The sequence below is a fragment of the Indicator indicator genome, chromosome 1 (assembly GCF_027791375.1).
Source record: "Indicator indicator isolate 239-I01 chromosome 1, UM_Iind_1.1, whole genome shotgun sequence".
Lineage (NCBI taxonomy): Eukaryota > Metazoa > Chordata > Aves > Piciformes > Indicatoridae > Indicator > Indicator indicator.
In genome coordinates, this window is record NC_072010.1 from 34,332,992 (window position 1) to 34,476,430 (window position 143,439).

Genomic DNA, 143,439 nt, shown 5'->3' on the forward strand with positions numbered 1-143,439 from the left:
TGCTTGATGGTAGAGGGAGTAGAAATCATTCCATGCTGGCTAGTGGGATGTTTTGCAGAGCACAAGTGTCTTTAAAGCTAATGGACCCACAGCAAAGGCAGGACAAAATGGGTTCTAAGGCTGTATAAACATATGTACTGAAATGCTAAACTGGCAGCATTAGACTAAAGCAATAACATAAATATATATATATAGTACTTTGAAAGCAACATTGAGAATACTGAGGTTTTATGATAGATTACTTGAGGAGAATATTGAGCTCAATGAGAGAGCTTTCTCAATTAAATGAGTGAAGAATCACATCTGTGAAACCATATCAGCCATGATGTCCTCTTATTCTCTTAGCCTTTAGCTCCTGATTTGTTTTCAGGACTCCCTAAATCACAGTCAAGAAAGATGTTTCCTGGGAGGCTTTTTGAAAACGTCATAGTGGCAGTAATCCCCTCAAACTGAGCCTCTATGAATATGTGAAATAGTATCTTCTAGCATATGTCTGACTGCTGTACCTTGTTTTTATGGGCAAACAACAATAGTTGAGGTGACAGTCTGGATTTTTGACATAATCCACAGGATTGTAATCTTACAGGATTTGCTGGTAGGACAGTTCACCTGGCCAAAGTAGAGATGCAAGACAGTTCTTTGTGCAACCTGAAATGTAGCTGAGGGATTGGTGGCCAGTTCACCTCCTTGCAGTGCTGAGCTTCCTGACACGCCTGCTTTTTGTGTCCTGCAGTCTTTATTTTTACCTCTCTTCTCCATGGTTTATGAATTCACCGATTGGTTATTGTAACATGTATTTGGATAGGTAAAGCTGCTACTAAACGTATTGATTGTTTCCTGAACAAGCAAGTAATTGAGTCGTCTTTCTAGCTAACTGTTCTTTAACAGCCAGTTCTCTACCTGAATGAGTCATTGACATTAGTTTACTTTTTTTCCAGAACTTAGTTGTTTTTTTTCTACTACCTCTTCAAGTTAGCACTTTTATTGTTTTCCATTAATTAGGGCAGATGGAAGAGCAGTAATAAACACACTTTCCTTTTCATTCACATCCTAAGCAGTGTAAAAATACACTGTTACATTCTCAGAAGCATCTAAAATACCTGTGGAACTCTAGCTCAACATTTTTCTAAAAGATATGTTTATCTGGATTTCCTTTAATTCCTTAAATTTGGCCTGCATTCATAGAGAGACTTGGCACAAGTGTGCATGGTAGCCAGTATGACCTGCCTAGAGTGGCAGGACTGAAAGGATAACAAAAATCGGAAGAGAAGCAAACATTTTCACATTTGTTTGGAGCAGTGGATAAAACTTGTAGCAACCACCCCAACATGTACGTGTGCTAGACATTATTTGTTACTGTCTAAAACACAAATGTGAATAAATAATTCCTGGTACTTCTTCAAGATATCAACAATAATTTCCTGTAGCATGGCTGACTTCTTGAGATTGTGCAGTCTCCACAACCTAGCTCTATTCTTAAAAAAAAAAAAAAAAAGAAAAAGAAAAAAAAAAATGCAAGCAGCTGCAAAAGTACAGCTTTGGGTCCAGATCTCTCTAGCAAAGGGCGGTGTCTGGCTGTTCTCCCTCAGGAGAGGGTTTGATGGAGAACATTATGATCCCTCCCCCTATCCTCTCACTCTGTATAAAGGCCAAACAAGAACAGTAATAGTTACGCTGCTGTGCTGTAACTTACGTGCATATCTGTGTGCTTGTCTCTGGCTGTAATAAATACTTCGTCTGTGGTTAATGGCATTCCTTGCACAGAAACTTCTGCAGATCTCAGCTTCATTCTTTATTTGATTTTTATACTGATAAATATAGATGTAAAAAATCCAGTGTAAACACTGGGTTGGTTTTTTGGTGGGGTTGGTTTGTTTGTTTGTTTGTTTGAGTTTGTTTTCCTTCTTCCCAGTATGTATTTATTATTCATGAATGTGTTGCAACATCCAAAAATGTAGTGAGTGACTCAGAGAATAAGAGGAAAAATACAGTTATAGCTTTTTAGTGAGGATTCCTCAGCCAACCAGAGTGTCCCAGTTAAAAATCCACTGTTTGACTATGTAAAACCGACCCAATGCCTACTTCTATGTCTCTTCTGTTTGTATTTGCAACATAGTTTTACTTGGTATATATATGTCTGTTCATTTATTTGCCTGAGTGTTTTATTTCTGTTTTATACTGGGGATTACAGCATTATGACTTCAAAACCAAACCAAAACCCACAGAACAACGTGTTTACAAATAGTTCTGGATTTATTTGTGTGTGTGTAAAAAAAGGAAAAGAGCAAAGGCTAAGCTTATGGCTATTGATGTAGTAACATTTTTAATAGTTTGAGATGGAGCTTGTATTCTTAAAAATATTATCCTTGCAAGGAATCCAAAGCAAGTATAACCATCCTGTGAAAGCAACACAGCTCTGAAGGAGTGTAATAGTGGGGGGCATCTGAAGCTTACCTTGTGGGATGATGTTCAGTGCTGGTCTGCTTCAAGTATCAACACTGAATTTCTTTCTGGAAAGATAATTTTTAATTCTTGGAAAATCTTGGAAAATTTTCTTTCATGCATACACTTGAATTTTAGCATTATTTATCAATTTCCCTTCCTGCCGAGTATCCCCTCACCTTTGTGTCTTTCTTGCACAATAGCAGGAAAACTCCTACTTGCTTAAAAGCTTCGTTTTACAAATCCATAGAAATGGATAAGTGACCAAATACTTGTCTTTCACTCCAGGTGTGTGCTCAGGCAATCATTCCCGTGTGAAAGCGAAGGTTTCAATGTAGTCTTACTGCAGTCAGGACTGCATAGCCTTGTACGATCTTAAAGTGTATCTTTAGAGACTTTTCAGGGCTGATGCCCATACTCTGTGAGAATTTTGGATAAAAACATCCTATCATTATACCTTTGCTATTTCTCTTGGGCTATCCAGTATTATTACCATACATAAAAAAGAGGTCTTTTTGGCTTTGTTGTAAATACACGGTAATAAGATGTTCTGTACATACAATAACATTACCTTTACATTTACTACACTGTCTTCTGCCTTGTTTAAAAAAAACTTGTTCCTGTCTTTTCAAGCAGTAAGCTGCTCTAGAGGAAAAAATACCCATCCAGATAGTTAGCCATTTATTGGCATAAAATCATACATTTCTCTGCCTGTTTACTTCCCAGTAATTGCCTTATTTGTTAGGGGGCCTGTACTGGAATGGGATCTAGAGATGGTATGTAAAGATGTTAGGGATGTTGGTCTCTTTTGATCAGTTTAGTGACTGAACAAAGAACTTGGAAGTGGCAAATTATAAATGATCTGGGTTTCAGGATGCAGGAGACTTAACTGCCTGTCTCAATGTGGTTAGTGATAACATTAGGTGAGGGACAATGATTTCTTCTGTCTGTTACCTGAGAAAAAACAGGTTACCACACATGTATTTTCAATATTTGCAGATCATGGTTTTAGTTTTTTCTGTTTTGTGATTTTTTGAGGGGTCTAAAGTGCAACAAGAGAAGAAGTATGGGGTATAAATTTGTCCTGTCTTTATCTGCATTTCTCTCTGTGACTGCCTCAGAACTGTAAAGCGTAACTTTTGTCACACATACTCGCAGGTGTATTTATAGGCATTTAAATGACTTTCAATGCACTTTCCAGAATAAATGGGCAAGAAGCATGCAGAGGGAGGGTGTAACCAAAGTAGCTGAGGTTTGAAAGCTGGGGGTTAAGCAGCACCTCCGTTCTTTTTACCTGTAGCATCCCCCAAGTAACATGCCTTGAGGTTTGTTGTAGCTGTTTATTTGTTTGTTTTCCTAGCTGTTTTGCAATCATGCGAGTCTTACAGTGGAAAATTTACCTTAGTGCTGGCCCAGTCTGGTAGTTTGTTATCATCCACAGAGGAAGGTCCTATGTCCTTTACTGGCACTGCTCACTGCAGCCTTCCTGAGCTGTTTCAAGAGCAGCCAGTGCTGCCCACATGCCTCAGTCAGCTTTCTGCCACAATGATGTGTTTAATGGGATCAATGAAAGGTCTGGCAGGTACTGGTGTGAAGAGAGGATGGGGAGAGAAAAGTGGAGTGAGGTTGTTAGAAAAACACCAGAGAAAAGCTGGAGTCTGCAGCTTCTGGCAGAGTGTATCAGAGATTATCCTGTGTTAGAGTTGTATTTACTACCTGGATTTTTGCAATTCTTTCCCTCAGAAGCTTGTTTCTCAGTAAAAAGGAGGATGTAACCACATTTTAAACCGTTCTCAGAAATACTGAGAGGTATTACTTCTCCGCAGAAGCAAACCCATAACAAAAGGAGGAAGGAAGGAACTTAGTGAGGAAAAGTGGCTCTATAAGTAGATATTCCTAGAGGCTTGTCACGTCTGGGATGTGACCTAGGAATACCTTAGTGGTGATCCAAGTAGAGTTTGTGCAAGGCTGTACAAGGTCAGGGGTTTGTAGCTGTGTGGGATGTTGCTGTGCTGCTGGCAAAGGCTGCCACCTTGCCACATCTGCCTTCACTAGGAAACACTGGAGGCAAACCTTGAAGCATAAAATGACTAAGGTTAAAGCTGCCTGGTGCTTGGCTGTGAATCCATTTCATTTCAAACACCTCTCTTGTTGCTTTGTCTACCAAGGCATAATTTCTGAAGGCTTGGGAGTTTCCTGACCACAGACTTGCGAAAGACTGTCTTGTGTATTTTGAAAGAAGATGACATTTACTATCTGAAGGATTCTAATTAAACACAGGAGGGCTAGCATGGCTTCCCTCCCAGGTTTTGAAATGAGTAGTAGCCTGTTCATATGCCCTTTTTTACTGCCACCTTTCCTTTCCTGCAATTCATCTAAAGTTCAGAAGACCAGCACAGTGAAAACGTATACTGTTTTGTCCCAAATTCATTGTACTCTACCTTCAGCCTATACTCACCATGCACCAAAAAAGCCATCACTGAACCAAACCTTTAAATGGAAAATTAAGAACTGTTAGCTGCACAGGTTATACTCCAAGAATCTTAAACCCTGGGTTCCCTATTTGTCCTTTGAGATGTTTTTTTAATTACTTCTCTGAAAATACAAGATGTTTGTAGACAGCAAAACAGTCCTCTTAAAAATATAACAAGCATATGGTCTGAATTAGTGATTAAATTACTAAATAACACAATGATGACAACTTTTTTATACCTATGTCCTGTAGCATACATTACCTTTGGAGATAAGAGTAAATTACCTTCTAATCTCCTGATGCAGTTTCTCCATATGTAAATATTTAGGTCGTTATGCATCTGGCAGTATTAGAAACCCACAATAATTTCAGTCTGTGTTTCATGTGGCACCTACCACAGTGTGAGGTGCTAATCCACAAATCCAAAGTACTGGGACAGCAACAGCATGGTAGATACATGTTATATTAAAATGTTGTGGCAGTGCTACTACTGTTTCTTGGTGTTGTGTACAAGGAGAAAAGAAGGTGCAGGACTTTGGATGCTTACTTAAGACTTGGGTGAAGGCTGGCTTGACTGTTGTCCTTCCATAGACACACTATGTGATTTTGGGTCTGTCCTTTGCTCAGGTGTTCTTTCCTGCCATGCTTCTTAATGGTATTTATTTCCTTCCTACAGCGATGCCTGAGATTAAATATGTTGCAAATCTTGAGATACTTGATCTTACAAAAACAGATACAAAATGGAAGTTCCTTAGGTTAGATTTTTATCTAGTTTTGAGCTGGAGTCTGATGAAGGCCCTGAATCTATGTGAATTGACTGTATGAGCCTGAGCTGAGAGCAGGCTAGTGGGATCTCCTTTTGCAACAGTGGAGAGGAGTTAGAGCTTCCGAAGATGCTCTATGAATTGCACCACAGGTTCCCACATAAATGGGAGCTTGCTAGGCTTCTCGTGTGTGTGTGTATATATATATGTATGTATATCTTATATAACATAACAGAAAAATAAAAGACAAAGAGCTTTTAAATCTTAAGTTTTTGCTCCTCCCCAACCCCTTTTGGCCCATTTCTATGAGACTAAAAATGTATCTGTCTTTCAGCAGCAGCATACCTCCAGAATCTATGTCTCTGGTCTGTCCTTGCACAGCTTCAGAGCCTCATGCTGTTCCTTGGACTAGCAGGCTGCAGTGGTCCCCTATTGTGCCTCCTGAGTAAGCAACCCAGCCCACTCCATTCTCTGAATTTGTAGATCTGTGTCTTTCAAAGCCAATCGAGAAGGAGGAACAGTGAAATGAAAAGTGGCTTCTTCAACATCATGTGTGAGGCCAGGAGAAGCAGCAGCTGCATTCAGGTCTCTGCCACCCCTGCCACTGTGCAGCCTCTCTGCTGCACTTCTTCCCTCAGGGTGTAATTTGGCATGCATTTCTTGAGGAGCCAAGGCCAATGGCAGCATGAAAATTGTATCATGCATTATTTATTTATTTGTTCAGCCTTGACTTTTCTGCTGAGGGGTTCCACCCTCTGTGTTGAGCTGTGTGGCTGCACAAATATTTGCACTGGGACACAGTGGGGGGAATAGCTTGGTGCAAGGAGCAGGTAGTCAGGATGGAGCAGTGGGCTAAAGCTGTTTAAATTGGCTTAAGCGATGCTGTTGGTCAGTGTCTAGCTATGTCTTGGGCAACTGATGATCTAAGTTTCAGAGAAGCTCATCCCAGCAATGGGCAAGGTCACTTCTTTAGCTGAAATTATAATTAGCAAGAAATCTGATACAGTTCAAGGAACGAACATCCACCTGCATTCTGTTTTGCTAAATATGTTTACATTTGACATATGCTTTTTAAAAAAATACTGCTTCCAGATTTAACTTAGAAACGGCAGAATGTTTGTATAGCTTGTGCTCACACATCACTACGAAATGATTTTTCAGTGTAGCTGATTGTCCAGATAGGACTGTGTTGGTTTTGTTTTTTTCCCTGTAAAACATAACTGTTAGACTTTCTTTAATAATTAAAATGTTATTCTCCCTGTGCCTGTGTTACAGTTTCCTTGTAACCTCTGTGCACCTGGGTCAGATTTCTCCCTTGAAAGCCCCATGATTTCCAAAGGGTTTTGCAGCACAGGAAACAAATACTTTAGATGTAAGATAGGATTAGAATTGAGTTGTTGGAGAGAAGGGAAATGTATCTGTTGTGAGAAGTGGAAAATATATAGTGATTAGAATAACATTGGTGTGTTTCCTCCAGTTGGTCTTTTTTTTTCATCCAAGAAATTCAAATGAGGATGTATTTTGAAAAGAGGTGTAGCAAAGCTATTTTATTAGCGACTTAATTGATATATTTACTCTGTAAGTCATGAAAAACATGCTGCTGCTTTTCTTAGATCTTCCACTAAAGCAGGCTACAAAATAAAATGATAAAATACATCTAATAATATTGTACTTGAATACCTGCTCTTTAAACAATTAACTGGGAACCAGTTTTGCCTTTGAGTGCCATGCAGGTATTCTAGGGATTGAATTACTTGGAAATAAAACCAAAATTTTATTCTCTGTTATTAAACATAACTAGTAGTTAGAGATATTCATGTCTATAAAACAATGAGTTTTGCTCAGCAAATCACTTGTGAGACTACTGTTTAATTATTACTAGGAGGGTTAACAACAGCTGCACTTAAATTGTATTTGGAATTATTTAAATTTGTTTGTTAGAAGTGGCATCAGGTTTTTAACTCGCATCTTCCCTGCTTGTTGCATGGTCACTTACTTGCTTTCTTTTCTCTTTTGCATCCCAGCTCCTTGCTCTGCAGTTGCAACCTCTTGTCTGCACGGGCTTGGGTCTTTCTACTGTATCTTCCCTTATGGCCATTCTGCTACTTTGGACTCCATTCTTCTGGAAATTAGTGAAAAACTAATGCGTGTGCCAGCCTGTGAACAGAGCATGTATGTATCCTTCCCACTAAAACACGGTAGAAGTAATTCTGACCTTGCCTTCTGTGCCATGTTTGTATGATTACATTTTGTCAGGCCTTTTCAGTTTGCCCAGTGAGTTTGTAGAGCTCGTATGAAGGGCTTAGGTTGCCTTATCTGTATGCCAGTTGGCTTTCAGCGTGTTACTTATTAGGCACAACAGTTCCTGAGTGTAAGGAGCACATGGGAAATTTACTGGGGATCTTAGAGAGCCCTGGCTCTGGAGTGAAATGTGTTGACTGCATGGTAAGCAAATTCCCTGAGTGATTTTGGACCTTCTAAGTTTTACTTTTTTTCTGGTGCTAATCAGTTTAGCAGAAACAAAATGGTGTTGGTAGAAAATACCAGATGTTCTAAAGAAATGTGTTTATTTATTACTTAGGAAGTAGAATGGGGCTCCGAGATGTGGGTGCTCTGACGTGGGCTGCCTCAGTCTCCAGGGCGGTGGAGAGGGTATGCAGGTGGAGCTGCCGCTATGAGCTGGGTAAGCTGGGAGAGCAAACCACGCTTGCCCACGCTGGGCACACGAGGGAAGGCGAAGTGGGGCGCGAAGCCGGCCAGCCCCACTCCGTCCGCCGAGCTGCCCCATCCCCAGGCACCCTGTCAGTATAGCCCGGGGAGGAAACGGGGCCGCCGCCACCTGCGGGCCGGGCTCGGCGGGGCGCTGGCCGCCGCCCGGGGCGTGTCGTGTCGAGCGGAGCCGCGTCGAGCCGAGCCGCCCGGCCCCGCGGTGACTCACCGGCCGGGGCCCGGGCACCACTTCCCCCTCTCGACAGGAGCCATTTTAGCTGCACGAAGCTGCGGGGCGGCCGGGGTGGCGCCGCGGGCCCCGCGGTGAGGCGGTACGTGCTCCCCGGGGAGGGAAGGGCGGGCGGCCGGGTCAGGGGACACGCGGTTTGCCTGGGGCTGCTGGCCTCTGCCGCTTCGACGTGCTGACCGCGCCTGGAGACGCTCTTGGTTATCAGGGGAAGATTGGGGGGAGAAAAGGGAACTTCTGGGAAAGTGCAACACCGGGGCGCGCTTGGAAGAAAAAAAAAAAAAAAAAAAAGAACTGAGTGGACAGTAAAGCGACGTTTCGGGGCAGCAGCGCCGTGAGCTGCCAGTAGCTGTGAGCGTGTTGCTCTGGGCAAAGGGCACTGCGGCCGCCGCTGTGCTTCTCCCAACAGTACAGTTCATAGAGTTTGTAGGTTTGCTGGGTTTTTTCTGTTTTTGCTGCGTTTGATAATTTCGTTGACTTTGAAGCATGTGGAGATGTCAGGCAGGCTTCTGACCTGACCCCTTCAGCCGCCTCTTAGCTGACTGTATGATAAACGAATTTTATTTATTCCGAATTTATTTAGTTAGTTAGTTGGACCTCGCTGGCGTATAGCAAGCAAGGTCCAAAACGGTTTGGGCAGCCACGATCAGCACTGTGACTTTGAGCACCTTCGCTCTGCCGCTGCCGTTCACCCGGTGTGGTCCCGAGCGACTTTAAAATGGCAGGTTTGTCGTTTCAAAGATGGATTGCTCTCTGCGCCCGTGACTTTAAACTGCGGTTTTGTTTCTGCTGAAACAAACTCATTCAGCGGTAGCTGCCACAGTGTCATTTTAAAATAGAGGGAGTTAAATTGTTTTGTGCAGAATAAATGGACAAGTACTCACCTTTCCTGCAAATGATTAAGAAACGACAGTAATGGGAATGGTGTACACGGCAGAGGGACAGACCAATTATAAAATGGGCTTAGTGGTAGCTGTAATGGGAGAAGAAAATCCTGGAGGTAATTGTGGTGCGTCAAATTGCTTTTTAAACTTTCAGTGACTGAAAACCACCTCAATTCTTCTAATTACGTACTTCTGAAGTCTAGCACAATGTTTTTAGAACAGTGAGTGTTTCTACAATCTTAATAGCTGAACAGAAACACAAAGTAAAATCTTTAGGAGTTTGAGTATGTAACCTTGGAACTTAACATTTCAGTCTTTCAGTTGAGAAAAAAAGTTGAACACCTTACTGAAAATAAAATGACAGGGAGCTCAAACTGTTGTGCACAGGGGAATACTTTCCACTTTCGTTTACAGTATGGAGCCTGTGTCTGAGAAGTATAATGGAGTCTTGCTTAATACTGAAATTGGTTGCAGGGGAGGGAGAGAGGGAGGCAACCATTAATTAAATGGTCATATTCTGGATGAGGCTGTCTGGTCTCTTCAGCCTTTCCAGTGTTGCATCTTCCCTCTGCATCTTATCGTATGGTGCATTTTTACGACCTTTTCATTTTGTGTTTTGCTTTTTTTTCTTTCTCAAATCAACAGTTTTTTCAAGTGTTTGGGAGATGTATTTGGTGCATTGTTTCACATAGAAAAATATGCAGAAGGAATGATAAAAGTACAGAGCAACTACTTGGAAAAAAGTGTTTCCAGTTAGCGATAGGAGTTTTTCATTACTGAAAAATGCTTTAAGGTAGTTGCATCTCCCTTTTCTAACGTAGGGCTGAGGGAACAACTACCTGCCATACTTGCAGCTGGCAGAGCACAAGCCTCCCTTTCCTTACCACTTTCTTCACCCTCTCTCTGCTGTACCTGACCCTGTTGAGACATCAAGCCTTAAAAATTTGAGTTAGGTCCCAGGTTGACTCTCAGGCTGCAGCTGCTTAGCTTGGGCAGAATACTTTTTGTGTGCTAAAGGGTAAGTAGCTGCTGCTGCTTTCTCTTGAGCAGCACTTACGGATGAGCAGTTCCTCTTCAAAGTCCAAGCTGCCACGTTTAGGCTCTCTTGCTGCTGTGTAAGGACTATGCCAGGGCTACAGAAGCATCCGGGGTACAGTGGTAGAGCTAGAAAAAAGTTATTTGAAAGTCTTCCAAGCCTTATGGATGATAGCTTGGACAGATCTTCTAGAAGGCAGAGAAGTAGATTATTTTTGGTTGTTTTTTATAGTTGAAGCCTGCATTTGTCTCCAGCAACAGCAACAAATCTTTTCTTTTTTCCCCTCACCCTAAGGCAGGGATCTTTCAGTTTGGATTGAGTTTGTGGTTGTTGAGAAATGAGCCATGGGAGTGTGGTACCATTAGATACCATTTAGCTTGAACGTTATTTCCAGACTCATGCTTTTACAAAAGCGCTTGTTTTCTGATCTGCTCTTTTTTTTTTTTTTTTTTTTTCAATCCATTGAATATTAGAATTGCCAAATCTGTGATCTTGGCACTCAAATGAGAAAAACAAGAAGTAGTAAATGTCCACATTTGAAGAATGTTGTTGGCCTCGTATAGTCTGATGTTTCAGTATTGCTGCAAACTTGTACTTCAGTGGTATGTGTTACTCTTTGGACGTGTACTAAAAAATAAAATACCTGAGGTGTGTAAGTGTACATTCTCTCTGTTTTCAGCACAGCTATATTCAGGGGAGGGGATGGCACTAGGACTGTGTGTGGAGCTGATAGACTGTGTAAGAAAAACAAAGGATTTGGAGATGCTTTCATCTTCAAACCAGTTTTCACTTCTTGCAGGTATTAGCAAAAGCTCCTCAGATTTTGCTTGCAGGCTTTGTAGTTTTCACTGACAGTTTTGTTAACTTGATGGAGTTTTGTTGGGTGTGCGAGGAGCAGCAAGGACTTTCCCCTACTGAAGTGATTCAGCACAGGAGTGGCAGGAGGTGAAGTTCATGTTTCCAGCCTTGGTTTCAATCTGCTCTTTAAAGCAATGAAACTTTGCTACCATACACGAGTAATTTACTGTGCTTATCCTTTTAATGCCACTGATGTGCTTTAGAGATTATTTGCTTCCTTAAATCCTACTTAAATGGTGCTTTCTTAAATCTTACTTACATGTTCCTTCACAGATAAAGTAGCTAACAGAGACTATACATACTAAAATTTGAAGTCTTTTGCTTATCAAAAGTCCACAGCAGCCATGTGAAAGCCTCTAGACATTCTCACTCTCCTGACCTGACAGCGCTAATCTGTATAGAGGTAAAAGCGATTTATTCTCTAATATAGGCCTGTTTTGTGGCAAAACTTCCCACTGTGTCAGCCTTTGTGCTGAAAGGATCCCATTAGATAGGGACTAAAGTTTATGCATTCCTACCTTGATGTGATGTGCTTTAGGCCTGAATTACCCACTAGCTCTTTAGTGATGAATCAAATGGCTAGATCCCAGGTCATTTATTTGTCCTTAATGAGATCAGTCATCTTGGGTCACGTGTGTACTAGGTTCAGGTTTGAATGTGAAAATGGTAGGCGTTTTGTTAGCCTGGAAAGAGCCTACAATTCTTAAGTTTGCATGTAAAAAATTTGCCTGTATTGAGGGAAAAATATTATCGTTAAGATAATTTTCTAGGATTAGGAATACTAAATACATAGGTTGGAGACTGTGGGAAAGGGTTGTTTTTAGATGGATTGAATGTCAGTGTCTGGTTCTATAATTAGACTTTTTAGTCTATTTCTAGAGCACCCTGTATTTAACTCATCGTCAGCATTTCTGTGTGAATACACCAAGTATTTATTTTGAGGCAAATGTTTCGTGTTTCTCGAGTGACTACCGTTAGTGTACCAACGGTCTCGTCGCTTTGTTTGCAAGTTCCTTCCGCATTTGCCTCACTTACCTTCTTGCGTGGTAGTGGTTTGACTTCTTAAGTGGGTTCAGTATAAATGTCATCCCACACAAGACTTGAGTTTCAGAATTGGAAGTGGGGGGATGCACTTGGTTGATTCACATTGTTGTCTGCTGTTGAGAGAAAGAAACATTAATATCTGCTGTGGCTGCGTATACTGTTTTGTCATACCCTGTCCCGTTTCATGGGATCTTTGAAACAATTAATAATGCTGACAGGTCAGGCAAAAGCTACCTTGCTTTTATGGGCTTTGTGTCAAGTCACTTCTGCAGTTCTCCAGTTCCTGGCTATCTTGGTGTTAATTCAGTTTTATATTGCAGCTGGGAGAGAAGCAGCAAAATGTGATTGTGAAACTACAGTTACAACTTGTGATACCCAAGGCTGACCACTGTCAGAAGATTAATGTTTAACTTGCTCTTCCAACCAGACTCAATTTCAAGTTAAAAGCAAGTTGAGAAGGAGCTGGTTAGTTTTTTCCTCTTTGTGCATGCTATGTGTGCTGCAATAGATAATTTTGGAGCTAACAAGAATAGTTTCCCAAGGATGTGATGACATGGTTTGTTTTTAGTGGATACTGTCTTTCTGACCAGAAGATGAACCTCATAGGAAAAGCTTTCATGAGAACTGTATCTCGAAGGCACCAGGGCTTGTATGTTGCCTGCTGGAAGCAAAATGTTGCCTGACAGTAGCCTTAGGGGTGGTGGTGATGTTATCCACGCATGTTGTCTCGGTATGTATGTTGCTTTGTATTGTTATTTCTGTCCCCTTCTCTAGAGCCCCTGTTTAACGGTCTCTCCTATGTAGCTTTTCAAGCTTTGTCACAGTGCCTGTAAATTAAGCATGTGAACAAGAGTATTTGGTAGCAAGAAAGTAATTGCAAAGCTTACATGCTGTGGAGCACGAAGGGTGTCAAACCCACACAAATTGCAAGATTTTACTTCTTTATCTTCCAGGGCCTCCAAACCATCTTGTTGAGAGATCTGTGAGTACAACGAGGGCATCCAGGTGCCCTTGGTGGTGTTCTACTGAGAGGCTGCCTGTTTTTATTGAAAAAAACCCAACCAATTTTTGTTTATTTCAAAAAGAGAAAAGAAGGAACTGTAGAGAGGAAGTGTCTGTTTGGGGGCTTTCTTTCTTTACAGAGGTGGTTTAGACATATGAATGAAAATGAAACTTTCTATGTTGAGAAATAGTCTCAAGTTTGCTAGGGATGGCTTGTGGGATTTTTAAATATACCGATCCTTTTCTGTTAAAGTGTATTTCTTTTAGTGTCAGCCAAAACAACTATGAAATAAATTGCTTTTGATGCAATAAGTGAAATACAAGGGCTGCAATACAGAAACCCATTAATTTAGACCATTTAATAACAGGCTATGGATGGATTTATTGACAAGAAGACCAAGAAGAAAGTTACTACTGGTAGAACTTTTTTCTAAATATGCACTTCTGAAAGATGTGTGTCTAATTATGAATGCTTGACGTAATACAACGTTCTACCATTTGTCTTTATAAAAAGCCAATTGTCTTTTAATATGTCCTTCACCTGAGGTGTAGCCAGTGGTACTGGACTAGAAGTAATTCCCAGCAGTAAGTAATTTTGGAAAACTTTTGCCAGACTACAAGATAAGAGCTTAGTCTTGCAATTGTTTTGTTTAAAAATAATAGGGATATTTGCAGATAAGGTTTAACACTTTGGAAACCACATAGTTAGAAAGGGTACATTCCGTGTCTACATTCTGATGTTGGTAACGCTTAATGCTTCTCTTGAGGGTGCCCTGTGTTCAGGTGGACTTAGGAAGCATTTTATTAATTTGTACTGTCAGGTTCTGTTAACAAAATAGCTGTGAGGACATTTTATTGATAAAATGTGATTTTAAAATGTGCACATTCAAGGGGAGAAGTGGTAGCAGGTATTAGCTGTGAATAGCTAGCTGGATAAAATAGCTCTTGCCCTGAGAAGAGACCCAGAACCACTAATCCATACATGCTACGCAAATGCAGCATATCTGGGAGAAAAAAATAAGAACATCAGTGGGAAGTTTTGTGGGAAGTTGTTGCCTTACATGAGGATTGCTGTATAGGGTGAAATCGGCAGGAAAAGATAACTGTGGAGAAAGCATCCTTTTGACAAGAGTCTGCCTTAGAAGAACCTGTTAGGCCGTCTGCTGTGAACAAGCATAGCATTTAATAGCTAGATGGAAGAATGATGGTAGTGCTTCAATGCTGTCTTAAATATCTCCACACACCCATGTGCTTACCCAGCTTACGCGCACGCTGAAGATGCTTCAGCCTCACCCAGCTGCTCATTTTCGCTCTTAACTGAGGGCAGCATGCATAAGCACCCCAGTTGCTTGGCGGCATATCCCATTAAACCCACATGGCAGTGGTTTACATGGATATACCCTGAAGCACAGAAAGAGAGGTTTGGATCGAGCAAGTTTTCCACAGATAATGAACTTTCCTGGAGGTGACGGGTTGTAAATCCTTGAATGGCTTATTTAGCATCTGCCCAGGCCCTTAGCTTGCCTGTAGTTTCTTGGCTCAACAGTAAGCTGCACTAGTTGAGCTAAACTTGTAATTTAAACTCTAGACATACGCTTTTTGTGAGTGTACAAGCTTGCATCAGCTGAATCAAGTAAAAATGTACCCTCAGTGAGATTTAGAGGTGGGCATGGTTGTTCCTAGATGTTTAAGTGGCAGGCACACTCATCCAGCTACCTCAGTGCTGTTCAAGGAGTGGCACCCTCATTTTAACTCATTGACAACACGGGGCTTTTCCTAGTGCTTAATTGCCCTCCCCTCCCATCTGCAGTCCAAACTGTTTGTGTGAGCAGCTCCTTGTCTGGTTCAGCAAATGAGCTAAGTTGACAACTCAGGTGTCCTCACCATGGGAAGCTGCAGAGCATGACTGAACCAGGTTAGGAATTGATTTCGGAGTGGCTGAGCTGTGGAGTTCTTAAGAGCTGGGGTTGAGAAATAAGGGGGTGGATGAAGTAGCACATTTGTCTTTGCCATGCCCAAAGTGTCAGTGAACTAATAATTAGGACAACTAACTTTTTTCTGCATATCACATCTAAATTCTATCAGCTTGTTTTCCAAGCGAGTTGTCTAATAAATTAGAATTTGCCCAGAATTATGTAGAGGCATAAGTCTCGATAATATGGAAGGAAAACATGTTTGTTTTTACATTTGGGAACTTGCAAGTAACAGCTTTTGGTGGAGGGAGAAGCTTTGGGCTTTTTGTTCTTTTTCCTTCTGGGAGAAGAAGGGGAGGGAAATGCAGGGATGAGAATCACACCACTGCATCTTTTTGAAAGAATGTTAACTTCTTGCTTTGTATAAAAATATTCTAGTTATTCCTGTCTACTAGATCGGGTTATTCAAATGAATCAGTGACCTTTGTTCTGAGCCTGAAACAATACAAGAGGAAAGCAGGTGTTTGGGAAGATTAAACCTCTTACTTTATGATATGTTCAGATAGCACTGAAGCTCTAAGGATGCCATATTCTTGCTGAGACAAAAGTAAGAACAAGCAAGAATTTTAAAAGTTGATTATGGTCAGTTGCCAAGAGCAGTGCTGTGATAAATTATTAACTCATTGCACTGTACTGCCTTGTAGTGCAAATAGAACAGCTGGTTATTGTGCTCTGCTTTGGTAAGTCAACACTGTAAAAAAATTCCTTGGTTATCTGGAAAATATCTTCTTTGGGGTGTTTCTTAAAGGGGTGCTGTAGGATTAGAATTAATTTTCCTCTCTGTTGAAGCTGGTTGAAAAAAAGAGGGAATCTGTGAAGGCAGATTGTTTCTTGCTGTCCTGAGAGCGTGGTCGGTGATTGTCAGTCAGCTCAGTTTCCTTTTTGCTCCTCTCTCTGTCGGATGCTTCCATGAGGTGTGATCCCTCCTACCTCCCCAGAAAGCGCATCAGTAGCAAGGCAGTTAGGTTACTAGTTGCAGAGGCATGAAACAAGTTGACTCATAGCTGTTCTGCAGGAAAAGCAGTTCTGTGGAGACCACTCCTCCCGTTACCTGTAGTTGAGCTGGAGGAAGAAATGCAGGGGACAGGCTGTTCAAAGCGTGTGCCTTGCTGGTGGAATAAATGATCAGTTTTATAGGAACTGAGACATCCTGATTTTTGTTTTGCTTTTATAAATATAAATACCACATTTATTTAATTTTTTTTGCTTAAAATACACAAAGCCTGAAAACTTAGATGATCTTAAGGTGCCTCAAGATAATTTATAAAGTACCCCCATGCCTTATTCTAGTCCTATCCTTGTGTTACATTAAATTTTTTTGCTAATTTAATAGTGCATAATCAATGTAAGAGAGACGGCTGTGCTTTTAAATGCAACTTTTTGATGTTACGCATAGAAGTAGTAAAATAGGAATGCACTGAAAATACATAGATATGAGAATTTTGAAATGTTTGCTGTAATAAAATCCTTAGCTTATTAGCAGAACACAGATGAACATTCAGGGTTAAAAAGAATATCCAGTTTGAGAGTAAACCACTTCTGGATCAGTGTCAGCATCTGCCACCCTGGTTTTCTTAGGAAAACATTGAATCCTGCCAGTACATGTTGCAAGATATGACCAACGTGACTTACAAACTAAGAAGCAGATCTACAAAATGCTGTTGGCTACATAGTATTGTTGGAATCTGAGATGGAAAATACTATTTTTTTTTTGGTTTTTTCCCCCCTCAGTTCTCTTCTTTTTGCTAGTCCACTAAAATTTAGTAATGTTCAGATCATGCTACAAGGCTTTTTGTTCAGAAAGGCCTTTGAGCAACCATTGCTTTGTATCTTTTTTTTTTTTAATTTGTTGTCTGCTTGGGATTACTTGAGTATTTGTCAAAGATGGGACTTGGTTTTTAAGTGAACATCAGAAATGGTGCAGAAATGAGCTTCTGCCACAAGTTCTTCCATAGGCTTTCTGTTAGTGTCTGATGGGTCCTGGTCTAGGGCTTTCATTACAACTTTCAAGGCATGAAAGGATCAGACGCCCAGGGATATAGAGGGATGTAGTCTTATCTTTTGAAGCACTAGACAGCTGCAGTTTTCTGGGATTACCCAGGTGGTCAAAAAGCTCAGATGGGAGCACATGAAAGTTGGGGACAAAGCATACTCTGTTGGAGGAACCTAGTTACATTACAGGTTTCTGGTTATAAGTGAGGAGAGTTTGGAGCCTGGTCATTTTCCAGAAATACAGACCACAGACTTTGAGATGGCTGTTCTACTAACAGTGCCAGTCACCATGTGAAGGCATTTTTATTCCAAACTATTCTGGGGTGGAGAGTACCTTAGGAGGGAGAGCACTTAACGATGGAGAGCCTCAGTTTCATAAAGGATAAAACTTGCCAGAATGTCCATGAAATCCAATGAAGACTTTTTTTACTATTTTTAATTTTATGCAGAAAAGTTCCTAGATTATAGCAGTACGTGACAGTGTTAATCTACTAGCTATCTACCACTTGATGCATTTCCCAACTTAATTGCATGCTTGAAATGTCGTCTGTTTCTTTAATTGGAAGCCCTGCAGATACAACTCAAAATTGGTTTTCCTCAGTATTATACCACCATTTAGCCACTGGTGGAGGAAGGATGTGAGGCCATATTAATTTCTCATCCTACCTGGAAGTATAGTTTGTAGGCTGGCTAAGGAGAACAAGTTTTCTGGCAGATGATATTATGGGGCAATCTAAGACTGAGCAGAAAACTATTTCGAGAGGGGCTTAGTATAGCATGTTGCTTCACGTATAAATAACATAGAAGTTACAGCTGTGCTGAAGCTTCTGCTTTTCATTGGATTTTTGCTTTGTCCAGCAGTTGGTTCCTTGCTTACTTAAGATATATTAATTCTTGTGCTTATCCTGCTGGTATTAATGCTTCCTCAGCATTTTAATTTTGTTGTAGACTAGCATGTTACTCCAGGTATTAGTGTTTAAAAGTCCCTGTAGGTCATCTAACCTGTCCCCTTTTCTATGACAGGGTGGTCCTGTTAAGTAGACATGCTGGCGCTGTATTTGGCAGTGTGGTTTCTACCATTGGCTGTGGTTAATTTCTGAAGGTTTCTACTTGTTTGCTTGTTCATCTCTTAAGTGTAGCAACTTGGCTTCTTGGTGATGTACAAGTCCATTTGAGGAAGGCCAGAGTCTAAAACGTCCAGAGCTAGCTTGCATGTTGTCCTGGGCACTGTTAGATAAGAATGTGCCACCAGTGTTATACCCTGCTTTGGTGGTCTTCTGGGGCACGTTTCAATACACTTGGCTTGATTACTCTTTATCCATCCAGTTGGATGGCTTTTCGCGCGTGGGCTTACGTTTGTTTGTTTTTTTTTTTTCTTTATTTTAGACGATGTCACAGAGTTTCTCCCGACCATGGGAGGCCGTGGCCCATGCAGAAAGACAGGCATGCTTGGTGACAAGCTTGTTGGGGGAGACATGGCTGTGCAGGCAGGAAACAGTCGTCACTGGCTCCTGGTATCTTTGGCTGTGCTTCCTGTCAGTTAAACCACAAGCAGGGGAGCAGATTCACCCAGAGATGTCGACTCTGCTGTTTGCCCCAGACTGCTACTGTCTTCTCAAGAGTGTACTCATACCTGTATGCCTTTGACTCTATCTGTACAAGACCCTTCTCTGAGACTATTCCTGAGAGTGAAGACCAGAATTTAATTCAAAGAAAGCAGTACTTGAACTCCTGAAGCATGAACTGTAAGAGAGTAACCATAGGTGTTATACTAATGCAGGCAGATCTGAGGTCCAGTGTTTCTTTTTCGACTGCTACCAGTCTAGGAGGTTTTTAAAAGCATACGAGAAATGGACAGATTCGGTATCAGGTCGTGCAGTGTCATGAATATTGTTCTGAGCAGCTAATTGCCACATTACTTGGCCCAGCGAGTTATTATTGTAGTTATTAATTTTTTTCCATATTAACCCACTTGTGGATCTATGTGTTTCTGAGGCAGCTCTGGCTTTCAGTTAAAGTTGTTACAAGTGCGCAGGAAAAGCACATAAAACCTTCTGTTGTAAAAGATGTCATGTTTTTTAAGTAGGTCTTGTGATTTCTGAAGATATTCATGCTATTTATTAATAGTTAATTTATTGAAGCTTGAACTCTAATAATATCTACCCCATCATCAGATTTTAGAGAACTGAGTACTCTGCACATCAAAATTACATTAGAACTGAAACTCTGTGGATTCATTTCAGCCTTTTTGCCAGATACAATGCTCTTTTCTTCCTCATGTGACAGCATAACTCCCAGAATTTTTTTTTTTTCCCTTGGACTGTTTGTTCACTGACTAGCCAGCATCAAGTAGGGGTGTCTGCTGCATGAGAAAACGTTTCATAACTACATGTTCTTTAAAATAGAGGCTCTCAGCCTGAGGAACAGTGAGATTGGATGGGTGAGGGCTTTGGGGTTGTTATGGTTTCTTTTGTTTGCTTGTGTTTTTAATTCTTTCTGTCTGCATTTGGGTTATGAAGCACCATGCATGGCACCCTATGTTGAGAGATGGGGAGGAGACGGTTCTGCATTTTGCAGAAGAGCTGCTTTTGGAGAGGCAGGAGCAGCTTGTAGCTGTTGGTAGTGCCTTGACCCCCAGGAAGCATCTTCTGGTCCACATGGGTTTCTGCAGGACCAGGAACCTTTACCACAAAGGCAAAACTGCATTTTGCTTCTGTGAAAGGCATTAGCTCTTATGTTTCTGACACAGCTGCATTTCCAGTTTTGAGCAATGTTTTTTTCAGTATGCTCTTGTTTGAGATAGGAAAGGTAGAAATGGGGCACAAACCTCTGGGGGAAACACATAGTAAAAACCTTCAAGAAATTCTGCCTGAATTCTATGGAGTCTTGAAAAAAAGCATAGTAATGTTTTTTGTGTTTTGTTTTGTTTTGTTTTTTACCCACCCACATTTCTAATATTGCTTTATTGTATCTGTGATACAATCTGCTTTATTGTATCAGAGCAGACCACATTTGGATGGAAAGTGACTTTGGGGAAGTAGATCAAATGTTAGGTAACAGAAAAGAAGAAAAAGGAGGCTGGGGGTTAAGTGAACGGATGGATTAGATACTGTGTAAAGCAACCTTTCCTTGCATTACCTTGTTCATGATATAGATATGTTCCATTTTAACCTCTGCTTTCTCTTGTTTTATCTTGTTGGTTTTTTCCTCCTAACTCTGTACAAGTTGAATGTCATGCTAGGAGACCGAAGTGTTAGATGACAGGTATTTTATCTCTATCTTCTATGATAATTTGCAAATTTTTTTAACAGAGCTGATGTCTCTTGAGGAGATTCTTGCAGGATGAGGCTGGAAAGGTTGGAGTGCTTGCTTCAGCCACACCATATACCTGTTTTCTCAGAAAAGTAAATGAAAATGGTCAAAGGGGTGGAACACCTCTCCTGTGAAAAAAGGCTGAGAGATTTTGGGACAGCCTGGAGAAGAGAAGGCTCTGGGGAGACCTTATTGTGTCTTTTCAGTATATAGAGGCGGCTTTTAAGAAAGACTGAGAGAGATTTCCCCAAGATCTGTAGTGACAGGACAAGGAGCAGAAGTTTTAAACTGAACGTGAGTAGGTTTAGGTTGGACCTAAGGAGGATATTTTTTATATTGAGGGTTGGGAGACACTGGCACAGGTTGCCTGGAGAAGTTCTGGGTGCCCCATCATTGGAAGCATTTAAAGTCATGTTGAGCAGGGCTTTCAGCAACTCGATCTACTTGAAGACATCTCTGCCCTTGGCATGGGGTGTTGTACTAGATGGTCTTTAAAAGGTCTCTGCCAACACAAAGCATTCTTACAGTGCTGTGAATTACTGGATTAATTTGTGATAATTTAGGTGAGTCAGACAAGTCACTCAAGGAGGGACCTTAATTAGCCTGTGTTGCTTGCCTATAATCAGTGGAGAAAAATCAGAAGATGTAGCCTACCTTTCCTCTCATTGACTATGGGGGAGACTTTGAACAGCCAAAATCCTTAAAGAGATGTTTCAGGCTCTTAGAATTAATCTGAATTTAGAGGACTTGAATTTTGATTTTTTTCAGGAAAAATCTTAATTCTGTGGGTTAAGTGGAAAAAGCTATCATAGGAGAGAATCTTTCCTGGTGGTAGAGCTGTGTGGATGCATGTCTGCCGAAGCCTTCTCACCTGTATAACACTTTCAGGGTTTCTCTTTTGGGAGGCACAGGTGGACTTGTGCAACAGCCCTGTTCAGACAGCAGCTGAGAGAGAAGGCAAGTGTATATGTGTACATATGTTTTCATGTAGATGTTTGCCTCTGTGAATAAGAACGTGGGATATGGGGGTGCCTTTGCCTGTGTATCAAGCTTCAAAGGTCATCAAAGAGTGGTCATCTCCTGAGCTAACAAGCTGTGTATCAAAGTCTTTATGAGCATAATAGCTGTATTCTTCATTCTGTGGAGCTGAGCAGAAGTAAAAAGAGGTCTCTAGGTTTGTGAGCCAGTTGCTGTGATGAGATTGTGCTGCTTTCTCTTGCAGGATGAGAGTGAGTTTGGCACACAGCTTGGTCCAAGATGACCAAGCAGTTTTGTGTTCTCCCCTTTTTCCCTGCTTCCCTCAGCAGCTGAGGCATCATGCTGGCTCATGGAGCCCTGCAGTAGGGACTGTGGCTGGATGGCACATGTATGGGTGCAGCAGCCACTTCTGATGCCTGATTTAGTTCTGCACAAAACATGGGAACCTGAAGGATGAAATGAGGAGGAGGTGAAGCTTTAATTTCTCTATATCTGCTTTGTAGGGGTGCTGAGGCTTTCCAGAATAGGTCCTGTAGGTCTCTTCATGTGACACTTGTAAATTCTGTGTTTAGTTCATTAGCTGTGTCTCCCAGGAGCAGGTGTGTGCTCCTCTGAGAGTGACTTAGCCTTCAGTGTGGACATTTCCTCATATGTTACAAAATGAGAAATACTGGCCTGTCCAGACACTGTCTTCCCTGGAGGGATCTTTGTGGACCCTACTTGTCCTTCTAGAAGAGAAATGGTTTTTCTTTTTTATATTAATCTTGTTGGTGTTTAACTCTTGTTTCAGCATCTTTTGAGATTCTACGGTGGGAATTGTTAGTCTAGCAACAAATCAGGAGATAATTTATATTCTCTCAACAGCCAAGTTCACTAGTCAAAAATTCCCCAGACAAATAGTCTGCCTTCTTAATCCCACTCCATGCAAATACTTCAGAACATAACATTTAACCAACACTGATATGTAAGAAGAAAAATTTACAAATGGCATGGGAATATTAGTTTCTGTCTTATCCTACACAGCTGCAAGTTAATTATATTTATTATTGGAATTATGCTAAACATCATGAGGCACACACATTTTCAGAATAGATTGTGTTATAGACTGCATTAAATTGGCATCTTAAAAAGAATTATTTAACTCTTAATTATGGCTTGAGTGAATGTTCTTCTTTGCTGTAACTGTGTAAGCCATCTCTCAGCTTGCAGAGGTTTTAAGGAATTTTTTTTAGATGTAGTATTCTCTGTTTCTTTACCTAAGATTTTTTTTTTTTCTGCAGACTTTTAAGTGAGTCAGTTATATGACATCCTGGGTAGATGTCCAGTATAACAGAATTGCCTGTGCTCTTCATACTGTTAATGCTCCTTCTCCAGTTTAGGCAGTCTCCAACAGATGGAGACGGATTTAACCCATCAGCAGCTTTTGGGGAAAGGTAACACTGAACAAGTAGGTGAAGGCTGTTGTTTATAAAAAGGCAGCTTATTGGCTCAGGAGGTGACCACTCTTCCTATGCAGTTTTTAAAGGCATAGGCATCACCATATACCATTCCTTGGACTTGGGGGTATTGGTGGATGAAAAACTGGACATGAACTGGCAGTATGCTCTCACATCCCAGAAAGCCAGCCATATCCTGGGCTACATCAAAAGAAGCATGGCCAGCAGGTCAAAGGAAGTGATTCTTCTCTGCTCTACTCTGGCAAGGCCTCATGTGGAGTACAGCTCTGGGGCCTCCAGCATAAGGAGGACATGGACATGTTGGAGCCAGTCCAGAGGAGGGCAGGAAGGTGATCAGAATGCTGGAGCACCTCTCCTTTGAAGAAATGCTGAGAGTTGGGATTGTTCAGCCTGAAGAAGACAAGGCTCTGAGGATACCTTATTGCAGCCTTGCAGTACTTAAAGGGGACAAATTTTTGAGCAGGACCTGTTGCAATAAGTGAAATGATTTTAAACTTAGATGGGAGATTTAGACTATCTGTAAGGAAGAAGTATTCTATGATGAGGATAGTGAAACACTGGAGCAGGTTGCCCAGACAGGTGGTAAATGCCTCAGTTCTGGAAACATTCAAGGTCAGGCTGGATGAGACTCTGAATGACCTAATCTAGTTGAAGATGTCCCTGCTTATTGCAAGAAGGCTGGAACTAGATGACCTTAAAAGATGCCTTCCAACACAAAGTATTCTGTGATTTTATGGTAATCAAGGGTTACGGTTAGGCCAGCCTAATGGCTGATGATCTCCCTTCCCAAAGGAGAAGAGAAAGGAAATAAGGGAGAGAGACTTGCGGATTGGAAAAGAAAACTGTAATTTTAATTAAAACAATAACAATGAAATGAAACATATACAAGACCAATACTGAACTGAAACCTCACTCTTGGAGCTAAGTCCCCATCACCACTGATGCTGTGGGCAAGCACTGGGGAAGTCCCAGACTGGATTACGTGGCAGACAGGGAACAAATTCAGAGCTGGATTCTGGAACTGGATTCAGGAACACATGGGTCAGAATTGAAAGCAGAATGGACAGTCTTCCTTGAACACTGGCCATTGAAGAAGAGAATTTGATCTTTGTGATCCCTCAGCTTCATGCTGAATATGACATACATGAAATGGAATAGCTTATTGGTCAGTTTAGGGTCACCTGCAGGTGCAGCTTTTTACTTTCTGCACCCCCAATGTAGTACACAAGATTTAGCAATGACCTTGTTGTCCACACCAATCCTTGGTACTTACAAGAAATGTTGGACATTGTCCCTTACATACTGTTAACTTGTCAGAAAGTGCAGTTGCTTAGAAGAGACTGAGATGAAAAGTAAAGATACAGAGTTCTGTTCTAACTCAATCCAGGACATGTATTTGTCTTAGCAAACTCACAAAGGCATTTTAGCAAGGCCTGTAATGACAGGATAAGGGGCAATGGTTTTAAACTGAAAGATGGTAGATTTAGATTGGACATAAGGAAGAAGTTCTTTATGACAAGGGTGGTGAGATGATGGCACATGTTGCCCAGAGAAGTTGTGGATGCCCACCCCTGGAAGCGTCCACAGTATGGCTGGACGGTTTTGTGAGCAACCTGATCTAGTGCAAGAGATCTCTGCCCATGGTAGGAAGCTTGGAGTAATGGAACTTTTTGAGTAGATGATCTGTAAAAGTCCCTTTCAACTCCATTCTCTGAAAACAGCACAACCATTCATTTAATGTCTGACCTGGCAAACACCTGCAGCCTCGATGTAGATGATTACCTTTTGAAAAGCTATCTGAAATGAGACAAAGGTATCCAAGAAGAAAATAACAGAAATGTAGAAGCGTTTGCCTCTCAAAACAATCTTCTTAAATGAGGTAATGCTGAAGATGCTAATAGAGGAAAGAAGGAAAGACAATGACAAAGATTTATGGTGAAAAAAACCAAACCTGCAGTCTCTGCATGAATAAAGAAGTTGTAATAAGATTTAGAGACAAGAGAATTCTGTTCCTTTTCTGGGTACAGTGAGGGTATATTCAGTGTGTCTGCATTAGACAAGATTATTGGGATAACCTGCACATTGAGCTCTTTGTGCTGTGTTCCACACCCGTAAGTAGTTGGCTGTCTAGTAACAGGGTGGTTTTATGTACCGAGCAAGTTGCAGCGAGAGCCTAGGGTTCAGTGGTTTGTGTTTCCTTTTGCTTTGTTTTGGGTTTTTTTTGTTTGTTTGTTTTTTAAGTCCCTCTGGCTATGTAATGCTCACCTTTCCTAACCAAGGCCATCCCCCTCCCTCCTTGTCTCTGCATTGGTTCTTTCTTAAAGTTGTTTGCAACCTCAAGTTCAGTTATAACTAATGTTTTGAAAGTATTCCTTGATTTCAGAGCAAAGTGGCTGATGAGTGACTTCGCTCCCTTTCTTGCATGCTGCAGGAGAGCTTACTACTTGTGTTACTTGAGCATATATGCAGCATTTTGTTGCTTCTTGCCTTTCTTCATGGTGATCTGTGACCAGGATTGCTGGTACAAATCACCCATGCAGAAAGCACATACCAACTCAAAGCTATGACTTCTTGTACTGAAGGAAAACATACAGTTACAGCCTTCTGCTTCAGATGATCCATAGCCCTTCTGCCTGTGTGTTTATAAGTTTAGGTCCCTTATTCTATGATTTTTTCTTTTTCCTGGGTGTTTGTTGGGGCTTTGGGGTTTTTTTTTTTGTGTGTCTTTGTTTTGTTAGACCTTGGCTTGTAGATGACACATTGAGTTGCAGTTCCACTGGTCTGTAAAATACACGCACTAGAAATCAGGTGGAGAAGTTTACCTGAGAAAGGACTAACATACCTTGTGCCTTGTTTAGGAAACTATCGTAGAATCATGGCATTGTTTCAGCTGGGAAAGACCTTTAAGGTCATCAAATCCAACTGTTCTTGAACTCTACTGAGCCTTGAAGATGTGGTGTTTTGGTGTCCCATTTAAGAGAACAAGTCTGTCACAGCTCACATGAATTCTTCTTGCATAAATGCTGTGCAAGCTGCAGTAAAGAGTCTGATTATGCCCCTGCAAAAGTTGAATGCAATCACGCTAAAAGCCCCAGACAGTTACATTAGAAAAGACAACAGTAAAAAAACAAAATAGGCTTGTCAGTCCTGGAGATTAGTGGGAGGGTGTTCATGAAGTCTGACTGACACCTCTGACTTCCCTGTGTCTGCAACTGTGCCTTATAAATCTGCCTGACTGTAGGTATGGTTTGGTACTTAGCACCCATTCTTATATTACTGTTCATTCCTGTTTCTACAGGCTTTTTTGAATCAAGTATTTCTACATGTGAAATGTTAGAGCTGTTGTCAGTCACTCTTAGGTTAGACTTTTTGTTGCTTTTGAGTTTTTTTTTTCTTAATCTATATAAAATCTTAGCGCAAACATCAGCTTTGTGATTTTGACAAAGTATGAGATTTGTGTTAATTTTTCTGAAAGATTTGCTGATGGGGATGTGTTTCTTCTGGCCTAACCTCATAAATAACTCACTGGCTTTTTTAGTGATATTATGGAAAACAAACAAAAAAAATCACAGTACTACTTGTCTAGCTCACTCACTTCAAAAAGAAATCATAAGAAGGAGTAGTCTTGATGATTGTGGCTGAATGGGTGACAAAATGGACCCTTGGGGAAGTGTAAGGAAGATTAGTGTTGGGACACTGTACGGGCACTGTGCTGTGTCTGATTGCAGAGTGGAGAAAACAGGTCACTTCTTGCCTGGTGTGGTTACAGCCACTGGAAATGTGTGACTGATACTCCTTTTCTTATATTTGTGGATGCAGTTAAATGAGAATCTTTGTGACAAATAGATTAAATGCTTCAGACGCAGTTTGCAGAAATGTGTTTTAACTGATAAGCTTTAAATAAGACTGAAAATCTGATGTCTTTATTGATATTTTACCACATGTCATTGTTAACCACAGTACAAACTTAAATATAATTTCTTTTCTAAATCTGGAGCTAGAATCTCAAAGACTGAAATACTTGTTTAATGTTTTAAGAAGGCAGCTTATAGATGTTAGTTGAAGTTCTTTGTGATATGGGCTGTACTGCTTCTCAGCACAAACCTTCTTAGCCATTTATTTTTTGCTTTGCTTTGTTTTGACCTGCTATTCCTGTGTGATGGGTTAAAAAGTTGCTTAAAGATTTAGGTTAAAGAAGCAAGCAAATAAACTCTTCTTGTGTGTTTAATCCATGCTCTTAGAGTTAGCTTGCTTGTGTAAGTGTAATGGTGTGAGAATTCCCTTATTTTCTCAGCTTCAGCAAAATGGACCACTTGTACCGAGAACCAGGCTGCCTGAAAATCCTGCATGAGTTGTATACATAGTTATTTGTTAAAACTGTTTAATTCCACGATGTGTGATGTATTTGTATAGGATAGCCAAGGTACCTATCAAACAAGAATATGTAAAATGCCTTGTGTAGTCCTCTGAGGCATCACTATCACAGCTGACATTCATAGGGACGGGCACATATCTTGCACGGAGAAATCGCTGCTGCACTTGCTGCTGTTTAGACTGCAGATCCTGGACTGTAGAAACAGAATTAGAAGCACACCCTTCAGAAAGGGAAGGTGGGCTGAAAGCCATCAGGGAGAAAGTAGAAGAGCCAAGCCCAAGGGCAGCACTGTGTCCTGGCTGAGCAGAGGAAAGTCAGCAGCGCTAGGAGAGTTGCAGGCTGGAAATGCCATCTGCTTGCACTACTCTGGTCATGTGCTGAAAAAGCGCATGCCTGCTTCCCTCTCTAGCAGCAGGGTCTGAGGGGAGGTGAGTTAAACGCAGAATGAGCTGTTTGGGGTTTCTGAGTCCTGGTAAAATAAGCAGCAAACACATCCAGGCCATGGTTCTCAGTGGAGGTAGGAGGAAGCCCTCTGCAGCTGGGTCTCTGAGTTTTTGTGCACATCTTGGAACTGCTGCCTGTGTCCTCCAGTTCCTAAAATGAAATTCCACACTGTCCTTTAGCTGTCAGGTAAGAAAGAAAAGTAACTTCTCTGATGCAAATATTTTTTAGGAGATGCATTCTAGAATAAAAGTTTTTCCTGTTGGTAGCAAGGGTTAAACATTGAGGGCAACAGGTATAGGCAGACTTAGGTATGTGATACGTTCGTCTGTTTTGCAAGGTGCTATGAATGTTGGCTTAGTGTAATCTGATACCAGGGCAGGACAGGCTAACTTAATGAAGGAAAATAGACAGCAATGTAAAAGAACTGGAAATTCAAGTCTAGCTGAATAATACCAGCCTGCTCCAGAGGCTTTTGAATGTTCATATTGCTGACAGCTGACAGCAAATGAGAGGCAAACAGAAACATTACCTAATCTGCTCTATATTCACACAGATTCTTTAAAGACACTGCAAAGGTAAGACTTTTTACGTTTCTCAAGCTGGTCGAGCTGCTGAATGCAGCCTTTGACATAACACATCGACAACAGGAATGAAGTATCAGACTGAGAATTGAAGTCTGTGTCTTCTTGTGTTTGGGAAAGGGAAGGCTTCAGCAAGTTCTGTGTGGATTAGTTTGTGCCCCTTTCCAGTTGGTGCATATCAGCTAAATTTGGATTTTTGAAACTGTTCAAATACTCAAACAGAGAAATGCAAATCACAGAGTTTTTCTGTGGCTACAACAGACAGCAATTTTGAACTTTAAAATTTTGTTTTATGTGCTGGACAATCCAGTTCAAACAGTTTAAAAATACACCAAGTGCAGAAGGAAAGCCACAGAATGCTAAAAAATTGTGTTGTGGGAGTTGTAACAGGGATTTTTACTGAGCTTGGTCCTTTAGCATCTTCTGCAGGATGCTGAGGAAGTCCTGTGGGAGTTTAACTCCCTGAGCTAGAATTACTGACACTTGGGTAGAAAAATTTCCCTGGAATAAGAAAATTTTGACTTGAACCTAATCTTTGTTGGCTTTTCCTCCCCCCCTCCCCTCTCCCCCCCCCAGTTTAACCTTTTAATGTATATATTGTGTGTGCATTTATATTCCAGTTAAAAAAAAAAAAAAGTCTGCATCTTTGGCCAGCAGACTTTGCTTTGGTATACTTAAATTTTGTGTGCAGCTGAATTAAAAGTAGTGACTGTGTTAGTAAGTTGTGGGCAAAGTAGTTTTTAGAGAATGGTCAACAGGTTCATTTCAGTATTGAATACAAACCAGCAACTGCTAATTTGTGAAGTTTGGCACCTAGCCAAAGCAATTATATTGAGTTTCCCCTGATCTTTCGTCTTCCCACTGCCACTGCTTCATTCTCTTGTGCGTATGTGTTAATCAAAAGGGCAAAACCTCTCTGGGTCAAGCAGTTCTTTCCCCTGGCACCTTGTTTTGAAGCTCCGCTCTTCAATTGTCTCTGTACTGAGACCCATTCCCTTTCAAATCAGTAAGATTCGACTTACCTGCATCTCTCTTGTTATAGTTGATTATGGGATCATGGTCTTAATACTCCTTCAAAGGTGCTATTAAATGCCAGAAGCTGCTTGAGGGTGCCTTTTACAACATTTATTCTGTCACTGGAATAATTCATTTGGTTTACAGAAATTTCTGAACCAGATTTGGGATTTTATCAATTTACATTTTTCTTGCTATCTTAACCAACTTCTTGAGATTTTTGTGCATTGTGAAAAATAGTAAGATATATTCAATACTAATGTTATTTATTAATGCTGGTAGTTTTGTGACCTTATGACGACATAAAACCAATACTATCTTTGCAAATTTACAATCAGATAAAATAGTTTATGCTAACTGTTGTAGGAGAGGAAGTAATGAGAGACCTTTTGTTATCCTTTCTCTCCATAATTAGTATAACTTACTTCCTGATGAGCTAGACTATGTGGACACTTGCAGTGTCATATCAAAATTGTAGTCCATTTATTCCATTTTGGAGTGTTTAATAAATTGCCTTTTTTTTTTTTTTTGGGTGGAGAATATGTAAGTGCAGGAGTGAGCAGTTACCAAAAAAAAAAAAATTGTACCAAAATCCTGCCTGTAAATATGTGTGGCTTAAATCTGCATTTCTGAAAGTTTGTCTTGTGTTATGACAAGTCTTTTCCATTCTGTTTGAGAACCTCATGTAATGAGGCTGATTTGGTCTAATTACATTGAGCTGTTTTTAAAACATCTTACAGTTTTTCTAAGCTTTTGACTTCTCTCATGTCTGTAGCAAAAAGTTTGAGCAAATGCATCTAGGCTGATACATTTTAAATTGCTCTCCTTTTATCCTTTCAAAACTAGTTGCTTCTTGACTTAATTGAATGTCTTGGTTTTCTTATTTTATCACCTGGGAAATAAGAACACGATTTTTTCTTCCCTCCTCTTTACCAATATTGCCAAGTTAACTACAGAGACAGAATCTAAGGACAGACCAAGTTAGTGATTACTGAGAGTTTCGGACCAGCAAACTATGCTTCCCTACACAGGGGAACTACAGTGAACTACACAGCCTCTGCATGTGCTGAAGATCTGCATGCATCTGTATCCATTATTCAAGAGGAGAAGCAGGTCTTTGCTGTGAATGTAACTGAAGCACATCCTTGGATCCATGTTATACGGCTAACTTTCGCACACGTTCATAACAAAGTCTGGGTTCTATTAGGGCCAGAAACCTTTAGCTAACCCTTTATGGAGAATTTCTTAGAAAGACTGGCAGTTGTGCTGTCGGTCAGCGGGAAGCTCACTGTGACGATGTGCTTGTGGTCAGTGGTGAAGGCCTGTCTTGCCCGTATGCTGCTCTCCGTTTTTGACAGTGAGTATGCAAGATGTTATCTTTGCAAGGCCAAGATGCTAGTGCAGCTCAGTTCCCCAGGGCCAGTAGAAAGACTGATGAATTCTCACAGGCTTGTCAGACTATGCAAGCTCCCTATGCACAGCCTGGAGGACAATGTCCTTTTTAGGGGCGTCCGGTTCATCTCATTTGTTTGGCCTTCAGTGGGTGAGGGGAATATCAAGGTAAATATACTTCCAGCAGTACTGAGGTGGTAATGAGCAAAAAATGAGTGGAGGTGACTGAACAGGAAGCAGAGAAGGAACACTCCTGGTATCCCCTGGTTGTATAGGGATGTGGGAGGTTGTGGCCTTATTGCTTCTTTGGTAGCCAAACCAGCTTTTTTAAAAAGTAAAAGTCAAGTCAGTAGAAGGGCACACGTTTCCTATGTTTATTTTGGTGTACATGCACATACAAAAAAAGTGAGGATAAAGCATGTTTATGTAACTGCAACTGATAGGTGCATACATGCATCTGTGTAGGCATGCAGAGTAGGTATTACACAGTGAAACAGCATTACCTGGCTTTTAATGAAGTGTAGTTGAAGTAATGCAGTTTATTTGTGAGCTGAGGCTTTAGTAATCCAAATTCAATCTGAGAAGTTTCAAAGCCCTATGGATAGCCAGGGCTGCTAGGTCCCATAGCTACTTCTGAATACTTATCCTCACCTTTTTATACGTCTAATGTCCTAAAATTACAGTCTGGGCAGCTGCAAAGTGGTGTTTGAATTCACCAAGCAGTTTTGATTGAGGCAAGGAGTGACAGAGAGGAAAGAAGGTCCAGCATCTGACAGAGTTTGAGGAGGAAGGAGGATAGAGTTGTGATGTCCCACCTCCCTAACCTCTTCTTTTTACATCACATACCTAACTTACGGAAATGTAACATTCAGTTATTTTATTCTCAGGGGAATGGAGAAGTGGGGAGAAGGATTTAGACCTTTGCTTCCCCCTGCAATGCTCTTTCTTCCTTGCTTTAGGGAAAGTTGCAGCTAACTTCTCCTGTTAAATTTACTATGCAAGAGCAAACGCTTTTTGGAGAGATGACTAAAACCCTGCATGGCCTTTCTCTTTCCTGATCAGATTAGGGAGGTTTGCTCTTTATCTTAGCTCATGTTCAAATACTTAATTCAGAGCTCAAGAGCCTTAGTAGTAGAGCTGGGGAGAGTGTTCCTCACCTCAGTATCTTTTAGCTTGCTGTTTACAGCTGGCTGTTTGGTGGCAGTCTGATCTTTTGTTGTTGTGGCAGAAATGAATTATTTACAGTGCTTTACACCTACACTGATTTGGGGCTACCTTTATGTGTTGAGTATGCTGACAGGAGAGGATATAGAGGGGAAAAAAAGCTTTAAGCACACTGTAATTTTCTTCAGTTTTCCCAGCAGCACTTTGCTGAGTTTGCATAAAACAGCTGTGTTACATCAATGCACTAAATAAAAGGGACTTAAAAAGTATCGGGGAACATGGGAGATCGGAAGAGGAACGTTTTCAGGGATGGAGGAGTCTATAAACAGTGCTGGAGCAGTTTCTGTTAATAGTCTGGAAAGGAACCTTGCCTCATTAAATATTCAGGCTAAAGAGTTGCTCAGGGGAAAAAAAAAGGAAAAAAATATGAAAACGTGGTTGTTTTGGTACAGCAAATAGGAGCTCGTTGCTTGTGTTTGTGCTTTCTGTGCTCTTTGAAGAGATCTGCTCTCTTTGAAGAGACCGTTTTTATGTGATTTTAGGGAAGGAGTGGTTTGTTTATACTCTCTTGTGTTGATTGAGCTGTGTGTCAATTCCTTTAAAAAAATAGAAAGCTTGTTTATGTTTAATAGATGAATATTTTGTCCTCCTTGCTATGTACATTCTGAGAGCCTGTGGTGACATAGGCTAGTTTGCAGCTTGGCTGCAAAACAGGAATTTATCAATACTGATTATTTCTTTGTTCTTACTGAAAGCTCAGCAAAGGTCATTCTGTTGACTTACATTATAATGGCTACTTTTTGCATAATTTCTCAAGGCAATGTGGATGCCTTCAGAAGATTTCAGGCTGTTCCTTACATTGTTTCTTTCCTTTGTGGTACCCTCTTACTATGTTGTTTTCCTATCTCCTTTACGTGAGGAGTTGGAATACTAAGCCTTCAGAAACTTTTTGTGCCAAGTAACATACGTTAACTTATTGCTTGTTATTTTGCAGACTACAGATGCTCCAAGTCAAAGAATATGGTTCAAAGCCCCTGTTCTGTGCAGTTTCTAGGTATTACTGAATAGAAATACTCAATCTATGAAGAAAGCCACAGTAGACTCTGTTGTGCCCTATTTGTGCTTGTTGTGGACCATACATAAAGATCATCCTGGACTGGGGATTTCTGCATTACAAAAACTGTGATATCATTCTTCTTTTTAAGAAAACCTGACTCCACCATTTATTACATATAATATCTTAAAAAGATGGACCTCTGCAAAGTGTGGACTGGCTCTGGCTTGATCCATCCTTAACTTCTGCTGGTGGAAAGCAGATAGAAACTTGAGTGAAATGGTGCGGTTAGCATTCATGTTTTTGTTTGACCTTGTCCAGGATGATTTCACAGTATCACAGTATATCAGAGGTTGGAAGGGACCTCAAGAGATCGTCAGGTCCAACCCCCCATGCCAAAGCAGGATCGCCTAGAATAGTCCACACAGGAATGCATCCAGGTGGGTTTTGAAAGTCTCCAGAGAAGGAGACTCCACAACACCCCTGGGCAGCCTGTTCCAGTGCTCTGTCACCCTCACTGTAAAGAAGTTTCTCCTCACGTTGAGGTGAAATCTTCTCTGTTTTAGTTTGAACCCGTTGTTCCTTGTCCTATCATTGTGTACCACTGAAAAGAGCCTGGCCCCCTCCACTTGACACCCACCCCTCAGATATTTATAGACATTGATCAGATCCCCACTCAGTCTTCTCTTCTCAAGACTAAACAGCCCCAGGGCTCTCAGTCTCTCTTCACTTTTTCAGTGATTTTCAGTCCTTCAGTCTAGAGTTTCCAGGCAATGTCTTTATTCTTTTGTCTTTCCTCTCATTCACTGCCCTTTTCCTCCCACATCCAAGATGGTGTTGAGAAGGGAGTTCAGCTTTGCATTTCTGTTAAGTCACAACTTTGGGCAGTTCTAAGATAGAGCAAATGCTGCAGGCTGTCTTAGAAAAGCTGGTGAAGGATCTGGAGATCAAGTCTTAGGAGCATCTAAGAGAACTGGGAGTTTTCAGTCTGGAGAAGAGGAGGCTGAGGGGAGATCTCATTGCTCTCTACAACTACCTGAAAGGAGGTTGTGGTGAGGTGGATGTTGGTCTCTTCTCCCTGGTATCAAGTGATAGAACAAAAGCAAATGCCCTGAAATTATGCTTGGGCAGGTTTAGATTGGATAGTAGGAAAAATTTCTTTCCTGAAAGCGGTCAGGCATTGGAATAGACTGCCCGCTAATGAAGTGGAGTCACCATCCCTGGAGGTGTTAAAAAAATGTGGAGACATGATGCTTTGGGACATGGTTTAATGGCCATGGTGATGTTAGGTCTGTGGTTGGACTGGATGATCTTAGTGGTCTTTTCCAAGCAAAACAATTCTATGATTCTAAAATTTCAGTCACAAATCATTTCTCCCCACGCTAAGTGGTTGAGCTGTTCAGTAGTAGCTCACAATTTAGTTGTGCATTTGAAGCTTAAAGCATCTAAGGCAGCTGTTAATTTTGAGTATACAAATAATAATTTTGAAAAAAGGGCAGTGCAAGATGATTACAGTAATCTTCAGTAATGCTAAATGAGACTGGATCCAGCAGCTTTTTGGAGGTATCTTTTCAGTTCAGCCAGGGTGCTTTCAGTACCAGGACTTCAGCCTTCCAAGTTTATAGTTGAACTTCTTCAGATTTTTGAGTTTGTGCCAGGTACTTTGATGCCTGCTACACCTGCTTCAGTGTGATGCCTCTGTGTTATTTGAGTGTTCTGCATTACAGTGCTTGAATACTAAGACAGTGTGGCTTTTACCAGCTCATACAGTCAGGAGAAATTGTGGATTTGTTACTTCCAAGTTGGAGCCTGGTTGCAGTATAGCAGCTTCACTGTTGGGGCTAAAATTGTTGGTCTTGGAGATACTTCTTACAAGCTTTGCTGAACTGGCAATCCAGAGGGACCTTGACAGGCTGGAGAGGTGGGCCCATGACAAGCTCATGACATTCAACAAGACCAAAAGCAAGGTCCTGCATCTGGATTGGGGCAATCACAAGCACCGATATAGGCTGGGCAGTAACTGGCTTGAGAGCAGCCCTGAAGAAAAAGACTTGAGGGTGCTGGTGGATAAGCTCAACATGAGCCACCAGTGTGCACTTGCAGCCTGGAAAGCCAATCACGAGAGGCATAGCCAGCAGGTCAAAGGAGGTGATTCTCCCGCTCTACTCCACTTGGGTGAGACCCCAGCTTGGGTACTGCATCCAGTTCTGGAGCCCCTATTACAAGAGGGATATGGACATGCTGGAAGGTGTCCAGAGAAAGGCCACCAGGATGACTAGAGGACTGGAGCACCTCTCCTATGAGGACAGACTTGAGAGAGCTGGGGCTGTTCAGTCTGGAGAAGAGAAGGCTCTGAGGAGACCTTACTGTGGCCTTCCAGTATCTTAAGGCGGCCTACAAGGAAGCTGGAGAGGGACTTTTCAGGGTGTCAGATAATGACAGGACTAGGGGGAATGATAAAAAACTATAAATGGGTAGATTCAGATTGGATGTTAGGAAAATGTTTTTCACTATGAGGGTGGTGAGACACTGGAACAGGTTGCCCAGGGAGGTGGTTGAGGCCCCATCCCTGGAGGTTTTTAAGGCCAGGTTGGATGAGGCTCTGGGCTACCTGATCTAGTGTGAGGTGTCCCTGCCCATGGCAGGGGGGTTGGAACTAGATGATCCTTGAAGTCCCTTCCAACCCGAACAATTCTATGATTAACTCCAAGTTATATCTGGTGACGAGTGGTGGGGAAGTTATGTCTAGCTGGAAGAAGTCCTACAGTATATCTTCTGGGATACAAGAGTAGCAGTGTACTAAGGGTTAAATTGGTTGAATATACTTTTTGACAGACTTATCAGGGAGGTTGTTTGTAGATGTTGAAATCAGTACAGCAGGGGAATTTTCAGAGGGTTTGCAATAATTTGTTTGTATGTTTGGATTTCAAGGATTAAGCAAAATTAAGACATTTATATTCTTGTTTCTTAATACTGGTTTTTATGTTGTATTTCTACAATAGTTAGTAAAAATGAAAACAAAGCCTTATTCTTTAGTTCTGAAAACTTGATGTAAATTTTATGGTAATATATATTGGATTCCCTTTCTCCTAGGGCTGTTTGTATGTAGCCAAGCTTATTGTGCATGTGCATACAATTTATGCATTTCACGCTGTTTGCATATAACTGATTTTCTACTCACAGATGTATGTAAAATCAGGCAGGGAGATAAGTGACGTTATATAGCAAAAACAATAGTGATGTTTGTGTTCGCCTATAGACAGCAGGATCCTGTGATACTTGGAATAATGAAAGCACAGTTTATAAAAATAAATGTGGAGGGAAATATAGATTGTTTAGTATTATGCTGGCTTTTGTGAAAAGCTGCTCTTGTTTTCTGATGCAAGAGAAAGTGATAGGAGGTAAGGGAAAGTACTTTTGCCTAATTCTGCCATGCTGTTATTGCCCAATAGATTATTTGCTTTTACTGCATACTGGTAAAGAAGTAATTAAAAATTTCCTGTAAATAACAGTGAAGTGCCTAACTTTTATAAGGTTAGATATAAAAGCTCAATAAAACTTAATTATTTATCTTTGACTTCTATTGTAATGTTGAGGTTTGACGTTTCTGTTCTTAGAAGAAGTAGTTATCATTTGACTTTATAGATTCCTTGGTGATTTTGAGGAGGGGGTGTTGGGGAAGGAAGTGTCTGCTAAATAGTGTTACATAACTGCATCACCCTGGGGCACAATTTTTAAGACAGTTTTTGGGTGTTGGTTCCTGCAACAGGATCAGATGATTAGGAACTTAGTGTTACCATAAAGTGTAACTGTTAGCAATAGTGTTTGTGTAGATCCTCTTGCGGTCAAATGCATTATGCTGCAGCCTTTCAAATGATATTAAAACATGGTGGTTAGCTTTACATTGAGGTCTTTGCTGGGTTTTGTTGTCTTTTAGTTTGCTTGGTTGTTGGTTTGGTTTGTTTTGTTTTAATAAAAGATAAGAAAACATTTCTTGATAGCTTTTATTAAGTTTGCTTTTTGGATATTCTTCATTTAGTGTTCATCTTGGTGCTGTAGTATCTATTGTAAAATAGTAATAGTTTGCAGAATGATGAATGATGTGGCACTGTTGGAAGAATATGCCAGTTCCCAATGCACACAAGAACCTTTAAAATCTGTCTCACGGTGGCCATACCTCCAGTTTTCATTATATTTATCGAGCTTACTAGGTAGCCTACATCTCCAACACTTCATTTATCATGCGTTTACATTGATACATTGTTAATTGTAACTCACTTTAGAAAATTACTGGACTTTAAGGACTTGTACTGTTTGTTCATACATGTGGCTTCAATTAGCTCTGGTTCTCCTGAGACAATTATCTTAACTTCTGTTTTGAAAAAGATATCCATTTGGAACCTGAGAAGGTTCTTGTATTTACCTGTCCCTTTTGACACAGATTAACCCACTTAACCCAGTAGCAGTAGGAATTATTAAACTATGTATTTTATGACTACATACTTTTTATTTTTGGGCTGGTGTACAGAATGATAAGAGTCTGGGATGGGAAAAGTTGGTCTTAGTCCTACTGTGCTGGCAGCGTGTGTAAATTTTTATAGCGTTCTTACCTTCTAACAGGCAAAGCTAAATTTAGGGGAGTTAGCCAGGATTATGTGATTGCACGTAATGCTTTCAGTGCTGTAGCCCTGCTGAAGTATGAGAAGGCCTTGTTAGCTATTCAAGTCATCCAGTCATGGTTCCCAAAGCACATCTTTCGCTGTTCCTACATGTAGCTCTCATTAATACAAATATTCTCTAGTTAGGGTTGTGGCTACTCTTATGAACCCTTTAATAGCTAATTAAAGCACTCTTTCGAAGTTGGGGAGGTTCTCCTGTTTGCATAATCTTGAGTTTCCTGATTTCTTAGAAGGGTAGGATCTAGTGACTTAAATGCTTGACTGCTCTGCTGTCACTGCTTAGGAATTTGGGAATACCACAATCTATATGGGAAAAACAGCTGTTACATTTCCTAGAGTGAGGGAGTATGAGCCTGTGACATGATCCTCCCTAATTAAATTGCTTGGCGCTGGGGAGAGGAAGATGCCCTTCATTTTTTAAAATTTCAGCCTACTGCAAAAACAAGGCACATTTAAACCTCCTGTACAAAGGAGTTGTTAAACCTTTTCAATGGCACTGAAGTTGCCTAGAGGCTTTCCTGTGGGCTCTCAATCTAGAGGGGTACATGTTAGACCTCTACCCCTTTTTCTTTTGTCACAGCAGCTATTAGGCAGTTTAAAGAATTTTGATCAAAACGTTAGGTACTACACATTTCTCTTCCTGAAAAATATATGGGTTTAACTTCCTAGACACCAACATACTCCTTAAGTTCCTAATTTTAGACCCCTGTGTTTGTTTGTTTTGGTTTTTTTTTGATAGATTTTGATGTATTGGTCACCTTAGTTGTACAAAAATGCTGTATTTTGTGCTCATTTTTCCTCAGAACTGATACAGCACACCTCATTGTAAATTTATGTTAACCGTATTTGCCTTTGTCACTGATGAGTAAATGAAGTTGTGGGAGCTGTAGGCATGTATTCCTCCAGTGAAGCTGTTTACATTCCATAGTTTGGGATTTTTTTTTCTTCTTTGCTATTGTACTCTGCATTTTTTTGCTTGTTCTAATTTGCCGTGACGTGGTCAGTGCTGTTTCCTTCCGGCTGGTTGTGAGCCCGTGGTAGAGATAAGGATACACTTACAGAGCATTTTTAACAAGAAGCTGAAGATCTGCTTCATAGAGGAACTCAGGGACTCTCAGGATTGTACAAAGAATTTATTTACTGGTTTCACCTGTTTGACATTGTGGGAGTCAAGCTCTCCAGGGTTTTACTTGCAAAATAACAATTTTGCTGAATTTGAAATTTGTGTGAAGAGGAAAGGTGATATACTTGAGATATCTTACGACTGAGTAGGTCAGTCTGTGGTTTGTATTTTTACTCTGAATATACCATAAAGATGAGAGTTACTAATGAGTGTGAAAGCTGTGCATGTGTGTCAAATGAAAAGATGGATTTTCGTTTTGGTAACTTTTGTAACTTTTTCTTAGTTTTATGCTTTAATATGAAACACTTTGAAACTGATATTCTTGCTTACTGATGCAGCTTTATTTTTAAGGGAATGAAAATTCATATGTATTAATTGGTAAAAGTAGTAACTCAGAAGGGACAAAGGTGTCTGACTTCCTCAAAGTTAAATAGAACAGTTATTGTTCAGAGGAAGCTTTATTGTGACTGCTACAATTTCACATGACTAAAGTATTCATTTCTTAATTATAACTTCTCTATTTTTTCCTTCCACAGCGATAAAGGCTAGCAAGGTGGGAACAACAGCTCAGGAAAGGATTTCCTTATTTCTCTTTGAGAAGAGAAGAACCTCGGAACACTGATGATCTGAGACATACAAACGTTGATACTCAATTCGTTTTGTGATCCTGCCTTTCCGCCCAGCTGGACCCTGCTGACAGTGCTCTTTCACATTTGAGAAATTTTTCTTTGTGTGTGGAGCTGAGACCTGGGAATGCGTTATTATGGCAGCAGTTGTACAACAGAATGAACTTGTGTTTGAGTTTGCCAGCAACGTCATGGAGGATGAGCAGCAGGTATGGGTCTGTGTAAGAAACCACATTTGTACAAGTTAGCACTAGAAATATTAAGAGTACATAAAAAAAAAGTGGTGTCAAGTACAAAAAAGCATTGAGGTCATTATTGTTGCAGCAGATCTTCGTGCTGTTTCAAAAGCTTCCTGTTGCTTCCTGTAGCTTGCAAGAGCAGAACAGAAATGGGTTGAAATATTCTAACTTCTCTCTCTGCGATATTGCAGAGGCATCCTCCTTGGAAAATGCTTTCTTAGTCACTTGTTTATGCCAGTAGAATCCATTCATTTGTGATGCTGAATTCCCCAAATTCTGATATTTAACAGTTTTAACTTTCCCAGTGTGCTGGGATAAAATTCTGAATAAAGGTAGTGATCACCCTATAGATAACTCGAAGGAGCAGTAGGTACCTGTTCACTGCTTTTTACAGATTGGTTTCTATGTTGTTTTACTGCATGCCAGCTATTCAGAAATAAGCATTGAAGTAATTGAAATCAATTTTTTTCACACTGCAGGGAAAATGTACCTGTTTCTATCTGAGGAAGCTCAGATTATCTAAAGTTAAGTTGTTGATTATCTAAACCACATCTTGTGAGTCCTGAGGCATCATGTGAAAGATTCCTGTTGTAAAAATCAGGCAGCTCCTCTATAGGTGTTGGTTTGTAGTAGAATTTTCTAATTATTGACAAGAAATTAGATGTTTGGGTATTGTGGAGAGACAGTTCTTAGAAGTCTGGGATGTACCATGACAAGCTGTTCCTCTTTTTGTGAATGTGAAAAGCATTTATCTTCTTCTCTTTCAGAGATACTTTTGGCTTTATAATGTTTTCTCTATGGCCTAATATCTGACTGGGTCAGTGGCCTGTTTCTCCTGTCAGTCATGCGATCATTTCAATGAACTGAGTGTTGTCTGTCTAAAGTGCTAACTCAGTTTTGGGTGGAACTAGTAATGCAACTTCCTTCCCTGTATTTTTCCAGAGCTTGTGGTAGCCTGGGGATTTAGATAATACGGGAATTGCACAAACATAGTTGAAATTGAGCCTTATTTATTACCTCTGTTTGTTGTTTGTTGCTGGCTTTACTTCACAAGCCAATAGGAGAGGGGAGAATTGAGTTGGGGAGGACTATTTCAGTGCAGTTTCTGGAAGGCATAGTGTGAGCAAATACGGTTTTGTTCAGTTTAGCTATGTGTTCTACCACTTTCAAGTTCTTCAGACGCTCACCTGAAAAACTTAAGTAGTACAAAGTACTACCAAGCTCTCCACAGGACAGTAAAATCTCCCTAAACAGAACATTCTCCAGCTCCAGAGCAAACTCATCTTTGGCATTTATCTCATAGCCCAAATAAATCCTGCTCCTGATACAGCCTAATGAAAGAAAGTGCCCTGTGACATACCGTAAAGGTGATGAAATTAAAGATGCAAAAGAAAGAGAATGCACAGCAGAAGATCTCTTGCTGCAAACAGTTGGATGCAAGCTCATCTTAAGTCACTGGGTTAACTTAGCTCAGATACCAAAGAGGCAGGTGGCATAACAGTGGATCTTAAGTGCTCAGTTGCAAAAAAGGAGTTCTGCATAGGGAAAAGTCTAGGAAGTTGGAGCAAGACTGAGCTCAGACATCAACCTCAAAAGATTGCTTATTGCTTATACCTGGTGGTTCTGCTTCTTGCAATGTCAGACCTATTGCTGTTCCTGAAGTTTTTTAAGTCTGGACAGGTTAGTTGTATTTAGGGATGGAAAAGCACAATTTGGGTACTTTGCAAGAATGTTAGCTCTCAAAGTGCTCAGTGTTAGTCAAAAGCTGAACAAATGTTGAGCTTCCTCGGTGTACAAAAGGCAATATTTTTGTACATGGATGTCAGTTAACTGATTTTTGGAAAATTATATTTACAGTGCCCCCAAAATCTGGCATTGCAAGAACTTCGGCATTTTTCTTTTTGTCAGAGCTTCGCCTGTAGCTCTGTGGTTCCAAGAGCTGTCAAGACATGGAACATCTGCAGGGAGAAGTTCAGGGTCTAGATGGCAGCTACACTCAGTATTTCAGGGAAGTCATAATTCATGTCTTTTTTTTTTTTTTTTCAAAATGTCTTCGTTAAACAGTTGTAAATTATGAGCAGTCTATTTGCAAATGTAAGCATTCAGCCAGTAGCAGACACCAGTGGCAGGGACTTGATCACATGGCCCTGTGTGAACGGGAAAGGCTCTGCTTTATCAGCTTTATTCTTTGCAGTTCAGAAAACAAGATTTTTTTTTTCCTTTTAAATTTTTTTTTCCTTGGGTGTTTTGTTTATTGCATTGTGCATGCATGGCGAGGAAGAAATGAGATGAAAATAGCCTTGTAATTTTGAGAAGGCAACAAGTGGCTTGCTCTACAGGGACTGATAACCTGACTGGCTGCTGCTACGTGTCAGAGGTCCTGGTTACATAGATGGTTTGCTCCTTTTTTTTTTTTTTTTCCCTCCCTCCCCCCCATTTCTCTTCTGTTTTTCTTACAGTTAATGTGATATTTGACCAGGAAATTCTTGATTTAAAAAAAACTGAATAAAAATGGTCACAGAGACAGGTTCTCCATACTAGGAAGTTTTAAGTGGTGCCAGGGACAGTACCAAATCATCACAACCATTAAACTGCGCTCTGGGTCTCCAGCATGACTGCTTTCTGAAGTTGCTCTGAAGCATATAGTGACCTGTGCCCCAAGACACCTTCTTTATCTCTGAGGAATGTTTCTCTCTTTTCATGCCTTGGTTCACCCTTCTACATCTCTTGGTGTTGCCATGAGCTTTCTGAAACATTAAGTCATCAGGTCAAAGCCAAGATATAAATTTTTCAGCTATTACCGGTTCATGCATAAAGTGCCCCTTTATCCACCTGCAGTTGTGTGAAGTCTATAAGGAAACGATTGTGAGATCTGTTACGAGGTTGTCTGCCCAGGAAAGCAAGTGGTATTTATCTGCTTCCAGCATCCCTCTGTGAAACTTGGTAATTTCTCAGATGCTGGCCATGGAAATGCCTATGAAGTAAGGAGGCTACCTCTACTGTTGGCACAGGAATGTTCAGCAAGAGAAAACTGAAGCCCATTTTCTAGTAACCAAGGCCCTTTGCCTAGTTGTTGTTTTTTTTTTAATTTCCTTATAAATAAATGGCCAACTGTATTGCAAATCTAAATTGTCTTGCTCTGTTAAAAAAAAACAACAGACTTTTCACTGAGGTTTCTTTTTTTTTTTCTTGTGTGTTTTTTTTTTTTTTTAATGTAGCTTTTCCCTTCATGTCTGTCTTCTCATCAGTCATTCACTTGCACAAAATATATTCCACACCAGTTCAGTTGGAAGTTAGTCACCATATTCCTGGGACAAGTTTTCTTGCTTAAAGGACTTGTAATATGAGAAGACAGTACCCCCAGAGCAGAAGAAATCCCCTTCCTTGTTTTACATTTCTACAGTCAGGATGGTGGTTTGATCTTCTGTAAGTTGGTGACAGCTGATGTGCAAGTTCTCAGAGCAGAAAAGAGACACCGTGTTGAACACCCGAGAATAATCCGAGAGCAGGAGGGAAGGTTGTTGCCTTCGGTGTCTGAAAGAAAGCAAGATTCAGTTTTCAGGGGGCATGGAGCATGACCAATGCTTTCAGGGACTTGCTCGTGGGACCTTCTGTGGACTTCAGCCTTTGTTTGAAACTTTGCATTCCTCCAAATCGTTAAAAGTTGGTCTACAGAACTAGTCTATAGTAAGCTACAGTGAAGATTTTGGTGTCTGAGACTTTAGAAGATTTCAGCAGTAGCTCAATTCTGTGTCCAGCAGGCATGGAAGATGCATTTAAGAGAAGCCAAAGTGTTGGCAGAGCTAGAATGCCCTATTTTAACTTGCATTTTTCATTAGAAAGATGAGGCAGCAGAAGCAGGCAAAAGGAAAAATACACAAATTCTTTTTTTATGCAGGTGTGTACTTGCAGCCCAGAAAGCCAATCCTATCCTGGACTGCATGAAGAGAAGCATAGCCAGCAGGTCGAGTCAGGTGATTATCCCCCTCGACTCCATTCTGGAGAGACCCCAGCTTGAGTACTGCATCCAGTTCTGGAGCCCCTGTTAAAAAAAACATGGATGTGCTGGAACATGTCCAAAGAAAGGCAACAAGGATGATCAGAGGGCTGGGGCACCTCTCCTATGGAGACAGACTTGAGAGAGTTGGGGCTATTCAGTCTGGAGAAGAGAAGGCTCTGAGGAGACCTTCTTGTGGCCTTCCGGTATCCTAAGGCGGCTTACAAGAAAGCTGGGGGGGGACTTTTTAGGATGTTGGGTAGTGATAGGACTAGGGGAAATGGAACAAAACTAGAAATGGGTAGATTCAGACTGGATGTTAGGAAGAAGCTCTTCACTATGAGGGTGGTGAGACACTGGAACAGGTCACCCAGGGAGGTGGTAGAAGCCCCATCCCTGGATGTTTTTAAGGCCAGGCTGGATGTGGCTCTGGGTAACCTGATCTAGTGTGGGGTGTCCCTGCCCATGGTAGGGGAGTTGGAACTAGATGATCCTTGAGGTCCCTTCCAACCATAACAATTCTATGATTCTATGATTTATGCATTGCTTTTTTGAAAAGCATTGCTGACATTGTAATTACGGTTTTTTTAAAAATTTTGGCATACTTGGCACACCTCCTTTTTATTAGTGAGTGTAGAACTACCCTTGTATTAGAAGTAAACTGTTTTGTGATTTTGCTGTTAGAGAGGTAATTTAATTTGTCTTAATCACTACCTTCTAGCCCTTAATATAGTGTTTTTCCTGTGTGTTAATTCTCATTACACACTAGCATCAAAAGGACCTGTAGTAAACATGGGCTCTTCTGCAGTTCTAAATGTGGATAGAGGTCTTCCTGTGTCTTAAACAGCAGAGCTACAGGAAGTTTTATCTTCAAGCTCAGTTGGAGTTTGGGCATATTCAATGAAATCAAGAATATTATAGAACTACTGAAGTGAGGTTTTACCTCTTAACAGCCAGTACATCAGCATATATTAATAGTAGCATTTAAAATTGGATTAAATGCTTGGTGAGGAAACCTTAACCAATTGAAAATATTATACAAAAAATTGATGATGGTTTCTGCAAAACTGCATTTCAAATTAGATTTGTGTGCAGTTTTGTGAGTGGTTTTCTCTCTGAATGCATGTTGCAGTTGTTCCAGCTTTTCCTTCTCACAACCATGGCAGGGAAGAAAATCCATGCATTGTACCTCCATAGAGTATGAGTTGGAAGCAGGTATAACAATGATTTCAAAATAAAAGGTAACAAGAAGTTATATTTACTTTGACTCAGTTCCAAGCTGTTATTAATTTAAAGGAAACCACATTTAAAGTGTTTTACCATGAGTAAACACTTTTCTGTTCATCTGTTGTCCAAGCTCCTTAGAAGGTCCAGTGCCAAGTTCAATGAGGTATTCCCCTGCCATGGATGTTTTTCTGCCTATAGAGGCATAGTAACTGTCAGAGTGTGTGTATGATAACTGCTTTCTAGGCATGGTCAAAATACAGTTCAGCCTTGCAGAGCAGATCACATCTGATCATACAGATCAAACCAACTGCTGCTGAAATACATGACAGCAACGCTGTTCAGTACTACAGGAAACATTTCGATCAGTGGTGAAGCAAGAAGGCTCCAAGGAGACCTTGTTGTGGCCTTTCCATATCTGAAGTGGGAAAACAAGAAAGCTGGTGAGGGACTTTTTAGGGTGTTGGGTAGTGATAGGACTAGGGGGAACGGATCCAAGCTAAAGGAGGGTAGATTTAGATTAGATGTTAGAAAGAAGTTCTCCAGCATAAGGGAGGTGAGACACTGGAACAGATTGCATGGGCAGGTGGTGAAACCCTCAACCCTGAATGTTTTTAATGCCAGGCTGGATGTGGCTCTGGGCAACCTGATCTAGCGGAAGGTGTCCCTGCCCATGGCAGGAGGGCTGGAACTAGATGATCCTTGAGGTCCCTTTCAACCCTGGCAGTTCTGTTTCTGTAACAGGAGTGCTTGGACTTTTTAAATTAGATTCACAGCAGAGTGGCAAGTATGGTGTGATAAAAATTTGAATTCAAGAAACCGAACTCGAAAGTGTTACAATCAGTTTATCTATGTTTCATTTATTGTTCTGAAACTTTTTTTAATGACTTGTCCCCACTAAGGAGTAATAGCAGTGCTGGAGGTGGTTTTGCCTCTTGGAGGCCAAGTCAGTGATGTGACTAAGTCGTTAGAGAAGAGCAATGCTGGGCCAGAGTTATTTCTTGTCTGGAAGAAGATAACATGAGGCTTATCCTAAGCACCAGCAACTCAATCTGTTGCTGAAGACGCTGCAGCTATTGAACTGGTGCAGCAATGGAAGCAGGGAGGATGGAACACCTCTCTTCAAAGACATGGTGGGGAGGCAGCTGGTCATTTGCCTGTAGGAGACAGTCAATGGAGAGGGAATATGCATTTTTAAGGCATGATTCATCCTACTGTATCACAAGAGCCTAAAACTGGGCAGGGAAATACCATAGAAATACCCACAGCCACCTGAATTTAGGTGAGATGAACTTTACCCTTGGTGTCTGTGGACTAGAGCAGGATGAGAAAATGGAAGTCTTCTTACTTGCATCTTCCCTACCTAAAATCCATAGTTTTAACCTACTCAATAGATCACTGATTGGGTACTTGCAAAGGCTGTACTCTTTCTTGCAGGTGACAGAAGCCTGAGTGGAATGTTGCACATAATCCCCCTTTTTTTTTTCCTTCTTTTTTTTTTTTAACGTAGTTTCATATATGCCTGTACATTACCTGTAGGTTACATCCCAGAAGTTCTGTACTGTGGCATATTACTGAAATGGAGGTATTTAAACTACTTTTAGAGCATTAATTGTAGCTCATTGATGAAGTGGTAACAGACCATCTTCCTACTAGTTTATGGAACATATTGTTGAAAATAAAACCTGTGTTTTTTTTTTTTTTATGCGAACTGTATATTATTTTTCTTTTCTGTTTTCGGTGCTTTATTTTTTATTTAATCAAATCTATTTGTTTATTCTTGCTTGGAAGCAAATAGGCTCACAGATGTTAGGATCAGTAAACAGACAAGATGCACAATGTGAACATGATTATTTCTGAGTTACAGTGAGGGCCTCTTGGCCACCAATGGTTCCTGGTTTCTCAGCCCTGGGAAGATGAAACCTTGGATAGAGGTGGCCACAAAGGTGTAGGGTAGAAAATGTCCCATTGCTTGACTCCATAATATGCCCATCATCTTGCAATCTGATTGCACAAGAGGGCTTCAGCTGATCATTTGTTCATTTTTATTGATCTCCTACCATGTTACTCTCTTTTGAAGCCTATGTTTGTTAGAGTAGGTTAGGGTTTTGGTTTTGTGTTTTTTTTTTTTTTTCCCCTTTGGTTTTGTAGAGTTGTTCTGTTTGTCAGACCATGCATGATAGAAGCCCATAGAAATACTAGTTTTGTTTCTTAATTCTTCTTTTTTTTTCCTTTACCAGAGTTGTGGCTGACACATTTTACAAAACACATAGAAATTTAAAGTGGTAACTACTGCTTTTTAAAACTTCTAATTACGCTTTTCTATTTGTTGTACTTACATTCCACTCTTTCCTAGGAGAGGCATGAGCTGTTGCTTATGTTGAGCCAATAGGCCTGGTAACATTTTCCTATGGTGCATAGAGACAAGACTGTGAGATGAGCAATCTCTAAGCAAGCTCATAGTCATATGGTTGGGGTTTTTTTCTTATGTGGTCAAAAAAAAAACAACCTTGGTCTGTGCATATCTGTGCTCTTTTGTAGAGGGTGAGACCAAATCTACATATGCTTTTTTTCTCAGAAACTTATTTTAGCAATGTTTTGGTTTGTTTTCATGTTTTTAAACCTGCCACATTCATAATGTGATTTATGTTTCATACTGAGAACCTTAGAGTTACACTTTCTTTGAGCCTGCTTTGCTATCATCAGCTATGACTTTCTTCCTGCAAATGACGTTTTAAAAGACTCGCTTTGGAAAATACTGTGTTTGTAGTAAATGGTGTTTTCTGAAAACCTCTTCCTGTTGAATGGTTGCCTTTTTGAGGAGCTTGCATCTTACTATTATTACTGGTCAGCTTGATTTCTGTTTTCCCAGCTGCCTTCTCTGTGTCTGATACAGAAGGATGATGTCTGAAAGCAGACATAGGAAGGAAAGTAGCAGTAATGTCAAGTGACTAAAGCCATAAGAATTACAGAGGGAAACTACTACAACATGTACATCAAGCGCTCTGTTACATTTGTTGCTGTTGTAGCTAGGGTCCCCTAAATGAGTAATCTTCAACTATTGTCTCATGAGAAACTTGGTACCTGTGAGAACTTTGTCCAGTCCTGACAGCTGCAGAGCTCTCCGACTTGCTTGATGGGAAGAGTAGAAGATTAAGGTACTTGCAGTAAGTTGCTGCCCAGTATTATTGCTAGCATTTACTGTTCTGCAACACTCCTCTGTACTGTCAGCTTTTGTGCTGCAAAATAATGTCTTGGGAGTCTGTCATTATCTAATAGAACAAAGTTGGTGTTTTAGATACTACATTCAGCCTCTGGCCCATAGGAGAACACTGCTTGGTGTTATGTGCTAAAAATCATCTTGTTCTTTGGTATTCCTTCCTGATGGTCTAATATGCAAATGATGTAGTATAAGTCTGTTGAAGTATCAACCAGTAAGTGGCTAGATTGGATTTAGTCTAACTACCATTATTTTAATTTTCTTTTTTCCACCCTCCAGCTTGGTGATCCATCTATTTTCCCTGCCGTCATTGTGGAGCATGTTCCTAGTGCAGACATCCTGCATAACTACTCCGGCTTAACCTGTGTGGATGAACCTAGTGACATGATCACTGAGAACTCTCTGGACGTTGCAGAGGAGCAAATCATAGAGGATGATGATATCACCCTTACAGGTTGGTGATAGAAATATTTCTGTGCCATGTTTTTGCGCCAAAATGGCTGTGGCTAATGGTGGAAGAAAGCTTCATGACAAAAAACAAAGGAAACAAAGTTATAATGGTATTGAATGCTGTTAATGCTCTACAAGATAAGAGAAAATGGCATTAATACTGTTAGCAGGTGGCTTGCAATCCCAGCTGCACAGCTGATAATGGTGAAGAGTTTCATCAATCAACAGAGATTAAGACAAAGTCCTGCTCAGAGTATCAACCAGATTTTCCTACGCTCTTCAGTGGATTTGTTTGCTCTTATTTAATGGTCGGTACATACCTAAGTAAACATACATACCAAAAAGCAGGAGTACACAGCTTGAGTAGATACACTGCCTTTAGCTTCCTGAGGGTATGCAATTAGCCATAAAATGTGCATGTTAGCGTGACTTACTGGTGTAAGTATGCTCAGCATAGTATTAATTTTGGTTCTAATAATGAGTTAGACTTAAAATACAGATGTTCTGTGAGAATTGTGTTAGAAAAGGTAGCCCCAAAGAAAAAAAAAAACATTCTGAAGAGGAAAGCTTAAAGATATGCCACATCATTTCAAAAACATCCCTTCACTGAATGCACGTAATTGAAGCATTTTTGCAGAGCAAGTCTGGAAAGTGGGGTAGATACTTCACAGGGAGAGGATCTGTATCTTCTTTCATGCATTAGGCTCCACATGTGGACTGTCTCCAGGGCTGGAGACAGATTGCTGTTTTTTGATCATGCTTTTGACATTATTTCCAAAAAAATTTTCAAGTCTTTTTTATTACCAAAAGCAAAACAAAAAACCAACTCAACAAAACCTGACATAAGGAACAGTTCATGAAGTAAATTGACATGAACTGTTCCTAGTAAATGGTTTTATCTGATAAAAATGACATTTTTCTTTTTTAATACTAGCAAATTATCTGTGAACAGACTGTGACTGTACAAATAACTTAGCTGATTATTCAAGAAGGTTTTACATACTTAAACATTATTTCAAGTTGAGACCTCATGCCAACTATTCACTTGCTATTCATATTAATTATTCACACTGCAACTGGCATTTCCTCAGTCTGTTACTTAAGCACCACTTAATGCGGCTGTGTGAATTTTTTGTAGCAGATCATCTTTATGAATCCATATTCAGTGTAATATATTGTGTGTGAATTTTTACTTGCATGAGTAATTGTGAAACTCCACTTTTGTGAAAGCTCTTGTTAACGCTTTTTTTGTTACTGATCACGTGAGAAGGGTTTGCAAACTGCTGCCAGAGGCTGAAAATATGTAATCCTTGTAACCGATGGTGTCCAGGGGTTTCTAGGATACTGTAGAGGCAGACAAGTTCAGTATTGTTCCTATCATCCATTGTAGTTCAAGCAATCTGGTTTTCTTTACAGGCGAAGCCCTGAGGAATCCCAAAGCAACACTTCTTAGAGATTGTTGTTGTGAAGGAGATGTTAACTAATTATCTCCATCCTGCTAGCTACTATGCATGTTGTAGATTACCTTGGAAGTGAAAGCGGGTGAGCCCAAGCTGGGCAGGGACCATTAGTGCTGCTGAAAGCTCCTGCTCAGGATGCAAGGCTAGTCTCATTGACAGCTCAGCCCCTGGATCCTGTCAAGGAGCTGTCCTGCCTGACTCAAATTGGGCAGAATTTGAGTGCCAGGGATGGAAAGGCACCCCACAACAAGTGAGGAGAAGATGTTGTAGAGGAAGCCCCATGTCATCTCCTTGCCTGCTGCAGACAAGCATTGCCTGTGGCTGCAGCTGCCCTCTTGAAATACAAGGGTGGTGTGGAAGAAACCTGATTCAAGCACTGCTCGCCACAGGCTGCCTCTGAGATGGGGCTAATCATAACTGAAATTTCCCACCTACTTTTATTTTTCAGCTGCTACTCTTTTTTGCCCTTCTGTGAAGTTCCTTTCTTGATGTTTTCTTTTTTTTTTTTTTCTTTTCCTATGTGGTGTGTTTGGTGCCAGCAGTGAACTGTGGTGTTTTTCTCTTTGAAGTTTGTACTAATATTTTCAGTCACTTCCATGTTAAGCCCCTCAGAGGGGACCAGAGATTCTAAAGACTGTACTAATTTGACAGGAAAATATTTGTTTACTGAAGTTGTGCTGGTTTTGGGGCCAGACAGATCCTCTCTTGCCCCGAAAGGGACAAAAGAATGAGACTCACACAAACGGATTGGAGAGTGATGGAAAGTTTAAATGGAAAAGCGATTGGTGAAGCTACAGAAAACTACAAACTACACAGCATAGTGGCAGAGAACATCCCAAAGCGTACAGAGCCCGTTACATAATTCCCAAAGCTTCCCAGTTCTTCCCTTCTTCCCAAGAGGCTTCCCAATCCTTCCCTCCTCCCACCTGAGGGTCTACCCAAAACCCCCAAGGCTCTTTCTTCCCCCTCCCACTGCTAGGCAAGTCTCAGGGTGGCCAGGTCTGAGACTGCCCCCCACCTCCATTCTCCTCCTTGCATTAGGCCTAGTCAGGCCTAAGAGGCCTTGAGGATATTCCCCTGGCATTACCCGATAAGAGAGGACATCTCCCACAGGGCAGAGAGGGAAGAAAGAGGAAGAGAATGAGTCTGCAGATGGCTTTATAGGGCGCAGGATTTATGGGTAGAAATACGCCGTTTCCTGTGTCCACCCCTATTGGGTGGGCACCCAGGACACCAGAGGTGTATCTCATGCAGCAGTGGCAGGGGGCACCCAGCCTAAACTGCCACAGAAGTCCACACCAAAGTGAAACTAAAACCGCCATCATTTGTAGTTAAGATTTTTGACATTACTGATAAATGGCTGCTAAATATGCAGGATTTGGTGTTGTGTTTTTTTCTTTTAAGTTACCAGTCTTTCAGTACTTTTTTTATGGCTCTCTCATATGTTAAGTTTCTCTTTTCTCATAAACTGCCGGAAATAAGCAGTAGATGTCTTGAAACTGAAGGAAATTGGTTTTAGGGATCTGTCTACAGGGTGGTGGACACTGCTAGGTTTTTCCATCTGTATCATGTAGCTTCAGCCCTTCAAAACCACAACTATCACGCATTGGCGATTGCTTACCTGTAGTATAAATTATAACCTGTAGAAAACTAGAACAGCATCTGTTTCACATGAAACCCTGGTGATAGATAGCTAACGACCAGCCTGTTAATTACATTACTGCTCACGCTGTCATTTTTTCACAATGAATAGTTAGCCTTGCCTTGTCATCCTCCTCTTTCTAAGTCTTTTTCCGTGGAAAAACTACAATAACAATTTATATGGACAGTTTGTTGCCACTATCAGAGGATTTGAAATGATTAACCATCATGTAGTAACGGGTGATTACAAAATAAATTGGAGCATGAATTTAGTTTTATCTCTAAAGAGAATACTGAGTCATTTTTTTTCCTCTGAAAAACATAGGGGATCATGTTTCGTGCAGAACAATTTCTGGACAAACTTGTCAGGTTTGCTACACTTTATGTACCTTATTAATGTGACTAATTATGGTTGTAAGGTGCATAGGAAAGAAGAACAAACTATATCATGTAATCTCCATGTAAACAAATGTTGGGGGGCTTTTTGTTTGGTTTGAGTTTTTTTGTTTGTTTGTTTTAAACTTTGCCATGTCTGACAAGTTAATTTAGGAAAACAGCAGCTAAACTGCTGGTTCAGGAGTTACCTGTTCTGATGCTGTTTTCATGAGATCAGGGAAGCAGTTGCGCTGAGACATTTCTGGGGTGATGAGAGAGGAGGGACAGAAAATTTGCACTTGGATGCCTTATGCCCTAGTCTGAATAGGGAGCATGGAAGTGTGTCTTTCCTAGCTCAGTAACAGTGCTTAGTACCCAGTACAAAAGTTATTTTACAGCATTTCAAAGTTCAGTATCATTCAACTTACATGTTTGGTGAAGCTGTAGTGTTTGTGGCACAATCCAAGCTGGTCGAGTAAGGAGAATGAAGGCAGAGAGATGTTAGGTACTGCAGTCTACAAAAGCCCAGTGTCTTCAGTGCTACAAAGAAATCCAAGTAGTTAGGTGGAAACTGAACTTTATAGTGTTAATCTGTGAGAATTTTGAATTGATAAAATGCTAGTTGTTAAAAAAAAAAAAAATAGCAGTATCAGCTAGAAATTGCTCACTGCTGCACGTAGCATCTGGATAAAAACACTGAGTGGTTTGGGTTTTTTTTTTATAGCTCACCAACAAGATAAATTTCTTTACAAATTGTAAAGCCTTAATTAAAAAAAGAAAACAAAGGATGATGTGTAGGTCTCCTGAAATACCTGTGTTCTTAAACTCAGGTTTCCAGTGTCAGTAAACAGTCATCTCAGAGTTGATACTAAAAAGCAATTGCTTACATGTAACAGCCAGCTATTCTGCAAAAGGAGGCTCTGTCCAAGTTTAATGAAACTCTTTCTGCTTTTAGCAAGTTTAGATTTCTTCTGATGTTATTTTGAGGTTCTACAGTCCCTGTTTTTGTCTGTAATAAAATGAGTGATGAATTTAAACACAGCTGTGACTAGCACAGCCCTTGCCTTGGCCTGGACAAGGACTTGTGTGATCCACTCTCTGGAGCTGCCGGCCAGTAGAGAATCAACAGGTGGGATGGAATAACCCAAGCTGGTGTAAAGTTTTCAGAAAAGACACTAGGCAGTAGTAGGGAAAGTAGGACTTTCGGTGAGGTAGGGCACTTCCAGCATGAAGCATAGTTTCATTCTCCACCAGGCTAAGAAGTGCAGAAAGTGTGTTTGGGCAAGCCTTGTGCTAACAGCCAGTGCTGATTCACAGCAAACCTGCATTTGCAGGAACTGATCTGTGACTGGTGGACAGGTACAGAAGCTTTCCTGTGGGGCTCGCTCGGGTAAACAAACTTGCAGAGTACCCTGGGAAAAAATGAACGTACTTATCGGTGTGATTTTGGTTTTCCCTGGTTTTCCCCTCCTCCTCCACTCTTTTTTCTTTTCCCCTACCTCCCCCCCCGTTTTCTTCCTCCCTCCTGCCCCCCCGTTTTCTTCCTCCCTCCCGCCCCCCCGTTTTCTTCCTCCCTCCCTCCCTCCCCGTTTTCTTCCTCCCTCCCTCCCTCCCCGTTTTCTTCCTCCCTCCCTCCCTCCCCGTTTTCTTCCTCCCTCCCGCCCCCCCGTTTTCTTCCTCCCTCCCGCCCCCCCCGTTTTCTTCCTCCCTCCCTCCCCCCCCGTTTTCTTCCTCCCTCCCTCCCCCCCCGTTTTCTTTCTCCCTCCCCCCAATTTCTTTTCTCCCCTTTTTTCTTCCTTCTTTTTTCCTTCCTTCCTTCCTTCATTTTTTTTTCTTCCTTCCTCCCTTCCTCCTGTGTTTTTTTTTCTTGTCACTTCTTTTCTCCTCCTTTTTACCTCTTTTTAAAAAGTTTCTACCCATGTGAGGTAACATTTGAAATCTGATCCTTCTCCCCCACCACCGTTCTTTCAGTTCTGACTTTGCCAAAGTGTAACAAATAAGATACTTCATCTCAATTCCTCTTAAATGTGTGACTATCAAACTGCCAGAGACTGGAAAAGCTTTCTGCAACACTGCAAGAAAAACTGAAATAGCAGACACCAGCTTGCCTTTAGCAGTGGAGCTTGTTATCTCCGAACACTATCTCAAATAAAGTGCTGTGAATGAGCATCTTGTGGTGCTCCATTTCCTCTTTCAGTGCCCCACACCTTATTTGTGTTAGCTCTTCAGTTATTCTAGTTCAACTTGCTAACCCAGCAACACCCCAAAAACTTCTTTTCAGCCATTTTGTAAAGCTAAATTGTCTCATTATGTGATCAAGAAAACATGAAGCCTGGCTTGAGTTATGTGACAGGAGTTTAGATCATGAACCAAAGGCAGAGATGGGAGGAAGAACCACAGCCCTTGGTTTTTCAGCAACAGGGAAAATACTAATTTGGCTGAAACCACTTCGTGAAGTCATCTTCTAAGAAGAAGCTGGAAGGGTGTTAATGTGGTTAAGAAACTTATTTTTTATGTTCTGTATTTGTTAATAGATAGTTGGCTCCACTTATGTTTTTTTGTGAGCATCAAATTATATGAATGGGGTTGTTCCTCATTCAGATCTTGCCAGGGCAAGAGTGAACAGCAGCTGCTCCCTTCCTCTCCATCCACAGCACTGAGAACAGTGGGTACCACTGCTGGCTTTTAAGTTGTATGTGGCAGTCTAAACCCACTCTGCTTAGTGGCTTTGTCTGGGCTGGATCATGGCAGGTCACCTTCCTGTCCATCCAAACAATGTGAGAACTGATGGCAGCTACTGTGGCAGGGCTGTGTGCCTGCTTTTAGGGTGACATCCTTATTGTGGTCTTCGTTATGCTAACAGATGGTATAGAAAGTTCCCATCCAGATAAAACTTAGAACCAGAAGTGGTCAAGTCAGCACTGCTGGACGAAGCATGAGTGTGCCTGCAGATTATGTGGTTTATGCTTGGTTCTGTCTCCTCCTCGTCTGGTCAGGCATTCCCTAGAGATGCTGTTTGGGACGTCGGGCTGAGATGCTCTACAGCTGGACTGCGAACTGCATGACAAAAGTGTCAGCAGTTTGCTGCTCCATCTCACTCTGTGGCTTATGCTCTCTACCTCCCCTTTACTTTTCACACCGCCCTCCTCCCCCTCAGCTCTGCATTTCTCTTTTCTTGAGCCTATTTGGAGATGTCAGCCAGAAGGTGGGGATTGTTAACTGTCTGAATGTCTGTGCAAGGTGTGGGGTGGAGGGTGTCCTGTAGACAGCAAGGCAAGTTGCTGTGTGGGTCAGGCCTTCCCAACAAGGCAAGTTGCTGTGTGGGTCAGGCCTTCCCAACAACCATATACTTTATTCTGTCTTAGCCTGAGCCTCTGATGATCAGGGTATGGTACGACTAAGACTAAGAAAAAAACCCAGAAGGTAAAGAGGCTTCTCCTGAGCTCTATGTGCTGCCTATAAATCACAGCTGGGTGAAGGAGGTAGGGCTCATGGTTTTGCTATCTGCTAATGATACAAATACTGAAGCTGTAAACATCTGAAGTGAAACTGGAGTTTTTTGGTGGTTGTTGTTGGGGTTTTTAATTGTGTGATTGTTTAGTGCTAGGGATCTGGGTGCTCTGTTGTTATTGTGGTATTTTGACGATTTTTTTTTTCCCCTGAAGTTCAGAAATTCTGGGGTAAACCTTGCTTTTATGTAAAGACGCTATGTTCCAAAGTCATTGCATTATGTTTAATGGTGCATTTTTTGCTTGCTCTGTCAGTCTGTCTCTTTTTTTTTTATTCCTCTTTTTTCTGACTGCCCCACCCACCCAGAATTCCTCAAAGCTAAACAGGGAGAGAGGGCATGAAGCTGACTCATTACCAGACTGAGAAGGTAACTGAAGTTCATTGGTGTTGTAAGGAGGGAGTAGTGTTACAGCCCTTTGTACCAGGTTGATAGATGAAAATGAATTCCCCAAGATTAGCTTCAAAGGGTAAGGAATAGGGAAGCCTGGCCTATGCATTTCCATCCAGTAAAGAGTAATTTCTAAAAGAACATGTTAAACAGTTCTAAAGGTTTACAGTACCAGGTACTAGAACAAGTATCTAACTTATCATGCTACAATGATTTTCAAAGACATTTGCTTGTAAGGTACTTCACCTGTCAAATGAATATTATCTGCTTTGATAGCTGTTGGTTTGCAAAATGAAATTTCATTGGAATTCAAATTTGGTGTGTGGCTTCAGATTACCATAATTGTAAATTAATGCTCAAGACTTTTTGATTTGTCTAATGACCACTTTCATGAGATTGAAGAGGGATTGTCCAGCAGTCGAAATTTTTGAAAAGTTTATTCATCCCTCTGTATTGCTTTTTGTGTTCCTGGAGCCTGCACCATAGCCCTACGTGTAATCCCTAAGGATTTGAATAGTTTAGAATTGAGTTACACCTTTAGGTCATATGCTCTCTATTAGAAGTTGTAGAATATTTTCTTGTCTGTTCTGCAGATTAAATGATAGATGTTTTTGGTGAGCATCTTTTAATTCTGAAATTCACTTCCACTGGACCACCATAAGAAGAAATCATCAATATTGGTCTTTTTTTAAAGGATACTGTCTGGAATATTGTTTGTGGTAGCAATATTTCTTATTGCTCATGAGTGTAGTGTTTTACTGCATGCACATGATCAGCAAAAAGAGAGGTTAAAAAGATGAGACAGAAACAGAATTTGTATTGGGTCTGATTTTTTTTTTTTTTTAATACATACAATCTGAAAAATGTAGTGTACTAGCTGGTTAAGAATTAATTTGTCTCACTTTTAGTTGAAGCATCTTGTCATAATGGAGATGAAACAATGCAAACAATCGAGGCTGCTGAAGCACTTCTCAATATGGACTCCCCTGGTCCTATGTTGGATGAAAAAAGAATAAGTAAGTTTTTTTTTCTGAAAACACATCTAATCTGTATTTGCCTTGTTTATTTGTGAAAGAAGGAGGGATTTAGTGCAGCACAGCACAGTTGCATGGAATTGCTAAGATTATTTGGCTTCCAGGTAGCCTTTTTATATTTAGTTTGGATGTCAGAAATAAGTGTTGTATGCAGTGAAGAAATCCTTTGTCTGGCCATTGCCAAGCCAGAGTGGAACAGGTGAGAGAAGAATAAAAAGTTACATAGGGAAGGAATGAATGGAATTAGGTAGTTTAGGTTGCAGTGTTTTGTTTAGTTGATAGAGACCTGGTCTGTTTACGTTGCCAAGATAAAGAGCATACATCTGCAGATTGCCATAATGATAAATGAAAACGTGTGGTCACCAGGTAATGGTGTTCTTTGGGGAAGTGGATTCTGTCATTAAATTGTTCTATTTTAGTAGTGCCTCAGCTTGTGTAAAATGTTCTGGCATATATATTCCATTTTGAACTAGTCTTCTTTCCCATGAAGGCCTTAAGTGTCATAAGTTTTTTCTATTCTATACTTAACATTTTGCTGTGAAAGAAATAGCTTTTAAAAGTCCTCATGGTTGTGTGAAATTATTCATATTGTCCCTTTACCTTAAGCAACTATGTTTGGCACAACTGAAGATGATGATATAGTGGCTCCTATTACACATGTGTCAGTCACACTTGATGGGATCCCAGAAGTAGTGGAAGTTCACCAAGCCTCAGACCCTTATGCGGAATCACCAGAAACTCCAGAATTTGAACAACCAAAGAAAAAAAAAGGTAAGATGCAACTGGAGTAGGAGAGCACTGGGTGCCATGCTTGCCTCCCCTGTGGGCTGTGGGTGTCTGAAACCTTTCTGGGTGTCAGGTCAAAATAAATGTGTGGGCTTAGCTAGAAATACAGGAAAATCATTTTCTTGCTGGGTAGTGTGAGCACAGATACTGGTGCTTTGATACTGATGATGTTGTAGAGGTAACAGTGATGGCTTGCCCCACAGAAAGCATGGGTGTCTACTTGTTCCTATTTGTAGTTTCTTCTTAAGAGCACAGTTGAAATACAAGCTATATAAAGCTTTTGTTAATGTGAGTCCTCAAGTACTTTAATTAGCTCTTCCTTAGCTTCAACTGAAGATGCTTCATCTATTCAGAATATGGGATGAGAATGAGGTAGATCTTTAGTATTTTTTTAAAGAAGAACAGTATAATTTTATTTTAATTTTTCTATGCTATAATAAGCATAAGTCCCATCTGTGGTAGGTAATATTTACACAGTTACTTGTTGCTATACCAGCACGTAACAAAGTGGTGTTAGTCAGACCTTCTGCTTTTGTTTTCCCACCCTGCCTCAGTATGGACCCCATTCGAGGTCCCAAAGCTGATGTCTGCAGTGGCAAAGTCATGCAGTGCAGGCAGAAAAATAAACCACAAGAGTTCTGTTTCTGGAACTAATCCTAAGGCTGAATCAGAGCATTAGGACTGTGACAGGTTTCCTGGTGAAATAAAAGCCTTCCAGAATAGGACTTCTGCTACCCAGCTGTACTTCAGCTGAAGTGAGAGTGCATTTTTGCTGCTGCTTCCAAATGTTTGGAGTCATTATCTGTGAGTGAGAGCACATTGGCTTGTGGAGATCTTGATCAAGCCTCCTGAGCACTGTGTGTGAATTAAGGTCTGGTAGGGACTGGTGTGGGTTGTGAAGTCTCCAGTTCCTATAATAAAGCTGAACTGAAACTCCGGTGAAGGAAGACTTTACCAGCAGCTGCCCCAAGAGTGCTGCTGGGGAAATTACCATGCTGTGCACACTATTGTGAGGCAATCAAACTGTAACATGATTTTTAAGCTGTTGGGGGTTTTTGTTGTTTTTGTTTTGCTCAGGTTTTTTTCTTCTTTTTAATGGGCCAAAATAAGGAGCAATTGTCTGCCAGATATTGAACCTCTTTGACTCCATGTTTTCATACCCTCTTTTGTGTTGTGTTTCGTTTCTGCTTACTCCCATTTCTTCCTCCTCCTTTGCTGTAGGTTAGAAAACCAGTTAGCAAGTGTGTTTGGTTTTGACAGTTAGATCAGATAGAGAAAAAATACTAGAAAAGATGCATCAGTTTAGTATTTCATTATCTACTAGCTTTCAACAAAGTTCAGGCTTTACAAAGTAGATATAATATGGTCTGGGTGATGTTTAAGTGTTACTTCAAAATATCCAGGGATTTGTAAAGCATTGCTGTACAACTGCTGCAAAATGTCATTAATCTTGTAATACACTTTAGGATGATGTGCAGTGTGTAGGTGAGGTTCTTTTGAGTGATTTGTTTTGTTCAGGGTTTTTTTTTAAATGCAATCTGCTTTGCTTCCTTTGGTCAATTTTGTGGCATGACAAAGGACCGTGGTCATCTTGCCTTGTGATTTTGTAGACTTCTAGCATACATAACCATCAGTTAAACTTACAGGGTTGCATTGTGCAGAGCACTGCTAGCTAACTGAGCCAGAATGGCACTGCCAAGTAGAACTCCTCCAAAAATATGTTCTTTAGAAGTGATGGGGTGATTTAACTTCCTTTTCTTGTGGGCCTTATTGCTGCAGCAGTAGAGCTGCATCCACCCATCTGCTCAACTCCAAACCTATATTCAGCATGACGTCTGTACTCACAAATGTCTGAGTGTCGACCTGCCAAACTACAAATCAGAAAGATGGGAAAAACAAAGTGATGTCAGAAAAAGAAACTTGGAAGTTTGCTATACTAATACCTTCAGTCCCATTTTTGATATGGGAAGTATCTATTGGTGGGCAGTCATACACGTTTTATGTATGTTATATTTTAGATATATACTGTTTAATATATTTTTACATACATGATACTTTTAAAAACAAAACTCATGAAAACCACGCAATGAAATGCATTGAAATTTTTCTGAAACGGTATAAAATATTTAATCAGAATAAGCATCTCACTGTCTAAATACCGCATTAATTTCTAGCATGAATTTCTAAGCTGAAGTGTTTTTTGCAACCATGGAAATAGGAAAGTGGAAATACCAATTATAAATTGTTAGCTATAGAAAATTAATTTGCACTAGGCCTACATAAGGCTTAGCTCATGCAGATTCTTTATCCTTCCTCTTTGTAAAATTTTCTCCTAAAAAGGAATTTAGTGATGTGCTCTGAAAGGTAAAAAATTCATGCTCTGTTGAACCAAAGGAGGAAGCATGCTAGTGCTTAATGCTTTCAGAAATTACCTTCCTTTAAACCAAAGAGGACGTCTTTTACATGTGTCTGTTAACAGTGTTTTTGATGGTATCAGTCAACACCTGCAGATTATAGCTCACAGTGTCATCTTAAATCATCGCCTTAAGTATTTCTAGCCTAGATAGAGACCAGTAACATCAATACTTTTCTGTAAATAAGTTTCACATTATTTTACTCATTTTGGATGTGTTTCTGGTAGAGAATTGTCCAAACAGGATGTCCTGAAGTAGTCTAGGCTGAAGTAGGAGAGCCTGTAACTGCTGGAGCAGTAGAATTCATATTTAGTAGCTTAGGGTATCTCTAATCTGAAGAGCCTAAATTCTATGGTACTTAAATTTCCTGAAGTTGACCAGCAGTAGCTCACTCATGACCTAATTGAGCCCTCATCCACTTCATTTGCTTTTAAGACCTGATCTGATTTGGACACAAGATAATTAATTACATCAAAATAACACACCCCACTCCATTATAGCTTACATTTACACCTGTACAAGAGGGGAAACAAGATGAGCACCCAGCAGAGTCTTCCCATGACACAACTCTTAACAGAGAAGGGCACTTAGCTAGTTACCCTGTGATACTTCTTGTGGAGTAGAAGCTGATTTATTCAAGAGTGACTTCATCTAGACGTTTTTAGGGAAACCAGACATTATGCAACCAGTAACAGTGAGTGGAACAAAGCTGATAAAAATATACTGAAGTAGTTATCTTTTCATATGATGATACATTTAAAAAAACCAACCAACCAAACAAAAAAAAAAACCCACAACAATGCTGAAGGACTTCCTCCTGCCCTTCTTCATTCAAATCAAGGCAAACATTAATGGCCAAAGTCGTGGCTGAACTTTGTCCCATCCTTGGTCATGAATCCTGCCTGAATTGAAGTACACCAAGGGCATAGGGGGTCCAATCCTGCTGTAGAAATTGAAAAAGTTCAGTGTAGAACCAAGTTCCTAACTTACTGAAAACTGAAAACTCTGAATTGGGAAAACAAATCTCTTCCCTTTTTAAGTCCTTGTTCTTTTTATTTCCTTTTTTTTTTTTTAAGCTGCAGTTGACTTACTGGTGGTTTGTTTCAGGGAAGAAGCCGAAGCCATCTCGTCCTGAGTCCCCTACTACAACTCCAAACATATCTGTGAAAAAGAAAAACAAAGATGGAAAGGGTAAGCCAGACAGTTGTCACTGTTTCTGAGAGACCCATTAGGAAAGTTCACTAGCTCCATTAACCAGGTCTAATGCTTAGAGATGCTTAATATCTCAAGGGAAGCTAAAAATGAACATGAGCGTCTTCTTGGTGAAATACCCAGTTCTTAGGGAGAATAATATATTTGTCACTTCAGTTGCATGGATTCTTGGAAACTCTCCAACCCCCTGCAGATGCTGCTGCATTTTTAGTGAAGCATTTGGGAGCACTTTGCATTGTATTAGTGTTTCTTGGACTGTGGTTATTTGGACAGATGATCTTTGAAAACATTTTTCATCTCTGTGTGTCTAATTCTGCATGAGGAGCTAATCAAGGCTGCCAGTTGGCAGCAGGAAGTACCAAGCCCTGAATTTTGAGGAAAGTTATAACACAGCTTGAAGACATGAGCAGAAAACTCTTTGTTTTGATATTTCTTTAATTCCTCCTGTGTTTAAGAGGAAAAAAAGAAAATAAATGCCATATAACTGGTAGAATAAATAATTTCATTTCCACTGAACTGTTCACCAGAGCCTGTCAGTTTTGTCAGCAGCTCAGTTGCTGTGCTGTTTGGTCTAGTATCTGCACCCATAGCCAGGCTGGTGTTTGAATGGCAGCCTGATGTCCCAGGCCCCCCTGATACCTGCTGCACTCAGAGGGAGCTGGAAATGAGCCTTCTCTTTGTCACCACAAGAGCCTGCACACATGCCAAGGGTCTGATCTGCTTGCATGAGTGTAATCCATGCCAGGACAAAAGCCCAGCCAAACCTGGAAAGTGGTGGCATAAGAATGTCAGACTTCACTGAAACCAGAAAAATCACAACACTAACAAATTATTATGTTTCAGTTGTTTTGTTTCTGGTTTTGTGTGGTTTTTTTGGGTTTTTGGGGTTTTTTTGATTTTTTTTTTTTGTTGTTTTGTTTTTGGTTGTTTTTTTTTTTTTAGGACTTTCTGCAATAACTGGAAAAAAACTTGTTAGCAAACAATTTCGCAATTTTGCCAGCAATTCTGAGTATGCATTGATGATTTATTATTCTTTAATGAAATCCCAATTTTTAATTAAAAGTGAAAGTATCAGAGGAACATCCTAGTAGTACTCAGATGAAATAATATAAAATATTAAACAGCTAGCCACAAAATTAAAAGGCAGAAGAGTCCAGTGTTTCTGTTGATGTTAGCATAGATATGCCATATTTCAATCTCATTGTTACAAAATTGCTTAATTCAGAAGAAATTAAAAAGGAGCGTGTTGCCTGAAACCACTGCCTGTTACGCAAAAAGCTACAACAAAAGCATTTGTTTTGCATTTTGAGGAACACAGAATTAAAGCAAAAGGGATATTACTATAACTGGCCATGGCAGGAAAGCAGACAGAAAATCATGAGAGTTGTCTGTCTCTCAGTATTCACAGTGTTTCCCTGAGGGAAACATGCATGCTTAAAATACCAAGCCCTCCATGTAATTATCTGGTGTGATGCACAGAGAAAACAGTTTTCTACATATTTCTTCTGCTCTGACGCAGAGAAAGTTAAAAATTCTGCGTGTAGTAAAGCAGACAGATTTTCACTGACAGTCCTCTCTCCACAGCAATTTTCAGTGGCTAAACAGTGACAAGTTTTCAGATTGCCTTGATACATTTTTAGTCTAGATTACAATAAAAGCATTCATAGATTAGAAGGTAAGTGGATGAAAATACTCTCACTGCTGTCTGAGGAGTTTTAACTTTTGCCTTCAGGGTATCTCAAAGCAAGCAGGCTGACTGTTTTAAGTAAACTGGCAGATATTTATTGCAAAGGCACTTTTTTTTTTGTTGCTTAGTTTTTTGGGGTTTTTTTCCCCCAAGTTTTCACCTGCTGAAATTGCAAATAATGTTTTGTACTGCCAGTGCTGATGGCTTTGCTGAGGATTTGCAAGACATAATATATAATACAGTAGTATAGGAGTTTTAATCTCTGACACCTCTTCTTGTGGAAAAAAAGAGTTCAGACTGGTGGTAATTAAAGTTGAAAAAACCTGCTGGGTTGAATTGAAGCTAACAAAAGAGATCCTGATGCACTAGGAATCGGTTTTTGTGAATCTCAAAAAACCTGCACACACTGTCCTTGCTGTGGTTTTCTATGGCTGCTTGTGGAAGATGGTACTTTCATATAAGAAGTTTTCTTAGGCTAACAGCTTATCACTAAGAAGCTTATGTGCAGCTTTAAGTGTCCAAAAGAACATCAGACACCAAAAGCCTTTAAAAAAGCTGGAAAAAGACTCTCATACGAGTTTAGACTCCTTAGATGTGCTTTCAGAAAAAAAAAATGTAAATTTCAGTATTCACAATCTTTGAATTTAATGATGTTTCTTTATATGTGGTAAACACTGAACAGGTGTGATGAATTTACATATATAAGTGTTTTTGCCTGCTTGATGGTAAAATGAAATTTGGATGTTGTCTGCCATTAAGTACAAGCACTCACTGGATAGAAAAAAAAATAATCTTTTTATGAACTTTATTCTTGAAGGTTTGCCTGCCTCAGCATTATGCCACTGATTGCCCTATATAGATCTGATTGTTTAAGCAAGTATTTGTTTAGCCTTTTAAAGGATTATAACACTCACCTTAACTGAGCAAAGTATTTAAGCAAGGGCTTAATTTCCAGCATTTTCAGAGGATGGATCTGAATGTTGCTGTTAAAGCAGCAGTGACTGCTTCTGTTACTGGATTAGGCAGAAAGGAAGTGTATTCATAGGTAACTAATGCTGTCCAACTTTGGTGCTTGGAACAAGGTGACTGTAGGTTGACTATTGCCTGACTCCAAGTTACAGAACAATGGGTAGGGTGTTTGGGCACCCAGATTCTAACTAACAAGAATCTTTTCTCATGCCTTTCCATCACTATTTCCTAGTCTTGTTGATGGTAGAGTATTTGTAAAGATATCATCTTATTAATTTTTAGATTATTTACATCATTAATAAAATACAGTCAACTAATATTTTTTTTCTCTCTCTTTTTTTTTTTCCCCTGTGTCCTGAAATATTTTAATTTTAGGAAATACAATTTATCTCTGGGAGTTCTTACTAGCACTGCTCCAGGACAAAGCTACCTGTCCTAAATATATCAAATGGACTCAAAGAGAGAAGGGCATTTTCAAACTGGTAGATTCTAAGGCTGTGTCCAGGTTGTGGGGAAAGCACAAAAACAAACCTGACATGAATTATGAAACGATGGGTAGAGCTCTCAGGTATGTGCATTTTAATAATAGACTGATTTTGTTGCCTTAGTGTTTGCGTGCATTAAATGACTTTTCCCAATCTCTGTGTAACAAGAGGAAAGTGTTAGTTTGGGAAATACAGAAGTTATTTCAGCAAAATAAATAAGTAAACTAAAAGTAACCCTTACTAACATCAACCCATAATCATTTACCTTCATTCTCAGCTCACACATTTTCAGTGCTACTGCAAAAACTGCATCTCCATAGTCAGCCACTGACAAAGTAAGAGACCAAATATTCCATATTTATATTAATATATAAAATTTTAATTTGTTTTCTGAAAAGAAAGTCCTAAATTCAAGTGTATTAATGAAATTATTTGTACTTGTTGAAAATGATCCTGTTTCCAATGGAATGATACAGTTTTAGAATTCACGTTTGGTTTCTTCTCTGAACTTGCATGTACCGACAGTTTTAAAGCATTATATCATGTGTCTTTGCCTGTTGAGCTGGGATTTTTTCATATGTGAAAGGCTGTGCAAAATAAACATATCCATGGAGATTCAGTCTTACCTGATGATTGATTATTGTCCTACTAAGCAGCTCTGCATTTATTTTAGTTTCCTTTTACCCCGCACCTTGGTGTATGTAATTTTCAATTCTTACATTAATTTGTAAATACAACAGAAGTAGTATTCTCTGTCCTATTCACTTTTTTGTACTTAAAATATCTTCCTGTGCTCACTGGTGAATAAGCATAATTCAGATAACTGAAAGAACTCTGAGTCAAGAGCAGAATTACAAGTTTTGCACAGCTTTTAACGGTATGAGTTGATAGAGCTTCCAAGTTACAGAGTTCTCTTTCTCCTCAGTTACCTGAGGTTGAAATTAAAAGGTGACAAGAAATATCAACAAAAGAAAGCTGCTTGAGGGGAAAGTATGCTATTGAATGGGCCACTTTTTTATACTGAAGAAACTAGGCACTTAAAGTGCTATTTGCTTGTTACTGCTGGCCTTGTTTTCAGGGGGGGTTGTGGCCTTTTTGTTTGGTTGTTTTCTTTGTAACAAGCACTATGTAACTTGATGTGTGTATGCTTTAAACAGATACTATTACCAAAGAGGAATACTGGCTAAAGTAGAAGGTCAACGCCTAGTATATCAATTTAAAGAAATGCCAAAAGATCTCATCTACATAGATGATGAAGAAGCAAGCCCTAGCACTGAGTCATCAGATTCAAGTCTGCTCTCAACTCCTGTGGCCAATAGAAACCAGTCGAGCAGATCTAGATCATCTGCAAATGCCGGAACAAAGGGAGGATCGGCCACAGTGCTGAAAACAGGAAACTCAAAGCCTGCAAAGCTGAAGGAGCACATAGAAGTTGTACAGCAGCAGATGCCTGGCTTGACTTCAGAAGTTTTGAGGACAATGCAATCTCCGCAGCCAGTATATCCCACTCAGCTTTATCGGACAGTTCACGTAATGCAGCCATTGCAGTCCCTCCCAGAAGGACATGCAGCTGTAGCCAGCAATGTTCCAGAAGAAACATTAAATCCCTCGGTTCAGAATATAAGGTAAGAAAATGTACAGAAAACAGATGTGTAAATAACAATAAATCCCACCTGGACGTGTGACCTTCTCTAGGCGATCCTGCTCTGGCAGGGAGGTTGGACTAGATGATCTTTCAAGGTCCCTTTTAACCCAGTTCTGTGATTCACTGACTGTTTCATGGTTTTGCATTTCAATCATACATGCTGTCTGCATGATCCCTTCAAGAAGATTTTCCTTCTTGCTTCTTAATTTTTCATCTTGAGAATCTTTTGTCATCTCTTTTCTATTGTCCCCAGTTAAAAGGCAAAACTCTGTTGCCTACTCTAGCATTTTGCTGCTATTACAAGAGCATGTTCTTGTGATTTTAGAAACCAATTAACAGAATAATTTCACGGGAGCCCTGTATCTGCTCTGTTTTAAGAGGTAGTCATGCTTCCATGCTTAATTTGTAAGACTAACTGGCTAACACTAGACAGTGTTTAAACATTGTGACTCCTTCGAACCTACCTGTTAGTAGCAGCATCCTAATGAAAGAGGCTTTAAAAACAATCACTTGAGCCTGCTTTTATCCTAGCTTGAGGCATCCATGATGGAGCTTGTTCATCTCCACTGTCTACAAAAGATCCAATGCAAATAAACGTTCTTATAATTTAGGTCCCTCACAGCGATGTCAGAGGTGTATATGGTGATTCTGAACTTTAAGGCTGTTTCAGGAAAACTTTAGGAGCTACACATTCTTAATGAATGATGAACATCGCTTTTTCTTGTGTGTGTGCGTTAACATCACTGTTAAATGGTTGTCATTTTGTGCTGAAGAATGGCAATAATTCTGTTTCCTGTTTCCTTCCTCTATTCTTTCCTTTGAAAATTATATCCAGAGCCACCAATAGCTTTGGAATGATGCTGAAAGTGATAGATGTCATGAGTTATCCATGAAATTTTGTAGAGAGAAGAAATGACACTAATAAGACCATTTTCAAAGAATAATCTTTACTCTCATCTCTGTTACTGAAGGGATGCTGTAAAAGTTAGTTATTAAAACCCCACTTATATAAAAGGAAAATCCATAAGAGCAATAACAGCCAAGTTTTTCTGAAGAACTGAAACTGTTAAGATCAGTCTCTAGTGACTGATAAAACAGAGTCAATCAGAAATGTTTCAGGAGATAACCAAGTAGTTGAGGAAGCTGAAGATGTATATATTAGAAATTACAAACTAAGAGTGCAACTTCAATCAAGAATAACCATTACATTATTTTTGGTAAAATTTGGGTAAAACCCCTTGAAACTTAAAAATTGTTCCTGGGCTTCCTAGTTTGAATACAGATGTGTTTTTTTGAAATTTACTTTAAAATTCTGAAATATTTTTTATTCACACTGCAATGCGAAAAATTCATACTGAAAAGATAAGTTCAGTTGTTAGTAAAGGCTATGAAGGAATAAATACATTGGGCCGTGAAAGCAAAAGTATTTTTCATAGCTATTGGGAGGCACTGTAAAATAAATTGGAAGGAATTACTGGTTTTAAGTAGACAGTGTCTACATGACAGGGAAAAGTTCAGCAATTTGCAGAGCTGTATAGCTCTAGGCTAGACCTACATATCAAAACCAATATCAGTAGTATAGATGGTATAAAAAAATAGTAACAAGTATAAACCTAGTACGGCTAGCAGGCAAGAAGTCCAGCCTAAGGTTTGAAAAGCTGCTCAGTGACATTATGACATCAAACTAGTGCATCACAGTATTTCACAGTTGGACCTTGAGCAATAAATTGCTAAGTGGAAAAAGGTAGTAGAGATGACACATGTGAAGTTAGGATGAAGCAAAAGCCTTAAACCTTTCGACTTCTGTATTGTGACAGCTCTGATCCATTGTTTGTAACTTAAAGCATAATTCCACAACGTCTTCAGTGTCTTGGATGCAGGAAAAAGAAAAAAGACTTATCAGATCTTTTCTGTACAGCCCATAATTACTGAACGTTATAGAAGCATTGCTAGTTAAGAAAGAATGTACTAAGGTGTGTGAGCAGTTGAGTGAAAATAAAACTACAACCCAGATTTGTGGGTTCTGTCTTGAAGTGTGAGTATCTTAGACCCATATAAATTTGCCTTGTGCAATGCGGTTTCCAAATTTTATTCATATAAATGTTTTTCTCTTGTCTTCATGGAAATAAATTATCTTCTCTCTGTGGCAGTTTGCTTCTGTTTGCGTTCTAAGAAGAAAAAATATGTACAGAAAATATTGAGGGTTATTGGGGTCAGACCACTTGGATTCTTAACACTGAACCATATCCTTCAGGGAACTCTGAACATGCATATTCTCTGCTGAGGAAGTTGGCAAAGGAATCATATTTCATGAATCTTGTGAAAGGCTCATGTCACCATCCCTCACCCTTCACAAGGCAGCACTGCCTGGTAAAGTCTACACCCAGAGCATCACTGCGAGAGTGTGGGAGCCATTCCCCTGGGCATTTCTTCATTTCTCAAAGGAATAGCATGTCATTGATCATCAAGGGCTGGTTCTTCACTGGAGACAGTGGCTTCATTTTTAGCTGCACAAACCTCATACAGAGTTTTGTGTATTTTGAGTGGAGGGTAGTGTCTTACTCTGAGGTTGAAAGGTCTTGGCTTTTGATGCGCTGCTGTATGCAGAGGAGACAGCGTTGCTTACCAAGGTTAGATGCCTCTTCTTCAGTCCTAGTGCTTAAACAGAAAGGCTGTGATGCGGTGCTAACCCAGGCTTGGGAAATGGGGCAGGATCAGGGTCAGGTCATGCAAACTGGGTTTTGCTGACCGGGGAAGACATGTCATATCCCCAGGGGGAATATTGACAACTGTGAATCAACTGCTGCTCTGACTGCTCTGGTTTGGTGGATGCAAGTACAGGTACTTGCTCCAGTTACGTAACTGGGAGCTGAATTGGGCACCACTATTGGTTGCCACTGATCAGACAAAAATAAAAATGCCTCTTTGGACAAGTGTTTTATTTCCAGCTTTTTTCCAATGCACTTTTAAAATTTTTTGTTTTTTAAAGGAAGGGGAGAAAAAGTATCTTTGAATTTAGTACTTGTAAAATCGTTCATTTTAAACCAGAAGAACTGACACAAGTTAACCAGAATGCTTGGTTTATTAGAGTTACTGGGTTTTAGCTTGGAATTTGGAGGCACTAAATTAGGTCTGGGATTCAGTTCTATGTTTATTGGGTTGTTCTGAGCATAAAGGGCATCCTTTCTTTTGCTCCAGAAAGTGTATCTCACCTATAAGGCTATGGACTTCATAAGTCTGGGACATGATACATGGCTCTAACCTGTCTGCATTTGGGTTTGGGCAGTTAAATGGCTTCCTTAAATGACTAGGGCTGCAGAGGGATGCATTGTCGTTTACCTTTAATCTAGAGTAGTAGTGATTTAAGATGGAACTCTGCAGCAGACTTCAAGTTTTAAATATGTTTCTATCAAAATTTGGTTTATTGTTACTTTCTGTCTTTTCAAGTTGTCATTGTTACAGCTTGGACAGAGCATGTTAGAAGACCAGTATCTTGACTGTGCCCTGTAGCTGGGGTAATAGTTAATACAGACTTCATCTTCTACAGCTTTCATCTTGACCTTTTTGCAACCTTTGGGGTAGAAAACGTTGCAGTTAATTCATCCTGAAGGTGACACAAGCATGGATCACAGTGACAAGATTCTCATTCAAGAAGAGAATGAAGTAGCGGAAGGTGAACAATTTTTGTTTTCTGGGCATGAGCATTCTGTGTAAGAATAGTGATGAAGCCAATAATGTGCCCACAACAGTGGATTGCCCCAATAAGCAGAGGGAGTCTTTGAAAGTCATGTCCACCCAGAGCAAGCACATATGCTTTCTGCTGTTGTTCTATAATATGTATCGATGTCCAGGCTATAATGTATTGGTGGTCTCACTGCAGCAATGCTGATCTGCGAGAGTGTGGGAGCAATGCTGGTCTCACTGATGCTGAAAATAGACAGATTTGCCTAGCATGAGTTTATAAACTCTGAAAATGTGATTACAGCTGCTATTTCAAATGAAGTGTTGTCTTCTTGTGCCATGTATTGATGTTAGCTTGTGTAAGTTGTGAAGTGAATGTCACTGTGATATTCTGTAGTTGTACTTTGCATCCTGTCTATATTGGTTTTCTTGAACCACACAGACACATAGAGGCTGTCTGGCACTGTCCTGTTGAGATTTTGCATGGATCGTTTGCTCTCTGCTTTTTCCCTAGATAAGAGTTAAACCAGCCCAGCATCAGCTAATGTTGTAGCCCACCAGCCTTTTGCTGTTCCTATACGTATGCTGAATAAAAACAGTCACAGGTTTCAGTCTCAGTAAAGACCTCCCTAGAAGTCCCTGGGACTTGATGGGGGAACATGAGCAAAGGAATACAAGGCCAGCTGAGGACTTCTAGATAATCAGAAACAACTCTTGGCTAATATTTGGAAGGCCTTACTTTGATCATCCAGCACTGGTGCACAACCTTTGCTTCTCTCTGTAATTAGATGGTAGTCTTCTGTCAGGGCAACAAATTAGATCTTCATGCTTCAAAGCAAGGCCTGCAGTAGTAGCTCTACAGCACATAGACTAGCAGATGCTGTTGGATCTGGCTCACTGCGGCTGTAGCCTTCCCTAAAGAAAAGGGAAGCAGATGATTATTTCAAAGAGCTTATCTCTGTCATCTCTTAAGTGAAGGCTTGACTGCATTTCAAGTTTCAGGACGGTGAGGAAAATGCCCTTCCTGAGGGAGGTGTTGGTCAGAAATAGGCTGATGTGATCTCAATGGGCTTCTACAAGAAACCCATCTAGCTTACAACAGGGTGTGTTTCTCAGAACGTGTTTACAGCAGGGACAACTTCTCTTACAGCAAAGACTTTGGTTATAACCAAACATTTTGATTTGATTTTCCTGCATCTAAGATAACCTTTTCTTAAGCCCACTTCTGATTTAATTTCTGTGATAGGCAGGAAGAAGGCTGCTTTTGGAAGGGATTTCAAAGTCACCTAGACAGAATAACTTTGTTTCTGCACAATGAGAAACTATCCACAGGAGTTTATGTCTTTGGCACTGTTGAAAGAGGTGGGGTTTCTGCAGATCTGTTAGTAGCAAAGTTGCTGATTTTAAATTCAGGTGAGTGTGCAGTTCTGAAAAATTCTGGAAAGAGGACTGTAAGACACCAGACTGAAGACTGTGTCTGTCCTCATGATGTAAGAGATTATCCATGCAAAGAGCTAGGCAAGAACAGACAAGTTCCACACTCCCTTTGGAGGAGACTGTGTTCAGACTGGGTATGAAGGCATCAAGCACGTGCCACAGACATCTCCCCCTAGACTGCTTAGCAGATTGTGTCTGCACAGCTTGTTCTCCAGAAAGGCTGGTGGCTATAAGGCAAAACGTTAGGGTGAAGTATTGACAGGATTATTGACAATTCAGGATCACATACATGAGTGGAGCTGTGGACCAGTTTGCAGTGATAGGCTGCTTCCTATAGTAGCTCGAGAGGTTGCCTCTTGACTCAGGCACCTGAAATGGTTCTAACAAGCAAATTCCACCTCTTCATATCCCTCAGTCTTCCTAGCTTCACTGAATCGATTGTTTGTAACCAGTTAGTTGTTCAAATGGGGAAAGTCCCTGGAAATTCATCCATTTATCTCAAGGCCATCATTTCCTGTGTAGCTGTAGATTGAACAATGTGTATGTTGGAGAGGAAGTTTGCCTGTATTACCTTTCTCTATGTATTTTTTTAATGTTGCTTTGTTTCATTTTCTCCATGTGCTGTGAACTACTTTGTCTACCTTGGCTTGTAGCTTCAAAAATTTTTTTTAGTATCTTCTCCCTTTCTCCATTTCATAAGTTTCACATAAATCACCATGAATAAACTTGATTTTCCTGCCTATCACTTATTGTCTGCTTTATCACCAGTTACCTCTTGAGGAGCTAATGTGATATTGCCCAATTCTAGGCTGTTAACAGTACCAAATGGATCAAGGAATAGATGATAATTTTCTGCCAAGCTAAAATGACTTCAGAATTTTTGTCATTCTTTTCTCAATTGTAACCAGATTGTTTTATGGCAGCATTTTCCTTTTCAGCGCTGTTGCTCAATGTTCTTTTTGTAACCTCAGCAAGAACTTTTAAAGTAATTGTCCAATAGATTTGTACCTCAGAGCAGGAAGAGTGTTAACAAGTTGATGGTGAAATTTTGAGGCATAGAAAAATACACAGTTCAAAGTACCTAAAATATTACTAGCCCAGTGTTAACACATCACTTTAAGTAGTGTGTACATTTATTTAGGTTTTGGGGTTTGTGGGTTTTTTTTGTTTGGTTGGGTTTTTTTAATTGTAAAACAGGCAAAATTATTAACTAAGACAGTGGTTTCTTCAATGATATTCAAGGCAAATTGAGCAGATAGATTTTAGTCTGTAAACCGACACAGTTATCTGTAGCCTTACCAGCTAAGGTGAATACCTTGCTTGGCCACCATTAAAATAAATAATGACGTATGTTTTTGGTGCTGTGTGCTACTTCAGTTCGTGCTTGTACAGGCATCTGCTGCATGCTTTCCCTGTTAGCAAGCTCTGTGTGTGTATACATACATGTGTATATACATGTTTATATATGTGTGTATCAAATATATGTCATGACTGATGGAGAAGATAGAGCAACAGGTCTTACAGAACCAAACCAGACCATCTGTCCCAGCACACTAATTAGTAGCTGCATATTGATGTTAAGCCATTTTATTTCTCCTGAAAGCATGTCCCTTACCTGTACTGTGTCTAAGAGTGTACTCCAGGAGCTCTAAGTGCTTTGTAGAGTATATTCTGCATTGATTAGATCTGGTTCACACTTTTTGAGGTTGTCCTTTGCAGCCACTGAGCAGCTAGACACTTTAAAAAACAAACAAGCAAGCAAACAACCAAACAAAACAAACAGCTAAAGAACCAGAAAGTAAATTCCAAGTAACACTTGGAATGCATACCAGCACAGGGTAGCAGCCTTAGCTGCTGCTTTCAGAACTGCAACTATTGAGTTGATCTTAATCCTTCAAGCTCAAGAAGGCTTCTTCATGGATTAAGGAGCTTGCCTGATATCTGCCTTGATATTTTTAATCTTTTCTCATGGCAAGTATCAGCTGTCTTTTCCTCCTTATCTTTTCCACTTGCACTGCTGGTCTCTGCAGACTTCCCTAGGTTGAGCTTGTGTGGATATGGCATTTTGATTTTTACAGCAAGTTTGTTTAATTGTGGGCAGTTTGTGAGTTTTGTTTTGTTTTTAAAAGTTAGTAGATGCCTTCATTTTGTTATTATTTCTGACAGAGACATTTGTGATTTTTCTGTCAAGGGTCCCAAGGAAATTGGTGGGGAGGAAAAAAAATGTTGGCAATGATAATGCTTAACATATTTGGTGTGAGCCTTAGTGCTGTCATTCTGAGCCTTGAACTGTTAGGTTCATTTGTTGGTATTTGCTGTGCAGCACCAAGTTCTCCACGAGTTGGAAAGAAAGCGTTCTAGCTGGTGCTTCATGTCCAGCCAGCCCCCATTTCCATGAGTTTCTTCCTTGGGCTCTCTCCATTTGTGTGAAACAGAAGCTCAAGATTGAATCTGGTGTCAGGTGCATCAAATTTTATATCCTGGTTATTATGGTCTCTGTGGCAAGGCCTGCATGGGAGCCTCTTGGGCCAGGATTTGGATTTGTTTTGCTTAGGCAGCAGCATTCCTAGGTACTGCAACCTTTTTTTTGTTGTTGTTGTTGGGAAGAGAAAGCTACAGATGCAGATTTTGTTTCTTGTATTACTAAACCACTAAGGAGGTGAGGAAAAGATTGCCTGCAGCAGGGACTAGCAGCTGCAGGATGCTCAGGGAATGCTGTTGTGCTCTGAGCCTGATACAAGCTGGGTTACTGGACCTGCTCTTGCTGGAGCAATCTTTATAGTTCAGCTGCAGGCCCTTCCCAGAGGTCTGAGCTGAGAGAGACCTGGGAAATCCTCTACAAATTTTCCTTGTTCGGGGGTTTTTTGGTTGGTTGTTTAGTGTCAAGTATGTTCAAGAAAACACGAAAGAGAGCTAAACACTATAAAAAGAGAAGGAGGGAGCACAGTCAGGAGAAAACACTGAAGAGAAGCAGGAAGGTTGGGGAAAACTTTGCAGACCATGCAGAAGGAAAGAAAAAGATTGCTAGAGACAGTGTGGCATGGTGGGCCATGGGTGGGCATGGGGCAAGCTGTGGGAGGGTGTCAAAGCAACTGCCTTTCCCTTCCTCTTTCTCACCCCTGTGGAAACCAGTTGCCTTACCAGGAATATGTTGTGGTTTGAGTCTTTTATTTGTTTTGGGGTTTATTTGCATTATTGGAGTCCATGCATTTCAGCCACTTCTCTAATTCACCGTTGTCCACTGTAGTAGTGTACTTCAGCAGTACAGCTGCTAGCTCTCTTTGTTCTCTCAGCTGTATGTACATAGAAGATAATGTGGTACCCAGGTCTGTGAGCCTATACTGATGAAATCATTCCCAACTGCCCAACTGCAAATAATGTTTTGGGAATAAATTCTGTTTAGTTGCTTTACCAGAAGTAGTTTACAAGCCTGGCAGACAGAGAACTAATTGTCCTAGCAATCTGGGAAGGCCATGTTCATGGTTAGGGAACTGTGTTGCTGAATTCAGGTCAAGTCCAGTCCTCATTTTATTAGGAGATCATCTGCTACCTCTTTTGTGAACCAACTGGGTAAATGAAAAGTTTGTGTTGCCAAGGGATTTTTCAAAAGTAAATCTGTAATTATTTTTCAGAACTCAGTGTGGAAGTGTTCTGACCCTATAATATTTTCTAACCTTAATAGGACTTTACAGACTCCAACTCAAGTTCCAGTGGTTGTTTCTCCTGGAAATCAGCAGCTGCATACTGTAACACTCCAGACAGTGCCTCTTACTACAGTGATAGCCAGCACAGACCCAGCCTCAGCAACAACGCCTCAAAAATTCATTTTACAAGCCATCCCTACTTCACAACCCATGACGGTTCTTAAAGAAAACGTCATGCTACAGTCTCAGAAGCCAGTCTCACCTCCTTCCTCAATTGTGCTGAGCCCAGCCCAAGTTCAGCAGGTGCTCACCAGCAGCGTGCAGACAGTTTGCAATGGAACAGTCAACGTGTCTTCATCTCCATCCTTCACTGCCACAACCCCCGTGGTAACATTTTCGCCCAGCAGCTCACAGGTGGTAGCTCACCCACCAGGCACAGTGATCACTTCAGTTATTAAAGCACCAGAAACAAAACAAATTGGCATACAAGGAGCAGTAAAAGAAGAAGACAGTGACAACTTAGATGATACTGAGCAGTCGGAGGAGAGATTCCAGCAGCAACCTTTTGTGATGGTAGTGTCCAATTCAAATGGTTTCCCATCGAACGTGCAAGTGAAGCAAGAAAATGAGCCCTTGGAACCCAATTCATATTAATAAATTTGAAAAGGAAAAAGAAAAAGATGACCCTGTGGATGATTATTTTCATAAATGTGATGGGACCTTTTCAGTTATGTATATATGATTTGATTCTGAAGCAAGCTGTTGCATAGCTACTTAATTTCTGCAGTTAATTGTTAGAATTCATACTTTAGAATGGATTTTGATTTTCTGTTAATTGCTAAATGTTATCATACAAATAAAATGATATATTACTCATGTTTCAAAATACAGGCAGGAAAGAACATGCTTTTCATGCTATGAAGACTTTCTCCTGAGGTTGTTGGCCAAAGTTTCAAACTTGTTTTATATTGTACGTTTTCAGTCTGTTGATGATTTACATGGAAGTAACGTTATTGTAACCTTTTCTGTTTAATCCATGCGTGTATCACTTAATTTTTACAGTTACTTTTAGTGGGACATTTTCATTCCATGTGTATGAATTTTTATGATCAAGTATCTGTTTCATAGTGGTGAATTACACCAGTTTTCAGGCTTTGATATGCAGGTATCCTCCTGCATTTTTTTTTTTTTTTGCAGCACAAGCTCTTGTGTGTGCAAAATTGAATATACACTCCTATTGAGAGTACACAAAACATTTATTCCAGTAATGGACAATGCCATTTCTATCTTTTATATGAAAACATCAGATATATTTAATTACAGAAGCTAACAGCATCACTACAGATGCAAACGTTTGATGCCATTTTGCAACTATGAAGCTTAACAGTCTTGCTTTCTACTTCAGATTATTTTGTAAGGGGGGAGGAAAATTATATACAATTTATGCAGGTATTTGGAAATTAATACTGTTAAGAGTTTGGGTTTTGGTTTTTTTTTGATTGTAAATAATGTACATTCAATGTCACAGGGAAGTTTTTTCAGCTAATTTGTTTCCATACAAATTTTTGATAGATGCAAATAAGATCATTATGTTTAGAGGTCTAATGTTATATGTATTCATATTACAGAGTGAATTTGTATTTAAAGACAAATTTTTAAATGACGGAGCCCTCTGAACCTTGGGTCCTTGTCTTTTGTATTATTTTTAATTGGTTTATTATGAAAATAAATCAAGTGGAAAAAACATTCTTCTGTTTTTACTCTGAAGTGTCTTTATATTATTAGCATGTTTTGGTAACTGTCACTTAACAAGCATACACTGAATTAATCGCTGTGTGTCAGTGGTGAGACATGAGCAATTCATGCATCACTTCTGAACAGACTGGAACCAACATGCTGTGGGTATCGTTTGAAATCGCAGTACTGTACGTTTTTGTAGCACAAATGGAATGTAAACTAAATCCAAGAGCAGGACTTTTAAACTACAGATGAACAGACCAAAATCTTGAACATAATTCTGGGGTGCTGTTCATTGCAGAGGTCATTGTAGCTTGTGTAACACGACTGCCGGCCCAAACTGCTAGGGCTTTCAAAATCTCACATATTGCAGTAATTCCACAAAAGGTAGATTAAAAAGAAATGTGATGCTTGGGAAGATTAGAGGAATGTAAAATTAAAGGAAATATTTCTGTGATTGAATTCATCTAGTTTCAGTGATTGGTTTACAAGGGTAAATTTAACGTGAAAGATAAGCATGAGTACTGGAAAAACTAACGAGCAGACTCTGGCAAAGCTGGTTGGGGGTAGTTGAATAAATGTAACTACAAACTGTTATCAAACAAGCAGTTCTCTGCCACAGCTGCCCTGTTTCTTGGTATTGAAATTAACTGCCCTGTTGAATTCAATATTTCTTCTTTCAGACTTCCACAGACTTAAGGTTCCACCTGCAGATCCAGTGTGCTTCTTCCTATTTTCAGGAAGGCTGGCTGTATCCAAACCAAAGTGACTGCTGCTAGCTTACCAGTGATTATCTGGCAGCGCTCCCTGCAGCTGGGGAGTGCTGGCAGTACTGCCAGGAGCATGGATAGGCTTTGCAGAAGCGTATCTGTTACACTTCTCATCCTGAGGACTATTTTGGATTGATAGCACTGGAGGAGGAGAGTAGGGGTTTTAGTCAGACTATAAAATAGGGACATTTTCTTTTAGACGTATTTCAGAATACTAGGCTGGAAAGGACCCTTGAAGGTCATTAAGTTCAATCCCCCTACCATAAGCAAGAACATCTTTTAACTAGATTGGGTTGCGCAGGGTCCCATCAAGTCTGACTTTGAACATGACCATGGATGGGGCCTCCACCATGTGTCTGGGCAACCTGCTTCACTAAGTGGCAATGCTTGACTTTAGTAAGGGGAAGCTGTTTTGCTTATTTACTGGAAATTGCAAAAAAATACATCACACCAAAAGGTTACAAACTTACCAACAAAACAACTTGCCACAGATGGGACTGTTACAAAGGGAAAATGATTTGACAACTTAGTTTTATATCCGTTGGTGGAGAAAATCTCCAGTAGACAGTAATGCCTCCAACAGCAGACTATTCTGTAACCAACAGTAAATGAAAATTGTTCCTTTCCCACGTCCTTCAGGCCCCAGTCTACCAGCTGGGTGTATCACTTCTAGTTCTCCTTAGTACGACAAAGGAAGGGAGAAGCTGGAGTAAGTAATAAAACGAGAGCTCACATTTGGCGTTCGAGCAATTTCTTCCCTCACTGCTGATTCTGTGCCTGTGACAGCAGCGAAACAAAACAAAGGCAAACTGAAATACCAGCCGCTGACTCTGAAAGAAAAAAAAAACGAGCCCGTAGTTTTCTGCATGCGTGTGAGGCTCCCGAGGACAAAAAAGGCGCTGTTTGGTTTGGTTTGTTGAGGCGTTTCACCCTAACCCTAATCTAAGGGCCTATGTCACCCTTCAGGCTTGGGAGGGAGGAGCTGTCTGAGCTTCAGGCAAGCCCAGTGCCTCCTGGACGGGCTGCCAACCCTGTTTCTGCAAGGCTTCAGTCTTCCCCTCCCTTTCCCTCAGGCTCGCACCTCAAATGGCGCCGCCTGCCCTTTCCTGTGTCTGCGTGGATCCCGTTTGAAAAGCCTCGTCTGCGCTCCGGGGTAAGATTCGGCAGCGTGACGACCGCCACCAGCCACAGCGGCACGGGGACAGGAAGGGCAGGCGGAAGGGGCTGGCGCGCCACTCTACCATGGCCGGTCCTCCAGCTCTATGGCACGGGGAGGAGTCGCGCTGGCCTCGGTAGCCACGACTGCCCCGCCTCGCCCGGAGCGGCGTGGGAGGAGCTTGTAGGGCCTGGTCGCCCCTCTGCTTCCCGTCAGGCCTTGCGCGGTTGCGGCCTTGGGGTTAGTTGCGCGGGTGCCTGGGTGGCTCCAGAAGTTTCCTGGGGTTGGTGGGAGGCATGGCGGCTGCTGCTCCGCGGTAAGCTTCCCCTTCCTCGTCCCTGCCGAACCGCCCCCACTCCCCTTTCGCCCGCCCCCGCCTCGTTCTCCTACGTCGTTGTGTTTTCCTTGGCAGGTTCTCAGAAGCGGACGTCGACCGGGACCCGGAGGCAGCGGCGCAGGTGAGGGCCGTTGCTGGTCAGGCTGGTGGGGGCTCGGGGGCGGCGGAGGCGTTGCCCCTCGAGTGTTTGAAGTTTTCTGGTCTGTCAAGCTGTTGGTATCTGGGTGCTGAGGGGAGATGAGGCTTGCAGCGTACCCTGCCGGTCTTGGAGGTGCGGGGAACTGCTGAAGCGTCGTGTGGTTACTCTTCCTGCGACCGGAGGGCTTGCAGAGTTTCCCTTGGAAACCTCTTGTAGAGTCCGGCCACAGAGGAGTTCGGTGCGCTTCTGTCAAAATACTTGTGCTACCTGTGTTGCAGAGAAAAAACCCAAAATCCCAACTGTACCAACTTTCTCTTCCATTTAGGTACGTGGAAGTTCAAAGAACTGAACTGCTGTTCAGAGAACTAAACTGCTGTTTAGGCTTAAAAAGATCCTAGGCTTATTGGAGAAATGTGTTCAATCTTGGTTAGTTTTTGTTTTACCTTGATCTGGTTTTCCCTCTTTCTCTATTTTGTGGGGACCAGAACTGATTTTTATTTCATCTTGACATAAAAGATTAATTTCTTACAGTGAAAGGAGTCATTCATTGGAACAACCTCCTCATGGTCGTGATAGAGTCCTTATCACTGAGGTTTCCACAACTGGACAGATGCTAGATAATCTCATCTTTCACGTAAAATGTTGAATAAGATCATCTTTTGAGGTCCATTCCAACCTGGCCGCCTCTAGGATTCTGTGATTTTACCTGTTAATATGTATTAATGTGCTTTCAGAGGTTGTTTTTACTTAAAACAGAGGTTTGATGAGAAGACAGAACTGGAGAGAAGATATGTAATTTCTATTTAATGTACTTGGAAGAGAGTGTAAAGGTTAGTTCTGCTTGAAAAGAGTAGGTGGCAGAAGCATAAGATCATACTGAATTATCTTGCCATAAAGGAAATGGTGAAGCTAAGTTTTACAAGGCTTTGTGGTTTAGGCTGTAGCTTGTAAAAGTTTTTCAGAAGACGGATGACACCTAAAAAGCTGTATGGAATAACCAAATATATTTGGTGTAGTAAAACTAAATGAAGATCTAAAAAACAAACAAAGTGTCCCATTGGAGGGCATGAGGGGCAGGAGGGAGAACACCAGAAAAAAAACTATGCTAGAAGTTTTTTGGCTGTTTTAGAAAATGCTATCAGATTATGCTTCCCCCTCCCCGTATTAATGTAATTTATTTGTTTTTCTAGTTTAGGTCTCATTTCTTTACATGTTCAGTACTTCAAAGTAATATGTAATACAGTCTATACACAGTATTTAATATCTGGTGCAGTAATATTGCTGCAGTCACCATTAGCCTTTTTTAAAAGTACTGAATTAGGTAGGCTGATTGGTTTTGATAATCTATGAACTGGTAAATCCCATAGCTCTGCATAGCATTTTGCTGACTTAGAAGCTTGGATCTACAGGTAGTGTACAATGTGTGCAGAACCTTAGCTGTGGTCTTTTAGCATGTGTACTAAACATTTCTAATCTGGGACATGATACTCTGTAAATGGTGCTGTGTAACGCTTCCACACCTGCCCAGTCTTGTGTCCAGTAAGCATGGCATTTCTGTACTCTGTCCTCAGAACTTCTGATTCCTCTGGAAGGGCATGCTAAGGCTTTTTTCACCTGGATCTGATACAACTGAAAGATTCTCATCCATCTTTAAATACTGTCTTGATGATAAAAAGGTCAATTCTTTAAAGAATTCTTATAATTTTAAGTTTTCAGAGGAGGTTACTATGTGGAGACTGAAAGCAACTTTAATTCATGCAAACTCCTCCCATTAGCATGGAGGGACCTGAAAGTTCCTGATGTAGTTAAAATAGATTTGCAATTTGGTTGCATGGTAAAGGCCTTTAGAGTCAAAACACGTAGAAAACGTACTTGAGTGTCTGTATGTACAAGGTCTAAGGTTGTTTTAAGTAACTGTTGCTAGTGTCCATCATCTGAAGTTCCTGGTACTGTTTAAGTATTACTTGGCTTTCTTCTCAAGTAGCTGTGTTAGAAGAATAACTTCATTTGTGTGTGTGTCATAATGTGATGACAAAGCCAACGAAGAGTTTAATATAGTTAAAAATGTTTGGGTTTGGTTTTCTTCACTCTCATGGGATCAGGGCGAGTTCTGTAGGAGAATCTGTTCATATGTTGTCTGCTGGTTCAAATCAGTGCTTCTGTCATCAATGTAAATGGCAGGAAGTAATGTTTGGTGTGAGAGGTGATAGGTCACAGAAGCAACTGCTTGTGAAATGCCTGCAATGTTCAATGTCAGAGTCAGTCCCTACATGGTTTTGAGGGTCAAAAGCTGTACTTCACCTCTCACCATAACATGAACCAATTTTTATATGTGGGTTACCTCATGTCCCTCCTATGTGCGATACCTACAGCCATGAGTATTTATGTAATTACAACTTGCTTTCGAGCAACTTTAAATCTTCAGAGGGCACTGGTACAATTGGATCAAGTTACAATTGTCTACTGCCACTTTCTTCAGAGACCCCCAAGATTTTAGATTCATATACTGTACCTATGTGTAGATCTACGTATCTCACACTAGTAAGAATTCATGTGGCTGCTAAAAGAAGCCGTTGTGGCCACTTCGCTCTTGGTTGATGGAAACAGAACAATGCAGTGATCGGAATTTAAAACTAAGGCAAGTCCTTCATTTCTTCCTTATTCCCTGACTTGGTGGTATGTAGTTTGTCATCTGTGCTGTACTACTATTTATGCAAGATTCTGAGTAAAAGTCAACTTAGCAGAGTTACTGTTCTGCTGCTTTTGTGCTCTGCATAAATTGGAACAATCTCTTATGCTCAATATTATCATGTAAGATGGTATTTCATCGTGTGTTGCAGTGCTTTGACCATGTTACTCTCACACAAGCGTTTTGCCATGCTGTATATTGACTTCCAAATTCCCGATACTGCAGCGCTTCCTCAAACCTAGCAGACCTGAATATTGTGGAAGGGTATTTGGAATACAGAATCTGTGCTCTGTCCTTCACATTTAAGGCATTTGAAAGTCCTGTTTCTTTCTCAGTATGAAACTGGCTTGAATGTGATGTAATTTGCAGGATCTTTGTACTTCAGGCTCTGATATTTAAGCTTTGTTGGGAAGAACTGTGCAGCAGGTAAATAGTCGTACCAGTTAGGATGCTTTCTTCTGAAATGTCTCTTAGTTGACAGAGTTTGGTACTGTGTTTTATGAGGCCTTCCAAGGAGCCATTTAATTTATTATTTTTCTTATGTGTCTTTACAGGAACTGACAGCGGCTTTGGAAAAGAATCCAGACGATGCCGAATATTATTGCCAACGAGCTTATGCTTATATTCTTCTACAGAAATATGCTGGTAACATCTTTAGACAACATTGAGAGTTTTCTTAAAATTGGACTATAACACATCCTTTACAGAAGTTGTATTCAAATTGAAGCCAAATATAGCAATAAGACAAAGTATTATCTGTGACTTATTTTACTGTTTTACTGTTAGTGTATAATTTTATAGTTTTCTTTGTCTTTAATTGTTTTATTTCTGCAAAACTTCCAAGAAATAGGTACTTTGCAGTCCTAGTTTTCCATCTGATTTTTATCTTAGTAGTACCTTAGCAGCATATTTTTTTTTGTGCATAGACTTCTTAGACAGATTTTAAGTTTTGTGTTGTGTTTTCCACCCTTATGTTTTTGTAGAGACTGAATCCTGTCATGGTAGAAATGTGATAACTGAATAATTTAAGATTTGGTCTGTTTTTCTTTCTGGTAAAGAAACCCAAACAAACACGTTCACATTTCAGAAGTCATGCTACATGTTAGGTAGAGCCCTATAGTTGAATGAAGGATTCTTCCATAGCATTGTGGCTAGTATACTTTAAAAAAAAAAACAAACTGCTAAAAGACTTCAGAATTCACTGGTTTTTTTATAACATTATTTTATTTCTGACTTGCAAACTGATTTTCAACAGATGCAGTTGCAGATGCAAAGAAGTCCCTAGAACTCAACCCCAGTAATGCTGTAGCACTCCTTAGAAAAGGGTATGTATCATATACTGTGTTATAAAAATATTGTGATAATCTGTAGGGCAGTACTAGTCTTTGGATTATGGCACTGTACAAGTGTTCAGCAACACTGTGAAGGAATACATTTCCTGCCCTACTGCTTGTAACCCATCTGTAATAAAGCTGTGGTTAGAAGAAGCAATTTAATTTGGGGTGATTGTCTTAACTCTCTAACCATCTCCAAAATGAGCCTCTTAGGTGATTTAAGTTCTTACATGTGTAATTATAACCACTATAATATGTGAACTAAGGATGTTGTGATCTTCAGAATATGCATTAGACTGAAAAGTAAGTAATTACTGTTTCCATGTGTTTTGGTTTGTTCGTGTCAGGTTAGGTGAATATCATATCAAAAACTATGCATCTGCTTTGGAGTCTTTCAGAGCGGGACAGAGATTGGACGGTAAGTATTAAAATTCCTTGTGTGCACAGTACTCTTTTTGCTAACAAGAAAAAGCTTCTTAAGGTGTTCAAAGTGAAGACCAAGAATTTCAAAGGTTTGTACAATCACAGCATAAAAAGAGTGAAACTACTTAAAACTGTTTATTAGAGTTCTTAATAGTAATTTTCTTTATAAAATTCCAGAATCACAGATTTTTTTTTCCAGTTAGAAAAGACGTTTAAGGTCATCATGTCCAACTCTCAACCCAGCACCACCATCCCACTAGATAATGTCCTGAACTGCCATGTCTACACATTTATTTATGTTTTTAGTACACCCAAGGATGGTGACTCCAGCACCTCCCTGAGCAGCCTGTTCCAGTGCCTGATCACTCTTTCAGTAAAAATTTTCTTAATATCCAATGTAAACCTCCCCTGCCACAACTTGAGGCCATTTCCTTTCATTCTATCACTAGTTACTTGGGAGAAGAGACCAACACCCACAGAATCACAGAAACATTCAGATAGGAAAAGACCCTGAGGATCATCAAGTCCAACTGATAACCCTACTCTACAAAGTTATCATATCCCCAAGCACCATGTCCAAACGACCTTTGAACACATCCAGGGTTGGTGACTCAACCACTTCCCTGGCAGCCCATTGTGATGCCTGACCACTCTTTTTGTGAGAAAAATTTTCCTAATGTCCAGTCTAAACCTACCCAGTCGCATCTTGAGGCTGTTCCCTCTTGTCTATCACTAATTACCTGTGAGAAGAGACCAACACCAACCTCTCCACAACATCCTTTCAGGTAGTTGTAGAGAGCAGTGAGGTCTCCTCTCAGCCTCCTCGTTTCCAAACTAAACAGCCCCAATTCCTTCAGTTGCTCTTCATAAGATGTATTCTCCAGGCCCTTTACCAGCTTCATTGCCCTCCTCTGCACTCACTCTGCACCTCACTACAACTGCGTTTCACATAGTTGTGGAGAGCAATAAGGTCTGCTCGCCCCTTCCTCAGGACTGAACAATCTCATTTCTCTCAGCCACTCCTCATTAGACTTGTTCTCTACACACAGAAAAGCTTCAAACCTGTATTGGAGTTAAATCGGGTAGCACCTTCCTATGAAGGTATGGTTATAGTTTTCTGCACTGGTCATGAATTATTTCTGGTGCCACCAGGAAAGACTGAAATCACACACCATTGATACAGTAATCGGTCAGGCCAAGCAGGAGGAGAGAGGGCTCTCAGGGACCCCCTTCCCCAGCAGTAGCACCCATGTGGATACTGACACCCAAGTTCAGGACAGCATTCCACTTGGTTGGACTTGGCAATCTTAAAGGCCTGTTCCAACCCAAACAATTCCTTGATGAGGAGTGTTTTCCTGCTTCCTGGAGGTCCTGAAAATGAATGGTGGCAACGATCTGACATTCCATGGCACAGAAAAGTTTCTGAATAGAACGGGCTCATTATACACATAGCTGCAATTTCTTACTTCTTAAACCATTTGGTAGATTGGTCTTTAGAAAGAATATAAAACTTGTTGGGCATTCAAAATTGATTTTTACCTCACAGCATGGTAGTGCTTGGAAGGGACTTCGGAAGATCATCTAGTCCAACCTCCATGCTGGAGCAGGATCACCTGGAGTAAATCACACAGGAACGTAGCCTGACAGGTTTTGAATGTCTCCAGAGATGGAGGTTCTACCACCTTTCTGGGCAGCCTTTTGCAGTGTTCTGCCATCCTCAAAGTGAAGAATTTTTCCCTTATGTTTACACGTTACTTATCACTTAATTCCAGAGGCATATTTGCTGAAGTGTTGGTTTCCTGGCTACACCAGGAGACAATTTTGGTTTGGAGACAATTAGATCTTTTTTTAAACCTGGCTAGGATCAGGAAGGTGTCGTTTAATAGAGAAAGCTTTAAAAGAAGACAGTCCGCAAAATTCTTCCAAGATAGTTGTGACTCCTTTCTCTCCTGCCCCCCATTAAAAAAAAAAAAACAAACTGTTGTCATTCTATTCCCTCCCTTCCCAGCAGCAGAAAGAAACTGTGAGAAAGCATCCTGGAAGGCTACCCAGGGCAGAATGCACTAATCTGAAAAGCATTGTCATTGTCTAGTATGTTGTCTTACCTGTGCCAGTAGCTGGGACAAGAAGCCTTAACAGAAATGTAATTACTTTGCTTCTCCCAAATAAGCAGTCTGATCCTCCTGTTTAAAAGTAGAGTTTCATAGGACTGCAGGCTTATTTGTGCTCTTTTTCAAGCAATTGTGCTCCTTCCTACCCTTACGCTTGCATAGCTGCTTCTTTCAATTTATTAGCTCTGCAGAAAGCTGCTGTTCTATCAGTAATTCCTTCCCTGGATTAATGTGTTGAAAATGGCCCAGTGAAGGGTCTGAGTGCTGAAGCCAGCGGAAGTGAAGCAGCAGAGCAAGGTTGGAACAGCAGTCAATGGTAGTAGAAGGGTGATGTAGTGGAATTGCAGCAAGTATGTTGTCACCTTAGCCTGCTCTAAAACAGGAGTTGAAATTCTTGCCCCACCCCAAGCAACCATTATCAATTTGAGGCTTTTTATGAGCAAGGATTTTGTAACCTTTCTAGTTTGTCAGTTGGAGTTGTTCAAAATACAGATTACACAAAATCTCGTCGGGCCAGAGGATTACTCTTGTTTCATTCTGTTTATCTTCACATCCTACTTAAGTTGTAGGCTGCAACAGCACGTAGAGCTGCAGATATTTTTTTAGATAAGTCAGTGAATATCAGGATCTACTTAGATAGTTCAGAATCCCTGAAATTCACCACAGCTTTTTTGTGTTAATTGCTTGACCTCTATCTGTTTGAATTTAATTTTCCATTGTTTTGCTGATTGCTGGGTTGAAGTGTTTCTGAAGCTTCCCAGTCCTTCCTGATTACTCTGTCATCTGAAGACAGCTTCTGCTGTGCTTCCTGTATCTCATTACAAAGTTTTGTGGCCTGCTGTGAAATAAGGAGTCTTTTAAAGGCCTTAAAAAAATACAGATTTTTAGTTTGCTCTCTTCAATATATCACTGAATTTGCTGGCAAGTTTATGTCAGTAACAGAATTTGCCTTTTAGTTCTGTGAAATGTTTGATGGATCCCAAGTGAAAACAATGGTGAGTGTAACCATTAAGGCAAAACAATTAACTTCCGGTTAAATGCAGCTGGTAGGACATGAGCAAAGCGCAGAGGGAAAATTTGCCACATGCCACTAAGCAGGTGATAAAGAAAGAAGACTTTAGCTGCTGCTGTTGGGGAGAGAAGTGCTGTGGTGGCAAATTCTTTGCTGGCAAGGCTGGTTTCTTTTCCACGCAAGGGGGCAGAAGCACACCAGTACATGTTCTGTGCCTTGCTGGTGTAAAGGTTGTTTAGTATCTTAATCTGGAGTTTCCACTTGTGCTGATAGGACTGAGAGGCCCAGGGTACCATAGCAAGCTTCCTATTACTCACCTACAGGGATATCTAAATAGAACTTGATGTAATGAATGGTTGAATGCGCACTGTGTCTGTATTTTTTTTTTTATATCTAAAATAACATTACAAAGCAAGATTCCTTTCACTCAACCATGAGATATAGATGTGAGTGTATTTTTGGAGTTTGCTTATTTGCCTTAGATTGAAGAAGCAGTGTCATCTGTTACTATTCAATATGATATATGGATTTAGCAGAATTCTGCTGACATTTTCTTCTTGTATTTGCTCTGACCACTTAGTAAATTTAGTAAAGGTAGAATGCGTCAACTTCTTGAAGAAACGTACTTAGGTACTTCTCGTGTATTCTGGCAGTAGGTTTTCATTATATGAAGACCTGTTTGGGTGTTCTGAGCTAGAAGGTTATTAATAGATGATGTTGGTAAGATATTCAGGAAGATAATGCAGTCATAGAGCACACAAAAAAATACTCTTTTGCCTGAAATTACAAATTCTGTTGGGATGCAGGAAAGAGGTAGTGGGTTGGCATGCTAAGTGTAGGTGCAAAGTTTTAAATGATAGATTAAGTTGCAGGACAACTCTGGCCAAAAGCAGTGAACTTGCATGTGCTTGCTTGGGTCCTACTGTTGATTTCCAAGTATCTCTGAGGTTGAAGCTTCCACAGCCTGTTTGGGGAATCTGCTCCATAGTGAACAATTTTTTGATTATCTAATCAGAAATTATTTTTCTGCATCTTGGGTCCTTTGCCTCCTCCTTTCACCATGTACTTTTGAGGCAGTCTGCAGCCAGTCATCTGAATGGATTAAGTATACATTAGGTAATTGAAGACTGCCCTTGGATCCCCCAGCAGAACCCTCTGATAGGTAACCTTCTAGGAGTATAAAAGAGACTGAAGCAGTCGCTGACTGATTGTAGTATAATGTCAAGACAGCCATATTATTATTTGCATTTTTGTCTTAAAATCTGTGAGATTACAGAAATGTTATATAGCTTACAATTTAGATAGCTTTTAAGATGACTAGTGGTAGAAGAAAAGTGAAGAGGAAGCAGCTTGAGTGGGGCAGAGATTTAAGGTGCACCTTAAAATCTACAGGTAAAGGGGTTGGGCTGTATGTTTTGCATAACTGCAGTGGAGTGGCATTCAGTGTTGCGTGCCTGTTCAGAACTCTTGCTGAGCTTCTTCAAGCCTTCTGTGGGATAGTTGTCTGTGTGAACTCTCTCAGTGTGAATTCTCTGTACTGTAAAAAGATAATTTTAGCTATTGTTAATATTTGGTCATTAGGGTTGACACTTGTCTCCTTTCCTGACTGAAAGATTTTTTTTTTTCCCCGCTGTGAATTTAGTTGAGATAAGATTATTACATTCTCATTACCCTGCTACCTTTTGAACTATTTTCCAATTAATTAATTTTCATCTGGGGAGCTTGCTTCCTAGAATATCAAGGTATTACTGAACTTTTCTTACTCAGAGGGTGGAACTGGCATCTATTTATTTCTAACATATCTGAAACTTTAGATGTGTTTACTGTAAAGTTTCTGTGAAACTACCAGGAGAAAATACTTGGTGTTTGTGAAAATTTGTGCAGCTTTGTGTTGCCCTTGAAGCAGACCACCTCTTCTGTTTTTCTAGAGAGGAAGTGTGTGACTGTTTGAAAAAATACTGTTTAGAATAATGTAAAACTATAGTACTTCCTTTCCAAACAGTTACACAGGGGTTGAGCAGTCTGGAAAGCAATAGCATATTTGGGTCAGTTCAGACAAAAATAGTGTCCTACAAGTTAATTCGAATTTAATTAAATAAAGCAGTGTTAAATAATAGAGTTGTATAAAAATAATTAAAGCTTAATTAGAATGACAAGCTACAATAAGGTAATAGGAGATAATACCTTTTTTAGTAAATTGCTATGTGTCTGGGATGGATTTGGCAATTGGGAGGAGTTCTTGATGTAGTACATGTAGTGCTTGAAGTCTTAATGTTACTGTGTTTGATCTCTTCTAGTTGTAGATGATACCTTTAGTATTTGGATTAAAAGATGTGAAGAAACACTAAATGGTAAGAAAAAACACATTTACTTGATAAGGAATTTGATATGCCCCATGCTTTGAAGCTGTGTCACGTTTTCAAAGGTTTACAGCTTACCTCTTACTTAGAACAAAAGAAATTTATTTCAAAAAAAAACAAACCCACACACTTTTTCCTGTCTCTTGTTTCTCTTGGTGTAGCTCCTGAACACTTTGATACTTCAGATTCAGAGGAACATACTATGTGTTTTTTTAATGTAGTAATTAGCTGTGACAGAATAGTATCGATTAAAGTTCAGACGACCATAATTAATTTTCACTCATATTTGTATACAGCTGTTAACTAATTGGAACTGTGGACTGACAGCTGAATAGAGGAGAACCCTTCTGTGGTGTATAAGAATGAACACATTTCTGTTACATGATATGTTTTTTGCCAGGTTTATTGTAATTTGGAGAAATCGGATAAGCGATTGCCATTCACTGTCTTGTGTGCAAAGAGTTCTCTTTGATAACAATTTTCTCTGCCCTCTCAAGGAAAGAGGTTATAATACATGTTTTTCTCTACTGTGGTAACTAATTTTTACTGTGTTTTGTCTCGTTCAGCTCGGTTGTCCTGTTTTATCCTGAATATTCATCTCTGTCTTTACTGGACCTTTTTTATTTTTTTAATTCTCTGATACACCGGGGGAAAAAAAAAAGCTAACAAAGCAACAACTCTGGTTTCTTTATCCCAAATTAATCTTCTTTTCTTGTTAATCTTAATGCATATTGCTAAAAAGATGTAATGTGGAAGTAAAGGGAAACCTTGTTTCTTTTCAAACATACTTAATTTGAAATATTCTAGGAAAAAATATTTAGAGGAGGTAATACTGTGCTATAGTTTAGATCCCAGTATTACAGTACAGTTAAGATCATATGAGTGACTTTATATGCCAAGTTGCTATCTCATTCTCCAGCTGGGTTGCCTAGCACGAGATACAGATTTGGTGAGAACTTTGTGCTGTTCCTATGGATGGATTATAAACCTAGTACAGACTTACAGGAAATGATTATTAAAGCTTTTGTTGGCCATAATGTTGCTTTTGTTAAAAAAGGTCTGTATAGGTTTCTGGTAAGTGAGGGCAGGTAATGGAAAATGCATTCTTTCTGTAAAATATAAAGCATGTTCTGATTACAATTGTTCCTTTGCACAAGTTGCTGATTGATTAAAAGAAGTGTGGTCATAAAAGCAAAGTACTAGAGGTAGAACTGGCATGTCTGGAGTGACTGAAGAAAGCTAGAAATAGTGTATGCTTTTTCTGAGAAAAATACTTTTTCTGAAAGTGCAACTTTTTTCTTTCTGCAGGATCACAGACAGAAGCGGTAAGATATTTTCCTTAATATGTTTACTGTTTCAGTTTCTTTTTTAAGCTAGAGCATGCTTTTAGGCTGCAGTGATTTCTTACATCTTTCAGGCTTTAAAAATAATCTCTTCTATTTCCTGAAATTCTGAAGCATTTGCCTTTTCTCCTAAAAATGTGGGGTTTTTTTGAGACCAAGGTTGCAAAATCTGAACCCTGAAAGCTCTTGAGAATGGCATATAAATCAGACAACTACTGTACAGTCGCTGAAGTAAAATTTAACTTTCTGGCTTGCATTCTGTGGCCTCATTTACAAATTAACCAGTTCACCTTGTCATTACTAAGTTGCTTGTGACTGCTTGAAAGTAATTTCCAAGTGGTTCATGCAGACTTTTTCAACTGTAACTTGTTCAGCTTTCAGCTTCCTGTTCATACTGGAAGTCTTCAGAAATGCTGGAGTTGTCTCCCACTCTGCCCACCTCCTTGTTTTTTTTTTTGAGACAAAAACAATTGTAATTAGCGTTAAATGTTCTACTCCCTCTTTCAGTTACTTCCATTTTCTACATTTTAAGAGTAAGGTAGAAGAGGAGAGTGTACACAAAACACGGTGGGTGTATGTAAAGACAAATCTTACAGTTAAAAGCTTTTTAAGTTTAAAAGTTACACCTTGTTCTCAGATATTTTTTGAGTTTCTTTCATGACTTCTCCATTAGCAATGTAGCCACTGCATGTCTTTCAGATATACTTCTTGGAAGTATACTTCCAGGAAGAAGGTTAATTAAAGCTGAACCTTTTGTTGTTTATAAAAGGTCTGAAATACCTATTCTAAACATTTAGTGTAGATTGAAAGTTTTTGGGTCTTCGTCTGGGATAAATGACTAGGAGAACAGTGAAGAGCTTCACCTGTAAGCTAATGCTCATACATAAATCAAATAAAGGAGAGCAATCAGTATGACAATGATTTAGTGTCTTTGAAAAGTACTTCCTAGTGTGTTTTCACTTATGCTGACATAATTTTCTTTCCAATGGAATGTGCTTCAACTAGAATACACAGCAGCAACCTCTGCCACCAAAGATCAAGTAAGTTGACTTCAGCTTTACTGTGAGAATTAAAATAATTGACATATAACTGTTCTTTGACTTGGGAATTGGAGAAGCAAGCTAATGAATCTAGAAATTCTTTTGGGTTAACTTTATAAACATGGCAGTCTAACTGAAGCGTTTCTAAGTGTCATCACTTTTGTTCAGACTAAACTGTACTTTCAGAAGATTATTCCTCACTGGGAGAGTGAGAAATGGAGTAAGCATTTGAGCTTTTGTTTCCAATTCTCATGCTGAGCTGAGTTCAAAGACTGCCTGATTGTCTAGTATAAGTAATGTTTTTTGAGATACCCTTTTAAGATTCTAAACTAAAAGGTGCCATTTAATTTATTGAAGGCAAACAATATTATGAATTGGCTAAGAAAATTACCTAATTTTATATGCTTCTTGATGAAAAAAAAGATACTTTGTTCTTTAACTACTTATCATGTCAGTTGTGTAACTGCTGCTCTTTTAGAGGAAGAAATCTAATTTTGTGTGTCTTCTCTCTCGCAGTAATCTGTAAAACTACACAATGCACTGTTGTGGCTTTTGGTATTCTTCTCTATATTTCTTCGCAGTCAGTTTTTCCTCTTTTTCTTTCTTTTGTTTTCTCCTTGTTCTTTTTAGATATGACTGGTACCAAACAGAATCTCAAGTAATTGTGACCATAATGATCAAGAATGCGCAGAAGGATGATGTTAGTGTGCAGTTCTCAGAGAAAGAGGTGATTCATATTGGTTATTAATATACATCCCTAGATTCCCTAAGATGCAGTAACTAAAACAATGAACATTGTCTGCTGCAGCAGCACGAAGAGAATGGTACATGTGGTCTTCTGTCGGAGCTTTTTTTTGAAGTACAGTCATGCTCTATGTGTGTGTATGCTCAATTCAGTGAAACAGGATCCAATGCCACGGCAGTGTCCATAGGATTTATACACCTGCGTATAGGTGTATAAATCCTATGGACAGGACCTGTAAAGGGTGCATCTGGGTTTCAGCTGCCTGTGCTTGGAGGGTTTGGGAGAAGTGATCCAGACTTAAAATGAGTGTACATGCATCTCGAGTAGGAATGGCAGAGACAAGGTATTCTTAAAACAGTTATGAATAAACAATATCTTGCTTTGGGACGGTTATGGAAAAAGAACGAATGTTGATGGGTGGGGTTTTCTGACTCTTAGCATCACTAAAGTTAATGGCAGCAAAGTATATATTTCAAGGAAGTGCAGTAATTTTCTCATAATACCATGTGGTACCAATGATGTTCAAGTTTAATTTAGCTGCAAATACTGCTAACCAAACTTATGCAGCTATTTTGTGAACTACCAGATGTACTTGGTGGTTCCTGCTTGCTTTAGATTGTTAAAATTGCATGAGTGCTTGCCACGTAGCTTGTGTGTATTAGAAGGGACATAGCAAAATGTTTTCATGTTCCATGTACTATGTTGATACTTCATTTGCCGTGTAATTCTTTCCCAGAAAAATGCAGCTCAAGCTGACAAGATAATAGGCTTTTTGAGTACTTGCTGGCCAAGAATTGAAATCTCTGCTCATTTTCTAGTATACTTTAGCAACACCTTGTTCAATAATGAAGTAATGTAATGGCATTGTCTGAAATTCTGTCACCTGATGCTTTAAGTACCCTTTAAGTACAGAAGGGTCATTAATCACTTATTATTAGTGCCAAATGACAGTCCTTTACTTGGAAATGGAAAAACTGTTCTCAAAGATGACCAGAGATGTTTTCAATTGTGAACAGATGAACGCATTGGTGAGGCTTCCAGCAGGTGAAGACTACAACTTAAAGCTTGTTCTTCATCATTCTATAGTGCCAGAACAAAGTACATTTAAAGTGCTTTCGACAAAGGTAAGCTTCTTAAAGTGTAAATTATTTCTTTGACTGTATACCTCATGTTGAAAACATTTCTGCTCTATTGTCTCTCTGCGACAGTCATAATACCTTGCTTTTCATATAGAAATGCTTTTTCTTTCTTGAAGGTGCCTTTCAGGTAGTGGGAGGCTTTCTATACTTGGACAAATTCAGAAATAGTAATACGATGGTGCTTATTGAAGTGCAAATGACAGTTAGTTGAGGATGATTTTACTTGTGCTGCAGAAAAAAGATTTTGGTCTTCACTTAAAATTCAGATATTAGAATATGAGCACCTCTCTACTAAACTTTGAGGGGCCAGTATTACCTTGTGAAACATTGTTATCTTTGTGTGCCTGGAAAATAAAAGTTAGGCTTTGAAGATTTCAGTGTTGAAATACTCTACCCTTTCATGACTTCTTGCCTGGTAAAGGTTAGCCATATGGTTAACTGTTCTTGGCTTTTCAAGACAGTATATTCCATGCTGTTCCTGGAAATAGTACGTGCTTGCAGACATTTGAAAAGCACATGGTATGAAAGAGAATGCTTCTTGCTCAAGTTTTTCTTCCGTACTATGGATATAGAAAATTAAAAAACTGATCAGTGGCTGGATGGAGGCCCCATACCTGGAGACGTTCAAGGTCAAACTTGGGGCTATGACTAACCAGATCTAAAGACTTCCCTACTCGCTGCAGGGGTTGGACAAGATGACCTCTGAGGGTCCCTTCCAACCAATACATTCTATAGGTTCATGGTCTGCTGTAACATACATTTTTTGGTAGAACGCATAGATACATGCTTGTCTATAGAGCCATGCCAGAATCTCTGAAGCAGGAATGCTGTTGATTCTTTTCTTGCATTTCAGCAGTGGTTCTGCGGAGCTTTTGGGAACTCCTTTGTGTTCTCATGTTCCATTTCACCTGTTCCCTTCTCAGAAAGGTGCCTATAGTAGCTATTACATCATTTCAGGAAAGAAGGACTTCAAGATGACGTGAGAGAATTGCCATAGAATGTTGGTTTCATTTTTCCACTTCTCTTGTTAAGAAAGCTGGGCAGGTTATGTAATTGAGTCACATGAGCTCTTGCGCTGTGGGAGAGAACCAGAGTGCTCAAAGGATGTAGGAAATGTGCTAGTCCATTAGTGTTTGTATAAATTTGAGTGGAATGGGCATGGACTTTGGCAGAAGGATCAGATGTGAGGTCTTGCTTGCTTCATGTTGCTATATATCTTGTTTTATACTTATCATTTGTGTTGAAGTTTTTGCAATTACTTCTATAGAGCGTTTGCATGCTCCTGAGTAACATTGACATGAACTTGGTTTTTCTACACTACCATGTCTAGCCTGGTTTAATCTCTGAAATAATCTCTAATAGTTTATGGACTGGTTTAGGCTGAGTTTTCTGAAGGAATGTGAAAGCTTTAGTTACGTTCAGGCAGTGTCTGAATTGTAACTATTTCGCATTTATTATCAAATGTTGCTGTTCCTCTTTGATTATGAGAGGATATTTTTGAGGTGAAGCAGGGTAAGAGAGATCACAGGAGATTTTCTAATAGCAGAAGTAAGTGCTTCAACATATTTTTCTATATACAGAAAAAATAGTTTAAGGACATCTGTGAAAGAATACAATTTAGATGATGCCCCAGCTAGTTCTGGTTCCAACCAGCAGATGGAGTCTGTCTGAAGAAAAAAAAATGTAAAAGCAGATCTGTGCTAAGCATGCAAAGACTTCTTTAAAGACTTAAAATATTTTACTTTGAAAAACATTAAGGGCTTTAGGGGAATGGTGCAGCCTTAGTGTTTGAATACTAGACTTCACGTTTCTTAAGTTTCATATATGTACTTTGTACTTATGAATGGTATGGAAAATACAGAGTTATTACTTTGAGTAAGCGATCATGCTGCTTAGAACTTCTCAAACCCTTTACAAATTATTCTGTACCATTTACATGAAGTCCTTTTGTAAGGACTTCTAAAGAAAGACATGATCTCATTATCTTCCCAATTATATGAACTTCTTTCATCATGCTCCTAAAGAAGTGATGTCTCTATGGGTTAAGAACAGATCTGTTCCTGTGGATTAATAATTTCAGATAAAAAAACTGTACGTGTTCACACTTTCTTTTTGCTGCTGCTTTGAATGTACGAACCACATTACCATTAGCATCATGGCATTTTCACTGGTCTTTCCTTTCCAATAGCATGAGGAAATAGAGGAAGAAAGAATGGAACATACGGACAGATTTTGTAGTGGATAGCTCAGGTTTCCTATTAACTTCATAAAGCTAATAAACATAATGGATAGAGGATGTAACAACAGTGCTGTGTGTTCCTGGTAACTAAGGGAAACTGGAGAGTTCTGCTTGAAATTCAACATCAACAGTACTGCTTCAACATCAACAGTACTGCTTGAAATTCAACATCACTTGGCGAATGCAAAGGAATAAAAGTAAAGATACAAGTTCAGGAGAAGAAAATGCCCTTAATTGTATTTGCAGGATTACAGATTCTAAAATAAGGGCAAAGTGCCAGAGAGAATTACTCTGGGATTGGTTTTTTCAGGGAATGGTAACAGTGGTGAAGAACGCAATTGATACATTAAGAATTGTTTCTTTCCTAGCAATGAAATGGAAATTATACCTTGTAATAAATCCATGCTGTGTCTAGTTCTGAGATAGAAAGTCCCTGTTTGGGGAAGACCAGAACTAGCAAATGGTACAGAGGTAGAATAGGTAAGTATTTGAAGGTATTTGAATGGTTTCTTTATGAGCAGAAGTAAACTAGTGTTCATAATCGGCAGACTTTTGACTTCAAGCTGTGAGCTAGAAAATACTTGACACCAACTCAAGAACAGCATAATGTGTGGATAAAGTCTGGTTTTGTGATAATAGCTTAATTTCTTTATGCATTGTATATTCTCTACTTACCAAGAGTTTTACATGGCTGTATGTTTTACTGCCATGCCTAGAGCCATTTTTTTTTTTACTTAATTCAGAAGTTTGTAATTTAATCGATATAACTACTTGGAAATTCAACTCTCGGTTGATTATGGTTCCTGTTCACATTTAGTCATTTACATACATGTTACCTACAATTGCCTGGTGGTGTTCAGCACATAAATCTGGTGCTCTAAGGCCTCAACTTGATGTTTTTGTGAGGCAATGCTGTGTACAGCTGTGTTGAGCTCTCCTCTTGAAGGAATTGCTGTATATGCAATATATGGATTTTTTTTCTTTTATGTGAACAGCACAACTAGAGCAATTGATGTTACTGGTTATACTTACTTGTCAAAGTCTAGTGATCTGATCAAGCAAGAAGTAACAGCAGCTCCAAAAAACACAATGTAAATTTATGGTTTGTGTCATACAAATGGAAGCTGCTCTGGTCTTTGTATGTAGTATTATTTTTTATGCAGGAGGTAGGATTTTGTGTATTTGGTGGTCATCCCCAATCGTGTTTTGGTGTCGGGTGAAAAAACTGCTATACTGGAAAGTGCACGTTGTCTTCAGCGTTTAACAGGAGGAAGGTGCCCTTAGTGGTGCTGCTTGTTTTTTTCACTTCTTTCCAGAAGAGGGAGCCAAAACGCAAAGGCTGCACCGAGTTTGCTCTTTGAAAGCTGCCTGTTATCTCAGTGTGCATAATGTCATTGTGTTCCCTTTGTAAAAGGGAAAAGGCATAAATACTTAAAGTGAGTGACTAAATATGTTTAAGACAAAACTAGCTGATCCATCTCTGCTCAGAGAATATGACAGGAAAGTAGAGATACCCAAATAGTGTAAGGATTTGCAATGTTCTGAAACAGTTCTTTGTGCACAGTCAGCCTTGCTTTCTTTTTCCCCTTGTGTTCAGTGTATCAGGCAGTGTATTTAGGATTCCAGGAGAGTATGCTGCTGTGCTTTGTGGAAACTTGGGTAGTGTGTGCAGTTTCTCTAGGTCTTCTGTTGCGTTCTCAGTGGCTCAGGGTTTCCATTTCCTACTCCTTCGGCCTTAGAAGAGTTAGGATTAATATGTTTTTAGTACATGCTTATGAACTTGAAGGAAACTTGAACTAGTGTTTTCTTGTTTTCTTCCCTTCTGCTCTTGTGCCGATAGATAGGCTGGGGATAAAAACTGTTAGTTTACAGTTTTTAGTGGTTTGGGCTTTTTGCAAGCAATGACTTGCAGCAATTTAGAGTCACTTGAAAAAGCCGTAAAAAGTGGTTTCTTTACCCGAGAACTGTCCTTTAGAGATCAAAGTTGTGCTGTGAACAGGGGAGGTGTTAGAAATCCTTAGCCTGTTTTACAGTTGACATTTGTTACTTAATAGAGATGTCTGAGGTAGAAGCACTTTCTTAGCAGCATCATGCCAAGAATATGGTAGCATGCATCAGTGGAATGTTTCTTTTCCTCAGACAGCCGTACTGCCTTGCAAGCTCTGAAATCTTCCGTGCAGCTTACTGGAAAAGCACACGGATGCCTGTTGCTAAAGACAAAGGAAAAGGCAAAGAGTAAAACAGTTTCACACACCCTTGGACTGTCATCAGAGAATCTATTCAGAAGCAAATGTACACAAATAGATAAACAGAGGAACAGATTTATTTTAACTGAAGTTGGTTCTTACCATTGCAGTCTGATTCTTGAAAGATATTTTTCTTGTTTTAGATATTTTCATTAAATGGCTTCCAGACACGTGAATGCAGACCTCCCTGCTCTCCTTGTGCTTGTTTTCTCTGAGGCTTTCATGCAGCTTCATATCTGCCATATATATTCTTGTTTTCTGTAAATTATAAACTGATATTTAAGATATGAATTGGATACTTTCCTGAAATTTCTGGCAGCTCCTAAGGCAGGGCTAGTTGGAGCAATTTCCTGGCTTAGACCATAAAGAAACCTTCCCAGTGATTGGCATGACATTAAGTTAGCCCAAAATAATTTTCGTTTTGTTTTCTTCTTCATGAATGCAGATGGGTGTGGGGCGAATTTAAACTTGTTAATACTCTGATAACTATATTTTAAACACACGGAAGTCAGTTCTCATGCTTAATATAAAAAAAAAAGGAAAATACGCATAAGAGGTTTTCTTGCGAAGATGGATTTAAGAACTATGGTTTATATTGAGGATGCAGTGACAAAGAACATTAGGATGCCTAAATTATCTATATTGTTAGCTCCTTCTCTAAAAATTTTCATTAGTGGTTGATGTGTAATATCAGTGAGATAGAAACTGACCTTTTTGCCCTCAGCTCTCCATAATACATAGCTGCAAAGAAACTGAAAGGTGAATGCTATACCTCTTCTGTTGCAATACATTTACTACAGAATAAATTTCTTAATTATAATTTTTCTTTGTGCTTTTGTTGTTTTGGGTTTCTTTGGGTTTTGGGGGTTTGTTTTTTGTTGGGTTTTTTCCATTGCGGTGTAGAGTTATTTTCATCTCAGTATTAAAGTTATGGACCAAAGATTTTGGAATTAAGAGTGTAAATGATTTCTAGAAGGTCTATGACTAACTAGAATACCAAAACTGTGTGTGAATGTGATCTTTGAGGCAAGTTTGAGTGGGTCAAATATTTTTAGAAGATAGTGTGATTTTTGTCCTACCCTTCTACTTAGGTGACAAAATACATGAGTATTTTGACAACTTAAAATGCTTAAAATTTAGAATTCATGCAAGGCAGTCTGTAGTTCAGTAAACAACTAAGCAGTTAATTGGAAACCATGAATTCTTGTTTTTGTGTATTCGATGTAGCAAAACATCAGATTTTAGAAGGGTATTTTTTGATGCATCTTAAAACTGATGGCTGAACTGCTGCTAGGCTTTGCCAGTTGCGATTTCCTTCATCTCTCTGATCAGAGCTTGACGCAAATTGGCCAGTAGTAATTTGACTTTCCCTATGGATTGTAAAATGTAAAACAGAGTAAAACTTAGGGAAAAAAAGATCTTGTAACTTGTGTACAAGTACTTGTACTGTACACCAGAATCATCTTGTAGGGTGAAAGATAAAAATTCTTTCCCTTTTTAACATTTCTCAGTTAGACTGGCAGCGTCCATCTCAGAACACATATTCAAATGAAATCCAGTTCATCAGAGCTTATTTAACAATAACCTGCTACCTAGAAAATAAGTGTTGGCTAATTAATACTGTGTTTGTGTGTAGGTGTCTTTACTCGATTTAAATGCTCTTTTATGCCAAGTAAGACTTGTGTTCTTACACTACCAGTGAAATAGTTTAGAATAGCTTGAGAGTAACGCTGTGGCATCTTTCTGATAGCTAGCACTTGGGTTAAGCTGCAAACAAACTTGTCTAAATCTCTGACAGGTGTTAAAAAAATCAATTACTTTTATGACTAGAAAATTCTGTGAGTAGAAACTTATCTGTATCCTTTCACTACAGATGGATTTTCTTCTAGATGATGAATCCCCCGTTTGACCCTCTTCTCGGAGGGGTAGGTTTCTCTTGAGACAGTATTTCAAACAAATAGTGCATGAATTGCTCTGTCAAAATTCCATTTTTCTTTTCCTTTTTGCTGTGCTTATGTTGAGCCCCAAATACCACAAACCTAAAAATTACAGCAAGAAGTGGGTTATTTCTGTGTTGGAACTTTTTGTATATCTATAGTATTGTGTCCATGTTTGAGCTTCCCAGTGCAAGAAGGGCACTAACAGTGGAGCAAGTCCTAGTGGAGGGCTAACTCAGTGATCAAGTGGCTGCACAGCATAATGCACAAAGAGAGACTGAGGAATTAAACTTGTCCTTAAGTGGCATGGAAAGCATTTAATTTGCTACAGATTTTTTCTATCTTTTATTCTAAAGCTGGCAAGAGGCACACAGGCATGCATTTTATGAAATATGAATGTGAAATCGAAGTAGCTGGCAAAGTGATGTATTTCTCTTGCCTGATTACTGATTTTTTTTTTTTTTTAATTTTCAAAGGAGAGGAAAAAGCTAACAGTGTTTTTAGTGTTAGATATGACACAAATGTCCATAGTGATCTGTTGCTTTTCTGTGTGATAGCTATCAGTATCTGTTTTAGAATGTTCATTAAAACGCATCTGTTGCCATTTGTGCATGTAATTGGGATTCACGAAGTTGTTTCTCCTCAGATCAAATAAAGCTCTCAAGTCAAAGACATATGTGCCTTCACAAGCAGAATTTTGTAACTTTGTGTTTTTGCAAAGTCTGGTTGTTTAGTGGTATGAAGCTAACAATTTCCCTAGTTTTGCTCCTGCCTGCCTCTTTGCCTAATGAGTGACTTCAATTGAAGTGGATGGAGTAGATGGGGTAGAGATTTAATCATGTCCTAAATGCATTCAGTCTTCAGCTGTCTATACTTCTAGCTTGGCAGGGTTGAAACAGTTTAGATTTAAGAAATCTACATCTTGCATTGGGAATTAATTTGTAGCATTTCCTTTTTGTTAGGGTTGTTTGTCATGTAGTTTCACAGAGGAAAGCGTAAGATCTAAGAGATTAGAAAAAGGAGAGGGGGGTTACTGGAGCAGCAAAAGTAATGATCTTCACTTTTTTACTTCTTTATACACTAGGCAGAGTACTCTGAATAGCCATAGGCTTTTATAAGGGCTTTTTGAGGAAGATTGTGTTCTGAGAGGAAAACTGTCCATGTTTAGTAGCTCACATCATACATCGTATTGCATCAGGGTTCATTGGTTCATTGAATGAAATAGCCTTTATTTGCAATACTGAAAGATGGTGGTGGAAAGCCTGAAGCAGAAGGGTAGGGGAAGATAGCAAAGGAAGAGCAACCAGTAGAGAAATTGAAGAGGTATGTGGTTGAGCAGTGTCAGTATTGTTTACTCCATTTTCTGTTTAAAATAAAACATATAGGGGGGATGCACTGATAAGCAGAGTGTAAAATCTTAAAATTAAGGCCTCGTCTACTTACCTGTGCAACTGAATTGAAATACAGTTTCTTCAGGTTGAGAAAAGTTACATAAGAAGGAGAAAGCACAAGGTGTATTTTTTAATTAATAATCACTGTTTCACTTGTAACTAATGAGTGCCTTTGTAAGTGATTAATTAACTAAAACGTTCGACTCATGAGATCCAAATCAATTAAGGGAAAAAAAACCCAAACTGCTAGTTCTGGCACTCATGGAACTACTTGTTTTGTCTTTTATGTAGATATACAAATATTTTTTTCTTCTTTAAGCTAATGACAGAGCATTAGGTTTATAAATGTGGATTCAAAAAAATAACTTTTAAGACAATAGTTTCCAAAGTCTTCTTTTGTAGAGTCTAGTGGAGGAAGCTTTGCTGATTTCTTTCATTTTAGTAAAGACTAATTATTAGGGCACTTTGAATGCTGCTTCTGCACATTGTCAACATGAAATCTCTGCATCCTTACAGATTGCAATATTAAACTATAAACAATATTAAACAGACCTTTAGAGACAGGTTGACCAACTAGAGCAATACAGTTTTGGTTTTGTTTTGGTTTGGGTTTTTTTTGCCTGTGACTGACTATTTTAAAAGCTGATACTCTGATGCTTATATCAATTTGTGACTTGTAGAGTTGCTAAAAAATTGGAAATCCAACAAATAAAGTGGAAGAGAATGTAGGTCTTTCCTGGCTTGTAGTGCATTGTGTGCCTAATGTCATAAACTTTTTGTTAGCACACGCTAGTGGTGGAAAATAAGTATTTAAACTTGTCTAGGGAAGTGGTAGCTTCCCCAGGGGAAAAGAAAAATAAAATAGAAACAATCATAATTGAATATTCTGATGCTTAAAATGCAGCATGACTGCAAACATGGAAGCTTTGAAGCTTAAATAAGCTCATTTCTTTATTTTTATAAGGTATCTCTGGTCATCTGCTTACTAGTGACTAATTTGAAGAATGGATTAAATAAAGTTCAGATTTCAAATCAACATGATGCTGTGCAAGAAGCTTCAGGTTGGGGCCTCTAGGGTTAGTTTTTACAGTGGTGCCTTTGTTCCTGGGTCTACAGGGATCCCCAGGTTATAGTGGCTTTAGGTAGAACCAAGTGCTCGCTTCTGTGGAGCTGTTCACAAATAAGGAACTGCCAAAGTTTAGAAAGCACTGATTTCAGTTAGTTAATGTCACAAAATTCATATGATGCTGTTTTCTTAAGTGAATTTGTCATTTGGAATTATATTAGTCCTTGCTTTGCAGATGTTTCGTAACTTCATAACCCTGTAACCAAAGGATAAAGTTAATTACAAAAAAACCAAAACCTAAAACCGTCTCAATATGATTGTCTAAAGTGGTTATGTGTAGTTGTGAATAGGGCATGACATATTTAATTTTTAATCCTATGATAATTGCAACCATGTCCATTTTTAATTGCCAGTTTTGCCAATGAATACTAGACGTTTTTCTCCATATCAGTGTCTGTTCATTGAATCAAATGAATACAGCTTCTGAATTTCTCCACTAGGAAGATCTGCATAGTCCCAGGGTGCTTCTCTGGTTTGTGTATACTACAAATTAAATGCAAATTTTTTTGGTGGATGAAATGTAAGCCTAGATGAAGTTGGATTTCACAGTCCTTCAGATGCATTTATTTGATTATTAGAGCTGACTGGCAAGAAAGGGATGCTTGAAAGACAATACCTTGGTGTCTGGCAGTGTTAAGATATTGGGAGCGGTGGTTACTTTGAGATGTCATCCTTTACAAAAAGAAGTGAATAGTAAGCAAAAGAGTTAAGTGGTACTAATCAAAAGGGTAGAAATCTGATACAAGATCTATGCCACCACATAAAAGCTTAATTGACATGTGACTTGAAGTCACCTAACTTCATCTTGTAGGTACATAATGCTGAAGTATAGACTGTGTTTCTGAAAACAAATGTATGTGTGGCAGAACTGTTTGCTGTTTGGATTAAGTAGTTCTTTGTTTTGTAGATTGAGATAAAAATGAAGAAGCCAGAGGCCGTAAGATGGGAGAAGCTGGAGGGCCAGGGAGATTCTCCTAAATTAAAGCAATTTACACCAGGTTTGTACTCTGAACTCTTAAATGGTGTGTTTATATTAAATTACTTGTAGTTGTTAGGAATATTTGTTGGTGATAAATTTTGTTAATAAAATAACAGCCTCATATTTACAATGAGAAGCCTAATAGTCTTGATTTTACTGCTAAGAATTGATAGAAAAGTCTATAGGGCATTGCTAAAACTTAGGTATTAAATTTAGTCCTAACTTCCTTTAATCTGATGGATTGTTAAGGATAGTTCCTCAGGGCTTATCTGTTTTGGTCACTTTTGCAGTTCTATGCATTTTTATTCCTCTATTGTTGCGTAAATAATTAAATATTATTTACTTGAATATTCAGTCTCTCTTGGAAAGTAATCGCTTTGCAGGTTTTCAAGACAGATTAACAGTGAGAGAATTTGAATTTCCTCATTTAATGATTCAGGGTTTTTTTTTTAATTGAGCTCACATTTTCCTGTGGCTCTAGGCTGTTGGTTTGGGTTTCTTTTTTGTCTTCTGTGTTTTTTCTTCTTATTCTCAGCCAGTATCTCCTGCTTTCTTTTGGCCTTAATCCATGTAGCTGTTGTCCAGCATTTAGGGTTTTTTTATTGGATAACTAAATTTTGTAACTCTTTCACAGCTGCTGAATGTAGTCTCTAGCATTTCTTAACTTCCTTTATTTTTTTTTTTAGTGCAGTGCTTACATCAGTAAGGAGGAATCCATTTGCATTTTCAGATTCATGTTCCATTATCATATCTGATTCATCGGATGCATATGTGTCTCTGTGTTCTCTAAAAGTCATGAGAAAATAATTAGTTAACTAACACTTCTGTTTTCAGATACGCAGCACTTATATCCATCATCCTCTCACTATACAAGGAACTGGGACAAACTGGTAGTTGAAATTAAAGAAGAGGAAAAGAATGAGAAACTAGAAGGAGATGCAGCTTTAAATAAACTCTTCCAGCAAATTTATTCAGATGGTACAGATGAAGTGAAACGTGCCATGAACAAATCATTTGTAAGTCTTCGTTCTTTCTCTCTGAAGAAATGTGTTCTCCTGAGCACTGACTCGATCTACTAAACTTTGGAAAGCTTCCAGCTACCAAAACCTTGGGCCTGTAATGAATGGCAGTGGTTTTGTTGGAGATACTGGTATAGCAAGTCTTGCTGGAGGCTGCAGTGTTGTGCACTATTGAATATGACTCTAAGTCCAAGGTTGTGCATTGTCACTGATCTCTTGTTTCAAATCATGTTATCAAAGGAAATAGAGGTTTTGGCTCATACACAGTTTGGAGACTTGCCATAGGTGAAAGACTCAAATTCCTCCTAATTGTTTGTATGTAATCACTGACCCTTCAAAAGCTTCTTGTTAATGAAGTAACATCTCATGTGCAGTATCCGTTAAATTTATGCTGCGGTGAAAGTTACAGATTGATGGCTTTGTCAGGTTTTAATCTGTATGTAAGCAGAATTCCTGAGTAATTCCTGCTATGTGAAACTTAAATTCTTCATGTTTCTTCAGAAATTGTTAATATGCTATCAGAAATGTGGCTTTTATGTTACTAGAGTTCCTCTAGCAAACTAAACAATCTTTCTTTCATATTACAGATGGAGTCTGGAGGCACAGTTCTGAGCACCAACTGGTCCGATGTTGGTAAAAGGAAGGTGGAAGTTAATCCTCCTGATGACGTGGAATGGAAAAAATTCTAATGCTGTTTTTAATCTTTCACCATCTATATGTTGCCATAGTCATGTACTGACCACTGTGTATGGACATAGCATCCTTGGATTCAAAGCACTGAATGTTCCCTTGGAAACAGGAATTGTCTTTACATTTTGCGTGCTTTAGAAATTCCTTCATCTGCAGATGTTAAAGATACACTCAAGAGTGGGACCCCTGTTTTCATCATCTCTCTCTAATTTTTGGAAATTGAGTCAATCAGTCTAAATTTTCTACCGCCTTTATCAGCTCTGCTCTTTGAGGATAGGGTAATCTCTAATGGCTGGTCAAGATTATTGCCTTATGCCCGGTATTTCTGTTCAATAACTTACAGATCTTGGCAACTCTGGGTAGAAACACTTTTCAACAACAGTGTTAATGTTGTTTGCTCTTTAACTCTGCTAAATAAAACTGTAAATATAACTTTTCCTATACAGAAGCTGCTTCATTTCATTTTCAGTAATCTTGGGTTTTGATGGGGGGACTCACTTAAAGCATATAGGTGAGGATGCAAATACTCTGCTTAAAAAAAAAACCAAATGACATATAGGAGCAAAATGTGCGTTCAGGGAGGAGGATGAGGTTGCTATTCTTAATGCAGACAGACAATTTCCACTTTTGGAGTCCTTCCCACCTGGGTGATAGATTGAGCTTCATTTGTGTGATGAAAGGGAGAAACCTGGGGCTGGAAATTTCTACAGAGAAGTGAATTCTCTGTCTGCCTTCTTTATGCGGAGAGAAGGTTCTATTGCAGTTGCCTGAAATCAAAAGATAGGAAACAGTTGCTTTAAGTTCTGTGATTTCAGAATATTGGAAACTTGATATTTTAGAAGAGAATCCATGCATCTTCAACTGTTCCACCATCACCAAATTGTAAATAATGGTGTTTACAGAAAAAGAAATGTTAGTAGTACTGTCTGTGCTTGTACTAGTTGGATGCAAGTCTGCAAGGGCCTATAGATGCTGAAAAGCCACCTGGACATGGTTCTGGGCACTTGTCTTTAAGTGACCCTGCTTGAACAGGAGGGTTGAAAGAAGTGACCTCCACAGGTTCCTTCCTACCTCAAACATTCTGTGATTCTGTGAAAACAGATGAACTTACAGAGCTGTGGTAAACATGCCTAGTCCACATGCTGCTGTTTCTTGGGAGTTCAAAGATACCTAAGTGGTCTAGAAAACACCATGACCTACAAATACTGGCAGCTCCTCTGAAAGGCACTTCATTCCATGCCGACCATTAGACACTGCTTTAAGTCTGCGCTTTTGCTTGCATTCTTAATTATGTAGGGCTTTCCAGATTGTTTGTTGTTCTGCCTGTTTTCTTGGTATTTGATATTTTACTACAGTGGGAACTGGATGAGCTTGGTAAAATATAAAGGCTACTAGAGCAGGTGTTTTACTAGGATGAGGAAAGTCTGCAGCTGTTACAGTAATAAACGTATGTAAAAGATGATTGAAAACTAAGGGGGAGAAATAAAGGCTATGTTATGTTCCTCCTGGGGACTAGCAGTCTAGGTTTTGCAGTGGTGCTGGGAAAATGCAGTGCTTTCTTTCCTACTATTGTTACTATGCCTGTGCAGTAGGTGGTATAGGTACTAAGATTTTTAATTCTCACAAATCTTGGCTTTGGATATGTCATGGCTGTGAGCTTCAGATCGTTGTACTAGGCAGCTGTAGAGTGTGACTGCAGTCTTGACGTAATGCCATTTCTTGATGTGTTCAGGTCATGATTATTCTATAGTGTAAGCTGGGCAGTGATTTCTTTTCAAAATCACTTTTAGCTTCAGAAAGGATTCATGTTTTCCAAAGCTCATATTTTACGACCTTCAGAACTCAGTGTTACCCTGGTCTGTGAATATAGTGAAAGGAGACAAAATAGAATTTGGGAAGGGGTTTATGTGTGCCTTAGCTCTTACTGACCAGTGTTTGCTTCTTGGAACAGTTTCTCAAAGGATATACTTTTGGCATATTTCAGTGAAGATTGTTAGCTTCAGTGGAGAATTTCTTGCCCTTGACAGAATTCTGTGCAGCTAGTTGCTCAATATCTAGAGCATTTGCCATCCATATGGGATGCTCTGAAAGACATTTCTTACTTTCTAATGTAGAAGGAAGACAAATGTCTGAGCATGTCACTTTGTCATAAAATTGTTTTTTTGTCTCCTGGCCAGCCTTGCTTTATAAATGTCATTCAGAGCACTTAACAGTGCTTAGCAAAGGCGTGCTGTGGGAAAAGCCTAGATAAGAATCTCTTAAATAGAGATGAAAAGTAATTTGAGGATGTTTTCTGCCAATCAAGTTGTTCTTTCTGACTGAAGAGAGCACAGTAGGGGTTCCTCTATCTACTTGCATTTGCAGAAAGACCATGGGAATATTCCTTCAGATAAACACAATATCTTTTTGTATTAAGTGGGTACTGTTTCACTGCTTTGGGATTCGACTCACTTAGCTTAAGGCAAAAAGTAAAATAAAAGGCATTGCTACTTATGTACTCTTGAGGCATGTGTAATGCAAATATAATGCTTTAGCTTCAGGCTAAAACTTGTAGCAATCAAGTGGTAGACCTCCCTGTCCATCTCAATCCTGTAAACCAAGTTTGCAGGTCTGAACATAATTCCAGCATGTTTCTCAGCAGAAATAGATAATCATTATAGATTTTAGGTGAACGAATAACAGCAGTTCTTTGTGTGTTATGGGGGAAGGTTGGGGGTTTCTGGTGGGAAGGACTTGGATCAAAGCAATAGACAAAATTTCCTTGTAACGACAGGGGGAACGTGTTTCATGAACTTTGAACAGAATGTTTTGTTCTTGACAAAACACAAGCCCAGAATGGTTCTGGGAGCCCTATGCCAGAACAAAGATAGCAGGGGGCTTGGAGGTTGAATAGAGCCCCTGAATGTGCCAGTGATAAAGGGAATTTTCCTTCAGGACTTGTGAGGATGAGAGGAATTTTTTGCAGTGCTGGCAATGAGTTGGCTGGAGGCAGAGAACTGCCTGCAAGGACACAGTGTGTGATGTTTTAATTGTTCAGGCTTCTCTTGAGCCTTTTTTCTAAGCCTTTCAGACATCTTGTGGATGGGGTTGTCTAGACCTAGGAAGTTTCACCTCAGTGCCCTGATTTGTAGTCCTGTTGCAAATATGGAGCAGGGCAGCAAAGAAGTAACAGCAGCCTAATTTCATAGGTGGGATTAATCTGCTACTCTTGGGGATCATAGAAAATGCCTGGCTGTTGTTACTTAAGGCTACCTCTTCAGTATACATGCAATGCTTATAGAAGATCAGAAGCAGAAGATGATGGTGCTTTAGTCTAACTCTTGTCTTTTCGGAGTGGAGATTCTGTCCCCTCAGCAGTCTATTCTTTGCTAGCTGTAGTTTCACTCTGCCTTACTTATACTTCTGTATTTTTTCCCCCTTTGGACTGCATGGAACAAGTCTTTTCCTCACTGTAACTTTCTTGGGATATATTTGTGCTGCAGCAGGGATGAAGTGTTACATGAAAAGCAGACTACAAATCTACCTGCTTCCATGCCTCCAAGCTTCTTTTTACTATCTCAGTAAGATCCAAGCGGAGGATGATTCCCATATTGAAAAGGAGGGAGAGACTGGTTAATTCACTGCAAGTGAGGAGAAAAGGGGCTGTAGACACAGAATATGCAACTCCTGCCTTCCCTTTACTGGCTTTCAGTCTTTTTAACCCTCTGGCTTTATTGCCTGTTGTTCCTCTCTTTTCCACCAGCCTGAATTTATCTCCATTTTTTACTCTGCCATCCTGATCTTACTAGTACACAGTCACATGGATAATTAAGTTTTAGGACAGTAAAACTATGGTGCTTGGATTAACATCCACCCACCTGGGAGGCACCATTGGTGGCAAGCTCATCCCTCTTTCTTCCTTCTCTAAAATTTGGCCACAGGAAGGTTTTGAATTCATTTCTGCCATCACAGGATCAGATTCAAGGAACAAGCTTCCTCCTAACCGCCATGTTGTAACCTCTTTAGTGTGCAAGGTGTTATATTCACGGTAGCAGTGGAAAATTTTTCTTCAACGTTCAGTAGAAAATGCTGTACGGTAATGGCTAGGAGAACGGCAGCTGGTTCAAACTGTAGCTAGGAATGGTAGTCAGGTGAAGTCCCTGGTGACTGGCAGAAATGAATCATTACACCCATGTTTTTAAAAGGGTAGAAAGCGTGATGCTGGGAACTACCGACGTGTCAGCCTCATCTCCGTGCCTGGGAAGATCGTGGAACAGGTCCTCCTAGATGACAGTGAAAAGACGAGGGGCAATGGCTTCATATCAGAGAACAGCAGATTAAGATTGAATGTTAGGAGCGAGCTCTTTACCATGAGGGTAGTGGAACACTGGAGCAGGTTGCCTGGGAAGTTGGTTGGGGCCCTAGAGATATTCAAAGTGAGACTTGACAGGGCTCTGGGCAACCTGATCTAGTTGAGGATGTTCTTGCTTACTGCAGAGGGGGTTGGACTAGATGACCCTTGGAGCTTCCTTCCAACCCAGACCATTCTGTGATTCTATGAATATTGCTACATCTTTGCACACCATTAAGTCATTGGTTTTATTGTCATTCTTGCATTGTTTCCTTCAAAGTTAGATGTTGCACATAGATAAGGTTTTTCAACCTTGCTGCAGCAGGAGATCATTACTTTTTTTTGCTTAGGATATACGGGTAGATAGGCTTGCTTGAAGCATGAGCTGGGGAAGGCGTTTTGTTTTGGAGATGGATCAGTTGTGCCCTCCATGTTGCATTTTGGCAGTACTGTAGTTCTGACAGTTGTGCTAGTCACAGACCATGTAAGTAGCATATCTGCTTCTCTTGGCGTGACACGTAGAGAGGAGTTCTCCAAGTGTACAGGCTGTATGAGGCAGTTTTACACACCCATGAGCAGGACTCTTTTTTTTTTACTTCCGTGCTTTGTGACTGCCTATAAAAAAACAACTGATACAAGTGTTTTGTTTAGGAAGAGATAATTATGTTAAGAACATGTAGACATATCACCTGCAAAACAGCTTTTTGCTGTCTTCAGAAGAAGACTAGATTGTGGGGTTTTTTTCTGCTAAGAGGGACAAGGAGAAGCAGGTCATGTGTTGCCTCAAGATGGCCATAGGTGCAAAAGACAACTACCTGAAAGGAGGTTGGAGTGAGGAGAAGGTGAGCCTCTTTTCCTTGGTGGCAAGTGACAGGACTGGAAGAAGTGGATACAAGTGTCAGCAGGGGTGTTTAGGCTAGATACTAGGAAATACTTCTTCACTAAAAGGGTTAGGAAACATTAGAATGGTCTTCCCAGGGCAGTGGTGGAGTCATCATCCCTGGAGGTAAGTACCATGTGGACCTGGCACTTAAGGACGTGGTTTAGTGTTGGGTCGAGGGTTGGACTGGATGATCTTGAGGGTCCCTTTCAACCAATTATGTTCTGTGATTCATATATACAGTCATACATCCTTCTTTTTGCCTTCGGTGTTTCACTCGTGGATGTATACATGAAAGTACTATTACACTTTCCACACTGAAAAAAGCACAGAAAGCAATTGCCATTTTAAAATGTATTTGTTTAAACTGCAGTAAAAAAATGAAAAAGGAAAATGGACTTTTCTAAGCATACAAATGACATAGTTCTAAAACAACATCATGATCAAGGTAATTTTCATTTTTAAAAAGCAGAAACTCAAATATAACAGGCCTTGAAATCCCACTTTAAGAAGTTTTTAATTTAAGTATTTCAAAGTGAGTCTGCAGATTAAGGGAAGGTGAAGCTTGTATTAAAAGCTACAGAAGAACAAAATACTGAATTCTATTCTCATTCTCATTTAACACTTTGCTTTTTCAATAGGCGGTTTAGCATTCCACATGAGGTTGTCTTTATTTTCTTTAAGCCATGATTATGTCAAATTAATTCCTCTTTTCTGTGTGTCACACAGTGTTAATAATATTACTGGGCTTGCAGCATCTCACGAGCTGTTTAGTCACAAAAATGAAGGCTCCAGAGACTGAACTTCAAGAAGAATTGGACCATTCTCTTTATAAAGCCCTTGTAGATAACTCCATAAATGTAATGGTAGAGTTCAAGCCTTATAGTACAGATGAAGGCAGCATAATACCACTATCTTTGTTTTTCATGGCTGGAAATCCTAAATCATTTCATCTTTATGAGTGTTTCAGCTTAGTACCTTCCTTAGAGTTTTAATATGCAATAGGATTAATCCTAAATATTTCAGAGTTCACCTAAGCAAAAAAGGATGAGGTTAGAAACATTTTTTTTTCCTTCTTTTTTTTTTTTTTTTTTCTGGTAAGTAGTTTCTCTTGCAGGGAATGGAGGTTAACTTCAGCAGAGCTAAAGGAGCTAGCATGAATGGCTGCTAACCGTGTGGAATAAAGAGGGGTTGTAATCTGGTGTCAAAAGTGTCTAGTTCAAGGATTTATAAATACAGTGGCTGTTATAGATTCTGAAGGGTCTTGAGACTCTGGTCTCCAGCTGCATGTAAATACTTCTGCCGTAGTAGTTGGATAGCAGATACTTGCTAGACACTAGAGTGGTATCATGGATACAGGATTCTTGATGCTGGGGCTTCTTTGATGTTGGGATGTGCAGCGGGTTTTGATTCTGCGGCCCACGCACATTGCCTTCCTCAGCCCCTCGTCCTGACGCTCGTTTCCGATGTAGCACAATGTGTGCTTTCCCGTGTCCCCTGGAGCAGCTTTGTGGGAAAGGTATGCTGTAATTGGTTTATAACCATTCATAATGACCTGGCAACTCAGTACGAATAGCAACAGGGAGCAACTTAAGTTGTGATTTATTTAAGTAAGCCACATGGATGAAAGGTACTCCCCAAGCGTACCAGTTGAGCTAGTTGCCTAATTGGATGTAAATTTTCACTTGTAGTTTGGAAAGAAAGGGTTTTGTTATGAAAGGCTGAATTTGGATTTATGAGCAAGCTTCTGGACTGCTAAACCAATTTGTGAGCAAAGTTTAATACTGCCTTTTTGAGGGGATATCTTAGTTTTTTAATTCAGTAAGTGCTAGTATGCCCTTGTCATTTGTAAAGCTAATGGAAGATTAACTTCAGGTTTTTATGTACAGTTAGAATATCTGACCTTGCTTTCAGTGCAGGTGCACACAGATTGATTTTAAAAGCCAGGATGGGTACTGCTGCTTTGGTCGTAGTCTTTTACCAGCTTGTCATTGCATCCCTTTTTGTTTTGTCAAGGCTCTGACTGGTTTTTCTCACACGACACCCATGATACGAGCCACCCACCAGCTGCAGGGCATAATGATTCGGCAGGCAGTACGACAGCCTTGGTAGTTGTAAGGCCATGGGTAGTAGCCCATGAGAGGCTCACAGATTCTCTGGCATTGTGTGTAACTTCGTCTGCATTCAATGCAGCACACGCCCAGGTGATCCAGCATGGGGTCAAAAGCCATCCCTTCACCTTCCAGTTGCTGAAATGCAAAATATTAAATGTCATCCTAATGGTCTCGTGTTCAGAAAATGCACAATCTACAGATGATTCTGTTAACCCTAGAAAGGGTAAAATCTGAAATCTTGGTCCTGTTGAAGTCAACAGAACTCCTGCTAACTGTCTTTATGTACCTTCTTTGTTTTATTTTTTTTTCCTTTTGTCTTGCTCTGTTTAGCAAGTAGAAGTGTAGGTTTTATGCAGTCACCCATGGAAAATGTAAAGAAACATCAGGGAGTTCTAACTTCTTTGGTTTTACTTTACAGTCCTTGCAGAAGATCCAGCAGCTGGAATCTCCCCAAGTTTTAAACATCAGTGGTGGAAAAGATTTCAAGACCAACTATCTTGGTCTTTTAAGTAGCTGACAATGTCTGAAGTGTATGTAATGTTTTGGTTTTAGGTTTTGTATTTTAATTCTTTATACAGCATTCCCAGGAAACTATTTGGTAATCTATTATCCTGCAGTTTTCTGAATGTTTCTCACTTGTCTTTCAGTCTGCTCTTTCTTTCCCACCCCTTCTGCCACACTTTAGGTGCATCTTGGACAGTGAGAATTCTGTCTGTTCTGTATCTGACAGCAAGGAGCTATGTGGAGCAAGGAATGCATAAAATAAGTTATAGTAGGCTCTTGCTACTGTCTTCATCCTTCAAAATTCCTTTCCTCCTTTCTGGAGAAAAAAAGTAACCTGGATATTTTGCTTTTTGAAAGTCACTTTTTTTCCCCCCATTGGTGTTACTTCAAGAAAAGCAGAAGCAAAGAGCAAATGCTTTTATACCTGAGATTTTTTTCATTCAGAAAATGAGCAGCACACCAAAAAGGTGAGGCACAGAAAGGTGCCATCTCTTGTCCACACTTGTACAGGACAGTAGTTACTGCTCGTTGTCATTCAGGCCCCCAGTGACCCGTTCCCAGTTGCAAGGAGGGTAATGTTTCCTTGGGCAGGATTCATTATCCTTGAAGTCAGATACCTGCAGTGTGAACTTCTACATCTCAGCTCATTGTCCAGAATCCACCCATATCAGATGAAGAAAAATAACTGTAGGGAGGATTAATTTCATCCAACAGGAAAGACCTACAGTATATAATTAGTGGTCTTTTTGAATCAAATTAATCAGTCTCCAAAGAAAGCTTGGATATAGGCATCTACAACATCACTGTTAGTGAAGGTGAATCCTGCCCTGTAGGCTAAGGGGAGTCTGGTGACTACATCTAACTGGATCTTTTCCGTTTGGCTCAGGGGCCCAACGGCTGGCAGAATGCCCCTGCTCTCCAGAGACAGGGCAGCTCAGACTCCATGGACATGGTCATGTTAGTAGCTGTGAGAAGTTACATTCCAGCACTGCTGCTGTCTTACTGACCTCACGAGAGAGCCGGTTTAGATCCATTTTATTCAGAGTGATTAATTTAAGTTTAATTAAGGGATGTCAACTCGGCAGAATGCTGTCACAGTATAATGATCTCCTGCTGTTGCATAAATGTCAAGTCAGAGCTGGGACTTATTTCCAAAGCAGGAGGCATTTATCTTGTGACAGTGTTGTATTAAAATGACTTGCTCCTGCTGCACCAAATGGTGGGTGTAAATTGTCTGGCGCTGGTGCAGCAGACTGTAAGGTGCCTACTGTACAGTCCGTTTTCCTGCGGTGCAGCAAAGGTGTTGGGACACAGTGGGGTGGATCTTGTGCTCTTTCTATGGGATGCTTCAAATTGAAGAGTGAGAACAAGTTCTGCAGTGGTCTTCCTCCACCCACTGTTGCTGTTTCTAAACAAGTTCTCTTGTGAATTGTGTGCTAGATTGGGGGCATTTACCCTGCTAAAGAAGAGGCTGAGTAAACAGATTTATTTGGTCTTACTCTAATCTCTTTGCAGCCAGACACTACTACTGCTTTCCTCTGTAGTAGTTACTTCTAATACTAATTTCTGTTAGAGAGCAAAACATGTTTCTACCTACTGGACTCTCCCTTCACGTTGTCAGTAAATGACGGGGTTCAGATTAGCTTTGGTTTGTTCTCAGAAGGTGCTATCCTTGTCAGCTATCTCTAGTGCCGCTTCCATACATCCGTATGGAAACCTTGAAAAGCAACTTTGCATCAGCTTGCCTTAATCTTGCCACCTCAAGCACTTGTGATTATTTCAGGCTGAAGTCTTAATGAAAACTGGGATAAGGAAAGGACAAAAGGACCAGAACAAGAGGACACAGTCTCAAGCTGCGCCAGGGGAGGTTTAGGCTGGAGGTGAGGAGAAAGTTCTTCACAGAGAGAGTGGTTGGCCATTGGAATGTGCTGCCCAGGGAGGTGGTGGAGTCACCATCCCTGAAGGTGTTCAAGAGGGGATTGGATGTGGCACTTGGTGCCATGGTTTAGATAGTCATGAGGTTTAGGGTGACAGGTTGGACTCGATCTTTGAGGTCTCTTCCAGCCTTCTTGATTCTATGATTCTATGATTCTAAGACTTTTTTGAACTTCTTAGAAGGTGTTTTACAAGCATGCAGTAGCAATTATAAGCTGAATGGGTAAAGACTGCACAGATTTTTTTTCCTAAGAAAAACCCATAAAACCCAAAAAACAAAACACTCTAAAACACCTCTATTTCTTGTTTACAACAGTCTCAGGCTCTGAAAGATTACAGTGCAAATACTTACACTGTATGGGTTGTCTGGATTAAGTGTTTGATCGGTCTCTTGTCCCATTGGCCTGGTTTCATTAGACAGATGATCAAGGTCTTGATTCAGCTGCATGGTGGCTGACCTGGAGTACACTTCTTCACTAGCAGCTTCCAAGTCTTCCATATCAAAATTTGACTCCGATTGGCGCTTGTTTCTCTTCATTTCTCTCCTTTGGTTAACTGAAAAAGTAATCACAAGGTAATCTTGTCTTCTGCATGACATTGGATTTATAATTTATCCACATATTCTCTAAGGTTTTGGTGATTTCTCTAAATATTGAAAAAACAGGGAGGGTAGGGGCAGAGGAAAGGGCAAAACTGTATGGAGGCAAATTTAATGAGCATCCCCATGGGAGCTACTTGCCTTCCCATATTGTATCTGCAGCCAATGTCAGGCCAAAAGGGTGTGAAATTGCTTTTTTTCTTTTTTTTTTTCCACCCCCTTTTCCTGCCCTTAAGGCAAAACAGATGTTAGGACATTTGTTTGTTTTTTGACCAGCCTTGTGGTCACTGGTGCTAACTCGGCAGCAGCAGTTGCCAGCACTAGCAAGGTCAGTCATACACCTCATTTTTAAAAGTGCTTGCATGACAGACTGGTGCCCTTGCTCCCAAGGGCAGCTGGTGGACCTGGTGGAAGCAGCTTCTGGACAGCTTTGATACTGTTCAATAGGATATACAAGATAATGATAAAACTGAAAAATACTGGCAGTTTGGATCCATAGGTGCTCTAAAATGTGATGGGGATTTTGTTGGGTGTTTCGTTGTTGTTGGGTTTGTTTGTGAGTTTTTTCCCCCTCTTTGAGTGTTCTGATATTAATTGGACCAAGGAAGAGTAAATCTCCTCAAGCTTTCTCCTCTCTTTCCAGGCCTGGAAGTCACCTGCAGAAGTTTATGTCTCAGTGGTGACTCCTCAACACCTTTGCTAAGCTTGTCTTTGCCACCCAGGATCTCATGAACATCATCCAACAGTTGCTTAGCTAAAGCAGCTCATCCTTCCACTCCACTGAAATCCTCTGGAAGAGCAGGGCAGGAAACATGACAGGCTATGATCCCAGGTTGGGAGCTTGATACTCCCCAGTTCTTGGACAGGTATAGTGTTCCTGTTAACCAGTGCCTGCTGCTTAAACATTTTGGGGGGTAGTTTAAGCTGTTACCTTGTCCTGTAGAAGGAAGCTAACCTCTCTGAGAATGTTTAATCTTGTAGTAAGTCATCCCTACAGGCTATATCAATTGTCTGGGGAAATGCAATAGGAAACATCTCGTAAGTGCGGATAAACTGCAAACATGCAATCTCAGCACCAGCCCTTGAGGGCTTGGGAAGACAGGCTGGGTAAGGGAGGAAAGGATCCTGGTTTCCCAGGTGGCACAACTGATTTAGGGAAGGTGTTTAGACGAAGGGAGAGGTAGCCTAGTTTTCCAATAAAAGAAGTGTTACCTTTGGGATATGTTGGTCGCAGCCAGAAAATTGGAAGATCCCCACAAAGCTCTAAAATTTTGGGGCTTAGGAAATTGTTGTGCTTGATAGGCTCGTCTGCAGCCACCCAGATAAGGGAGTTTTCATCAAATCTTACAGGCATGATTTCATCTTCCTGCAAGTAGAAGAGCATAAATCCTTTGCTACTCAGTGAACAGTCATGTGCCTGCTTGCTATTAATTCTTGAGCATCAAACTGATCACCTGCTGCGACTAATACCAAGCAACCTTGTGTAATGTGAACATGAGCTCATTGTACTGAGCCAAAGCTTGAGTAAAGGCTGCCACCACTGAAATGAAAGGCAAAACTACTGTCAGCTTTGCTGGGGCTAATGTTTCACCCATCTCTCTCTTGGAAGACTTTTGCCCCACATACAAGGATGAGGTATCAGAGATCTTTCAGTCCAGAACCCCAGATTTTCAGGTGTTTGAAACTGTGAAGATTTACCATCGTCAGCAAAGCAGCAATGAAATATGCCAGCTAAAAACAAGACCCTGATCTTTTATCATGACCTGTTCTCATTTGATGTTTTCTCAAGATACAACTATATTTACAGTAGGGGTGGGGGGAAAGTCTTGTTCAGAAGTTTTTGAGAGGATTATAGCTTGCGAACTGCTCCAGCTTCCAGCTGTAAGTCAACATGATCAGTCTGATTAAAGGTCTCATTTGGTAAAAGCAATTCAATTGACCAAAAGCTTGAAGTGCAAGTTAAAGGAGCCTGCCTTTTTGAAGTGTACCCTGCAGGTTTTTGGTTCATATCTTCAAAGTAATGTAGGAAAATGCCAGTGATTGATTCTTTAAAGTTGTTAGTTCAAAGTATTATTTTACATAAAATGTGTAAGTATTTTATAGCAACAGTGAAATATTAAAAGAAAACCAGCTTTTGAATCATGAGAACCAGTATGATTTCAAAGTTAAAATTTTAAATTGCTTCCATAAAAGTCATCAAAACTTGTTATATAACTGACTAGATCAATTTATTCCATCGTTGTTGTTCCTTGAGTGTGTTTATTGATTTCTTTTGTAGGTCTCAAGTCATTTCAGTTTGCTATCCAATCTGTCTAGTGAGAAGTGCTCTTTATATATATTCTCCCACTTAAGCTTTTATCAGCATCAGAAATATCTGAATCTAGTCTTCATAAATAAAAATATCCTTTGTTTCTGTTTGAGATGACTTGTGAGCAGGCAGAGTTTGGGTATCTCTAAAAGCTTATTTTAATCAACCATTTTTATAGGCAATGTTGGTTGTGATATGTGTTGTGAGAAAACAGTGTGTGCATATTTCCTCCTAAGTGTGTGTGTAATAGAATCATAACATCAAAAGAGAGGACTTGCCCTAGAAGAAGAAATACTGCTTTGCTGTTCCCAGCATACATTGAACCTGGATGCTGAGTACCAGGGAGAGGTCAATGTCCCAAAGGCAGCACTAACTTGGATGCTTGTTTTGGCCTCTGTGCATGTGATTTACTGGAGTGGTTGTGCAGGTTCTGCATCTTTGGAGAAGATGCACAGAAAAACAGGACAAAGAAATAGGCTTACTGCAGCCAGGTAGAAGATTAGAAACAACATTTTTACTGTTTTAGGATAATGCCTTCAGGACAGTGACTTCATTCTTACAAAAAGATGAAAAATTGAGACCTTGACTTTAGGCAGTAATGATAATGAAGTCAAGAAACCAAACCTGCCTTTTAAATAAGGTGAGATTGTAAGGATACAGGCCTCTGACTGGAATTTGGGCAAGATCTTTTCCCTAATGTGGGGTAAATTCCATCAGCTTCAGAGAGTCTTGTGCCATTGCTGGTGCCTAGTGCTAATTTGACTTAGAGTGACCCTTTCCCATGTCATTTTAAAGCAGGTATTTGATAAATGCAGCACTGCTGCAGGTGGGTACAGCCTTAATGGTGCCTCTCTCCCAGCTAATTGTATCTGCTTTTATTTTCTCAGGAGTGGAGCAAACCCAGGGAAAGGGATTGTGCTTCCCCTGTGCTCTCTTGCCAGTTGCTGAGCCCTTGCCAGCATCCAGGCTCAGCTGTAGTCAAATCACTGGAGCCACTCCTGTGTGACTGATGGGGTTTGGGGCTTTGAGCTCTAGGAAACTCAAGCTTTCTGCACCTAAATTGATAGTTTGGGGTTTTGGTTTTTTTAAATAAATGTGAGGTAAAGAGAGTTTTTGGTGGTATCTGTGAAGTGGGTTCCACAAAATGTAGTTAACATGATAAGCTAAAATGCAGTTTGCCGTCTAAGAAGGCAAATTCTTAAATTTTTATACTATTATTTCTTCTGAGTTAGCTGAATTCTTGCAATAATGTTTTCCACAATTCCTCTTTATTGACAATTTCAGAGGACTTTGGTGATGCAACCCTTGCTTCTGCTCAAAGAGTGTTGATAGAAATCCCCTGGGATCTACTACGATCCCTCTTTGCATTGAGTAAAGCAGCCACTTCTGCCATGCTCTCCCTTCCAGCCTTGTGCACTGCCTGATCACAGGCAGATGCTCTTGTCCCTGAGGCCTCCAGTGGAGCAGATAGGAAGTGGTCCATGACCTCTCCCACTCAGTAATTTGCAACTTCTCACAGTGCCCCTGAATAGAGTGACATGTCTGACACCAGTATTGCTTTTCTCACCTTTTGGGGGCTCTTTGCAACCAGTCAATGAACCCTTGAGTATCCTACCCTAAACAACCCTACCACTATCCACAGTAGCTTCCAAATGTCATTTCTATTTATATTTAAACACTGCTTTAAGACCCTCTCTATACAAAGATATGCTTTAAAATAAATAAGTAAATAAATAACCCCTTACCAGCTCAGATGAGAGGCTTGCTTTAGCCATAGCATCAACTTCGGGGACATGAGCTTTTGGCTGAGCTTTGATGTAACACTTTTCTCCTTCAGCAAAACGAATCCCAGTTATGCCCTGCAAAAGCAGAAGGCAGAGGGTTGTGTGCAGCCCTCCAGCTCCCTACCACCCCCAGGAAAGTGCTTGGGCTCTGCTAAAATTGCAACTGAATTTTTAGTTGAAAGGTTAAATCTAATTTAAACCCAAATGCAACAAAATGCTCTTCCCTCATCACTTTACTTTTACGGTTTCGGTCAAATGGGTCTAAAAGTTTTCAGAGAGCTTCTGAAAGATGGGGGTGTTTTATGTAAGTGTTTCTGTGCCCACTGTAGGCTACTTGGAGCAGCTCTGTTAAGGAATGAGTTGACACAATTTGAACTGCAACTTGACACCTAACGTAGGCAGCCTTGAAATTGTGTTAGCTGGTGGCGCAGTACCCTTATGACACAGATTTACAAAAATAGGGGAAGTTTGGTCCAATTTATACACAGAAATGACTGTGACAGCAAGGGGAAGCTCATGACAGGGAATTTGGTGCAGAAATCTGTGTGGGACTTCCTTCATCTGTCCTACAAGAGTGAAATGCAGTTGCCTAAACCAGGGATGTCTAGTTTTAAGCAGGAGAAGTGTTTTCCAGCAGCTCCAGAGGGCTGCAGGTCTCCTGCAAATCCCAGATCGTATCTGCCAGCCCAGTGCCAGCACCTTGGGCATCAGCATTTTAGTGTGAAAACCTTGCTGTACTTGCTGTGTTTCTGCTGTATGTTTTGAGGTACCCATGAAAGAGGTCTCCTTTATGTTATGAATTAGATACCTCGTTGCAGATGGCAAAAGTTGCCTGTTTTCCATAGGGTTGCGCAAGCTCCATTCAGCCACCTAAATATTACTACTACTACTACTACCTCCCACACACTTGAGGTGTGCTGGATTTCTGCCTATACTCTAGCTTTCAGAACAAGGCAGACATAATTGTCATCATGACCCATCTCACCTACTTCATATGAGCATCAAGGATGCCTTGGATATCTAGTGCAGCTTGAGATAGATTGTACTGAGGCACACGAGTCTCATCCTGTGTGCCTACAAGTCCTGTACAGCTGGGCGGACACCCATCAAAACAAAATAGCTAATTCTAAAGCAGTGAGAGAAGGGAGGGCTGTGAAGAGGTTGGTGCATAAGGGAATGAGACTGTTGAGCATGCCAGGGATATCCTAATGTTACCAAATCCAAGCCTTCACTGACCGTGTAATCATTCAAGCGGTGCCAGGCAATCCAAAGCTGCTAATGTAAATACTTGGCTGTTGGAAGCACATCCCTTCAATTTCTTATGTGCACTCTTGGCTCAAAACCCAACTGGCAGCATCCCTTTGCTTTCTCTCAGCTTCTCCCTGGCCTGCTGTAATTACAAGTGGGCACTGTCCCTGAGAGGTCCTGGTAGCTGACTGATGTTAGGAGCTGATTTCTGACCTGGTTGTGACAAGTAGAGGCTTACCAGCAGCACATACGGAGGCAATATGAATTCAGCATCTCTCCAGTGGGCTGGTGCTTTTGTGCAGATGTGGCATGGAGAAGGCAAATGAGAAGAGCATGTTGTGGGTGCTCCTATTCAGTTGCTAATAATGTTGCTATGGTGATATTAATGAGTTTCATAAAAGGCTGAACTACAGCAGTAGGGAAAGTTGGGGTACTAGGTTTCCTGGCATGGATTTGTTTGTACTTGCTGAGATACCAAGGAGATGGATTTCCTCACCTTTCTGGATTCAGCAAGAGGAAGGTGGCTGCTCCAGAATCCCTGGGTAAGTCTTTCTAGCAGCAGTTTCTTCATTTTAGGTGCTGCTTTGACTTACAGAGGACTGAACACCTGAGGACATTAATTGCAGGATCTGGGCCCTGTAAATAGGTTTCTGTAACATCACATAGATGTGCCTTTAGCAGCTCAGAGTGAACCAGGCTGAGTCATTCAGCTCTGCCAAAATTTGGTATCTGTTAGTCCAGGCTCTATGCTGAACAGCCACAGCCAAGTTGCCTGGGCACCCAAATGTGTTTGCTGTCAGCTCATGTGGCCCAGCACTGCATTTGGTGCATGAATCCATGAGCTATGCTAAATGCTCACATCCTCTCCTTTGAGGATGAACCCAGAATAAGCCAAGGAGAGCAGCTCCCATCCTTGAGCTCCAGGCAGAGCAACCTGCTTGGGTCCAGCTTTGTATAATGTTCCCTTCTTGGTGTCTACTTGGTTTACTGTGTGGACTACATGCTCCTAAAATTGTGTTGTTCCAGGGAGGGGAGGTGGTTTTTCCAGTTCAGATTAAAGGAAATCTTACAAGGGCTGTGCCACAGCCTGGTAGAATGTTTTTCTAGTTCTGAATGAGTACTGTAGCTCTCTTGAAATGCCAAGTGCTATACAGAGCTAAACCTGATGCAGCCTAATTCATGCTGAAACCAATGGGGACAGAGAAGTCAGGGCGAGGCAGAATGTCCTTAGAGTCCAGCAGTGGAGCATGTTACATGAAGGACAAGGGTGGTGATACTTACAATCTGAAAATCATGAACTTCAACAGCCTCTTCACTTCCACTTCCTGTTTTGAATGTCTCTAAGTTGTTTCCAGCATCTATTTCCATTGATCCATCTTGTACTTTTCCATTAATGCTCATAGTATAGTGAACATTATACACCTGGAATCAATAGTAGAGCAGTATCGCATCAGTAATTGCTTAAGGCCTTCCTCCTGCACCAGGTAATGGGTCAGTCTGACTGTCATATCCTTACTGAGCACCTAACTTTGATTTCTGTAGGCATTTGATAACCCAGCAACAGCCAACACCACACTACTGCAACACTTCACTGCCAGGAGAGGCTGGCAGTGCAGCAGGTTGCCCAGGGCATTTGTGCAGTCTTGTGGAAGTTTTTAATGCCCAACCATGTAAAGCCCTGAGCAACCAGCTCTGATGCCACAGTTGTCCCTGCTCTGAGCAGCAGTAGGACTAGAAACCTCTTGAGGTCACTCCTGCAGTGTGTACTCACAGTTTTACTTCAGAAACAACGTGGGATGAGTCCACATCCAGGCTCACTCCAACTTAAAAGCCACCTTCTATGTAGGAGTCGCTTCTTATGTTGGCATGATTCCCAAAGGAGAGCAGAAGTGAACATCCTACTCTAGAGAAGACCAACCCCTATTTATCTCTTAGGATGTTCTGCTGAGGCACAGGAAAACAGGTTCCTCTTGAATATGAACATGCTTCCTGGCTTGTAATGGATGTGAACTTTGTTTAAATTGGATGTGAAGTTGTATAGAGCTGTATTTTCCTTGTCAGCGTATTTGCTCTTATCCTATTTTCAATGAGGAAAGCTGCAGCGTGGTTTGTATTTGCTGGAGGACCACAATCTGTGGAGGGATTTTGTGATTCTCTTATGCAGCTCTGCTAAAAGTGCTGCATAAGCAGTTTACTTTTCATCTTAAAAAAGCCTTACAGCATTTTACTGAAAAATTTACACTGACAGCTAGAGACAAATTTCTTCTACTCTCACCTTCGTTCAGGAAAGCCTAAGGTGCTAAAGATTCATGGTCCCTCAGATATACAGATTCAGTCCAATATTCTCTGCTGTTTAGAACTCCTGTTGACCGTGGTCCATAAAAAAGACCGATGTATATGTTCCTATGGTTTAGCCTGCTCGGGGCTGAGCTAGAGCTGAGACATTGTTACCCCTATCAGTTATGAGAGAATTTAAAGTTTTAAAATAAAAAGAATAATTTTTAAATTGTGGTGGGGTTTTTTTGGTGTGGGGTTTTTTTGTTTTGTTTTGGGTTTGGGTTCGTTTTGGTTTGGTTTGGTTTTTTATGTTTTGTTTTTTTCCTGTTGCTTCCTAGACATTTGCAAGTCACTTTGTAGCTTTCTCAGTTTGATGACAGCTTGGAAAAATAATACCTCTTAAGCTTTCCCAGTGTCTTTACTTACAGATCAGTTTGGAAGCTCAGTGACAACTGTGACGTGTTTTCCAAACCAGAATTTAGATGACAAGGGGGAATCAAACAAAGGAAACTTTGTCCAGTACTCTGCAAATGCACTGATCCATCCAGAGCTGCATGTGCCATACCCTGCTACTCATCCACCTACCCACTGGGGCCCTCTCCCTTTTGAGAAGGCTAGAGAAGCAGATGGTTCCTATAGTGCATGCTGGAAGTCAGCAACATGTCCTGTCTTTTCAGTGCAAAACCTTGTGCTTTCTGATTATCTGAATTAGTCCTATGTGCACAGGTGTACCTCACCAGGGAATCTCTGCTCTGGCTGCTGGGATTCACACAAGGCTCTCCTTGATGGGGGCTGGCATGTGGTTGGAGGCAGTACAAAACCTGTTCCAAAGTAAATTTGAAGATACTAATTGCACTTATGGGGTGAGTTACATTCACATATGCACTGCTATGTTTCAAATGTTTGGGTTTGTTGTTGTTGTTGTTGGTTTTTTAACCAGAATCTCATGTAAACAGGAAGTTAATATAATATATAAACATGTTCTACTGCTCCAAAATGTGGTCCTTAAACTGATTAATGTCTTCTCAGTTTTCTTCTTTGCATATAGGGTTTTTCATGTACCCTAGAAAATGTAAATAAGAAAACTTATCATGGCTTCAAAAGTTGTTCTACAGCTGCTAACCATAAATCCCCATGTGTACACACAGTCATGCACACCACTAGAGAGAAACAATGGTGCCTGTTAATGCATTAAATATAGCATTACATATTTGAGGGTCCAGGTAAAATCTGGAAAAAGAATGCAGATGATGTGAAAAAGGGATTTACACGTTTCAATGCTTTTTTTGTCCTGAAGCTGGAGTTTGCCCAGGATGTGACTCCCTGGAGACTTGTTGGGGTTTAAGTTTGCTGAGGATTTGAGAGCAGAAATCAATGTAGAGTCTGTGCTCTCAAAGGTGTGTTTCACATTCTTTAATGAATGTGCTTCCACGAGGCTCCATCCAGTCAGTAAAGATAATGATTATGGGTTTGGCTTTACGTGGTTGTTTTTTGGGTTAGGTTTTTGTTTTGCATTTGCTTTGTTTTTACCTTTTATAAAGCACAAACACACACACAAACCTCAAAAAAAACCCAAACAAACCCACAACCAAAACCAAACAAAAAAAAAAAAAACAAAACAAAACCAAACCAAACAAACAAACGAAAAAAACAAACAAGCCAAACAAAAAAAACCCAACCAAAACAACCAAACCAAACCACCCAAAAAACCCCAACCCAAACCGATCTGCTTAAAGATCTCTTTGTCGACCTCGCCAGCAACTCCCAGCCTGTGCCCCCTCCTTACACGCAATCACCTCAGAACCCCACCCTGTCTCGATGAGGTTCCCAGCTGGGCTCACCTGCCGCTCGGTGGCTTTCCAGAAGTAGAAGGCGCCGATGGCCCCGGCCAGCAGGAGGAGGGCTCCAGCGATCAGCACTGCCGCCCCCGCCTTCAGCAGCCGCCCTGCACCGGGCGCCGCCGCCGCCGCCGCGTACGTCTGCAGAGAGCGCGGGGATGGGTGCGAGGCAGGGCAAGGACACCCTCCCCGGCTGGCAGAGTCCCTGTCCCGGCAGTGACCATTCATCCCAGAGGTCTCTGGTGGGGTCTCATCCCTACCCTAGCCGGCCCGGCCCGGCCCGACTGTGCGAACCGCGGCATCCCGTCCCGACCCGCGCCCGTCCTGACGGGACCCGGCCGATCCTGATCGGATCCAATAACCGTCTTTTATGGTCTTGTTCCGATCCTTTTTTGTCCCGTTCCCGTCCCGTCCCATTTCGACCCCACCCGACTCATTCCGTCCCTTCCCGGTCCAATTCCGACCCGACCCGTTTTGTCCCGATCTGACCCGTTCTGACCCCCATTCCCCCCCCGATCCCGTCCCGCCCGGTGCCGCTCGACAGCACTCACGGCGGGAAGGCACTGCTCCACATCGTCGGGCCCCGCTCGGGCGATGGGCACCTTCTCCGAGACCTCTGCCATTGCTGCACAGGAAAGAGAGCTGCCTCTGGCTCCGCCACCGCCCCTCTCCGGGCCCCGGCCCTGATGGGGGGGCAGCACCGCCCCGGCCCGCCCCATCCCCGGCCGGCTAGAGGGGCAGGACCGCCCGCCTCCCGGGCACAATGAGCCCCTTCAGTTGTCCGGCAGCCGTTGGAGCATCCCGGAACTGTGACCCCCCCCCCCCCCCGCTATCCCAGCCCCGTCGTGTCCCCCTGCCCTGGGCCATGTCTCCACCTTTGGAGAAGGGGCAGTCAGGGGGTTCTGGGATACACCTCCACCCCCCAGTGTCACTGCGGAGAGGTGCCCTGGCAGACAGACGGCTGCCGTCGTAAAAAACAGCTTCTAAAATAGAACAGCGTTTTAACTGCTTATCTACACTTGCCACAAGAATTCACAGGCTCTGGAGTTGACAAGCTGAGTCGCTGTTCAGTGACAGCTCTGCAAAACACTTGGATTCGTGGCACAAGCAAATAGCCCTGCCAACAGCTGAGCCCCAGGTCGAGGCTGTGTACAGCCTGGGAAACGGAGACATGAGCACAGGCCTGGCACAGGCTCAGTGAGGCAAAACGCGGGGAGGGTGCTTTCATCTCTCCTTAGAATCATTAAATGTTTTGGGTTGGAAAGGACCTTGTGAAAATTCCCTCTCCAGATTTCATTTAAAAAGGTCACAGATACCTTACAACTTGACCTCTAAAGTGGACATATTTATGGGATTTCTTCTGTTTCCTTATCATTCATGATGCTGGGTTGTGGTTTTTGGGCATCTGAAGTACAGTAGGATCAGAAAGGAATCTGTTTTGGAGGGGATGTTCATCTGCATCTGTCTGCTTATTCTAATATTGTATATGGAAAGCTTTTAAGGGCCGCAGCAGGCTGTGTGTGTCTGTCCATGTCTGTGTTTACTTCATGGATGCCCTGCCTGTACATACATGCACATGTGTGTGTCTGTATGTGAACTCCTTGATGCTGGAAAACAACCAACACTAGACCCCTCTGGGGCTGATGCTGGCAAACACAGAGCGCAGGATCCATTGTAAGGCTGGAAGCAGAAGGTAAAGATAGCAGTAGCAAAAAGAGCGTGAAGAAAAGAATTCTGGCTTGTGCTCTGCCCCACTCTACTCTGCCCTGCTTGCTCAGTGACCCAGCTCCAGTTTTGCAGAGAGGCAACAGGACTGGAGCCAGTTAACTGAGGAGGCCCTGGGGAACCCCCTCTGACTCTGGAGCAGTGCCTACACTAACCAACTCTGCAATAGCATTTTTCCCCCTTTGTATATATTTCTCTTTCCCTCTCTTTTCTGATTTGCTTATCTGGCAGGTCTATGTTCCTTTGTTCAGTTGTTCCACGCTGCCAACATGCCCTCCCCGTCTTAAAGCTTCTGAGATCTTGACAGCAGAGGCCAGCCGACAGCTCTGTCCTACTACAGCTCATCCCAGCTCTGTGTGACCTCAAGAGCAGATTTGGCCACTGCAGTTGTTTTCCTAAATTTGCCTCTTCTCTGTGCCTCATGCCATAAATGAGAAAATCTTCCATGTTTTCCATGTCTAAGTCCTCTCACTGATGTGACCAGTCACCTAAAATCCATCATCAAGCAATATAACAGCAGAAAAAACTGAGGTCCTGCTGGTCACCTTACCACAACATACTTGGGGACCAAATTGCAGAGACAGGATCCCCGTTTTTCTTCCCTTCAACCCAAATTCATCCTTCCTGTTGATTACTGTCGCGAACAATCAGACCTTAAACAAAAAGTTAATGAGCGTAATTTGCCAAGGAAGATAGACACAATCACAGCTCATTAAATCAAAGGCAAAGCCTACTGTGCAACTTCCTAAACTAGGGCATATCCTACCCTGCTCCTGAATGACATACTGTTGTAGGTTGGGGCTAGTAATAAGATTATGATCCTCTTCATTAGCAAGTATTTTGTTACACCAAAAATCTCGTGAATGGATGTGTCTATCTTGGCAAAATGTGAGAATCCCAGCCTTTGATCTCAAACCTCCGTTTAGCATCACTGCTTTAAAAAGACAGATTTATTTTAAGGACCCTGTGCTTGTCTCCCATGGGAAATCATGCCAGAGAGGAAGCGCTTGCCCAGGAAGAGATGCTGGTCACGAGGTTTGGCTTGTTTGAGCTGCTTCCCTGCAGCTGAGGTGGAGGAGCAGCTGTCCCCCCAGCCTGGTACCCATCTAAGTGACCAGAATCTCCTTCCCCAGGATGCAAATGGAAGGACAGAGGGAGGTCATGCCATTTTGACTAACAAAAAGGTTGCCAAGGGCACAGTGTCAAGGAAGAACAGTTAGCACAGACGGTATCAGTGCAAGAATCAATAGGTTTAAGTAACACATCTGTGTTGGATATTTGCAGAGGTACCTTTACTCCAGGTGCTGCATGATGAAGTGCAATATCACCACCCCCACTGGGGCAACACAAAGGATGGGGTCAAAGGGCTCACCCCCAACCCTGTTGATGAAGTGGTGGTGGCCCTGGCAGGTTTTGACTAAGGCAGACTCTCACAGCTCCAGGCAGCGGTGGCAGCCACAAGCTGATCTGCAGGGATGGGTGCCTGGCTGCTGGTCCCTGATGGGCTGGAGTGTGAGAAGGGTCTTGCTCACATGTGGAGATGTGGGTGGGAAAACTGGTCCTTTGGGGGGGAGCCATTCTGGCCAAACTCTGAACGAAAAGCTGTCCAGTGTTTACTTCTCAGGTCAAAGTGAAAATCCTCCGAATATATTTTTCTTGTGCAGAGAACAACCCCAGATTATTTTTCGTTTCGGTCTCCAGCTCAGAGCATTGCTGTCTTTTCTTCTGTTGCTCCACAGGCAGAGGAAAAGCAGCATGAAATTTCATGCAGAAGAAGAGGAGAAAAGCGTTCTTGTCATACAGTTTGCCTCTTACGGCCTCTAGTTACCCCCTTTGCTTATGCTTCGCCTGTTATGTGGGCACTTACCTGTTTTTGATTTCGAGGGCACAGGGAGCACATCATTTGCCACTTGATTGATTAGGTGACAAGAGAGAGAATGGCATTTTAGACAGATGCAAATCTGTACAAACAGCTCAGCATTCAGCAGCTCCAGACACTCGCTGCAGAGTGCAAAGATGAGTGCAACAGCCAGTGTTTGCAGGGCTTAGGACAAAACAAAAAACGTGACTTGCCTTTCACTGGCTGAATTCTTCATTTGCAATAAAGATGATGGTGATACTGGTGTCTGAGCTCAGTCTCCTCTCTAAATAACATGTGTGTGCTCAGCTGGATTAAGCCAGCTTTCTGAGACTGGAAATCATAATAACTGCCTTTTACAGGACAGCCTTTCTGGTCGTCTAATACTATTATCCTCTGGGCTGAAAAGCATTCCAGAGTACTTGGAGTGCTATGATGAATGTGAGGTTGCTTAGCTGATAGTACCAGCTTGTCTCAAGGAAGCACATTTTCTCATTACTTTTCAGTTTAAAGAAAAAAATTTAGGAGGAGAAATGGAAATATTAAATACGAGAAGGATTTGGTGATGCTCTGTGACTTCCCATAAGTCACTTATGCATTTTATCTTAATTTCTTAAGTGTCCCAAATAGTTATTTGAACTCCATGATGGTCTGAAAAGAAATTCATGAGGGCTACTGAGACCAGGCATCTGATTCACTGCTCTGCATTTTCATGGGCTTACACCACCATAATAGAGTGCTGATTCAGGTCCCACTTACTTGATGTTCCCTTAAAAATAACCAAAGTCCATTGGGGAAAGAAGTCCTATATAGAAAAAGAAAATCTTGGCTTTAGTATTGTGGTAGGTTGACCCTTCCTGGATGCCAGGTGCTCGTCTAACCCTCTCTATCACTCCCTTTCTCAGATGGAGAGAAGAGGGAATATATAACTAAAGGCTTGTGGGATGAGATAAGGACAGAGAGATCACTGACCAGTTACTGTTATCACATGTTTCTGCTACTCCTTCCTCCTCAGCAGAAGGGCTCCTCACACCCTCCTTATGCTCCAACATGGTCCTTTCCATGTGATGTGGCATGTGCTCCTCTGTTCATAGGGCCAAGAGTTCTGCCAGGAGCCTGCTCCAGCATGGGCTTTTCATGAGGTCACAGCTTTTGGGGACACCCACCTGCTCTGGTGTGAGATCTTCTATGGAATGCAGGTGGATATCTGCTCCACTGTTAACCTGCATGGGCTGCAGAGGGTCAGCCTGCCTCACCATGGTCTTCACCACAGGCTGCAGGGGAGTATCTGCTCCAGCACCTGGAGCACCTTCTCCCCCTCATTCTTCACTGACCTTGGTGTCCGCAGAATTGTTTTTCTCACATATTCTCACTCCTCTCTCTGGCTGCAGTTGTTCAGCAGTTTTATTCTGCTTCTGGCAGGTTTACCTGCCTGATGTGCTGTCACCGTTGCTGATGGGCTCAGCCTTGACCAGTGGTGGGTTCATCTTGGAGCTAGCTGGCTTTGGCTCTATTGGACATCAAGGAAGTTTCTGACAGCTTCTCACAGAAGCCACTCATATAGTCCCTCCACTACCAAAACCCTGTCATGCAAACCCAATACAGGTATTTAGCCTGTGACAGGCTGAGGATTTTGAGAAACTCTAAGGATTCTTGCCGGCAGTGAGACCAAAAGATGAAAAAAACACATACGTATGTCATCACCACAGCTCTCATCTCTGTGGTGGCCCTGGATATTGCAGTGCCACTGGGATGTTTGCCTTCCTCCATCCTGCCCTATGCTGAGGGTGCACTGACACCATCCTCCATTCTTTGATCAGCAAGACATGACATGAAATTTCAAACACCAAGACCTTTGTTTTTATTGTTAGACTGTGAAATTCTCTCTGGAAACCCCTGCGAAGTCCCGTGTTTTAGTGCTACTCTGGGGAAGGTCATCCCCACTTGATCCGCTTGGGGTGCATCCACAGCAAGGCAGCAAGGTGAACTTGAGCTGGTCTCACTGGAAAGGATGCCTCAAAACATGTTCAGTGCAGGACCTCACTCATCCCCAATCTTTCCTTTTCTGTCCTGCAGTTGGGTGAGGACATATGGCCCATCACAGTTTGCTCTTTCTCACCCCAGGACGCTAAAGACTGATTTGTTTTTTCTCCAGGGCTCAATCCCGTCTACCCATATGTCTTCATCTTATTCTTAATTTAGCTAGTGGCTGTGCCTTCTGTTTTTCTTGAATTAAAGAAATAAAATAAAATAACTAGCTGTCACTGCGTGCTTTCGTTCCTGCCTTTAACGACGTGTTCTGTTCTGTGACTATTCTGTGTAAATCGCCCATAGGCTACTCTCTTTCTTAACCTCCAACCACAGCTTTGTGCTTTGGAGGTAGTTATTATCTTAAACAACTTAGTAACATCAATCTGTTTCTTTCCCAGAGGCTTCTTTATACTTTGATGAGAAATCTGCTAAGTTTCTTTTTGCCTTGTAACAAAGGCTGAGCCTGGTTGTATTTTTTTCCCCCTCATCCAAAAGCAGCCATGAATCAACTGCATTTCTCTTTTTCGATCTATGCACTCTTCTTCTAATAATTTCATGACCTGACTTTAGAGACTATTTCCAGTGAGATTGTCCCAGAGGTGCCTGCAGCACCAGAATGTTTTTCACAAATCCAATCTCTTGAAATGTATATTTCACTCAATTTTCTGACAACACTTTAAACATTTTTTTTTTCCTTTGCTTTCATTACCTTGTGAGACATTTTTATGGGTTGATTTCTGCAATTTTAATTCTTATGCACCTATGCTCTGTTCTTTCATTTAGCCTCTATCTAATCTATAATACTTCTTCCCCTGAATTCAGATCTCTACTTTAAAAAAATACGTGCTTAGGGTGGGACATGGTGGAGAAAATGGGTAAATTCTCACTGGAATCTCCAACAGACTGTGACATGGCTTAGCTTGCACCAGAGCAATCATAATTTCTGGGCACTCCCTGTCCTCTGAAATAGAATGACTATCCTGAGAAATAGAATGAAGAGCTAAGGACTTTTCACCTTGTACAACCTGTGAGAATGAGAGATGGAGAGAAGGATGGCAACCTGTGAACCTGGAGGCCAGGTGAGGTGGAAGGAGGAATCGTGAGCTCCCAGAAAGAGCTGGGTTCTGTGGAGGGAACAGCTGTGGTTGTCCCCAGGACTCCTAGCATAGCCCTGTTTCTCAGGGCTTGCCCCACAGTGCCCTGAGCAGCCATTTCCATGGTGTTCCTTAATGCCAAAAGGAGGAACTGTCAAATAATTTTAAGCTCCACATGTTATAGCCCAACTGCTTTGGGCAGGGCATGGCACGGGGGAGAGCTGAGGAAGCAGAAAACACTACCACAGGAAACTGGACTAATGGGAGAAGCTGTGGCCTCTATTCACCAGTTTGTCTTCCATGGGGTCCTGTGAGTGCAGGGGAGAAGCCCATCCTAGCCACCACACTTATGGGGATGTTGGGAAGGGCTGAGGATGGGCTTGTGTGCTCCTTATTTGCAAGGCTTTCTCCTTGCTTACAGACCTTCTGGTTGCTGCCTCAGGCTGCTTGCCTGTCTTTGCACAGTCTGGCAGAGACAGTAAGGACTCGTATCCAGGCAGTTTTGGGGCTGTCTTTTGGGAAGAAGAGTTAGCTTTCAGAGAGCTGGATAAATGTTCTGCAGCATTACACTCGGTGAAGAGAACTGCCTTGCAGCTGCTCTGCCTTCCTCTCTTTAAAGAGATGCCTTACGTGGCCTTGGTGACCCACAGGAGATGATCAAGGTAGCTAATTTCCTCACCTCTGCCCATAGAAAGACAAACTTGTCCCTGGTTGTGACCACACGTGACTCTCTCCTCACATAAGAAGGTGGCTGCAACTGCCCCAAAGCATTGCATTGCTGTATGGGAAGCCACCCTTCCTGGCTGAGACCAGCAAGTGGCTCTTCTGTGAGCAGTGTTCTCCATGCAAGCTTGGCCTGATGAAAAGAGCTTTGTTTCCCCACAGCCTGTGCTGAAGAAACCTGGCTCCCAGCTGTGGCAATACTGGTTTTAAAAAGTGGCTGGCATAGGTTTTGCTCTGTGGTTGAGATGCAGCTGGGTGGTCCCTTGTGTGATGAATTAGTTAATGTGTGAAGAGGTCGGGGAGAGAAGTTAAGCACTCTTGTCTTCTGAGGATAATACATTTTAAAGATTGGCTTGGTTTTGCCTGCAATGTGATTTGTTTAATTATTTAAAGCCTGTTAGCATATTTTCCTCAAGGGATGGAAAATCCTCAGCGAAAGGATCCTAACACCAGAACAGAGATCTCTGTTGTACACGGAAGGTCTGGGCTCACACTCAGCCACCCATGCTGATCCCAGCACGTTGTACAGTGGAGACACTGTGCAAATATCCACTTTATTGACTTCAGCAGATGCCTTGTGCCAGGCTCTTCCCCACACCTACAAGTCACCAGCCACTAAAGGGCACTTTGTAGGGCAGCTGGGGTTATAAGTGGTAGGCATCTGGTATGGAGAAGGCTTTATTAGACAGTTCTCAGCCCTTTTGGTGCCTGTACTTGGCTGTGTATGTCTGAATGGTGCAAGGTGGGATAACGCTGAGATATCCAGAGAAGTCCATCTGGAACTCTTGTTGATGCCCAGGGAAGACCTTTCTGGTTCAGGAGTCTCATCTCCAGATGACTGTACAGGAGGACTGTATGAAGAGGTGCAGAAAAGGTGTGGGAGTGAATAGCCTTGATACAAGACTAGACTGATTAGATCATGGGTGCTCTTGCTCTATCTGAAAACAGTTTCTTGCTCAATTTTACTAAGCCTACCATGACAAACAGCTGTGCAAGGCCAGCCCCCCATCACTGAAATCCCAAGAGGTGGTGCCTCTCCTTTCTTCACTGACCTTCCTTGAAGTGCCAGCCTGGCAGCTCCAAGTCTGACCTGCAGCCTCTCTTTTAAAAAGGAAAAGGCTCTTGGTTGTTTACAACTTTGAGAGAAACCACCATGTTTCATGTGAGTAGACAGGTGTGTGTGTGCGTGTGTGTGTGTGTTGGGCAGTGTCACATGGCTGACTTTTGATCAGAGTCAGATGGCTGAGGCAGAATTTCTCCTCAGCATACTCATCATACTTGGAAGATGTTACACAGCAGATGAACTGTACCAGACACAAGCTCCTCCTTTCATCTCCTATTACATTAAGCAATGTGTACTAACAAAGGTGCCAGCAGATGCAGCCCTCCTCATGGTGGGACAGGTTGGAAACATTTTGTACTTGGTGTGAAAGATCACAATATCACAGTACATGAGAGGTTGGAAGGGACCTCCAGACATCATCAAGTCCAACCCCCCCGCCAAAGCAATAGGGCTCTCCTGTCCTTGTCATGGTTCATGCTTGGTTTCTCCATGAGAAGCCTTCCTGGAGAAGGCATGGGCTTGACTGTCTCACAGCTCAGAGACTTAGAGACTAATGTGGACCCTGTTCCCCCCAGTTAGGGAACTTCATCACATCTGGATGGGTGCATGCCACCTAGGCTTTTCCAGCACTGCTTGGTGCTGCAGGTGCTGATGTACATTGGGTTCCAAAGCTGGCATCAGATTGCCTTGTCTGCATTGACATCTGCAGAACCTTTTATTTTATTTTTTTATGTTTTATTTTATTTTATTTTATTTTTATTATTTTATTTTATTTTACTTTATTTTATTTTCCACTGCAGTACAAATCACAGGGACACTATTTAGATTTGCTCTGAGATTGTAATGGGGGACCCCAGAGACTGATGCTGTTTCCACTGGCAAGGCCTGACATTGTCATGGTGTTTGAGCTGGGTCGGTGCAGATTCAAATTGTTGTTGATTTTTATTTTGTGTTTATCCATGAAACCCAGACTCGAGGCTCAACTAGGACATGGTGGCTGGTTTCCACGAGGTCCACCCTTCAGCCACTTTTATACACGAGTTGTCTGAGGTACAAAGAGGTCAAGAGCCCCGAGTGAAACACACTGAACGGATGGCTCATTAAAGGCTGAACTCCAGACCCATGTTCCCAGCCCTCTGCTCTAATCACTAGGCAAGACATGGGAGAGCCTCATGGGGCTGATGCTGATGAAAGAAGAGTCAACATCTTTATTTTGCAGCTTTATTAGCAAAACAAAGTAAAGCCAATGTGCTTGATTCTATTATTGAACCAGTAATCTCTGTGTGCCTACATTCAAGGCTTCCCAGCCGTTTAACTAGGAGGCTGAACAATACAAGATGTTAGGTCCGAAATGGCTAAAGCAGAGGCAAAGCAGGAGGTAAGCCGTCTAATTGGAGAAGCTGCAGCGGGGATCTCACCCCAGGGGTCTGTCCCTTGGTATTAACGGTTTGTTGACATCTGGGTTGTGTGGCACTGCTGCCTTGCCCTGGGACCCACCAAGGGCTGATGGCAGTGAGCCAGGGAACAAAAAAAGTCCTCAAACTCATACAACAGGGGGAGATGAAGATTTTTCTGCTGTCATTGTGGAAGCCTTTGGGAGAAAGCAACTGGTAGCTTCTACCCAGAGACGTATGGTTGTGACTTCTCTTGGATTGCAGAAGGAAAAAGAGGGATGGGGAAATGCAGTCTCTTCTCCTGATGCCAGAAGTTGTCCTGACAGAGATATTCCCCCACTGTCTTGTCCCATCCCATTTGAAAGGCCTAGGGGTCTTAAGTCCGTTACTCAGAATGGATCCTTTGTGGTGATTGCGTGAGCGCTTGTTGCACATCACATCCTCTCCTGTATCAGCAAAGTGGTCCCAGGTCCCTCTCTGCCCAGGCATGTGCCTATGTTTATGGCATGCTAGGGTCTCAGGGGACAGCTCCTGCTTCTGCCTGCATTCTTTCCCAGATGCAGGTTGTATTGAGCCTTTGGCCACTAGCAAGGTCAGAGACATTTATTTTCCTTAAATAAGATCCCTGAACTATTTAAGAAGAAGAGGCAGCAGCTAGTAGTCAGAGAAATTGCCATTTGGCATCATCCCTTTCCCTCTTTCTGTGAGTCAGACACTGCTGGCTACTAGTTCAGATGAAGACTTTTGGGGGCTACCAGACAGGTGACATGTGTCCCACTATTAGCCAGTTGTCAGGAATTTACACTTGCCTCTTCCTCTGGTAGGCTATTGAGTTGAAAACAACTCACCAACTCACTTACTGCCTCCTCTCCCTCTGTGATACCATTGGAGGCATTTACCAATTCAAATGAAAACCTGACTGTGGAAAATAATTCTCTCTCTCCAGGGAAACCTTATATCAGCCTTCCAGTACTTAAAAAGGGCTTCCAGAAAAGATGGGGGATGGATTCTTTATCAGGGAGTGTAGTGATAGAATGAGGGGTAACATTAAAAAAAATGAAAAAAGGTACGTTTAGATTAGATATTAGGAATAAATTCTTTGCTGTGAGAGTGATGAGACATTGAAACAGATTGCCTAGAGAAGCTGTGAATGCTCCCACCCTGGAAGTGTCCAAGGCCCATCAAGACTGGATGGTTCTTCGAGCAACCTGATCTAGTGGAAGGTGTCCTTGCCCATGGCAGAGGCATTGAAACTAGATGATCTTTAAGGTCTCTTCTAACCCAACCTGTTCTATGATTCCATAAAAAGAAAAATACCATCCAAATGTGCTAGAACCTAGGAAATGAATTGGGCATGTAGGCTGAGGACACCTGGGAGGGACACCACCCCAGGTCACCTGCTTCACAACAATGTGGAGAGTCTCACACAGGCTGAGAGCCTGCCTTAAATCTAACTAAAGTATTCAGACTGTTTTGAAATCCACCCACAGCCTTACTTTTTACAAACTGGGGAAGAAAATGGCAAATTAATCCTTCTTTTAAAAGGATGAATTGGTTCCTTGTCATTCTCTGTGCAGCTCAGGATATGATAGTTTCTGCTGCATAAATACAGATTGCTTCTTTTCACAACTTCCCTTTCATCAGGCTGATAGGAAGGCCTGGAGGTTGTTAAAAAAATGTGAAAGAAACTTGCTTCCCTATTAAGGTCAATCTCTTTTATCAGAGTCTTCGCATGTAAATCTCACTTTCAGAAGGATTCCTATAAACTCCATCCCTGACTCTGACAAATTGGGAGACGCCCAAATCTCTAAAGGAGCCAGAGAAGCAGCTGACTTCTTTCCTGACTTGCAGTGCAAAGCAGGGATCTGATCTGTCATGATGACTGAGAACATGTCACAACAATCTGTTTGCGTTCTTCAGGAAAGAAAAACATCTTTCTCTCCCCGAGCTGTAAGCTAATTTGGAGATTTTGCAAGCTGACATGCAACCTGATTAAAATGACCTCAGGCCAACAATTCTTCTTAGGCAGCTCAACAATTAAAGTCTAGACCTATGTGTAGCCCAGGGTTGATTTTTTTTTCCTTCAAATCTCTTTTAAGGAGGAAAGAGTTCTGTGTTTTTATTTTTAAATCTACATATTTGGAATTTTTTCTTTTACACTTTGCTTCTACTGTAGCAGAATGTGCTAAGGGGATCTATTTTTTTTCACATTCTGAGCAGATGAAACTCGTACATGGAAGCCCCAGTTTCTTGCCTCCTGGAAAAATATACCGAATATCCAAGGAAATAATACATGAATAAACTCGAGGACTCTAAGAAATACCCAAGGCACTTTGTGGCCTACATAAAGCTGCCCTCTGAGGTAAAAATGTTGTGCCCCTAATTTTCCAAAGCCAGTGGACATTTTTGTAATGACCATCATACTACTACTCAAATTTTTTGGCTTTTTGCCATTAGTTAAGCAGTGGGATCGGTTTATTAACCTGCTGAGGTTTTGTGAATGCAGTGGTTTGTCAAGAAGCAAGCAATGAAAAATAAATGGACACCTTCTGGCAGGATGTTTGTCAGACCATGAGCAATCCCTGAATTTAACTCAGTGGTTTGGGGAGAGTTGGTAATCTGTCCATGAATGTTTTAATGCCTGTTTCTGTTAAAAAGAAAAAAAAAATCACTGCTAAGGTCATTAATTTGAGTTAAATCCAGGAGAGATCTCTTGTTTCCTTTGCTGATTTGACTCAGTCTGGGCCATTGGCTGGTTTCTAGCTTGTCAATTGGTGAATCTGATTGACAACTTGTGTTTTGCTAACGTTCTTTACAGCACAATGAGAGCCCCTAAAGGGCTTTATTTATTAATTCAAATTATATACTTCTGAATTACATACTAAACTGGAGTGACTGGCAGACTAACTTTTTAGTATCATTGAAATATCCTGTACAGCTGTCGTTATTTGACATCGGTTCCAGACCATCGAGCTAGGGTGGGAGCTTTCCTGGATGCAAGAGTGAGGTGGTGGCAGGGGATGCTGGTGGCTTTACACTGGGACTCACAGTGGGTCCTTGCATACAATTCCCCAGCTCAGGTACTTCTTTTCCTTGCATTTTTCTAGCTGCTTGGGTGTGGGGGCTGTGAGTGTGTTTTTGAACACATGGGCTTTTCTCATCTGACTGCACAACCCAGCCTTGGCTTCACCCCTTGCAAGACTTTTCCCCTCAGACTACTTTGACAGGAATTTGCCTCCTGGCTCATTTCTTTCAGCAAGCACTGCTGTAGCTTAGATGTGGAAATTTTCCCTGAGGAGGTGCAGGAGATGTCCCCTAGGGGCATAAACCTAGGGAAAATTGGATGGAAGCTGGCTCCCAGCTCTGAGCCAGGCTGAGCACCCCTTCCTGCTCTTCCCATGCCCCCAGGAAGCCCCTGGCCTGCCTTGTTATGTTCTTCTGTCTCAGCCTCTCACAGGGCCTCTGTGTTCCAGTCCCGAGCCCACTCAGCAGCAATCCCTTTGGTGGGGAGCAATGTGACTTCTTCATGCCAAGACACCCTTCTTGCCATGGCTTGACCTAGGACCTCAGTCACACAGGAGCCAGGCCAGGAGCTTTTTTTTTTTTTTTTTTTTTTTTTTTTTTTTTTTTTTTTTTTTAAATTTGCAGCTGAAACTTGTTGTAGTTGATATAAAGCATATGCTGGTTTCATGGCTGAGCCTCCCATCCTGCACCAATGCCCATGCTGGAAACCTCATGAAAATGTGGAGATGTGTTAACCAAAGGACTCCTAAAGTTTTCAAGACATCATGCATAACCCACTTTCACTCTGCTTTCACAGTGAAGGATGCTGGAGTTTCCTGAATCTGCAGCTTCCATTGATTTCTGATGTTTCTCAGTGACAGAGTCATAGAATGGTTTGGTTTGGAAGGGACATTCAAATGTAATCTGGTTCAACCTCTCTGCAGTGAGCAGGAACATCTTCAACTAGATCAGGGTGCTCAGAGTCCTGTGCAACCTGACCTTGTATATTTCCAGGGATGGTAGTTCTACAACCTCTCTGGGCAATATGTTCCAGTGTTTCACCACTCTCATCGCAGAAAATGTCATCCTTATAGGCAGTCTAAATCTCTCCTTTTAAGTTTAAAACCATTACATTGTGTCCTATTGCAACAGGTCCTGCTAAAAAGGCTGACCCCATCTTTCTTAATAGGTCCCTTTTCAGTACTGAAAGGATGCAATAAAGCCTCTTTGGAGACTTCCCCAGGCTGAAACCCCCTCAGCTTTCTCATCCTTTCTTCATAGGAGAGGTGTTCTGGCCTTCTGATTATTTTTCTGGCCTTCCTCTGAACCCACTCAAACAGGTTTATGTTCTTCAAGTGCTAAGGACTCCAAAGCTGAACACAGTACTCCAGGTGTGGTCTCACTGGAGCACAGCAGAGGAGAATCACCTCCCTTGACCTGCTGGTCATGTCTCTTTTGCTGCAGCCCAGGATACGGTTGGCTGTCTGGGCTGAGAAGGCACAGTGCTGGCTCATATCCAGCTTTTCATCCACCAGTCAGCATTTCATTCACTCAAATCCCTCTGTACCTCACCCGGCCCCTGTTTGGGACCCCGCCCTGGTCGCCGCAGGCACTGCCGGGCCCGCATCCCCACCTAGCGGCTGCCCCGGCCGGAGCGGGCTGCAGCGGCCGGGGGTGCAGGGGTCACTCCGGAAGCCCGACTACCCGGGGCTCTGACCCCAATTCAGGAACCACATTCACCCCCTTCCCCAGGCGGGAGACGTCGGAAGGTAGCTTTAAACGAAAGCAAACCGCAGATGGAAGGAGCCCTTCGGAAAGACCTCCGCCCGGGGCCCGCCGCAGGGCGGTGGCTGGGATCGCGTAAAGGCTGCTAGGGACCAAAGGAACTCCGAGTGCGCCGATGCACTTGGATTCATTTGTGTGTGAGCTCCTGATGACAGCACGGCTCCGCTGCAGAGCCGGCACCAGCTGCAGGCTCCGGCGCAGCTACTGGTGGAGACAGATTCCCTCACTATCTCATTTATCATCATTGCTTCCAGTCCAATTTTGTTCACGCCTTACATTTTTGATTGTCTTGGATTAAACATTACCAGAGGAAATAATACTAATAGCCTTTCACAGTGAAAAAAATCAACTTCTAAGGCATTTGTTATGGAAAGGATTATAATAAATTAAATGCTTAAACTAGCACTGTGCAAGCATTTTTGTCTCGGATCAAAATGTTTGCACTGGCTGTTTAAACATTTAATTTATTATAATGAGAAATATCATTGTAAAAATAAGCATGTTAATTAAACCTGAGTTTTGCAAATGTGAGTCATCCCATGTGGACACAGTATAATGAATATAGACAGGTAGAGTCTGCATGCCCTTTTTTTTTCTCATTAAGAAAATTAACATTTACATCTTTAAACCCTGCAGCTATTAGTTATTTTTAATGAACTGTGTTGCCATTTCAAAGTTAAGCTCTTCTATGATGCAATCAGATATTGCTAGGTCAGGAAAGAACTTTGCTAATTAAGTTACAGAGAAGTTCTTTGCCACAGATAATTGATTAAAGTTGTTATATAGATAATCAGTTTACTCAGTTAAATAAATAGAAACAAATAACTGCAAAGTAAACCCAGGTCACATTGGGGTGGTAAAAGAAAGCAGAACTCCTGCCATCTTAGAGCTCAATGCAGCCATGAATTTGAAAGCAACAGTCTGAACCTTTTTGTTACCATCTGACAAGGGAGTGAGGGACTGTATGGACCTTTACAAAGGTGTTTTGGACAGTGATGGTTTGCTGCTGGTGTGGATGAAAGTGGATGGAGGCAAGATGCTCTTTAAAGCCCTTCCAAGTGGAGTGATTGGAAACAATTTCTTCTCTCTTCTCATGCCACTGGTCTCCGGTGCATCCATCTGGTCTTGTCCTGGATTCATTGCATATGCCAGGTTGTATGCTGCTACAAAAACAAAAAGCACTTGGATGTACTCCCAGCTCTCTCGCAGATGTGTTGTATGGCCTTGAACATGTTCCTTTACCTCCTGGGTGTTCATAAAGTGCTCTGAGCTATGGTCCTGCAAACAGTGGAGGTAGTGTTACTCTGTTTTAATTAACATCCTGCCGAGCTATGTGTTTGGAAGTATTTCAGATCTCTCGTTATCATGCATTACTCAAACAGGCAAAGGTCACCACTGGCTGGCTGCCAGTTCTGGCTGAATCCCATTTCTGAAGTGGTCTAGCCCCTAAGGGAGAGAGGGGGAAACATCTTTGGTACAGTGGTGAAATTAAATTCTTGGGAGGGAGGAGATCCCCAATGAACTATTTTCCAGGAGCTGCAGCAAAGAGCTAGGGATGGGATGTTCTCTCTCAGGGATCACATGCCAAACATGCGTTGTTCCATATGTGGAGGTTCAGGTGGCAGCAAATTTATAAGTAAAAGCAGTTTTAAGGTCTTGATCTGTGAAGGTGTCTCTTCATACTATTCCTTAACTAGCTGTCCACTGAACCTGCTCTTAGTGTCTGCTGTAGGATTTTTGAAAGGTCAGGATTTTTGAATTACCTCCAAACCTAGTGGACATGTTTTGAATGAAAAGAGAGGATGAATTAAGATGAGGATCCTCTGTACATAATAAACTTTGTTATTACTGGGGATTGTCCTCCAAAACTACTGCATGTTTACAGCTTCTAGATAGCTTAGTGGCATGTCATGTGGGTCCCTCTCTCGTGTCACACACTCCCCCACATTCTCCGATTTCCTTCTTTTCTTGTCTTTCTTTCACTGTGAGTGAGAGAAAGAAGAGCTTTCCAGGAGAAAGGAGAAAGCTGTTGCCCTTTCTTCTTCTTGCTCTGCCCCTCTGAGTTTTACAGAGCTGTCCATCATCACGGCCTCTGCTGACCTCCTGCAAAACTCACCTCTTCTTTCAGAAGCAAATCCAAGTTATCCCTGAGACATTTTGCTTCTTAAGGAGTATTTCTACACAGAGCATGAGCCTGTGGGGAAAGGGAGGTCTTGTCTGCAGCTCTTCAGTGAGCTGCCACATCCTGAGGGGATGAAGAACATGGTTGGAGTTACAACTCTTTGCAGAGCAACCAGCCCAGGACTCACCACCCTGGCAGAAGGCTACAGCTAGCAGGCAGGTAGGTGAAGAGTCCCAGAAGCTGTGCTGAGAAGTTGGATGGAGCTGCCTGGCAGACAGCTGCAGGGACAGATGTAATTTCTTGCATGCAGTGCTGGGCCAGCAACCCCAAGCCCCCAGGCAGCTAGAAAGATGTTGGTGCTCATCTATCTGTGGTGGATGCAAATGCTGTTCCCACTACATGCCCACTTTTCTTCCAGAAGAAAGCCTAAAGGTGTTTTTGCCATGGGAGGTCTTGTAGCCATCTGTGTGCTCATGCCAGGACAGAAATGCCCAAACCCCGTGGCATTCAGATAACACAGAGGACAAGTGTGACCACAAAACCTTATTGCTGAGACCTGATACCTTCATTTAAGAAGCACCTGTAAACTGTGAGTCAACTGTTTCATGGCTAGAGGTAGCTGGAAAGTGGACATTGTGTAGAGATCTGAAGTAGGAGAGGGGAGAATGGGTAGGAGAGGGGAGAATGGGTAGGAGGCAGCCTCTGCCTCCGGCCTTCGGGACATTTGCCCAATGCAGGTTCAGGCAAAGAAGCGCAGATGGGCTTTGAGCAAAGACCTGCCTTCAGGTCTGAAGAATGGAGTGACCACAAAAATATCTGCTCCCTCAAACATCATTCAACCCTAACACTGCACAGAGTTGCTTCTTTACCTCATCTACAGGGCTGGTAGGTCCTCCTTACTGAAAAAGCACAGGCAGGCCACAGCAGCTGGCTGTCCTCTGCAGCAGGAGCTGACAGGCAGGTGGGGTTTGTCTGTTGCAGGCTTAGATGGATGTTCATGCCTGTGACCCCGAGGATGATAATGCCCATGTAATTGATAACTGCCAACTGAAGGAACCTGACTGATTCTCACATCCAGGTGAAATCACTGCTTTTCTCAACTTGGTGGCCACCTGCTCCCTTTTAATCTCTCAGGATTTTAACATGCCCCAGGCACCACAATGCAGGGGAAACCCACCAAAGCCAGTCTCCAGCCTGATTCCTGCATCCCCCCCTGCCTGTGTCTGGGTCCCTGGCTCCCTGGCTCCCTGTCATCTCTCCCAATATGATTAATGTTGGATGGGCAGCGTGCTCCATGACTCCTGAGAGTAGTAGAGATGCCACTACCGTGGGTATCTTGGGTATGAGTGTGAAACCAGCTTTATGTGTCCATTAGGAAGGAAGGGCAAGTGGAGGGATCCTTATCACTGCTTAAGGAGGCAGAAACCCAACTCCAGAAAACTTCTTCAAAGCATTCTCTTAAAGGAAGGCTTGAACACCTTGGCACATATGGTGGGAATCAACACTTTTTCTTACAACACTTACTTCTCCCCAGTCACTAGTCCACCTTCTCCAGCCTAAATTTGGGCTTAGGTGACATTTAAAGAGTGAGTGGGGATTATCACTAGCGATGCCAAGACTTCACATTATCCAAAAGGCATTATGTTCCTCCTTGGCCAACCTTGAAATTGCCTCAAAGCCTCCAGAAGTTTTATGTTACCAATAGGCTGATCTACTTGTTGGATGCTGCCCAAAAGCACAAC

General features: G+C 41.0%; 3 protein-coding genes across 4 annotated transcripts; 2 read left to right on the plus strand and 1 right to left on the minus strand.

The window, feature by feature from the left end:
• The first annotated feature begins 7,811 nt into the window (after positions 1-7,811).
• On the plus strand, positions 7,812-76,202 carry ELF1 (E74 like ETS transcription factor 1). Its single transcript, XM_054400468.1, has 9 exons — positions 7,812-7,851; positions 39,534-39,832; positions 48,583-48,757; positions 57,036-57,143; positions 57,768-57,932; positions 61,469-61,552; positions 64,605-64,797; positions 65,872-66,339; positions 75,160-76,202. The coding sequence occupies exons 2-9, from the start codon at positions 39,761-39,763 to the stop codon at positions 75,773-75,775; spliced, it is 1,881 nt and encodes a 626-aa protein (XP_054256443.1). The 5' UTR covers positions 7,812-7,851; positions 39,534-39,760; the 3' UTR covers positions 75,776-76,202.
• Positions 76,203-79,024: 2,822 nt separating this feature from the next.
• SUGT1 (SGT1 homolog, MIS12 kinetochore complex assembly cochaperone) lies at positions 79,025-105,498 on the plus strand. Of its 2 annotated transcripts, XM_054381544.1 has the most exons (13): positions 79,025-79,100; positions 79,197-79,242; positions 82,504-82,594; positions 83,205-83,274; positions 83,631-83,701; positions 89,127-89,180; positions 90,498-90,514; positions 91,538-91,572; positions 92,203-92,299; positions 93,334-93,441; positions 103,303-103,393; positions 104,209-104,390; positions 104,981-105,498. In XM_054381544.1, exons 1-13 carry the CDS (start codon positions 79,081-79,083, stop codon positions 105,080-105,082), a joined length of 984 nt encoding a protein of 327 aa, XP_054237519.1. In that variant the 5' UTR covers positions 79,025-79,080; the 3' UTR covers positions 105,083-105,498. The 2 variants fall into 2 exon arrangements, with proteins under 2 accessions (XP_054237519.1, XP_054237528.1); XM_054381553.1 differs by lacking the exon at positions 89,127-89,180.
• A 6,828-nt stretch (positions 105,499-112,326) lies between these two features.
• CNMD (chondromodulin) lies at positions 112,327-125,522 on the minus strand. The gene is made up of 7 exons (XM_054388189.1): positions 125,451-125,522; positions 124,903-125,040; positions 122,066-122,206; positions 119,498-119,611; positions 116,657-116,810; positions 115,199-115,401; positions 112,327-112,542 (listed from the first exon to the last, which is right to left on the minus strand). Exons 1-7 carry the CDS (start codon positions 125,520-125,522, stop codon positions 112,327-112,329), a joined length of 1,038 nt encoding a protein of 345 aa, XP_054244164.1.
• Positions 125,523-143,439: the final 17,917 nt, after the last annotated feature.

Bases quoted from the DNA above. Each gene is read 5' to 3' on its own strand.
- CNMD (XM_054388189.1), bottom strand. From the start codon at position 125,522: ATGGCAGAGGTCTCGGAGAAGGTGCCCATCGCCCGAGCGGGGCCCGAC. The intron at 122,207-124,902 runs GTGAGCCCAGCT...TATTGATTCCAG, and splicing joins GGAAAGCCACCGAGCGGCAG to GTGTATAATGTTCACTATAC. The intron at 112,543-115,198 runs GTAAGTATTTGC...TTTGCATTTCAG, and splicing joins ATCCAGACAACCCATACAGT to CAACTGGAAGGTGAAGGGAT.
- SUGT1 (XM_054381544.1), top strand. From the start codon at position 79,081: ATGGCGGCTGCTGCTCCGCG. The intron at 82,595-83,204 runs GTAACATCTTTA...GATTTTCAACAG, and splicing joins TCTTCTACAGAAATATGCTG to ATGCAGTTGCAGATGCAAAG. The intron at 83,275-83,630 runs GTATGTATCATA...TGTTCGTGTCAG, and splicing joins GTAGCACTCCTTAGAAAAGG to GTTAGGTGAATATCATATCA.
- ELF1 (XM_054400468.1), top strand. From the start codon at position 39,761: ATGGCAGCAGTTGTACAACAGAATGAACTTGTGTTTGAGTTTGCCAGC. The intron at 57,144-57,767 runs GTAAGTTTTTTT...CTTTACCTTAAG, and splicing joins GTTGGATGAAAAAAGAATAA to CAACTATGTTTGGCACAACT. The intron at 57,933-61,468 runs GTAAGATGCAAC...GGTTTGTTTCAG, and splicing joins ACAACCAAAGAAAAAAAAAG to GGAAGAAGCCGAAGCCATCT.